At 36.7% G+C, this 105,418-nt stretch overlaps 1 protein-coding gene across 1 annotated transcript; it reads right to left on the reverse strand.

Annotated features, from left to right (window-relative positions):
- Positions 1-10,557: 10,557 nt before the first annotated feature.
- Positions 10,558-104,488, reverse strand: LOC124106465 (contactin-associated protein-like 3; the record flags this gene model as incomplete). The annotated part of the gene is given in 17 exon segments (XM_046464071.1): positions 10,558-10,645; positions 11,367-11,500; positions 12,777-13,007; positions 13,570-13,809; positions 23,860-24,078; positions 25,592-25,762; positions 29,392-29,519; positions 35,630-35,786; positions 39,501-39,698; positions 61,114-61,233; positions 65,459-65,565; positions 74,498-74,568; positions 74,570-74,670; positions 81,037-81,041; positions 88,875-89,019; positions 93,083-93,341; positions 104,345-104,488. Coding segments are annotated over 17 exon segments (2,518 nt in total), but the record flags the coding sequence as incomplete, so codon positions are not given.
- Between the last annotated feature and the right edge of the window lie 930 nt (positions 104,489-105,418).

Here is a 105,418-nt window from a genome sequence, read left to right on the forward strand (position 1 = left end):
AAAATTTCTTCTCATTAAAACATAAAGAAAGGAAAAGAAAAAGTTAGGAAGGAACTTTGGAGAATACCTAGTGTGTTATTTAGTCATTGACACAGCCTGGTGAAACATGCACTCAGTTGCTATCTTGAGAACATGGGTAGAACCATAGGAAATTGGGAGACAGATGCAGTTTCAGACTAGGTAAGAAGGGAACCAGGAATATGGTTCAAGTGGGCCATGAAAAAAGCAAAGTTTAGGAAAGGGTGGACTAAAGGGCTGAGCATAAAGTTCACTTCCACTTCAATTCTGAGAAGAATCTCTCAATCACTTTGAATACAGACTCATTTAATCTTCCTTTCTCTTAAAAATTTTCTCTGGTAGGAAGTGTTGAGAGTCCAGGCAAACTTCCAAGAATTCAGGACACAAATATTCTCCACTGTCTCAGGTGTTGAGTAGTTTTGTCTTCAAAATCTATCATGTAAGTTATATATTGCAATATGTAAGATGATTTCTGCTCTTGAAAAGGAAGAGACAAATAATTAAAAATGTGTACAAAAGGCTCTTTGCTACCCACAATGAATAATGAGTGCTTCTGAAAGGTTTGCTGTAGACAAGAGGTTTAACTGTAAAGTCAGTACAGGATATTAGCAGCCAATGACTAGAAGCAATGCAAGTGTGCATCATCATGAGAATGGATAAATAAATTGTGGTATATTCTTATAATAAAAGTCCACATAGCAATGAAAATGAATAAATTATTTCCACATGGGAGAGCATGGATGAATGTTAAAAAGTTTTAATGAATGGAAGCAATGAGACAATGTAAATGTTGATCTGCAATTTATTCTAGATATATACACATATAAAACAGAGTGAACTTTTTTTATTATAAATGAATACCATAATTAAAAAATGACTACCAGACTGACTTTTTTTAGTCTTTTGGAGAGCTCTGGTATTCAGTCAGAAAGAAGTGAATCATCTCCCTTCCTGTTACCACCATATCAAACTATCCCTGACACTCTCACCTATGCGTGGGAAGAGATCAGGTAGTTTGTGGCCCTGTAGTAAGCAATTCCATCACAAATTTTCTGCAAGAATCTTCTGTAAGTAAATAACAGCTCTTGTAATAATATGCAGATAATCTTTGTCAGCCTTCTTTATGTCAAAGCAGCATGATTATTCTTTTTTGTGTTTGCTGTCCTTAACTCATGACCGCTACTCAAAATTGCAACATTGGCTTATCCAGCCTCCCCAGCTGCATGCCAGTGGCCATAAACTTCTGAGTGCTTCCAGTTCTCTTTTTTCTTTCTCTTACATCCCATCCTGTTCCTAAACGAACTCATTCAAATTGGACGAATGTCCAGTTATGGCTCATTGTTCTAATTCTCTAGGGTGCATGCATAGGATAAAAGGCTTTGGCAAATACATCTCTAATCAATTTTTTTCTTATTATTGAAATAGAATTGGTTATTAAATTCACCCTTACTATTGCCAGAATCATTTGTTCACCCCCAAAGAATCCAGTGCATATTTTCTGTAATCCTCATCCTGTCTCTCCCTAGACCCTGGCAAACCCAAACTACTTTCTGATTCTGTGAATTTGCCTATTCTAGATATTTCTTACAAAATAAATCATGATATGTGGCCTTTGTGTTTGGTGTCTCTGCTTTGTTTTCATCCATGCTGTAACAAATACTAATCTTTGTTTAATTTTATGGGTAAACAATATTCCATTATAAGGATAAACCATTTTTGTTTATCCATTCCTTGGTTGATGAAAGTTGTTCCCACTTTTTGGCTATTATAAGTAATATAATAGCATGAAGATTTGTGTATATGGTTTTTGTATGGCCATAAATTGTCAATTATCTATTTACTATACACAGGAGTAGAATGACTGGGTCATATGTAAGTCTGTATTTAACTTTTTAAGGATCTGTCAAACTATTTCCATAGAGTCTGTGTTGTTCCCATCAGGGATGTATATGATTTTCACACATCACTTGGTAACACTTGTTGTCTATCTTTTTATGTTATAGCTGACCTATTCAGTGTGAAATGGTATCTCATTGTAGTTTCAATTGTATTTCCTTTATGACTAATGATATTGAGCAGATTTTCATGTGAGCCTTTTGTATACCACATATATTATTTAGTTGAAAGAGTTCTTTATTGTATGTTGTATGTTGTCATGGCTTTATATAATGTTAGAAAAAACCCTTATAGAATACATGAATTGCAAACAACTCCCACCCCACTTCATGGGTTCTCTTTTACTTTCTTGATAGTGTCTTCTGAATTATGGAAATTTTTCATTTTGATCAAGTACAATTTAATCTTTCCTTGTTTCTGCTTTTGAGAAACCATCATCTAATCTAAGGCTTTTGAAAAACTTTATCTAATTCACAAATATGTACAACTAGGTTTTGCTCAGAGAGTTTTATAGTATTAGTTCCTATAATTTGATCTATCACCCATGTTGAGTTAATCTGTATGTGGTATAAGGTAGCATCTTTTTTTTCCCCAAAATGTGTATGTATCACTGGTCCAGCAACGTTGTGAAAGAGAATATTCTTTCTCCCATTGAATGGTCCTGGCACCAGCATCAACAGTCAGCTCATCATGAATGTATGGGTTAATTCTTGGCTCTTAGTTCAATTCCATTTATCCATATGCCTATCCTTGTAACTACAACAGTCTTGATTACTGTGTCTTTCTACTAAGTTTTGAAATCAAGAAGAATGAGACTTCCAACTCTGACCTTCTTAATAAGATCTTTTGGCTATTAGCAGAGTCTTGCATTTCCATTTGAATTAGTTTCCTTTTCTTTTTTATGGGCAGTACTGAAAATTGTACCCAGGGCCTCATACATGTTAGGCAAGTGCTGTAACACTGAGTTATATCCTGAGTCCTCCATATGAATTTTTGTTATAAAATGAAAGCCTCCAGAAAAGACACATATCACATATAAGTGAATTTCAATATGGCTAACAGCATAACTTGCAAATTTATACTTAAAAAGTCATTTAAGTTTTAATATGGATTGTGTTGAAACTATACCTACATTTGTAGAATAGTATCTTCTTAGCAAGATTGTTTTCCAATTCCTGAACACAGGATGTCTTTACATTTAAGAAGATCTTTTATAATGCCTTTAAACATTATTTCATAATTTTCAGTAGATATGGATTGAACTTCTTTTGTTAAAATAATTCCTAACAAAATAATGCTACATTTTGTGGCTATTTTAAATGGATTTTATATTTGGTTCTCCATTCCAATTTCATGTTGTTCATTGCTAGTATACAGAAATACACTGAACTTTTGTGTATTGATCTTGAATACTGAAATCTTGCTGAAACTTTTAGTAGCTCTAATAGTTATTTTTGTAGATTCCTTATAAGATTATGTTCTCTAAATATAGTTTTACTTTTTTTCTTTTTAATCTGGATGCTTAAGTTATTTTTCTTGCCTAATAGCCCTATTTTAAACCTGTACTATAATCTTGACTAAAAGCCATGACAACATACATCCTTGTTTTGTTTCTGATCTGAGGAGGGTGATTTCATCTTTCAACGTCCAGTGTCACATTAGCTATGTGTTTCTTGTAAATGGATTAAACCATGTGAGAAAGTTCCCCCCCCCTTTTCAATTTGTTTGTTTTGTTTGGGGTAAAGGGGAGTCAATGTGCATGCTTGATCAAGTGCTACACTTCCAGTGTTTTTTATTTTATTTTGAGACAGTGTCTTGCTACATTGCCCAAGCTGGCCTCACATTTGTGATCCTTGGGGCTGGGGTTGTGGCTCAGTGGTAGAGCACTTGCCTAGCATGTGTGAGAACTGGGTTAGATTCTCAGCCCCACATATAAATAAATAGAACAAAGGTCTATTGACAACTAAAAAAAATTTAAAAAGTGTTTTCTAAGAATGTTTAATGTCAAAATACTCAAGATAAGATGTTGACTGATAGTAGGATTAGCATTTAAAAAAAAAAAAACCTGTGATCCTTTTGCCTCAGCCTGCCAAGTAGCTGGGATTACAGGTTTGTGACACCATGCCTGGTAAGGAAGTTTCCCTTCTATTCTTAGTTTGTTCAGTATTTGTATGACAAAAATATATTGAATTTTTCCGATGACTTTTGTGTGTCCAACTGAGGTGGTAATGTGGTTTTGGTCCTTTATTCTAATACCAAGGTACATTATATTGGGTGATTTTTATCTGTTGAGCCAATTTTAAATCCCTGGGGTAAATACTACTAAAGCATGTTGTATAATATTTTTTATAAGAGCACATTAATTAGAAATGCATTTTTATTTTCAGTGCTAGGGATGGAATCCAGAACCTTGTGCATGCTAGGCAAGTGCTCTCCTATTGGGCTAGATCCCCCATCGTGGAAGTTGAATCTCTACCTTTTTTTCCAAGATATATCAGGGTAAATAATAAGTTAAATTGGACATGAATGCTATTTTTTTTAGTACCATGGATTATTGAACCCAGAGGTACTTAACCACTGAGCCACATTCTTAGCACTTTTTATTTTTTATTTTAAGACAGGGTTTCATTAAGTTGCTTAAGACCTCATTAAGTTGCTAAAGCTGGCTTTGAACTTGCAATCCTCCTGCCTCAGCCTCCTGAGCTGTTGGGATTACAGGTGTGTGGCACCATGCCCAGCTGGACATGGATGCTATTTATATCTATATTCTCTATTATATGCAAACCCTGTGGAGGCAGGTACAGTGTGTGTCTTTGTGCTAGGCATTCAAATGCCTAATGAAATATAAGGGTATATTAGGGATCAAGAAGCAAAAATCTGTAAACATGAAGACAGGTTATTTGAAAATAGAAAAAAATGAAAAGGGATGAAGAAAGCTTTTAGAATTTATGAAATAGCACAAATATCCAAGTTATAGGAGCTCAAAATGGAGAAGAAAGAGACAAAGGGCCAGAAAATTTATTTAAGGAAATAATGGTTTCCAAATCTGGAGAAAGATAAAAATATCCAGGTACAGGAAGGTAAAAGGTCTCCAAGCAGACTCAAATCCAAACAAGCCTGTACAAAGACATGCTATGATTAAACTGCCAAAAACCAGAGAGAAAGGGAATCTTGAAAATCTCAAGAGAAGAAAAGCATATCACATATAAGCAAGTTCCATTAAGGTTAGCAGCAGATTTTTCAGCAGAAACGGCACAGAGAATGGATGAGTTATTCAAAACGCTCAAAGAAAAAACTGCCAAACAAGAATACTTTACCCTAAAAGCCATCACTCAGAAATGAAAGAGAAAGATTTACCCAGACAACAATTGAGGCAGTTCAATACCACCAGACCTGATTTACAAGAGATGCCAAAGGGACTTTTTTTCAAGATGAAAGCAAAAACTGATAATCAATAACATGAAAGCATATGAAAGTATAAAACTCAATGGTAAAAGTAAGTACACAAATTAGAAATACTGTAGTGGTGATATATAAATCACCTGTATCATTGGTATGAAGCTTAAAACATAAAACAGTTAAAATAATGACAGTGACAATAATTTGTTAAGGGATATACAACAAAAAATATGTAATTGTGACATAAAAACAAACTATGGGGGGAGATAAAGTAAAAATATTGTTTTCCTTACATTATCAAGATGCTATCAGCCTAAAATAAATTCCTTATCACTATGTTTTATGTAAGCCTTACAGAAATCACAAAGCAAAAGGAACCAAAGCATATCACAGTCATATGTGATAAAGGTACAAGTTAAATTACACTCAACAGTGGAAAGTTAAAAGCTGTCCTCTAAAATAGGAAACAAGAGAACTGCTCACTCTTTCCATTTCTATTCAACAAAGTAGTGGAAATCTAACCAGAGAATTAGGTAAGAGAAGGAAATCAAAAGCATCAAATTGAGGTGGGCACCTGTAATCCCAGCTACTTGGGGGGTTGAGGTAAGAGGACTGCAAGTTCAAGAACTGACTTATAAGAAATGCCAATGGGAACTTTTCAAGGTAAAATCAAAAGATTTTGAGACTATGTCTCAAAATAAAAAATAAAAAGGTCTTGGGATGCAGTTTAGTCATAAAGCACCTCTAGGTTTAAACCCCAGTATAAGAAAAACAAAACAAATGTCACAACAATAACAACAACATCAAAAATACTCCCAGAAAAAAAATGAACAAAAAGAAACAAGACAACAAAACAAAACAACAAATAAGAAACCTCAAAATAAAGCAAAAAGCAACCAAATTGGAAAGCAAATAAACTGTTCCTGTTTGCAGATGACATGATTTTATATTTTCACCATCCTACAGACTCACCAAAAATCTGCTAGAATGGGTAAACAAACTCAACAAAGTTATAGGATACAATATCAACATGCAAACATCAGTAGATTTTCTGCACAAAATAAATTATTCAAAGAAGAATTTTTAAAATTCCATTTACAACATTTAAAAATAATTAAATTATTATAAATAAATTTAACTAAGGAGGCAAATGATTTATACACTGAAAATCATAAAACATTGCTGAAAGAAAATGAAGAAGATATTCCTGGATTGATATTTCTGCATTCAAAGAATTAATATTGCCAAAATGTCTAATTTTGTATAAAGATTAATAATCTGTATAAAAATTCCAATGATATTTTTTATAGAAATAGAAAAGAATCCTAAAATTTATACAGAATCATTAAAGATCCTGAATTAACAAAGGAATCTTAAGCAAGTAGAATAAACCTGGGAGCATCACACTACCTGATTTTAAAATATACCACAAAAGTATAGTAATCAATAGCATGGTGCTGGGATAAAAACAGACATACAGACCAATCGAACAGAACAGAGAACCCAGAACTACGTACTTTTAGCTAACTTATTTTTGACAAAGATTCCCAGAATACACAATGGGAAAAAGTCTGTACAACAAATGGTGTTAGGAAAACTAGATATCCATAGGCAGAAGAATGACACTAGACTCTTATGTCACATCATTTAAAAAATCAACTCAAAATGGATTGCATAGTTCAACATTCAGTCTAGAACTATAAAACTAATATATGAAGAAATATGGAAAATGCTTCTTGATGACATTCTGGGCACTGATTCTGGATATGACCTAAAAAGGATAGGTATCAAAAGTAAAAATATATAGTTACAGCAACCAAAAAGCTTCTACACAGTAAAGGAAGCAGCACAGTAAAGAGTCAATCTACAGAATTGGAGAAAATACTTACAACCTGTGCATCTGATAGCGGGGCTGACACCTCAGACACATTAGGAACTCAACTCAAGAGGAAGGAAAAAAAATAACACATGGACTTCCAGGAAATTCTGTTCTTTGCAACTACATGGATGAATCAGGAAGGCCATTGAATTAAGTGAAATACACCAGGCACAGAATTAAAAGTACTTGGTGACCTCATTATCTATATGTGAAATGTAAAAGTTGAACTCAGAACAGAGAACAGAATGGTATGGTGGTTACTGGGGTTGGTGGGAACAGGAGTTGGGGAGATGTTGGTAAAGGATATAAAATAACATCTCAGAGTCTATTTTAAGTGTTTTCCATACAAAAAGTGATAAGTATATGAGTTGATGCATATGTTGATAAGTACAATTTAGCCGTTCCACAATGTATACGAATTTTAAAACACCATTTTTTTACCTGATTCACATATATAATTTTTGTCAATTTAAAAATTTTAACAATAAGTAATGAATAACTTGTCATAATTTAGGACAACTTCTTGTAAAATGAATGGATCTCTGTTGAGTCTACCTATTGTTCTATTTCATTTTAAGCTAATGAAATGAAACCCAAATTGCTGTCTCCAAATATGAGAACAAAATTGTGTTCATCCTTAGCTTGTTAACTGAAAAGCAGCAACTTGGAACAGAAGCCATCTTGAAATACAGTTATCTAAAACATGAAAATTTGTACTAGCCTTTAATTCAAGATGCATGCCTCTAGGTAGAGATGAAATGAAATACTTATTATTTTATTAGACCAATTGCTTCAGTCTATAAGCTTCATTGTCAAATTTCAACTTTAATTTTTACAATCTGAAATGACATTGTTTTGACTACATCACTCTTAAATAAACATTTTTGGTTTAATGCCACTGTCCTCTACATATTAATTAGTAGGAAAATAAAAATTTATGCAATACAATTTATTATTCTACTTTTTAACTAATATGAACACCATTCATAAAATATGCTTCACTTTAATCAATTTCCATAATTTATTGCATCTTTCTTTTTTAAATATTTTTTTAGTTGTTGATTTTATTTTATTTATGTATTTATGTATGGTGCTAAGAAACAAACCCAGCGCCTCACACATGCCAGGCAACTGTGTGCTACCAGTCCCAGCCCTACTGCATCTTTCTTTACCCACATTAAATCTAAGACTAAATTCTATTTAAAACTACTCCTTTGCCAATTTCATTTATGGAAGACAACTTCCTATGGACATTTCTGAACATAACTCATTTTTCCTTCCAGGCACTGAAGACACTAAGGGCAGGAAGTTAATTGTTTGTGTGTTTATGTTTGTTTTGCTTATCGACTGACTCTGTCTTGGTGGCTTGAAAAAAGTAAAGACATCTGATCTGGGAATAAAGAGGAATTGGTTCACTGAGGGCAGAGAGGAACCACCTCTGCACTCATAGACTGCATCTACTCTACCAAAGTACAGCTTGGGATCGGTGTACCACGTGTGGGAACAATTTCTCATTTCTCTCAAACTTAGTCACCACCAGCCAGGACAGAGGGTAGAGCTCAATAGCAAATTTTTAAAGAGAAAGCAAAGTCTTTTCTACTTGTATGTTTTTAAAAATATGCACATTGATAAATTATAGCTATATGTGTTTTTAAGATACAAAATGATGATGCTGTGATTTTTTTTTGTTACAATGTGAAATAACCAAATTAAGCCAACCAACCTATCCATCACCTCAAACATTTTACTGTATTGAGAACATTCAAGATCCAGCCTCCCAGTGACATTGAAATGTATAGTATTCAGCTCTTAGAAAAGACCTTACAAAAATCTGAGGCTTTGTACTCCTTGATTATTATCTCAGCATTCATCAGAATGTTAAAAATAATTATAGTTCAGCTGATGGCTGAGAACTGGGTAGCAACCACTGGTTCCTAAAACTCAACACTGCCTTTGAACTTTTTGGAATCTCACAGCCTTCTCTAACTGTATTCTGTTATTCCATGGCTGACAGTTGGAGCAGTTTCTTTCATCTGTTTTTCCAATTCCTTCTGGTTTCCTATACTATAGAATAAAAAACTACTAATATCATGAAAACACAGATATCCAGAAATGCCTAGGAAATACAGCCAGTTTGCTAGAGACTAGGAAAATAACTAGCAGCACTTCTATACCAGACTGCAACAGTAATGAGCATCTCCTAACACAGAATGTGAAGCAACCATCATTATTTTTGTTTCTGTTTTAACTGGTTCAATCAGATTTCCATGTATGAGAACCAGGGCTAGAGTAACAAATCATGTGAAAGGACCAATAGTACAAGCTGTTTCTCCTCCAGGACTAGCTAGATTCTTTATTGAAATTTTGATGACAATGCAGAATCACCCCTTTAAGCTGAAATTTCCCTATCAATTCCATTTAGAAACTTACTATACACTTTCAGCAAAGAATTCAAATACCCTCCTCAAGAAACCCAATGTGCCCTCTGTGTGTGTGTGTGTGTGTGTGTGTGTGTGTGTGTGTGTGTGTGGTGAAGGGGATGAAACCCAGGGCATTGCCCATCATGCTAGGCAACTGCTCTACCACTGAGCCACACCCGGAACTCTTAATCTTATCTTTAATGCCATGTGACCAGCATAGAGCTGTCAGTTAGGCTGCACCATCTAAACTTCACACATTTGTTTTTAACATGTATGGGAACACCCTGGAGAGCACTGGGATTCATAATGCTTTCTTTAAAATAATTTAAAATTTGACTTTTATTTCTATTTAATTCATGTTGAAAAAGGAAAAATAAAGACACAAAGAATTTGATGCCTAATTAGTAAAGTACACTTTTATTTTGATGATTTTATGGAAAATAACTAGGGGCAGAAAAATGTCTGTGAGATATTTAGGCTGTGATTTTACAAGAGTGGCTGAGAGTAAGTGACACATCTCATTGCAACTCACAATTGTCTTCTTCTCTTAATCTTGTCTAGTTTTATCATTAAATAATTTCTTATTTGGCTTGTGAATTCTTCGCTGAAAGTGTGTATTAAGTTTCTAAATGTAACTTGTGAACTTAATATCTGCTTTGATTTTGGCTTTTTTGAGTTAGAAAATTACCAAGTTTTTAAGGGTTATGCCAATTGCCAAGTGAGGGGAGGTTAGTGGGAGAGCTTTTCAAGGAAGGCTGCAGCTCCTGGCAGGCAGCACTTAGGATTACAGGTGCACTCAGATAAGAATATGGTTTCTACCTTGATTAGCACTCACTGAAAATTACCAACATGACAAGAAGCCTCTTTCAGCTTGACAAAAGCTTCCTGCATTTGCAATTCCGTGGTTATGAGCCATTTCTTGTGGGGAGACACTCTTTCACTTACCTAAAATCATCCCCAACACAAGAGATATGACAGCATTGAATTCCATCCCTGATGACAGAGTGGCTCTTCTCCTTGCATTCTGGTTAACCTATTAAACAGTCCACAAGAAGTAGACATGGAAATGTGAGCAATTTGGATGATAAGAGGATGGGAATCAAGGGCAGGCCAAGAAAAATGACAAAGATAAGTGATACATTAGTGCTATCAGAAAGATGAAAGAAACCAACTTCAAACAATAGATTATCTAGAATGGAGAAACCCTTTCTTGAACAATTTCAGTAATACATTAAATTCCACTTGTCCTCACTGTCTCACCCTTTTCCCTTTATTTTTATTCATGGTATAAGTATCCATAAATGGTATAATCCGTAGGAAATGCAATAAGCTATTTTAAATCTCAAAGTTTAATTTACTCTGGTGCTTTTTCAAAAATAGATTCTTATTTTAAGCAAGATCTTGACCTTTTCCTTGTGTTTAAATTGCTGTAGCATTTATTCTTTTGTATAAAGTGGGAATGGGTTTGTCAACTTTCACTATCATATATTAGATATTTCTCTATCAAGTCAAGTAAAACATCTGAGGACAGCTTTGCTTTTAAAACTGTTAGTACTTACTAACAACAGCTTTGATAATCTCATTGCTAAACAAAACACTTTGATTACATGTCTGTCCTAACAAGACTTAGAGAATAATAGTGCTAAATGGGTATTTCTGTTATTAAGATGTATTATCAAATTTTTGCTTTAACTCATACATTCTGAGAGCCACTATTTTAATTATTGATGCCATTGTTAGATTTATTATCTTACCTCTACAAAGACCACTGCAGCTTCTCTGTTAATCTTCACATTGTGAAGTTGCCCATCAGCCAGGTTTTTAAAATCAAAGTTAAAAACATCTGGCTCTCTGTGTCTGTCTAGCTTATACCTGATCTGCAAACTTCCTGAAGACAAAAAAAAAAGACAGTTTTAACTAAAACAAAACTTTACAAAAATTGCCCACGCAGGTTCTAAATCACATTAAATTTTCTAAATATAATTTGAATCTATGGAGCATATTTTTGGGTGGAACAATATATACTTCTCCTGGAAAATTGATCGTTTATGAGCTATTTTAGGGCCACATTCTAAATTTAGTTACTATTTTAAAAGTTAATATCAAATGGATTATAATGAACAGTCTCCTTTCCAACATCCTCAATTTTCCTTAACTAAATGAAAAAGTGTAAGTTGAGCATATGAAAACTCTGAACCAGGCTCTAAGTCAATTATTAATGTGATAGTCATATTATTAAATGGTAAAACCTCAAGCAATACTGCATTAATGTTCAGGTTCTTTAACTTCTTTTAATCTGAATTCACTGCAATTTAATGTATTGTTGACATTTGCATAATTAATTTTTTTCCTTACACGATCAGGATTTTTCCCCCTAAAGTTTGTGCCATAACAAAGAAATAGAGAAAAATAGAAATATATTGTTTTTTGCAGTATCCAAATCTCTCATTCCACATACTGTACTTCTTCACAGATGGAGCTCAATAATTCTCTTAATACTTATAATTCTCATATGGTTTTTGCATATCCATAGAAACCAGTTTAAGATTGTTTGTTCTCCAACTGTGTACTCCTGAAAAAGCCTTAGCAGGCTTCAGTTGGGTGGGTCACTCAACTTTTTCATATACGCATGACACTAGTGATTTCTCAACTACTAATAGATAAAGAACCATCATATTTATTGGATGCTTATGGATATTGTCTTTTCTATGGTTTAAATATTTCTTTATTTTTTTTTCTTAGAGGGAACTAGAAATATTTTCCATGTATTAAACAAGATATTTCAAAGAGAACTACAAAATTCAATTATATATTTCATACATAGAAGCATAGGCCCCCCCCAGGGAATCACAGGAAGCACAGTTTCACACCAAACCCATAAAATAATCAAACGTTTATGGGAGAAAGGCATCTTAATTGAATCGTTGAAATGTTAACTTTTGCTGTAAATATTTGGGGTTATAATGAAAAATAAAGCAACTGTAGTAAAGCCTGGTTTGTGACTGGATCACCGAAAGGTCCTGTGGCTTTATGGTCACATTTTTCTTACTCAGTTTCTTATTTATTTATTTATTTATTTATTATTGGTTGTTCAAAACATTACAAAGCTCTTGACATATCATATTTCATACATTTGATTCAAGTGGGTTGGTTCTCATACTCACCATTGGAGGCAAGGATAACTGAAAGGTACTCCTCATAGACAGAGCCTACAAACAGCAGCAGGCTGGGAGTCCCCGTGGTTCGGAAGCTCAAGGTGACTATTTCCCTGGTTAGTGTTAGCTCCTCATGAAATAAAGCTGCTAAGGAGCTGGAGTTCCCATTGAAGGTGTAATTGTGATGCTCTTGAAAACTGTAGATTATGGAGGAACCAGCTCCAAAATAGGCAGAAATCTCTGGACAAAATTTTTGTTTTGTTAGTAATACTTAAGTGCAATAATACTTGCTTTATGCACATTTTTTAAAAAAACCTAATCCCTCACTATCCCAAGAGAGAAAATAATAATGGCATTTTTACTGTTTCATTTTACTTTTACAATTTTAAGGTTAAAAATGTATATATACTATTATTTATCTAATAAAATATTACACATACTCATTCTCCATTATTTTTATAACTTGATTTTGTAATGATAAATATTTCACTGTTGCCTTCAAAATATTTCATCTTAGATTTACATAAAATTAAATCTCTAGTCTAAACATATAATTCAGAGGTTTTTCCTCTTCATGGGGCATTTCACTACGGCAATCCAGAAATGACTGCTACCAGAGCTAACAGAAGTAGCCAGTAATGGCTTCTCAAAACAGATTCCTATCTCTTCCTGAATTACACAGAGGATTTGGGACAGAAATTCTATTTCAAATCATCATAGAGTTGCTTTGTCCTTTCTTTGTAGCATCATATGCCAGAACATTCTTCATGTTGTACTTGAAGCCTCCTTCTTGGCCACTTACCATGTGAGCAGAATGGGCCCTCATAGGCAGAGGATGTACAGTCGCAAGCCACTCCTCTGTGCTGTTCTTGACATATGCCCCCATTGTGACACAAGTGTGCATAGCTGCTGCAGTGTCCTGCACACCCTGCCTCCACTCCTGGAGTCACCTTGGCTCTTCCCTCCAGGTCCAGAGCCATCCCGTTCAACTGCAGAAACCGAATGCACCCCAGAAAGCCCCTCTGCCTGCTGGCCGTTCCACCTGCAAGGGAAACACTGCAAATGGCAGCACAGTTCCTCCTGTACTATTGGCAAGTCAACACTCCACCTGAGGCCTTGTGGACAAGATCAAAAACCAGGACCCTTAAAAATGTTCTCTATGGAGACCCAAGATTGTGGGCTAGAGGAAGGCTGCATTCTGTGTTGCTCTGTGACCTGGATTCAAGTAGTGGGGAATACTGTTTTTCTGTGAGTTATTAGAGGACCCCCAACAGCTGTGCCAGAACATTAATGCACAGGTCCCTTGCTGCAAACCCACACAGGATCCTGGTTGTGGCTGCCTATGCGCAGGACCTCTGGTCACCATTCCTCTGTGCAATCCCATGAGGCTCCCCTGTCGCCTCCATCTTGGGACACTGTAACCACTGCCATAGTCCCTTACTTGCAATAGCCTGCACCTGGGGACACCAAACAGGGTCTGAAGACAGCCACCAGCCACAACACTGTACACCACCGAGCTGCATCTCTGAACACGACACCCAATGCCACTGTCCAGCCCTTGGGACACCTTTGTCACCATCTTTAGTTGGGGCAACTCCCAGCTGGCAAACCGGCTGGGTCCTAGAAGCAATGTCAAAGTACCTATAGTCCCCAACTCCTTCCTCCCCTGCAGCCACTAACAGGGCACAGTGCTTGCGGCTATGTGGCAAGCTCGCAAGCCTGGCCCTGAACTGCCCAATACAAAACAGCTCTCTAGGACAGGTACGCAGCCCCCATAGCACAGTCCATAAGATCTCTGGAGAGAGAGGTTCCTGATTGGGAAGTAGAAAGGGAGGGGGTGAGTGAGATACAGTTTAGAGACTACATTAGATACCAGGAATTGTGAGGGCTATGGTCTATAGGTGATATAAGGAGATAAGACCAGGCACCTACATCACATGAGTAGGCCCCAAAGGAGATACTTAAGATGCTGTCTCCCACTGGGGACATGCAACTACTATATGCCACTTCCAGGAGCTCCATCCCCAAGACCAACCCTCCTACCCTAATAATCTTCATTAGCCTAAGGGTGGAGATACCAGCAAACAACAGACAATCCCAACTACTGGATGAGTAGGGAAGCAGGAAAGATACTGAACTCCAACAAAAACAATCCTTGTATTTTCCTTTGAGATTTTTTCTTTTCTCTTTTTTCCCCTTTCTCTCTCTCTCTCTCTCTCTCTCTCTCTCTCTCTCTCTCTCTCTCTCTCTCTTCTCCCACCCCCACATCCCCAACATTTGTGAAACCAAGTATTTTTCATGGATTAGGCTATTGAGGACTGGAATGTCTGTGTAGTATATGACAGTTGTGTTGCATATTATTTTATCTCCTATTTCTACATTTTTATTTTTCTTAATTTTTATGGTTATTTGTTTTTTTATTCCATTGTCTTCTCACTTACTAGTCTCATCAAAATTACTTTCTCTCTTTTCTCCTGCTACTAGCCAACTAGATTCCTTTTTCAAGCTTCCTAAGATCTAATAAGTCTTTATATCCTTACCTCCTACCTCCTTAACATCTCATCCTATACCACACCCCTGTTCTCTTTGTTCACCATCCGAAACTGTAGACCCTTTTGCAAACCTACTGTTTATATTGTAGATAATAATTAAACTCAACATTTCTGCATATTGTGACAACCCCACAAATGTCTTAATAGTGGTTATTTGGTTCAAGGTTGTATATTGTTTGTATTGGGATCTGTTAATATTGTTCTCCCCCTTAAAAGAGAGGTATTGGAACCCTGCAGGGACACTATATGCCTATAGGGTAAAAACTGTAACACCTTGGATCTGCAGTGCTACAAGGGAAGACATACAAACAACATGAGAAAACAAGGGAATGAAGTGCCCTAAACAAACCAAGATACTATATTACTAGAATCCATGGCCAGCACAGCAGAAGAAATGACAGAGAAGGAGTTCAGGATATACATAATTAAAATGTTCTGTGCATTAAAGGATGATATAAGAGAGCAAATACAGGCAGCAAAATATAATTACAATAAAGAGTTACATAAGCCAATATAGGAAACAAAAGATTCCTTCAAAAAGGAGATGGAGGTTCTGAGGGGGCAAAAAAAAAAAAACAACAGAAGTCCTTGAAATGAAGGAAAGAATAAACCAAATTAAAAACACAATGGAAAGCATCACCAACAGGTTAGATCATTTGGAAGACAAAACCTCAGACAATAAAGAGAAAACATATAATCTTGAAATAATGTTGACCACAAAATGAAACCATAAGCAGAACATTCAAGAATTATGAGATAACATAAAAAGACCAAATTTAAGAATTATTGGGATAGAGGAAGGCATAGAGTTACAAACCAAAGAAATGAACAATCTATTCAATAAAACCAGAAAATTTTCCAAATATGAAGGATGAATTGGAAAATCAAATACAAGAGACTTATAGGACACCAAATGTACAAAATCATAACAGATCCACACCAAGGCACATTATAATGAAAACACCTAGCATACAGAATGGGAGAATTTTAAAAGCTATAAGAGAAAGGAATCAGATTACATATAGGGGGAAACCAATTAGGCTATCTGCAGATTTTCCAACCCAGATCCTGAAAACTAGAAGATCCTAGAAAAACATATGCCAAGCTCTGAAAGAAACCAAGAATATTATATCAGCAAAATTAAGCTTTAGATGTGATGACGAAACAAAAACCTTCTATGATAAACAAAATTTTAAAAAATTTACAACTAGAAAGCCTGCACTACAGAACATCCTCAGCAAGATATTTCATGAGAAGGAAACAAAATCAACAATGAAAATAAGCAATGGTAGGTTTTACACTAAAAGAAAAACCAATCAAAGGAAAAACCAAGTCAAGTTATATAGTAAAAATAAACAAAAGTGACTAGAAATATAAATCATGTCTCAATAATAAACCTGAATGTTAATGGCCTAAGCTCATCAATCAAAAGACAGGCAGGCAGATTTGATTTAAAATAGACCCAACAATATGCTGCCTTCAAAAGACTCCTCTCTTAGGAAAAGACATCCACAGATGGAAGGTGAAAGATTGGGAAAAAGATATCCCTCACATGGACTGCAGTAAGAAACAGGGGTTTCCATCCTCATATCAAATAAAGTAAACTTCAAGCCAAAGTTAATCAAAAGGAATAAAGAAGGATATTATATACTGCTTAAGGGAACCATACATTAACAAGACATAACAATTATAAATCTATATGCTGCAAACAATGGAACATCTATGTTCATCAAACAAACTCTTCTCAATTTCAAGAGTCAAATAGACCACAACACAATAATACTGGGTGAGTTTAACACACCTCTTTCACCATTGGACAGACCTTCCAAACAAAAGTTAAACCAAGAAACTACAGAACTCAATAATACAATCAATTAGACTTACCAGACATATATAGATATTTCATCCATCAATGAGTGAAATACACTTTCTTCTCAGCAACACATGGATCCTTCTCTAAAATAGACCATATATTATGCCACAAAGTAACTCTTAGCAAATCCAAAAAACAGAGATACTACTCTATATTCTATGAGATCACAATGGAATAAAATTAGAAATCAATGATAAAATAAAAACTAGGAGCTACTCTAACACCTGGAGACTAAATATGCTATTGAATGAACAATGGATTGCAGAAGGCATTAAAGAAGAGATTAAAAAGTTCTTAGAGGTAAATGAGAATACTGATACAACATACTGAAATATCTAGGACACTATGAAGGCAGTACTAAGAGGAAAGTTATTGCATGGAGTTCATTCCTTAAAAGAAAAAAAAGTCAACAAACAAATGATTTAACATTACATCTCAAAACCCTAGAAAAAGAAGAACAAACCAAAAAAGTAGAAGCAGGAAATAATTAAAATCAGAGCTGAAATCAATGAAACTGAAACAAAAGAAACAATTAAAATATTTGACAAAACAAAAAGTTAGTTCTTTGAAAAAAATAAATAAAATTGATAAACCCTTAGCTGTGCTAACGAAGAGAATGAGAGAGAAAACTCAAATAACTAACATCCATGATGAAAAAGGAAATATCATGATGGACACTACAGAAATACAGAAGATAATTAGTAATTCTTTTGAAAATTTGTACTTCAATAAAATAGAAAATATTGACGGCATCGACAAATTTCTAGAGTCATGTGATTTGCCCAAACTGAATCAGGATGATATATACAAGTTAAACAGATCAATTTCAAGCAATGAAATAGAAGATGCCATCATAAGCCTACCAACCAAGAGAAACCCAGGGCCAGATGGATACATAGCTAAGCTCTATAAGACCTTCAAAGAAGAACTAATACCAATACTCCTAAAATTATTCCATTAAAGAGAAAAAAAGGAAAAAAATTCCAAACTCATTCTATGAGGCCAATATTACTCTGATTCCAAAACCAGGCAAAGACACATCAAAGAAAGAAAACTTCAGACCATTATCTCTAATGAACATAGATGCAAAAATTCTCAATAAAAATTCTGGCAAATCTAATACAAAAACATATTAAAATGATAGTGTACCACAATCCAGTGGGGTTCACCCCAGGTTGGTTCAACATATAGAAATCAGTAAATGTAATTGGTCACATCAATAGACTTAAAGATAAGTACCATATGATCATCTCAATAGATGCAGAAAAAGCATTCTACAAATACAGCACCCCTTCATGTTCAAAACTAGAAAAACTAGGGATAATAGGAACCATATCTCAACATTATAAAAGCTATCTATGCTAAGCCCAAGGCTAACATCTTTCTAAATGGAGAAAAATTGAAAACATTCCGTCGAAAAACTGGAACAAGACAGGGATGCCCTCCATCACCACTTCTTTTTTTCCTAATTTCTTTGTTTTAATTAGTTATAAATGACAGTAGAATGCATTTATATACTTTGATATATCATACATAGATGGGATATAATTTCTCACTTTTCTGAGTGTACATGTTGCAGAATCAATATTGGTCATGTAGTCACATATATACATACAGCAATAATGTCTGTTTCATTCTACTATTTTTCCTATCCCCACATCCTCTTCCCTCCCCTCCCATCACTTCCCTCTACCTAATCTAAGGAAACGCTCTTCTTCCCTAGTGCCCCGCACCATATTGTGAATTAGCATTTGCCTATTAGAGAAAACATTCGGCCTTTGGTTTTGTTGGATTGGCTTATTTCACTTAGAATATTCTCCACCTCCAACCATTTACTGGCAGATGCCATAATTTTGCTGGTGGGACTGCAAATTGGTGCAACTACTATGGAAAGCAGTATGGAGATTCCTCAGAAAACTGGGAATAGAACTACCATTTGACCCAGCTATCCTACTCATTGTTTTATACCCAAAAGACTTAAAATCAGCATACTATAGTGACGCACACACATCAATTTTTACAGCAGCTCAATTCACAATAGCTAGACTATGGAACAAACCTAGGTGTCCCTCAATAGATAAATGGATAATGAAAATGTGGGATATATAATCTTTTACCACTTCTATTTAGTTCTTGAAACTCTAGCCATAGGCAATGAGACAGATGAAAGAAATTAAAGAGATATGCATAGGAAAGAATTCAAACTATCACTATTTGCTGATGACATGATTCCATACCTAGAGGATCCAAAAAATTCCACCAGAAAACATCCAGAACCAATAAATGAATTCAATGAAGTAGCAGGATATAAAATCAACACCCATAAATCAAAGGCATTTCTATACATCAGTGACAAATCCTCTGAAAGAGAAACTAAGAGAACTACCCCATTTACAATAACTTCAAAAAATAAAATAAAAAACTTGGGAATCAACTGAACGGAAGAGGTGAAAGACCTCTACAATGAAAACTATAGAATACTCAAGAAAGAAATTAAAGACGACCTAAGAAGATGGAAAGATCCTCCTTGTTCTTGAATAGGCAGAATTAATATTGTCAAAATAACCATACTACCAAAAGCACTATACAGATTTAATGCAATTCCAATCAAAATCCCAATGACATTCCTCATAGAAATAGAAAAAGCAGTCATAAAACTCATCTGGAAAAATAAGAGACCTAGAATAGCCAAAGCAATCCTTAGCAAGAAGAATGAATCAGATTGCATCATGCCACACCTTAAACTATACTACAAAGCTGTAGTAACAAAAACAACATGTTATTGGCACCAAAATAGACTTGTAGACTAATGGTACAGAATAGAGGACACAGAGACAACCACCTAAATACAGTTACCTCATACTAGACAAAGGTGCCAAAAACACATATTGGAAAAAAGATAGCCTCTTCAACAAATGGTGCTGGGAAAACTGGAAATCCATATGCATCATAATGAATTAAGCCCCTATCTCTCACCACGCACATAACTCAAAGCTGATCAAGGACCTAGGAATTAGACCAGAGACCCTGTACCTAATGAAGAAAAAGTAGGCCCAAATCTTCATCATGTCAGATTAGGCCTAAACTATCTTAACAAGACTCCTTTAGTGCAAGAAATAAAATCAAGAATTAATAAATGGGAGGGATTCAAACTGAAAAGTTTCTTTACAGCAAAAGACACAGTGAGGTGAAGAGACAGCTTACAGAATGGGAGCAAATTTTTACCACATGCACATCAGATAGAGCACTAATTTCTAGGGTACATATAAAGAACTCAAAAAAACTTAACATCAATAATAATAATAATAATAATAATAATAATAATAATAATAACAACAACAACAACCCAATCAATAAATGGGCTAAGGAACTGAACAGACACTTCTCAGAAGATGATTAACGAATTTATGGAAAAATGTTCAATATCTCTAGCAATTGAAGAATGCAAATGAAAACTACTCTAAGATTTTATCTCACTCCAGTCAGAATGGCCGCTAGAGGATGTGGGGGGAAAGGAACAATCATACATTGGTGGTAGGACTGCAAATCAGTGCAACCAATCTGCAAAGCAATATGGAGATTCCTTGGCAAACTTGAGATAGAACCACCATTTGACCCAGCTATCCCACTCCTTGGTTTATAGCCAAAGACTTAAAAACAGCATACTTCAGTGATGCAATCACATCAATATATATAGCAGCACAATTCAAAATAGCTAAATCGTGGAATGAACCTAGATGCCCTTCGGTAGATGAATGGATAAAGAAACTGAGGTATGTATACACAGTGAAATATTACTCAGCATTAAAACAGAATAAAATCATGGTATTTGCAGGTATATGGATAGAGTTAGAGAACATTATGCTAAGTGAAGTAAGCCAATCCCAAAAAACCAAAGGCCAAATGTTTTCTCTGATATGTGGATGCCGATACATAAGTGGGGTGAGGGGGAGCATGGGAAGCATGGAGGAACTTTGGAGAGGGAAAAGGGGAAGGAGAAGGGAGGGGGCATGGGGGTAGGAAAGATGGTGGAATGAGATGGACATCATTACCCTAAGTACACGTATGAAGACACAAATAGTATGACTCTACTTTGTGTACAACCAGAGAAATGAAAAACTGTGCAATATATGTGCACTATGGATTGATATGCATCCTGCTGTAATGTATAACAAATTAGAATATATAAATTTTAAAAAATAAAATAAAAACAAAAAAGAAAAAATGTTCTCTAAACAAATGCAATTTTGAAAACATAATTGTGACCAATTGTTGAGAATTATTAAGCAGTACTGAATAAACCACTAATATAAATATATTTTTAAAAGTTGAAGTTAGTAAATATTCTAAAAACACTTCTTCAGGTTACATTTATTTTTTTTAGTTATAGATGGACAAATACCTTTATTTTGTTTGTTTATTTTTTTATGTGGTGCTGAGGATGAAACCCAGGGCCCCCGCATGTGCTGCGCCAGCGCTCTACTGCTGAGCCACAACCTCAGCTCTTCAGGTTACATTTAAAAAGATGTTTACATTTTTCCTTTATAAAGCATGAAATAAAGATCCATGATCATATCTATTTATTTATTGTTGTTTGTTTGTTTGTAGATGGACACAATAACTTTATTTTATTTGTTTATTTTTATGTGGTTCCGGGAATCAAACCCAGTGCCTCATGCATGCTAGGCAAGCACTCTACCACTGAGCCACAACCCGGGCCTCCATGATCATTTTTAAATAATTTAAATAATAATTTAAATAATTTAAATGATATGTCTTGAAAGGTTATGTAGCTGAAAATCTCTAATTATATATGTGAACTTCTTTTTTTGAAGAGCTCTCAGTACTAAAGCTGTGAAGAGAAACTGAGGAGGGAGCAATAAAGAGGACACAAGGGTGAAGCCATGAATGAGGACCTCAGGCTTACTGGCTGGACCCCGTTAATCCAGGGTCATGGTGGTGTAACACAGCCTGAACACTATGCTCCTCTGTAATTTTCTTAACTCTCATGTGAGTTTAAGGTGATAGTTTGCAAACATGGAAGCACAGGTGTAACTGCAGAGCTTGTTAAAAAACACAAATCTCATACTTAGGATATCCCATATCTGAATTTTCAACTAGCTTCTCAAGGCATTAGAAATCTTACTCTGTAGGGATGCTAATTCTAGGTGAATTTCATGCAAACTTGGCTTCAAGAAATTCCATTAATTTACCCTAAGGATTATAAATCAGAAAATAAAATTGTGTAAGTTGAGCTGTAGTTTGATGATTTGAAATGAAGCTTTATATCAATAAGAACTAATTGTGCTTGAAGCCAATTTTAAGGAGCCCTGGGTTGTACACCGCCCCCCCCCTCCACCTCCCACCCCCACCACACACAATTGCTTAAATTCACTGAATAACATTAGATCCTCTTTGGTGTAGGTATATTCCAGCTTACTAACTTGTGATTTATATTTGTTTTAATTGGATTTTGTTTTCATTTACTTTAAAAGATATGAGAAATGACCAAGTGAGAGCTACTTGGTTAATCTGCTTACTTTCCAAATTAGAATAGAGTTGCTTGAAACATAATGTAATAAGACATTTTTTTCCTTGAGAAAAACAATAATAAAATAACAAATAAATAAAGGAAAGATTTCCATTGTCCAGAGCTATCTCTTTCCCAACCTTCCATAGGGGGAATAAAACCCAGGGACCCTTTACCACTGAGATTCATTCCCAACTCTTTTTTTTTTTTTTTATAATTTTGAGACAGGGTCTAAGTTGCAGAGGCTGGCTGGCCTCAACTTGTGATCTTCCTACTTTGGCCTCACAAATCACTGGAATTATAGAAATGTGCTACTGTGCACAGTTTGAGCTGTAATCTTTAAAGAATGGGGAACAAAGAAGTCAGACATGGTTATGAACATGGCCAATGTGAACACAGAGAAGCAGAAGTGGAATAGGACAAGGGAGGCCAGGAACGACATGGGGGTATTTCTTGCCAGGGACAGACACACTAGATAACTTCTGTGACATGGTCTCCTGTGGTCTGTTTTGAGGGTACACTGGAGGATTCTGTCCTAATTGCAAGGCAGGTTCTCTAATTCTACAGAGATTTAAAATAGGAGAAATAGATAAAAATGGCTAAATGTTCGATAAAATAGTATTGATGAGAAGTAGCTGAAGAAAATGCAAATTGGCTATTACATTGAGTATAAATTTGGAAATTCTAATTGGGTCAGTTTGGGTTTCTGTGGTTCAAGTCAGTCAATCTCTTTGAGGCTGCATTATCTTCTCAGTAAATTGGGCAAAACAGCATCTGTAAAAGGAGATATTAAATATTAAATACGAAGGTCTTACAAATGGTGCTACAGTCTCTATTGTCATCATTGCTGTTATCGCTATTTTTTTTTTGATACCAGGGATTGAACTCAGGGGTACTCAACCACTGAGCCACATCTCCAGTCCTTTTTTGTATTTTATTTAGAGACAGGGTCTTAGCACCTCACTAAGTTGCTGAGGCTGGCTTTGAACTCATGATCCTCTTGCCTCAGCTTCCTGAGCTGCTGGGATTGCAGGCATGTGTCACCATGCCTGGTTTATCACTGCTATTTTAAATTACAGTTTCTTTTGGTTCAGCTGCACTTAGAGCACAGCTCAGTTATAAACCATCAGTACTCACCAATGAAGAGCTGGCTGTTGAGCTGCAAGAGGAGGTGCCCACCAGTGGGGGCAGGTTGAAACTTTTGAGGGAGCTGATCCACTTGGAGAGATGCTTCTTTAACATTTCTTTCTGCCTTCACGTGATGCCATCGGTTGTCATTAAAGGGAGTGGGTGACTGTACTGTGACTTCACAAGGACCATTCCCCACATCAAAGGAAAAGGTCACTTCTGTGGGAGCTGGAAATTGTGGATATTAAAGTTTCTCAAGTTAATTCAAAAGGGAGAAAATGTAATCCTGAGTGGACATGAAAACAGTATTGTGGTATGCTCATAATGAATAGGGCAGTGATGCAGGAAAGAATTACTTAGAGTTGGTTAGGAGGGAAAAATAAATTTGAATCCTGGAGAAAGAAAAACAAAACTGATTTTAATACATTCTTTCTCAGAGTTTGTTATGGTTGAGATATGAGATGTCCCCCAAAAGCTCATATGTGAATCAATACAAAAGGGTTTAGAGGTGCACTGATTGAGTTATGAGAGCCTTAACCTAATCAATGTGTTAATCCATTAATAGGAATTAACTTGTTGGCAACAGTAGGCAGATAAGGTGTGGCTGAAGGAGGAAGGTCCCTGAGGACATGCTTTTGGGGTTTATATTTTGTTCTTGGTAATTACAGCTCACTCTCTCTGCTTCCTGGTGCCAGGTCCTGAGCTGCTTTCCTCCTCCACACTCTTAGGCCATTATGTTCTGTCTCAACTCAGGCCTCAAGGAATGGAGTTGGCCATCTATAGACAGAGACCTCTGAAACCATGAGCCTCCAAATAAACTTTTCCTCCTCTAATTGTTCTTATCAGGTCTTTTGGTTACAGCAGTGAAAAAGCTGACTAAAACAGAGTTTAATTGCTCATCTTGCTAAGCTCTAACTAGCAGACATTTACCTATTGAAAGAAATCTAGCATGTGATCTGGCTTCATATAAATGATTTTGATTAAAGGTGATTTAAAACTTCATATAATTTAAAAAATCGTAAGTGAAATCTTTGACCATAAGAAATAAAGATTTGCACATGTGATTAAATAATGTGAGCAGTCAATTCAGTCAAATAATTTTTAATTTAGTAGAAATTAGTTATTTGACCAGTCTGGTTTAATCTCCTGACTGCACACAGAAGTAAAGTAGCACCAAACCATTATAATCTGTTGTATATCTCAGGAGATGTTGTTTCACTCTTTACCTGCTATAGTTTGGATGAGTAATTCCCAAAGGCTCAGGTGTTATTAAAGTCTTGGTCCTCAGGGTGGTGCTATTGGGAAGTGGAACCTTTGGAAGGCAGGACCTTCCAGGAAGGTCTTTAGGTAATTGAGAGGGCATGGCCTTGAAGAGGATTGTGGGGCCTTAGCCCTTTCCTCTTTCTCTTTTTTTCCTGGCTCAGGGGTAAGCACATGCTCCCATGATGACATACTGCCCTCACTAGAGGTCCAACACTATGCAGCCACTCTATTTTGGGCTGAAACCTCTAGAACCATGAGCCAAAATAAACCTTTCTAAGTTAACTGCCTTAGATATTTTGTTATAAGGATAGAATGCCGACTTCTTTAAGATAAAAGAATTTTTTTAAAATAATAGAATTTTGGTATTTATAAAAATATACTTGATAAGGAAGCATGGCAGCAGATTAGGAATGAGAATACTAAAGGGTTTATTGCTCATTACTGAGCATTCTGTGGCTTTGTCTCAGTGGCAACTCACCGTGCAGTTCTAGTCTGATAAAGTCTGTGATACCCAGGTTCTCTACAAACACCCCAGAAGAAGCTGTTGTCTTAAAAAAGAAAGACACATCAGCACTGAGCTCTCCATGGAATGTAGGGAAATGAAGATACGAAGTCTCAGTATTGAATGAAGCTGAATTCCAAAATGAATCTGTTTATTAAAAAAAAGAGTGAAAGTAATAGTGAAACAAAACAATAATTGCATTTTATGTGTCTAGCATTTATTTTTACTATTAAATGCATTACTCATCTAAGGGAGTCTTCATTTTGAGGTTCTTCTAGACATGAAGCCATGATATGAATATCCAAATGGTGATTACTTGGATCATTAAGATTCTGGACATGGATAACTGAGTAGAATCACTATGGAAATGGTCTGTGTTTTTAAACACAATTTTACTTTTAATTTAAGAAGTTAAAAATGACTATTGATTTTGATTTTAATCTGCATTGATTTGTGTAACTTTTACCAAAATTGAGAGATCTCCCTCTTGATATCCCCCTAAACTCACATCCTTTCTTCCTCATCCCTTTATAGTTTGCCTTTTCTAAAGGTCGTATAAAGAGTGATCCACTTTTTAACATTTCAAGATTGGCTCCTTTCACTCAGTATAATGGCTTTGAGATCCACTCACATTGTTGTACATATAAATATCTGCTTTTTCCTCCTACTGACTTCTCTAATGTAGATATGCTATAGTTTGACCAAACTGAAGAACATTGAACATCATTTCCAGATTTGGGAAGAGAGCTGCTATAATATTTGTGTACAGTTTTTCGGGTGAACATAAGTTTTCATTTCTCTAGGTTAGTAAATACCCAGCATGGAATTTCTGGATCATATGGTAGGTATGTATTTAACTCTAAAGCAAACTGCCAAACAGTTTTCTAGAGTGGCTGTACATTTGTCATTTCCATCAACAATGTATGAGTATTTTTACATCCTCACACAGCACTTGGCATTAGAAGTTTTTGTTTGTTTTTTGGCAATTCACATTGGTGTGTTGTGGTATCAATTTGCCTTTCCTAATGGCTGATGTTGTAGAACGTCTTCTCATGTACATCTGTGCTATCCTTACATCGTTTTTGATGAAGTGTGTCCTCAGTTTGGGGAGAATCAACATCTTTCCTATATTGAGTTTTCCAATCATGGACACAGTGTATGTGTCTCCTCTTATTTATATTTTCTTGATTTTTGCCTTCAGTCTTTTATAGATTTCAAGTAAACATGTTTTGTTGCATGTCAGTAGGGTATGTGTGTGTGTGTGTGTGTGTGTGTGTTTAAATTCCTTGAGATTTTCTGTGAAAACAGTCATATAATACACACACACACACGCACACACACACACATATATATATGTATGTATTTATGAGTAGAATTTTATTTATTTCAATCTGTGTATGTTTATTTATTTTATTACATAATTGCAGGCTTTGTCTTGTTCTCAATCTCAGGAGAAAAGAATTCAGTTTTTTTACTATTGATTACAATGCTAGCTTTGTTTTGTGTAGATATTCTTTCTTGAGCTAAAAAAGTTCTATTGCTATTTTGCTAAGCATTTTATTATAAATTATTATGCTGCATTAGTTATCATGATAATTCAAATTATCATTTAATCAATTCATTCAGAATAAAACCTTGACATGTGATTTTTATTATCTAAACTATTAGTCATAACATTCAGAAACACTAGGACTTTCTCCCAGAGCAATTCCTTGTATAGGCCCCATGGAGAACCTTGGGTCCCATAGGCTCCACAGGATTTCTCTGTCTTAGAGGTTAGCATGGCTACTGGGTCCTTGGTGGACCTCTGATTCAGGCAACATTGGAGAGTTCTGGGCAGAGGACTTACATGACAAGACTTCATTCACACTGGTGGCTGTGCTGAGAATAAGCCTGAGTGAGCAAAGACAGAGGCAGGCAGAACATTTCAAGAATGGAACAATAATCCAGGCCAGGTAGCAAAGGAAGTGGTGAGGTGTGGTCAGATTCTCAATCCATTCTTGAAGTTAGCAACAACAGGATTTGCTGATGCATCAGATGTGAGTAGTGATGAGAGTGTGAGAGGAAGTGAGAAGTTAAAAGTGACCAATGGTCTCAGTTTAAGGGGTGATGAGAAGAATGGAATTGCCACACACTGAATTGGGGAAAGTTGTAGAAATTATTTTCTTTCCCACCCCCTGATTTGTCAGGGTGAATCTGAAGCATCTATTAAGGCACAAGCAGAGGTTCATCATCCAGCCAGGTGGGCAAGCCTGAAGCTCAGTTATTGGGCTTGAGGTATAAAGTGGGGTTACTGAGTATTTAAAGCGAAGAGACTGATGGGAAGCGATCATTCTCATGCAGAGAAGGACAAGGTCAATGAGGGGAACAATGAACATCCCAACATGAGCCTATTGGTGAAATAAATACTGGAGGGAGGAGGGAAGGAGTAAAATGCAGACTTTGTGGCATGTTGGTGGCCTGGTAAGGAAAGTGAATTAAAAAGTGAATCATGATGGAGTCCAAAGTGGCTGGCCAGTCCATTAAGAGGAAAACTGAAAAATAATAATTGGGTTTAACAATATCAAGGTCACACTGGTGATCTGGAAGAGAGCAGTGTGTGGGGAGGGAAGGAGGACAAACCTTGATGGAGTTTATTTAGAAGAGACCATAAGGATGGAAATGAAGTTAGAACACATGTTTTTTGTTTTTCAGAAAGTTAAGATCATCAAAGTTCCTGGGTAACATTCAGAATTAATTAATACCTAATGGGATTAATTAATACTGTAGAATTCTGCCTATAATGGGCTCTGCCCTTTCATTTTCTCATTATCTTCTGGATTTTAGGCATATCAGCACTCATCAAAGTACTTGTACTTAGAACTTAGTAGGCATGTATAGGCTGAGCATACATAACCAAATAATCCAGGCTGAGCATACATAATCACATAATCCAAAGTATGAAATGAATGAAAATCAGAAACTTTGAGTATTGACAGTACAAGTAGAAAATTTCTCCCTGACCTCATGTGGTAAGTTGCAGTCGAAATGCAGGTGAACTAAAAGTATTGTGTTAAATCAGTGCCATGTGCATAAGGTCATAAAAAGCATGAATGAATTTAGTGTTTAGACTTGGGTTTCATTTACAAGATTTCTCATTATGCACATGCAAATATCCTCAAATCCCCCCCCCCAAAAAAAATCAAAAACAAAAACAAAACCTGAAATCTAAAATTATTTTAGATTTTAGGTCCCAAGAATTTTAGATAAGGGATCTAAAAGGAATAAAAGTTTGCTGCCTTAAAATTAGTAGGTGGGATAAGGTATAGAAAGTGCTGTCAAGCACAGTGGCACATGTCTGTAATTGCAGAAGAATTGCAAATTTGAGGCCAGACTCAGCAATTCAGCGAGAATCTCAGCAACTTGAGACCCTGTCTCAAAATAAAAAGTAAAAAGGGCTGGGGACATGGCTCAGTGGTAAAGCACCCGTGGGTTCAGCCCCCAGTACTGGGAAAAAAAGAAAAGATAAAGTTTGTTAACCAAGTGACAAATTATTTCAGATGATTCCCTTAGTCTTTACATCCGTAGTGTTATTTAAATACAGCATAAAAGAGTCAGAACCCAAAAGTAATATAATTTCTCTTTTTTCTCCATTATAATTATTTTTCTTTTTTATAAGTTAATATATTCCTATGAAATACAGATTACTAAAACAGATAGTCTTTTCATAAACCCATGCAGTTAATTTCTCATAAAACATTACCATGCATTATTAGATCCCTCTGACTGCTACTTACTGTCCCCTCGGCAGAGCAGAGGCCCCAGGGTATAAGCTGCTTCAGAGTGTGGCCGGCCTGCATCTGTCATCATAACCTGAGTGACTGGCAGGTGCTCCTTATGGGAAAGGACTCCTGTGTCACTGGTCCTAGGAAATAAACACAACCATCTCAACTTTATTCTGAATAACATAAGAAATTATAGTTTTTTATTGCAGTTCAAGAAGTATTAAGCAAATTTGTAAATACATATAGCAGGGAAATCAAAATGCTTATCTTAACACTTAGAAGCATAAGCATATATCTGAGGACAGGAGGTCACTGTTCATGCACCTGACCACTAAGAAGGAAGTGCACAGACTCATATGTGGTCATGGGTGCAGGTGTGAGGTTGCATTCTTAAAGCAACTAAGTGGCTCAGGATTCTGTCCAATTCAACCACTGTATAGAATTTAAATACAGAACTTCTGCAAAGAAGAGCAATCCGCCTTCACAAACACAAACAATACAAAAGATACCTGAATGACAAGATTTAGAATTTAAATCCTCATCATTTTATTACAATAGTCTCCATTTATCTGTAGTTTCACTTTCTGCAAATTCAGTTACTCACGGTCTGCCTTGTCGAAATATATTATTTGTTTTGACTCTTTCAAGGGAGAGAACCACATTTATTTAATTTTTATTACAGCATATTGTTATAATTATTATTATTAATATCTTACTGTGTCTAATTTATAAATTAAACTTTATCAAATATATATATATTTTATATACATGAAAAAACCACATGTATGTATGTAAATAGTATACATACATCTAGCTGTACCTATACTGTGTTCATTACTATCTGTGGTTTCAGGGATCTATTGGGGTCTTCAAGATATGGTGGGGACTCTATAGTAAAGCTCTAAAAAATTCCTATTGTGGTTATTAGGTATTTTCCTACTTGTTGACTCCATAAATTTAAAAACAAAAAATCATACTGACTCAAAACCAAGATGAAGGTAGGATATAACACTCCTAAAATTAACAGGAGGGATAGAAAGTGCTTTGTCAACCTTTATCACCATCCACTCATACAACAAACACTTATTCAACATTTTCTATCTACCAGGCTTTGTGTGTTGGGTATATGGACATAAAAAACATTATCAGTGCCCCTAGGTATTCTAGTGAATATCATAAATGTAATGGCAACTATATTATTATTATGTAATGTAATAAGTGAGGAAACATTAATATCTATGTTTCCAATACAGAAAGGACTAGAAAAGGAGCCAGAGACCCTGGATTGTAAGCTGGCAATCAACAGCTTCCCCTCTGGGTAAAATAAGATTTTTCTATACTTTTTAAGCTGTTCATACTTTTTATTGCAGACTTTTCAATTATATTTGCATTTATAATTTATGGACAAAAAAGATTTTTGTCTAGTTTATCTTTCTGATGTCTCATATCTATGTAGAACTAGTAAGTCTTAATTCCTAACAGTTACAAAACTGTCACTTACTCTAGGATACATAATTTTTTTTTTTTTGACATTTAACTTTTTATTTGGAGTAGTGTAGTGGTACTCATCACTTTTGAGTGAAATTTGAATAACACCAAATTATTATTTTAAGAAAAAAGAAATGTCCTTTCCATAATGATTGAAATGTTTCATTTCTTTTTTTTTATTTATTTTTTTATTGGTTGTTCAAAACTTTACAAAGCTCTTGACATATCATATTTCATACATAGGATACACAAATTGAAGCACAGAAAAATACCACTTTGGCATGTAAAAAAAAATCCAGGAATTTAACATGGTTCAACCTAATAGCTTTACAGGAATGAATCTGAATAATTTATTAATCATTCCAATTATATTTAGCTACCAAATATTCTTTTAAGATAGAAAAGTTAGAATTATTAAAACTTTTATTCTTTCTTAAAATTATTAATAAAGTAACTGGAAGTGCATATGGTGTTATGAAAAACAGAAGATGAATATCCTGAAATTAAAAAAAAACAAAAACGGTTTTATTGAATCAATTCATTTCAAAGTATCAGACTAAATAAGTAAGTCCCTGTGGTTCCTGCTAAACAGAAGCACACAAGCAGATTATAACAAGCACATCAATGTCTGGTTTGTCATAAATCAGGCTGTCAGAAAGCTAGAAGGTACCACCACATTATTGGGGGAGTCAGTCTGGGAACTTATTACAACTCTAGGGATAACCTGGTAAATTAAATCCTGTGATTGCCATTTGAGAGGAAAAATGTGTATATTAGTTATTCATTGAGGATCCTTGAATACCGAGGAACCATTCAAAACTATGCTTTCCAATGTAAGAAAAACTACAACTTAATTCTGTCTTCAACATTAACAATGTACATACAGAATTCTGAAAATCCATAAGCAAGTAATAATGCTTGTAGTATATATTAGAACAGATTTTATAACAGTTTTATTGTTTGTAAAGTACTTTGGTAACTGCGGGAGTTTTTAACAATTATATTTAAAATTGTTCTCATTAGTACAGGGCATTCTCAACTGCTCATGTCTTATGCATGATACTAATTGTCATGGTCACGAGACTCCTTAAAACATTCAGTAAGATAATTTCCAAACCCTTTTGTTTTTAATTTCTAATTCTCTATAAATAATTCTTACCATTCACTGATTCAAAGGACTTATTTTTGGTGGTAAAATAGAACTTTGAGTATTTTGTGCTACTGAGAAAGCTACAGGGGGAAAATGGTAGGTCAAGTTTCATAATTCACAATTATTCCAGTGAAAGAGGGGTGGGAACCACATAATTATCATCCAGAATTACAATAATCTGGCAGCGTGGCCTCTCCGTTGACTTTCACTATTCCATCTGCGCATCACTGAAATAAAGCTTCATGTTTGGTGTGTCAGGTCTTCCCACCTGGTTTCCATCTTCACCATAGTCCTAGCTTCTTGTTCCCCACTGTTTATATAAAGTTTAGAGTCATGTTGAAAAAAATCATGAACAAATATTTGGCATTGGTTTGAAATTAAACCAAAAAAGCACTTGAGGGAGAGGTACCCAGTTTTATCATGCATGGCAATAGAATCTTATTTCCATTTATTTAGGTCTTCTTAAATTCTCATGATCAAGTTTATGCTATCTTTTCCATAAAAAAACTTACATACTTTTTAAAAAATCTTTATTCCAAGTTGTCATTCCTTTTGTTGATTTTGCAAATAGTTTTTATAACATTTCTTATGGTATCATGTTCTTTATAGGAATCCAGTTATTCTAAGATTCAGCAGCTTTATTATACTCCCATTAGTTTTAATAATTTTCTTTGATTTTTGCAATCATATTGTTTATTGCTTGTAAAGAATCTTTTTTTTTTTTTTTTTTTTTGCGGTGCTGGGGATTGAACCCAGGGCCTTGTGCATGCAAGGCAAGCTTTCTACCAACTGAGCTATATCCCCAGCCCCCTGTAAATAATCTTTATTGAGTTGTTTCTAATCATTTGTTCTTTTGAATATGTATTTTTAATTTTTACTATTCACTTCTAGCCAAGTTGCATAGAGAAACTGTCCATATGGTACTAACTCTTGTAAAAATGTTTGATGTTTGTAATCAGTTTGCAAAACTATGCCATAAGTGTTAGATAAAATGATGCATCCTTTAATTTTATATGTATAACAAATCAAGTTATTAATTTGGTTTCAAAATAGTCTGTCTTCTAATTATTTTCCACCTGTTTTACCAATTACTAACAGATGTGCATTTCAACTTTTTCCTATTGGGTAATTTGTGAATTTCTTCTTGTAATTCTTAGAATTCTGAGTTATTTCTCTTACAAGTGTACTAGTTTAGAACACTTGGTTCTTTCTGGTAAGATTGAAAAGTATGAACATCCTTGTTCAAAATTAGGGTTTTTTAAAAAAATCTTTATTTTGTTGATTTATTTTTATGTGGTGCTAAGGATTGAACCCAGTGCCTCACATGTGCGAGGCAAGTACTCTGCCTCTGAGCCACAACCCCAGCCCCCAAAATTAGAGTTATTAAATTTGCTTACTTTTGTGTATATTTTCCTAGTAATTTTTTTTAATATTCAGTTTCATTATTTCTGCATGTACAGATAAGATATGCTTGCTTTTTATTCAATTTGACATATCTAGATTTAAATGGACACTTTCGTCACACTCCTTGTGCATGACTATGATCTCACTCTGAATTTATTGTGTTGCTTTTTCTTTTTAAATCTCATTTGCTATCTTCTTTTTGATTAACTGAATTGCAAAATTGGGTTTTTTTTCTCCTTTCCTCCTTCTTTTTAGCATACCTGCCAACATCCCACCACTGAGCTACAACCCCAACCTCCCCAGTTTTTCCTTTCTTTCCTCTGCTGATTTGAATTTATTTGTTCTATATTTATTCTTTTAGAGATTACACCTAAAACTAATGCACACTGGGAGTAATTTAATGCTAATACCCCAAGTTCAAATTTCAATGATATTTTTACTTCTCAACATTCTTTTGGCTATTTTGTCAATTATGATCATCTTTGTTAATAGATTAGATGACTGCTTTCTCATGTTTTAATTTCATGTAGCTAGATGTGAAATGTAGCTATACATAAAATAGTTACATGTTCCTGGTGTCTGGTATTTATTTTGGGGCCTCTGAGTTTACAAATTTCTTTTCTCAATATTTCTTTTTGCATCCGAGACTTTCCCTTTAAAAGGTCATTTTCTTTCTTTTTGAAAGCTGTTCTTCAGAACTTCCTCCTGTGGGGTGTGCTGGCGGTAAACTTCTCAGTATCTTATTGCCTGAGAGGATCTTCATTTTTATCACTCATTTTTGAAAATAGCAGCTGAGCAAAAATTTCGAGATGGATAGTAATTTTATTTCCAATTATGAAGAGCTTGTTGTGCTCTACAATTCTTTCCTTTCAGAAGTCTTTCTTCCATATCTGCTTCATTCAACATTTTCTTTTTCTTTTTTCTTTTGACATTTTCTTTAAAGTTCTTCTATTTCACCATAGTATGTCTAGATATGGATTTGCTTTTATTTATCCTGCTTGGTATTTCAGTATTTTCTCTAGTCTGGAAATTTCTTACCTATTTGGAATATTGCCTCTTCCTAATTATGTCCCATCTTCTTTAGAAACTTCAGCCAGACATGCATTCTCTCTTCTCTGCAACCCTTTCAGGGTTCCCAATTTGTTTCTCTCTGTGCTACAAGCCACGTAATTTGGTTACATATATTAATCATTTCACTAGTCTTCAAATCACTTGTGTCCAATATTTGATCCAACAAGTCTTAAAATTTTCGATAAAAACAATAATTTCATTTCCAAACATTTGTTTGGTTCTTTTGTAAATAGCAATTATCTCTATTAATAGTATTTGATTGTTTTCTCAACTCCATTGCTTATTTTTCAATCTGCTCATACATTTATTTTACATTTCTAATTATACCCATTATCTGGGACATTTACATTTCCAATTCTCCCCTTTGCGGTTTCTCTACCCTCCCACTTTCTTTTGTGTTTTGTAAAACTGGAGTGTGAGCTTATACTTCAAGGCATTTTATCTGTCAGAACCCTGTGATTCCTGAAGGAAGGAGGAGGGCAGACCTGTAGTAAGAATATCTTGTAATTCTATGACAAGCTATTGGAGCTACCAACCTGTGGCCATGGTAACTTAATTTTGAAACCATCTTATATATTGCAATTAAAATTATGTATTGAATTAAAAATCTGTGTGAGGGTGTCTAGACATGAGTTTTCTATCTCATGTGCTAACTGGAAGATTTGTCCTTATTCACCTTTTCATTGGGTTTGAAGCCTTTTGAGACCTCTAACTGTAGGGAAAATTTAGAATTCCATATGTTCTTTTCATGGAGCCAGGGCCTTTTCTGATTTCCCCCATGTGGCCATTTAAGGATTTAGGGGATCAAAAAACAACTCAAGATCAGCCATGGAAAATCAATTTAACTTTAAGAAGGCTGATATTGTACTTCCATTTAATGTGAAACAATTTGGTATTTCCATTTTGTTTTATTAGAAAAATAAAACGGACATAATTATTCACAGATAAATGAAAAAAATCATTTTCATGTTTTAGGCCTTAGATGAATGACATCATACACATCAAAACTTATTCTTTAACTTCTTGGGAAATTCTTTATTCTCCCTATTGTAGTATCTTGTCTAATATCTGCCTAAGGTACACAGTTTAAGCAATTAAAAAATTACAGTTTGCACAGGGAAAGCATGTGGAAATCACCATTCATCCTGGTCAGCATCACAGTTGCAGTGATATTGAGAATCAATGCAGTTCCCCTCTAATCCACAAGTACACTTTTGAGCATCAGGCAGAGAACCTCCACAGTAAGTGTGTGTTTCATTGGTTCTTCCAACCCACCAGCTCACTGGGGTTCCATCTGAAAGACAAGTATGAGAAAGGTGACACCTACTTTGCCCCCCACTACCTGCCTCCCCATATCATTCCTTTATTCCCCCCTATGTTAAAAATAGACTATTTTAGAAGTGATCACATTTTTAACTCTACAAGAGGATAATTTTTAAAGGACTCCTGAATGTTTTAAAAATTAATATTGAGAATTATTACTATTTATACATTATTATTTTATACATTGAACCTAAAATCTGTTTGAGATACTAAACTGCCATGAAAGAATTTGTTATACAAAATATGGTTTCTTTTACTATTTTAATTAAAGTAACACTGATATTTCCTATTGTGTGTTAAAAATTCCTTAGGGACATACTAAATGGCTTGGCTCTTAATTTGGAAACTGTGGAGATTCACCTTCATGCTTGAGGTGAATTTGGGGTTCAGAACAACTCTGAGACAATTATATCTGAGTCCTCCAGCACCACTTGCTCAGAGCCACCATAACTCAGCCACGGAGTCGGAGGCCACCTCAACTCTAAGGGGGCTCATCTTGATGCTGAGTCCAGGTGAGGGTGAGAGTGAGGTGACTAGAAAGTGGGTGGTATGCAAGTGGGGAGGGGCACTTCCCCCTCCATAGAGAAGCAGGACCAGAGGGAAAATGGAAGTAACAGTAAATCAGTTGCAAAGACGCTTGTCATTTTCAACATGCTCTTTCAAACCCATCAGCTGTCACCACTGGTTCACTACTGAGAATCTGAAATGGGACCTCTGTTCTCCCTAACTCACAAGCAGCATGATGGCTCCCTGTTAGAGGAGCCCTCTGCTTCTGCTGACAACATCTTAGCTTGCAAACATACTAACTGCATTCATCATCACTCAGCCCTGAACCAGTGGTTGAGGCATGTGCAAAGAATCAGTATCAACCAGCCTTCTTCCTTTTTAGAAACTGTTGCAAACTTATCTCTAGGGAGCAGAACTTTTAACAGATATTTGATAGATGTGTTCAAAATTCCACTTTAAAAAACAATTATTCAACATTCATTCTTTCACAGATTAACAGCAAAAAACCCATATATATATATATATATATATATATATATATATATATATATATATATATAAACAATTTTGTGTTTGTATTGGAGTTTATAATTTTATTCATAAATTAGGAACAAATGAATGTTTTTAAAAGTACAGAATGTCTTTGGCTCCATTCAAGATTTATTTGAGTGACCAAGAGAATTTGTATAGGGAATGATTTAAAAAGACATCAAAAGGAATCAGAGGCTGAAATGAAGAGGAATAAGTAAGGAATCAACGGACAAAGTATACTGTTCTACTTCCTCAAGTATTTTGGCCACAGGTACAATTGTCAGTTACCTTAGTATTCATTCACAATGTGGTAACTGAATACTTTCCCACAGCATCAACACTGTCACACTTCCTTTTTAGCCACCCATGATTGTATCCTTTGAAACTTTCTAATACAAAGACCTGGAAGATGCTAGAAGACAAAAAGTGTCTTTATAACACTGACATTCCCTATTTTGGCAGGGGAGGAGGAGGGATAGCGGGGATTAAACTCAGGGGCACCCAACCACTGAGCCACATCCCCAGCCCTATTTGGTATTGTATCTAGAGACAGGGTCTCGCTGAGTTGCTTAGTGCCTTGCTTTTGCTGAGGCTGGCTTTGAATTCCTGATCCTCCTTCCTTAGCCTCCTGAGCCATTTCCCACTGGCATGTGATACTGCACCAGGCTGACATTCCCTATTGTGTGTTAAAAATTGCTTAGAGATACATGTTTATTCTTTTTTTATTTCTTCTTTTCCCCCTATGACATGGCTTGGCTCTTTATTTGGAACTGAGAAGACTCACCTTCTTGGTGCCTAACCTTTCCTTCAAGGTAAGTTGCAAAATCAAACAACAAAAATACTACTAAACTATGGCCCATCTTGCTGTTCCCGAGTCTCTACTTGTGATTAATCGAGGTATTGGTTCCTAATACTTTCTGAGAATTTGTTTAATAAAAATTTCTGGAAATGAAATGGATCTGTATCTTGAATGCTATTTGCCCCTCTAACCTGATGCTATTTGCTCCCCCTATTGAAGTTTTTCTTGATCTTCTCACTCTGCAACATTCTAAGGAAGGCTTTAGTTGAAGGCTTTGGTTGGCATTACACCTTCTACACAAGGGCAACATCCATGTTCTGCATACCTATTTGCATTGATTGATGACACAAAGCCAATTAGTGTAATGATTTGAATGAACTGGGCTACACTAGCTGCCTATCTTATCTCTCTCTGGTTTAAAGCTTCTGAACATACATGGGTCTGTAACTGAATTTGTCTGAATTAAGTGTCTACTGAAAATTCTCCAGAGACAGCATGTAAGAAATTCACAAATTTTGAGTATCTATAATGTATTCCTTTTATTTTCTTTAGAAAGGGTTTAATAAGTTTAAAATTCTTTTCTCTGTCTTTCTTTTGTCCTAAGCCCAATAAAACACTTATTTGTGTCACTCTTGTTGTTTGAAATACTTATATGGAAAGGCAACAATCAAATAAATATGTGCATATCACTAGAAACACACCACCCCTTCAGGTAGAAATTCTTTACTATCTAGGCAATTCTCCACTTCTGGAATAGGCCATATGATGGGAATACATGAGTTTTATTCCCAGACTCACTGGGTGATTTTTTTTTCTGATTGTTATTGGTTAACTAACAGTCAAAAAAAAAAAAAAAAAAAAAAAACACTACTTCATTTGCCTCATTTTCTCTGGTTAAATGGCCCAACTTTGATTGTTTTATGTCACTGATTTAATCTCTAGGAGCCGACTTTCTCATCCTTTTGGTAATATACAATCTTAGTTCAGTGATCTATATGGTAGCAACGGACTAACAATAAGTACTAGGCCTCCTAGCTCTAACTATAAATGCAATACACTACAAGAGCTGTGAATAAATAGTATTTATTTAACATGCTTTATAGATGCTGCACTACTAAGTCTTAGAGAGATGAGTGTCTTAGCTCTATAGATTCAGAACTATTAAAGAATAGTTCAAACCCACAGATGCTGAGTGACAGACTTGAAACATGACCTCAGAGAATTCTGCCTACCACTCCCCAGCATGCCTGATCAGAGAAGGCAGACCAGCCTCCAGAAAACCAAAGAAGTATCATGATGGCAGCAGGGTTGGACATATTCACAAATTGAATGGCTTCAAAGGGAGAAGATATAAAACCCATAACAGAATTTTCCAGTGTGGATTAAAAATAAATAATCAGCTATCAGCAGAATTACCTTGAGTCCTAAAAGAACTGTAAGACACCAACTCTTTTCTCTAATTAGCAATTATCCAAGATACTAGTTGCATTCAGTCTGAGAGATAATCTCATGGAATAATCACCTTCAAATAACTAAGCCATGCTGTTAGCAATCTTTTCTGAGATAAAACACAGTGAGGAAATGCTGCCCCTCATAATGTATGAACAAGGGCCTCATCAGAACATCTTTACTGCTCAGTTGCCCAAGTGAGCCTGGGAAGAGACTTCAGACCACTCAAGCTTTCAGCAAAGAAGAGCAACTACTGCCTTGGCTCTTTGTCCCCAGGGAAAAGCATCTTTGTACTTTCCAGGCTGTGACCTTGGTGCTGTGGATACAGGAGTCTCATGAATCTACACCTGCTTGCTGCAAGCTCCTGGGAACTAAAGTCTGCAATGGCTGATGACTTACCAAGGTGAGCTGAAAGCCTTGACTTCCTGCAGTGGAAAGCTAGCTCCTGTTGGCAGTGGTCCGCCTGGTCAATTAGGGCCTGGAGTTGGTCCATGCTGGCCATGTACTTGAAAATCACAGGCTGTGGGCTTTCTCCATGAGAGCTTTTGACTCTGGCCAGGTGGGAGCCATTGTGCTGCACTGAAGTCCATGCAGAGTCTTGTGGGCAGAAAGGGGTTGGGAGGGAGAAAGCAGAACTTGACTAGGCTGAAATACCTGAAATGAGTATGAACATCAGAGGCATCTCTTATCTGAATTAAGTTTTTTTTAATCATCAGATCTCTTTGAGATTAAGAACAGCATAATTGGAATTCTTAAGATATCAGTATTAAAATTTGAAGTTTTATTGAAATTTACATTACTGTGTATTTGCAGGAATTATCTTTGGTGAAATCTGTTTGACAATTTAGTCAACATTGCTAAAAGGTCCACTTGTGAATTTCTGTGATATAATACCACAAGTTATAAATATTTATCTTTTTAATTCTAATTTGTTATATATTATATAACAGAAGAATGCATTATAATTCATATTATACATATAGAGCACAGTTTTTTATATCTCTGGTTGTACATAAAATAGTCACATCATTCATGTCTTCATACATGTACTTAGGGTAGGTAATGATGTTCATCTCATTCTACTGACTTTCCTACTCCTATGCCCCCTCCATTCCCCTCCCTCCCTTTGCTCTATTTAGAGTTTGTCTAATCCTCCCATGCTCCCCAACAACCCCATTATGAATCAGCGTCCTTATATCAAGTAAAACATTTGGTTTTTTGGGACTAACTTCACTTAGCATTATATTCTCCAACTCCATCCATTTACCTGCAAATGCCAAGATATTATCATTTTAAGAAGCATAATCTTTTCCATATCAAGTACCCAAGTACCTTTTTCTTAGAAAATCAAATGTTTGTATAACAGACACATTTGTGGAAGAAAAAGTCTATATAATAATGAAAAATAATATAAAATCAATCTTTTGAGGTGTTGGGGATTAAACTCAGGGTTTTGTGTATGCTAGAAAAGTGCTTTACCACTGAGCTACAGTCCCAACCCTAAAATAAATATTTTTGATTAAAATTGACTAATATGGCATCAGCAACTCATTCTGTGGTCAATACTAAAATACACAAGACATTTGAACATCTAATATACCTATTCCTGGTAATAACCACAGTGACACCAATGTCAGCTGACAAATTCTGACATATTTCTGTTACATTACCTATTTTTTAATGAAGGAAATTAGAAGAAATGAAAATACATTCCAAAATATTTATGGAAGAAAAAACTTTTGACTTCTCTCACTTTCTCCCCCAATTCACCTTACATCATAAAGGTATAAAAGCTTACTTCAATGGTATAAAGCCGACTTGAAGATGCCTTAAGTCTTCTCTATAACATCAAATCACATGACCACCTCTGTATAATGTGAACTTGATAAAATGATGAGTTTCTCTTTCTATAGAAAAATTCCAAGTTACTGAAGACACAAAACAGTTGTGTACAGAGTTTATTTTTATTCTCTTTAATGGCTGCTACATGAACAAGATTTAAAAATCAAAACAAAAGGAACCCCCTCAGAAGTCCCCATAGGACCCTGCCCCTGCTGTGGAGACCTAGTACCTGGCTTATCTTCCATACCATGTAGCAAGGGACAAATCTGACAGCCACATTGCTGTTTATAGGTCTAAAATGCAGCAGATAAAAACAGAAATCCAAGAACTCCAGAGTCAGGGAAAAGAACTTTGGCTCAAAGCCTGTGAAAAGCAAGGTCACAAAATATCCGAAAACAAGCAAGAACCAGAACAAACTGTGAACTGGCAGGACTAAAGTCCATTTTATATTCAATGGCATTAGAATAAAAGATTTAAAAGGTCATCACCCTCTCTGTTGGCTAAAGGAGGCTATGAGCATTCTTATAGCCACTTGAATTCCATAGTATGCTTTTTCCCCTTTAATTGTATTTTCACAGGGCAATTTGTATTTCAACATATTCATGAAAAATTACATAAATGAGGTGGCATTTAGTTTCTGTAATTATCTAGTCTACCACAAGAAGGATTTAACAGTGTAAAAGAAAATAGGTAGAGATCCAACATGGCGGCCGGCAGGGAAGCAGCACTTTCAGTATCTCCACATTAACTGGATCAGAAACACCCATTAAAACAGCTACATTCTACCTACTGAGGAACTTCTAGCAAAATTCCGCTGAAAGGAGACCTGCCAGGAAGTAGTAAGTTATATTAGAGGTGACAGTTGGCCCCAGACAAGTGAATCTTGGCCGGCCACAGGGGCTCAGAGGTCCAATCCCGCAGCCACCGCCCAACCGGCTCTGCAAGTGGCCCCCGGTAGCCCGGGGCAGCGAGAAGGGTTCCCGCCTGGCCCAGCAGACGGCCCCGCCATCCTGGCTCTCCTGGCGGCCCCGCTCACTCTGTGATCGGCCACCCCGCCCACCCGGCTCTTAGCCACGGGCCGCTACCTACCGGGTTGTACAAGCGGCCCCCAGCGGCCAGCGTGGTGAGAAGGGTCCCCGCCTGGCCTGACAAACGGCCTGCGCCCTCCTGGCTCTGCTAACGGCCCCGCTCTGTTGGCGGCCCCGCCCCCGGCCAGCGCAGGCTCGGCTCTGCAGGCGGCCCCCGGCGGCCTGCGCAGCGAGAAGGGTCCCCGCCTGGCCCTGCAGACGGCCCTGCCATCCTGGCTCTCCTGGCGGCCCCGCTCGCTCTGTGATCGGCCACCCCGCCCTCCCGGCTCTTAGCCACGAGGCCACTGCCTACCGGGTTTTACAAGCGGCCCCCGGCGGCCGGTGCGGCGAGAAGGGTCCCCGCCTGGCCTGGCAAATGGCCTGCGCCCTCCTGGCTCTGCTAACGCCCCGCCCGCATGGCTAACGGCCCCTTGCCCGCCTGGCTCTGCAAACGGCCCAGCCCACCCAGCAAACAGGCCCCCCCCCCGCCCTCTGGGCTCTGCTGGCGCCCCGCCTGCGGCCAGCGCCCCAGGCTCTGCAGGCGGCCCCCAGCGGCCCTGCGCAGCGAGAAGGGTCCCCACCTGGCAGACGGACTGTGCCCTCCCAGCTCTGCTAACGGCCCCGCCCCCACTGCGAATGGCCCCACCCACCCGGCAAAAGGCTCCCTCCCCTGAGACAACGTGAAGGAAATCTAACCAAGCCTTTATGAAATAGCAAACTGGGAACTAAAACCAGAGATTGGGTCAGACCAGAGACAAGCCAGTTCCACCCCTCCCTTCAGACACTCCAGCAAGGAGGCAGGGGCCCGCCATTGCAGAGAGGGGAAGTCACCAAAGTTCGGCCAAAGAGATTCCTTCCCAGCGGAATCTACTTTAGCAGGTGTGGGACTCCCACCTGCATCAGATACAAACAACCGGGAAACTTCAAAATCTCTCCGTGGGTGTGACTGTAAGGGCCAAAGGACTCTCGACCCCCAACTCCCAATACTGCCAGTGATGTGGGCGTGACTGTAGGGGCGGAGGGAAGCAGAGAAGACTCCCCACCCCCAACTCCCCCAACCGCCAACTGAGAGGGCGTGACAGTAGGGGCGGAGGGAAACAGAGGACACTCCAGACCCCCAACTCCTCCTACTGCCAGCAGAGTGGTCGTGATTGTAGGGGCTGAGGGAAGCAGATGGGATCCTCGACCCCCAACTCCCATTACCACCAGTGGCGACACCAATGGTCTTAGCCGCCAGACTCCGAAGGTGTGCCCACCAAAGGGGTCCAGAAAAATTAAACTATTGACTCCCAGAACACAGCTCCACAGCACTGGGGCTTAGATGAATGACAGAGAGAGTGCTCAGTCATTAGGGAAATAGAGCACCCAGAGGGGCTGAAAGTGTAACCAAATCCTTGGAGAACCTCCTCCGGTGCACAGGACCTGGCTGGCTGGCAGGAGGAAGGGGAGGAGGAGCTGTAGAAGTGAAATGGCTCTGGACCAACAGGATTGAGAGACTCCCAGGAGCCGCCTTACAGGGATTGCTGTTGACACATTGAGGGCAAATCTCAGCCCGGAGGGCACAGCTTTGCTTATGGGAAGAGAAGAAAATGGATCTCTAAGACCTAATTTTATTTCTTATTTTATTTTATTTTTTCTCTCCCTTTTTCCCTCTTTCTCTCCCCTTCCAAGTTTTATTGTTCTTTCCATTCTCCTCTATGCTATCTAACTCCCCATCCTTCTTTCTTTTCAAGAGCACCTTCCTTCCCCTTCCCCCCAACTTTCATCCCAAGCATTACATCCTCCATTTCGTGTAACTGTCTAAATGCAAACAGGTAAATGTTTCAAGGCCGTCTATAGTGCTCCTAAATACCTAGCTACTACCAACACCCTGATCCAATTGACGGTTAGCATCCCCCTTCAGTAGAGCAATCTTCTAAAGTAGCCAAGACATACTAACCCTTATACCTTCATAGCACCTAACATAAAGTCCTAAGAACAAAAAACAAATCACTATATGCATACAAAATCCGGAAGCCCTTTATAAATTGAATGAATCAGCTCTAAAGTACAATAAAGCCCAACATCTATAGGTATAATCTCCCACCACAAAGGAGAAACAACAGATATAAACAAAGCCAAAACAAATGTATAGGAGAAAGCAGTTACAAAGCAGTCAAACAGAGCTGGAAAGTAACGTGAACAACATGAAAAAAACAGGGAAAAAAGGAGTACAGATAATGCAGGACAACTTAAATCTACAGGAGGACCTAGAAGCATCAGAAACATGGACAGGGAAAGAAATCAAGGCATACCTAACTCAGATGGAATGGAATTTTAGAGAAGACATGAGACAGCAAATCCAAGAATTGAAAGTATATTTTGAAAACCAACTAAACAAACAAATTCAAACTGCAAAGAACGAGCTTTACCAGGAGATAGAGATCTTAAAAAAAAACCAAACAGTGATTTTAGAAACGCAAGAAACCATAAACCAGATTAAAAATGCTAACGAGAATATTACAAATAGACTAGATCAAGTAGAAGTCAGAACATCAGATAATGAAGACAAAGTTTATAAACTTGAAAAGAATATAGTCAATACTGAAAAGATGCTTAAATCTCACGAGCAATCTATCCAAGAGATATGGGATCTCATCAAAAAACCAAATTTGAGAGTCATTGGGATAGAAGAAGGCACAGAGATTCAAGCCAAAGGAATGGACAACCTATTGAATGAAATAATCCTAGAAAACTTCCCTGAGATGAAAGATGGAATGGATTGCCAAATCCTGGAAGCCTACAGGACCCCAAACATCCAAAACTGTAATAGGCCAACTCCAAGACATATAATTATGAAGATAGCCAACATACAGAACAAGGAGAGAATATTAAAAGCTACGAGGGAAAGGAGGCAGATTACATTCAGGGGTAAACCAATTAGGTTAACGGCTGATTTTTCATCACAGACTTTGAAAGCGAGAAGATCCTGGAACAATGTATTTCAAACGCTGAAAAATAATGGATTCCAACCAAGAATACTGTATCCAGCAAACTTAAGCTTCAGATTTGACAATGAAATTAAAATCTTTCATGATAAACAAAAGCTAAAAGATTTTGCAGCCAGAAAACCAGCACTGCAAAGCATTTTGGGCAAAATTCTACAAGAAGAGGAATGGAAAAACAGTGCCCAAAACGAACAGCAGGAGGTATCTCAGTAAAGGGAGAGGAAAACAACCAAAAAGTAAAAACTAGCCAAACTAAAATAAATAAATAAATAAACATGACTGGAAGTACAAATCATATTTCAATTGTAACCTTAAATGTTAATGGACTAAACTCACCAATCAAGAGACACAGGCTGGTAACCTGGATCAAAAAAACAAATCCAACAATATGCTGCCTTCAGGAGACTCATATGATAGGAAAAGACATACACAGGCTGAAGGTGAAAGGTTGGGAAAAATCATACCACTCACATGGCCCTCGGAAGCAAGCAGGAATGGCCATACTCATATCGAATAAAATCAACTTCAAACCTAAGTTAATCAAAAGGGATAAAGAAGGACACTATATCCTGTTAAAAGGAACTATTCACCAACAAGACATAACAATTATCAATTTATATGCACCAAATAATGGTGCAGCAACGTTCATAAAACAAACTCTCCTCAAGTTCAAGAGTCAAATTGACCACAACACAATAATTATGGGTGACTTCAACACACCGCTCTCGCCATTAGATCCTCCAGACAAAAGCTGAATAAAGAAACTATAGAACTCAATGACACAATCAATAACCTAGACTTAACCGACATATATAGAATATATCAACCATCATCAAGTGGATACACGTTCTTCTCAGCAGCACATGGATCGTACTCAAAGATAGATCATATATTCTGCCATAGGGCAACTCTTAGTAAATATAAAGGAGTGGAGATAATACCATGCACCATATCTGATCATAATGGAATGAAACTGGAAATCAATGAAAAAAGAAGGAAGGAAAAATCCTGCATCACATGGAAAATAAACAATATGTTACTGAATGATCAATGGGTTACAGAAGACATAAAGGAGGAAATCAAAAAATTCTTAGAGATAAACGACAATTCAGACACAACATACCGGAATCTATGGGACACAATGAAAGCAGTTTTAAGAGGGAAATTCATTTCCTGGAGTTCATTCCTCTAAAAAAGAAAAAACCAACAAATATACGAACTCACACTACATCTCAAAACCCTAGAAAAGGAAGAGCAAAATAACAGCAAATATAGCAGAAGACAAGAAATAATTAAAATCAGAGCGGAAATCAACGAAATTGAAACAAAAAAAACCATTGAAAAAATTGATAAAACTAAAAGTTGGTTCTTTGAAAAAATAAATAAGATCGACAGACCCTTAGCCATGCTAACGAAGAGAAGAAGAGAGAAAACTCAAATCACTAACATACGGGATGAAAAAGGCAATATCACAACAGACACTACAGAAATACAGAAGATAATTAGAAAGTATTTTGAAACCCTATATTCTAATAAAATAGAAGACAGTGAAGACATCGATAAATTTCTTAAGTCATATGAGCTGCCCAGATTGAGTCAGGAAGACACACACAATTTAAACAGACCAATAACAAAGGAAGAAATAGAAGAAGCCATCAAAAGACTACCAACCAAAAAAAGCCCTGGACCAGATGGGTATACAGCGGAGTTTTACAAAACCTTCAAAGAAGAATTAATACCAATACTTTTCAAGCTATTTCAAGAAATAGAAAAAGAAGGAGCTCTTCCAAATTCATTCTATGAAGCCAACATCACCCTGATCCCGAAACCAGACAAAGACACCTCAAAGAAAGAAAACTACAGACCAATATCTCTAATGAACATAGATGCAAAAATTCTCAATAAAATCCTGGCAAATCGAATACAAAAGCATATCAAAAAAATTGTGCACCATGATCAAGTAGGATTCATCCCTGGGATGCAAGGTTGGTTCAATATACGGAAATCAATAAATATTATTCACCACATCAATAGACTTAAAGATAAGAACCATATGATCGTCTCGATAGATGCAGAAAAAGCATTCGACAAAGGACAGCATCCTTTTATGTTCAAAACACTAGAAAAACTGGGGATAACAGGAACTTACCTCAACATTGTAAAAGCTATATATGCTAAGCCTCAGGCTAGCATCATTCTAAATGGAGAAAAACTGAAGGCATTCCTGCTAAAATCTGGAACAAGACAGGGATGCCCTCTCTCACCACTTCTATTTAATTTAGTCCTTGAAATACTAGCCAGAGCAATTAGACAGACAAAAGAAATTAAAGGCATAAAAATAGGAAAAGAAGAACTTAAAATATCACTATTTGCGGACGATATGATCCTATACTTAGAAGACCCAAAAGGGTCTACAAAGAAACTACTAGAACTAATAAATGAATTCAGCAAAGTGGCAGGATATAAAATCAACACGCATAAATCAAAGGCATTCCTGTATATCAGTAACAAAACTTCTGAAATGGAAATGAGGAAAAGCACCCCATTCACAATATCCTCAAAAAAAATAAAATACTTAGGAATCAACCTAACAAAAGAGGTGAAAGATTTATACAATGAAAACTACAGAACCCTAAAGAGAGAGATACAAGAAGATCTTAGAAGATGGAAAAATGTACCCTGTTCATGGATAGGCAGAACCAATATCATCAAAATGGCGATATTACCCAAAGTTCTCTACAGGTTCAATGCAATGCCAATCAAAATCCCAATGGCATTTCTGGTAGAAATAGATAAAGCTATCATGAAATTCATATGGAAAAACAAAAGACCCAGAATAGCAAAAGCAATTCTAAGCAGGAAGTGTGAATCGGGAGGTATAGCGATACCAGATTTCAAACTGTACTACAGAGCAATAGTAACAAAAACAGCATGGTACTGGTACCAAAACAGGCGGGTGGATCAATGGTACAGAATAGAGGACACAGAGACCAATCCACAAAATTACAACTTTCTTATATTTGATAAAGGCGCTAAAAGCATGCAATGGAGAAAGGATAGCATCTTCAACAAATGGTGCTGGGAAAACTGGAAATCCATATGCAACAAAATGAAGCTGAACCCCTTTCTCTCGCCATGCACAAAAGTAAATTCAAAATGGATCAAGGACCTAGATATCAAATCAGAGACTCTGCACCTGATAGAAGAAAAAGTTGGCTCCGATCTACACATTGTGGGGTCGGGCTCCAAATTCCTTAATAGGACGCCCATAGCACAAAAGTTAATAACTAGAATCAACAAATGGGACTTACTCAAACTAAAAAGTTTTTTCTCAGCAAGAGAAACAATAAGAGAGGTAAATAGGGAACGTACATCCTGGGAACAAATCTTTACTCCTCACACTTCAGATAGAGCCCTAATATCCAGAATATACAAAGAACTCAAAAAATTAAACAACAAGATAACAAACAACCCTATCAACAAATGGGCGAAGGACCTGAACAGACACTTCTTAGAGGAGGACATACAATCTATCAATAAGTACATGAAAAATGCTCACCATCTCTAGCAGTCAGAGAAATGCAAATCAAAACCACCCTAAGATACCATCTCACTCCAGTAAGATTGGCAGCCATTATGAAGTCAAGCAACAATAAGTGCTGGCGAGGATGTGGGGAAAAGGGTACACTTGTACATTGCTGGTGGAACTGCAAACTGGTGTGGCCAATATGGAAAGCAGTATGGAGATTCCTAGGAAAGCTGGGAATGGAACCACCATGTGACCCAGCTATCGCCCTTCTCGGTCTATTCCCTGAGGACCTTAAAAGAGCATACTATAGGGATACTGCCACATCAATGATCATGGCAGCACAATTCACAATAGCTAGACTTTGGAATCAACCCAGATGCCCTTCAATAGATGAATGGATTAAAAAACTGTGGCATTTATACACAATGGAGTATTACGCAGCACTAAAAAATGACAAAATCACGGATTTTGCAGGGAAATGGATGGCATTAGAGCAGATTATGCTAAGTGAAGCTAGCCAATTCTTAAAAAACAAATGCCAAATGTCTTCTTTGATATAAAGAGAGCAACTAAGATCAGAACAGGGAAGAAGAGCATGAGGAAAAGATTAACATTAAACAGAGACGAGTGGGGGGAGAGAAAGGGAGAGAGAAGGGAAACTATGGAAATGGAAGGAGACCCTCATTGTTACACAAAATTACATATAAGAGTTTGTGAGGGGAAAGGGGAAAAAAAAACAAGGGAGAGAATTAAACAACAGCAGATGGGGTAGAGAGGGAAGATGAGAGGGAAGGGGAGGGGGAATAGTAGGGGATAGGAAAGGTAGCAGAATACAACAGTCACTAATATGGTATTATGTAAAAATGTGGATGTGTAACCGATGTGATTCTGCAACTTGTATTTGGGGTAAAAAATGGGAGTTCATAACCCACTTGAATCAAATGTATGGAAGATGATATGTCATGAGCTTCGTAATGTTTTGAACAACCAATTAAAAAAAATAATAAAATAAAAAAAAAAGAAAATAGGTAGAAGACTGTGTAAGGCTTGGGAGCTCATCAATTACAATGCCATACTATCATTTATTTTCATGGTTTATGAAATAAAGATAAACGATGTGCCTTAACAGTTCATATAGGCTAGTGGTCAGTGTGATAGATTTATGGTCTTGCATCATTAAAACATAACAAAAGAAATCTCGTCCTTCAAGTACAAAAGAGGAGATGATTGAAAATAATCTCTCAAACTATTCTTCTAAAAAAACAATCATAATTTAAATGATTGCTCTTTATAGTGAGATTATTTAAAAGGTCCCAAGTAAAAACACCAGGTTTCTCTAACATTTCACAACAAATAACTTTCACGAATCTCAAAAACTGTTACCTATAAGAGAACTTTGAGATCACGTAATATGATTTAGTTTTCAAGGATGAGGAAACAGACAATAGAATTTAAGAGAACACCACTTTGAAACAATAAATAGCTGCTCTGTAGTCTGAATAGCCAGATAGAACTGAGAAAATAATTTTAACTGTGGGCAAATTTTAAAAGAATTTTTGAACTATCACAAGAAAACATGTTCCTCCAACTTGCTGGAACCCCTTTCATCTGCACTCATAAAGGGTGATCACTGGCAGCACCTAGTCCACCCTCTGAAGTTCAGGCAAATAAACATGCAGCTAAATTAACTTGATGGTTTGGTTTGATTAAGCCTGATACAAACAACAACACTGACATTATATTATACAATATCCCTTGGCTTCTGTTTATTTTGCTAAAGTATGTCTGCTTTCCAATTTTTGAAACTGTCCACAGAGTAATACACCTTTGAGCTATGTAAGGAACATTTATAGGAAAAAAATTGTCTTGATGACTAAGAAATATGTTTATTTTACACATTCAAGTATGCAAATATCCTAAGCACATCTGCTATGTTCATGTCCACCTCTCCAAAAAGAAGAAAGAGCTCACTAAGAAAAAATCAGATGCATTTAAAATTAATAGATCTGTCACTCATGGAAATTGATTCTGCCACTTTGGAAACTGAGTCAAGAGAAGATGCCTAAAAGAGAAGTCCAATACATGTCTGCACACCACCTCTTTGGAGAAGAAGCCAGCTGCCTACATTTCGCCTAATGAGGAACGGGTGTACAAATTCAGAGAAGACTAGGACAGCAATGTGTCTACATGAAGTAACTTGTAACATTATATCTTCAGTTAAAGAACTGTTCAAAAAAATTACACTCAGTATCATGAATAAGGACACACTTTAAAATCACTAGCGGCCACCTTGCATATACAAGGAAAGTTGGTCAATGTATTGTGCCTCTGAGAAGTGAAGCCCCATGACGGCTTTCTCCAAAGTTCTTCCACTATCTTCCTATTCAGAGAGAAACACAGGTTAGAGATGGCTGTTATCTTTTATTAAGTCCAACTCTCTTACTTTACAGATGAGTAAATGGAGGCCTAGAAAAATTTACTTGCCCAACTTAATGAAATGATTCAACTTCACCACACATTTCTGGGCAACTTAGTGCTAGTCACCAAACTTTCTGAATTAGTAAAGATGTTCAAAGATGGTGGAGGTCTGAGGGCTTCCTAGGTACCTTCTAAACTAAACCCTATCCTGTATTTCATATGATAAAACTCCAGTAGAAAATAGAACAACAGAACTACATCATGGACATTCATGTTCACATATAAGACATTGGTCAACCCATTCCTGTCTCTGCCCTAAATCTCAGAGTTACTGGGCCCCACCACACTGTCCATTTGTCAAAGCCAAGGATGATTTGGTATCTGTGCCTTACTGAGTTGAAGGGCTATCAGCTCTAAGTGATAGTTTTCAGGCTCCTAGTGATGGCCTTCAGAGCCGAGCTCAGACCCCAGAGTCCTGGGAAAGCCCAGGGTGTCATGGCTCCACAAATGTGGGTCCTTTTGATCAGTTTTTATATTAGGGGACTGTCCTTCCTGTTGTGGAGTCTTGGGATTTTCCATGATTTACCTGAATATTTTCAACACAGGAAGATTCAGTGAGATGTACCTAGATCCCTACCACTCCACAGCATCAACAGCTCTCTCCTGAAAGTTCACTTAAAAAGATTTCTGGGGCTGGGGATGTGGCTCAAGCGGTAGTGCGCTTGGCTGGCATGCACGGGTCACTGGGTTCAATCCTCAGCACCACATAAAAATAAAATAAAGATGTTGTGTCCACCAAAAACTAAAAAATAAATATTAAAAAAAATTTCTTTCTAAAAAAAAAAGGGGGATTTCTGTTCTTCACAGCCTCATTCCCATGATATTGAAAGGGGTGTCATTTCAGTTTCTAAGTCACATCGAACAAAATTATGGGAGTCTGTCTGCTCATCCATATACGTGGTTGCCACTGTCACACTAAAAGGACTTTTGCTCTCTTGAGGCAACTCATATATGAGCTTGTTCTCTTTCCAGGCCTGGCATATTCCAAATGCTCATTTAACATGAGATGGTATTATTAGTGTCTCCCTTTGGATTTCAACCTACTACATGGCACTATAGCAAAATCATTTGTTCACAGATAACATTGTATATACACTTATAAAATTAGATATAGACAGAACAGTATGCCATCATCAATAGAAAGTATGAATTATTATCTATCATCTTGGAAAAGTAAAAAAATGAATTTCTCTGAGCCTCAATTTCTATGTTTAGTAAATGAAGAGAATGGGTCAAGAGGTGTCTAAGACTTAAAGTTATTATTCTAGACATGTTAGACTATTAAGGCAACTCTCAGGTGGGCTGTTGACCTAGCCAGGTTCTCAGCATTTGTATTTTTATTGTTCATCAAATCTCATTTCATGGCAAGGCTGTTGCATTTTGTTTTTTGGAAGAAAGAACAGCAAAATAAACTTCCCTGCAGCATTTGCATTTCTCCCCTCTGGGTACAGTTTAAGGGACCTGCTGTGGCATTTCCCTTCTGAAGACATACTGGCATGCCTGTTTAGCAACTACTGTTAGAAGCTACAGAAATCCAGCCAGTGTAAGCTGCCCCAAATAGGAGAGGGGAGGGCTCTTTCCAGGCAAATGCCAGTATAAAAGAGATGTGGGGGTCATAGTACAGGACAATCATTATTCTTTCTTTACTATTTCTTTTAATTCCTCACATTTCAACATTACAGAATCTGTAAAACAAGTAACATTTGCAAACAAAACACAATGAATGTTCAATGATGCTATGCATATTGCCAATCTCAATTTTTGTGATGAAAAAAGACAGAACGGAAACAACCAGGACACTGTCCAAGCAATGAAAATATCTGTTGCAACAAAGGTGCCTTCACCAGCAGTTTAATTGTGACTGCACCCACACTCAGGGCCTCTGTTAACAAATTTCCTATAGCAAAGCTTGTATGAACATAGCAAATACAAAATGTATAGTATTCTTGAAATGTTTGAGTTAAATGAATTAATAGGTGTTCACCTCACTTGACTGAAGGTCTAGGAGAGCAGTTTATTTTTATTTTCTTCCTCAAACAGCACAGTATCTGGGAATTGGTGGTATAAATTAAACTTGTGGAATGATTAAATGAATGTATGAATCAAATGGAGGATTAAAAATGGAGCTGTTTGATTAAGTAGAGAAGGGAATACTAGCAAGAAGATAGAAGTGAAAGAAACAAAAAAAATCTGTAAAAATAAACAAATGTAAAAAGTTCAGCAGAAAATCTAACACCACTCATCCTATAGGTTTAAAAAAAAAACTATAATGTAAATTGTATGTGAGCCAGTTGAGCTGGCTCCTCTTTGCTACACAATTACCCAAATCATAACCCTTATCTGCAGTTTCACTTTTTAGGATTTCAGTTACCTGTGGTCTGAAAATACTGAATGGAAAATTCCAGAAATAAATAATTTATGCTTTAAGTTGTGCTTCATTCTTAGTAATATGATGAAATCCCATGCCATCCTATTCCATCCTGCTTGAGACATGATTCTTCCCTCTGTCCAGAGTGTCTACACTAGTCATTTAGTAGCCATCTTGAATATCAGATCAACTGTCATGGTGTCACCGTGCTTGTATTCAAATAATTCTTTCTTTACTTAATAATGACTCTTAAGTGAATGAAGAGTGAAGTTTACAATTCAGATATGCCAAAGAGAAGTCATGAAGTGACTATAGTGACAGCAGGATGGCACCATATCTAACATGACTCCTTCCTGATCCCAGATATTAAAGGGAGTCTTAACCATGAGTATCCCCCAGTCTTTACTATCAGCTCTAACAAAAATTTTTTTTTTGAAAATTTCTTTTTCATGTGTGATCTGTTTTTCTCATCTCTTCCCTGTCCTTTCCTTCCTTGTACCATATGTGAATTCTTCAAATGGAACCTATTTCAGAAATCTGTTAAATAACCTGTTATTTACACATCCTTCCACACAGAATGCCCACTCTGGGGGGCAGCTTGATTTCTCCAGTGCATAAAGGACATTCGTGCCTAGTACAATAGGGAACTGGACTAAGCTGGAAACATCACTCCGTAGACCCTTGTTTGAGGGGTGTTTGTTTCTCAGATTATCTCCCTGATGTTAGAGAGCTTGTCTCATGATCTCCTGGACTATGTTGTGCCACGAATGATGTGCACAGCTGGAAAGGTACATAGTTCAGGATTTCAGTCATCTCTATGAATCGTTCCCAGGATACTTCTTAACAACAATGGTACCTCAACGTTGACATTACTATAGATATTTCTTTATAACACTACCATGATATATGTATACAATTTTAATCATATCACTAAATGATGCACATCAAGTATATATGATTGTGGTTTAAAATTGGAGATAGCAGAATGACCAGACTATGGTTTCTCCTGGCACTACATGTATGAAGTTAGTTTTCCTTAGGATTGCATGAAATTGTGTCCCTTTCTTTGAATAATACTATCAGGAAAGTGTCTAAATTTTTCCTAATACTGATATAGAAATTTACTATCAGAAAAACAATTTTCCAACAGTTTCAAGGCAATGGACAACCAATCCATGAGTTCTTGACTATTACTGCAAATTCCTGTTGGTATGACTGAAGATTCCTCAGCCAACCTAGATGCCCTTCAATGGATGAATGGATAAAAAAAAATGTGGCATTTATACACAATGGAATATTACTCAGCACTAAAAAAATAGAAAAATCATGGCATTTGCACGGAAATGGATGTCATTAGAGCAGATTATGCTAAGTGAAGCTAGCCTATCCCTTAAAAACTAATGCCGAATGTCTTCTTTGATATAAGGAGGGCAACTCAAAACAGATCAGGGAGGAAGAGCATGAGAAAAAGATTTCCATTAAGCAGGGACGAGAGATGGGAGGGAAAGGGAGAGAGAAGGGGAATTGCATGGAAATGGAAGGAGACCTGCATTGGTATACAAAATTACATATAAGAGGAGGTGATGGGAAAGGGGGAAAAAAGACAAGAGAGAGAGAAGAAGGGAGGGGAGGGGAGGGGAAGGGAGGGGAGGGTGGATAGTAAGGGATAGGAAAGGCAGCAAAATACAACAGACACTAGTATGGCAGTATGTATAAACATAGATGTGTAACCCATGTGATTCTACAATCTGTACACGTGGTAAAAATGGGAGTTCATAACCCACTTGAATCAAATGGATGAAATATGATATATCAAGAGCATTGTAATGTTTTGAACAATAATAAAAAATAATAAAATAAAATACAAAAAAAATAGATTGTCAAAGGGCACCTCATGTGACTCATCCACAATACTGAATATTAAGGACAATTTAGCTGTATCTTTTCTCCTTCTTTGCATTTTCCATGGGAAAATTCTGCATTTTAAAAACTTTAAATTAAGTACTTTGTTGCACAGTTTCTGGAGATATTTATTGGTCTTTGGGTTGGCCTCTGTGCTCATTTATCAATAGCACGCTGCTTTCCTTTTGGCTTTAAGTTTAATAAAAGTCTTGATATTTAGTATTATTTGGAAATCTTTGCTGAAACATTTCTAACTCTTGTTCATGGTCCTGTTTTTTTTTTGTTTTGTTTTGTTTTTGTTTTTCTTTGTGTTCCATGATCCACCTGATGTTTCACCTCAAATCCAATTAATGGCTTAGAAACTTTTTTCTCATCACATGCAAAAACATACTAATTTATGAATTTTTAAAAATATAAGAATTAGGTAATGAGAAATTTCCATAAAAACATTATGCAGAAGGCATTGTAAAATAATAATCTATACTTAATGTTTGTCCATTTGTAATACAATGTGAAAACACCATAGTTTTCTTTGAAAATAAAAATTTATGCAACAATATTTGGTCACTAAATTATTGTTCATATTACTTGGTCTCTACATACATATACACATGCCTTGAAATTCTTAAGATTTTCAGAGATGAAATTTAGAAAATTCAGAATATCTATAATTCACAGAATTAATGTCTCATATTTTATATTAATATGTGTGAACAATGCTTGTTGCATTTGTGAATGAAACAGAGAGCCTCAGCAAGGATTAGTGGTTGATCATTAAATCTTATCAGCAACAAACTACATAAATAACAACAACAGAACAGTTGTTTAGGTAGCAAAATGAGTAGTTGCAACAAGATTTTGCATCTGCATAGGCTTTATTTTCTCATTCTGTGCTGCCTTTGTATTTTAATTTTTGGTGATGACAGGGTAGGCTAAGCACACTTATATCAAAGAACCTCAATTCCAGCACAGTAATTTTTAAATCTGCATGAATGTGAGAATGTCTAAGGAAGCTAATAAAAATAGAGCCTGTCCTAGGATGTTGCACAGAAGCCACTGGTAGAAAGCAAAGGTGCCTCTTGGGGTATTAAGTTGTGTAGAGCCAGAGAAGCAGTACTCAGCTATGATGTGATATGCCCCACACTGAGGTCACAAGCAGTGGGAGCCAGCTGGTCATTATAAATTAACTTATAAAGTCACATCCAAATATATATATATATATATAAATCTCCACTGCCAAGGATGTCATGACTACTCTCTGGGTTTTAAGGATACCTATTACACATGTTCTTATAATCAACAGATCCTCAGTTTATATATTCAAAACTGGAATTCTGGGCTCCCTATTCAAATATGTTCCCTCCCAAGTGGTCTCCATCTCCTTTGATATGTCTATACCTACCTGGGCTCAGATAAGACAATGGAGTTATTTGTTTTTTGTTCCTTCCTTTCTCTGGACTGATATCTGGTCCATAACTTCTGATGCCAACAGTTCTTACCTTCTCTCGTGCTCCAAATTAGCCTACAAATGCCCAGCTTGGCTCAATAACTAAAGCAACGTCTTAGCCAGTCTTGCTTCCAGAAAAGTCATGACATGGTGGCTCAAAGCATGAACCACGCTACTGTTGTGCATCCCCAACATGCCCCTTTATAGCCAAATGACTTGAGGGAAGGGACACCGTAGGAATAACATGGATGCTGCCATCTTGAATCACTACCACCATGACTGTGTCAGGTTAACCCAGTTGGGTTTTCCTGTATAGTTAACCGAGGATGCTACAAATAGAAACATTTTAATTGCATTTAGAACTTTCTAACTAAGCCCTGGCACCAGGAGTGTGCCTGATTCCTAGCTTAAGATAAGCCAGGTACAATTTGGCTTTGATGAAGTCACTTTTATCTTAATTGGTCTTGCTGCCACCCAGGATCACGCTTCTGTAAGTTCTCCAATTTATTGCACCCTCCAATCCTGGATCTGTTGGCCTCACCTCTTTCTCTGGTCTCAGGACACCTTGGAGCCAGTTCTCATACACTAGGACTGAATTGTCCTAGAATATGCACCTTCTGCCCCCATTCTATCATAGCCTTCCAAACACTGCAGGTACCCTCCGTTTCCAGGGCCTTTGTACTTGTTAATTCCCTCTTACTAAAGACTTTTTCTCTGTTTTTCTCAGAGCTGGATTTTTTTCAATGAACTTGAGGAACTTTCTAAATGAGTGCTTTCTTAATCCCTCTATCCAAATTTATAATTCACCTGTCAACAGTCAAAATCCCCTTTTCTCGCTTTATTTTACTTCAGGGGACCTGCTGCCCTATGTTGCACTGCACATATGACTCACTGACTATGCTAATGTCTGGTTCCCCACCCAAAAATGTGCACTCCACAGTGCTGGGATGTTATTATGCTTCACTCCCAGCTGTATTTATAGCAGTACCTGGTTGTCAAATGTTATTAGACACTTTATTGCAACTCCTCAGTATTGTATCTTTTCAAAGATGTTTCTTCTGGTCACCCTGGGGAAGGAAATGATATTCTCAACACATAATTTTCAAGTCCTTGACCCTGGGTATGAATTGACCAGAGTATTAGCAAGCTGATTTTGCATTTTCTCTCCCATAGGCAGAGGTCCTTTATTAAATTTATGGCAAGAACACTAAGCTTATATTAGTTATATCACTATGTCACATATTAGCCCAAGTTAACCGATATCAAAAACTGAGCATCTACTTTTTTTTTTTTTTCATGTCTTACCATTTAGACTATAAGTACCTCTGCTTTCTGGAAGATGTTGTTAAGTTTCAGTCTTAGAAGGGTAACAGCAATTACAAAGAATAAAATCAAGTTAGTATCATTCCATATGATTAAGCATTAAAACAAAATGCCTTTGAACCAGTGGTATATCCAAAGGGACTTTATATATTTGTACAACTATCTTGTCATGGCCTGAACCACATGTTCACCTATGATGATTAAAACACTTTCTGTTCACTACAATCAAACTGTGGACAGTCAAAAAATCAATTTCCAAGTCTTCCCTGTGACAGCAAATGTCTTTCTTTATAAAGGTGACCTACCTTAGCCTTACCAAGTCTGCTGTGTTAGTCATCTTTCTGTCACCACAACAAAACACCTGAGATAATTAACGTATAAAGAGTAAGGCCCACTTGGGCTCACAGTTTAGGGGTTTCCAGTTTAACATCAGGAGAACCCCATGCTTTGGGTCCCTGGTGGGTGTGCCAGATGGCAATGCTGTGGAGTGCCTGGAAGAGCACATTGCTGTCATCAAGCTAGGAATCAAAAGAGGAAGAAGAAGAGACAAAAGTCCCACAAGCTTCTTCAAGAGTACGTCTCCAGAGACATGAAGATCTTCTCTAAGGACCACTTCCGTAATGTTCTTCCAACTCCCAATTGTGCCAGTATGGAAACCAAGCCTTCCATACATAGTCCCTTGGGGACATTCAAGACCCAAACTGTAGCGCCTGTTAACAGTTTGTTAGCAAAGCAGATACAGACACCAAAACCTTACTGATCATGGAATGTCCTTGGGATTTTCTATACTTTTCTATGGATCTTGGGTTTTTTTCAATAGATGGATCTTGGGATTTTTCAATAGATATGGATCCTGTGAACAGGGTTAACACAAAATTATGAAAATCTTTAGCATGCCCTAGACATCAGTGATAATTAAACTCCTAACTAATAAAAGAGAAATGTATAATTGGGATGCCACTATCTTTTAAAAACTTATTTGTTCCTGCCTGATCCGCAGTAATGAAAGCAAAACAATTAAGACCCTGAATAACTTGAAAGCCTGGTATCATCTCTGGCACTGACAATATCTAGGAAGATCTCCTTGGCTGTTTTCCCACATATTTTATTGATCACTCATCTTTTGGCAAAATTAAGCCAGTGCATTTCTCTCTGCAATCACACTGCAATGTTTCTGTCAGTATTGATGATAAAATGCTTGCCCCAAATTCTAAAACAGCTAAAGGCACATTCATAGCAATGCCTTGAGAGCTCTCACACTTGACTGGTACACACTCAAAAAGGAATATATATATATATATATATTTCATCTTAATGCTAATTGCATTGTATGATTAGTCACTGCCAAAATGTTCAGACTTTGTTTTACCCATGAAGAGGTAGTAGGTATAAAAACTACATCAGGATTTTTTAAGCTATTTGAAACCTTCATAAATTAACCCATGGATAATTCCTTCCTTGTGGAAGTTACAACTTTATCAAGAAAGTATATAGTAGTAATAACAGGGATACCAAATTATAGCTAAGTCATAATTACCTTAGTATCATCTAGAGTTGATTTTTTTCTGAACATTATTTCAGATGTGTAGGGTCAAGTTATGCAGAGATTGAAGTACCTGTTTCTATACCATTAGGGTAATACAGAAACAGTTCTCCAAAGGAGGGCTGCCCCTTTTGGTTGGTGAAATGATGTTGAGGAGGAAAGCTTATGCACAGACACAGTTACAAAGGAATGGACAGTGCTGTATGTTCAGAGAGGCCATGGCTCACACCAATTAAGTTAGGGTAGTTATCATCCACTAGACTTGATTTTTTGAGCTCCTATACTTGCAGGAGCATATGTCACATAGAAAGAGTCAAGGATTTATGTACAATATGTATTTATTGTTATCTACCACAATTATTTTAAAACTGATTTTCTAGGTAAAGAAGGTATTCCTTACACATTGTTGCATATGAATACATGGTTACATGAAGTATGTATGTTTAGAAACATCATTTTTTTCCAGAAAAATTCATGTGATTATGTGGATCTAAAAAAAGCACTCTTTTTTTATATTTATTTTTCAGTTTTTGGTGGACACAACATCTTTATCTTATTTTATGTGGTGCTGAGGATCAAACCCAGCGCCCCGTGCATGCCAATCGCATTACCGCTTGAGCCACATCCCCAGCCCCTAAACAAGGCACCTTAAAAGTACAGAGTAGAATGGTGGTTTCTGGGGATGGGCAAGAGGGAAATAGAGATATGTTCGTCAAAGAGTGCAAAGTTTCAGATATGAAGGATGAATAAGCCTGGATAATGTAATGTACAGTGTGATTATAACCACACTGTACTCATTATTTACTAAGACAGTAGATCTCAAATGTCTCACCAAAGAAGAGAAAAAAAAGAAAGAACTATAAATGGCATAGGTGATGACTATGCTAACTGGCTTAATGAAGGCAAGCATTTCAACATGTATACATATTTCAAAACATCTGGTTGTATACTTTAAATATATATATATATATATATATATATATATATATATATATATATATATATATATATTTGTCAATTATACCTCAATAAATCCAGGATAAAAATATATATTTTAGAAAGATTCAAAGACAGCAAAGAGCACTTTTTCATAAATTTAGAAAGAGAATAGTGGACTGGGAATGAAGCTCAGCTGTAAAGCATTTGCCTAGCAGGTGTGAGGCCACAAGCTCCATCTACATCACCATGAAAAAAGAGAGTGAACATTCTCTGAAGTTTTTGACATTTATGGATGTAAAAAAAAAATCATCCTTTTGCTTTAGACTAAAAAGCAAAAGACTTAGTGGTAATTATTTCACAAGGAAAGAACATTTCCAGAAAATAATGACACAACTCTTAATCACCACCTTTTAACTGCTTTATAACATTTTTTAACACTTTTTGGCCATCACATTACAATCACAATGCACATCTAAATAAGCATGTCAACTTAAATAAGCAAGTTAAATGCTTGACTTTCTTCATTTTGGTTTTGTACACAGCAAACACACATAGGAATTTAACTATTACAGAAAAGCTTAACATACCTGTCATGTTCCAGTACACAAGAGCTGGTCCCAGAGGGCCACTTCCATCTGAGTCTATGAAGTAGAAGCCTGAAGAGTTTCCTCTGTGCTTGTAAGCTTCACATGATCACTCATACAGAGCTGCAAAGAAGATACAGTATCACAGAGGGGCTGTGAGGGAATGGGCTCCTCTCTGCTGCTCATGGCATGGGACTTTTCTCCCATGACATTCATCCTGCCATTGCCTTTGGTCACATCTTCTCTAGGAGGGTGTTCTTCCATCTCAATCAGGCAGCAGAAAGATTCAGAAGCACAGAGTGAAAGATTTGGAGATACTACTGTGAATCAGAATCCTACACATTCTTATTTTCAAAATCAAGCAAACCAGACTTCTCGTCTAGTACAAGTTCTACCTCATAATATTTTTAAGCATCTCAAGTACACCTGCCTAAATGTTGTTATTATCTAATAATCATTGATTTTTTTTTTTAAAAAAAACTTTACTCAGTAATTACATCTTTTGTTCACTTAAAACAATTCATATTTAAAACACATTTTTCCAATGAGTTGAATTTTACATATCAGCAACTTTTAATGCCATTTTAAATTCATTCCAAAAAGACACTTCCTTAAATGCTTTGCAAATTGAAATTTAAAAAATCAAAATATTGACATGACTTTTTAAAAATTTTGCTTTATTCTAATTCATGACTGACTTCTTAATTTGTACACAAATGCTTTGCTATGTACAAGGCAAGAGATTAAAATCTGCAGATGGTGAACCTAATTGATATTTAGCAATTTTTAATGAGTAGTCAACCTAGTGTGGGTCACACATTGCCTTGTCAGGAAACCCTTTGGAAAACCTCAAATGCAGGTTACAACTGCTAGGAAAGAAATGCAAAAGCATCAGACGAAGTGTCCACAAAGACAGACTTGGGCAGTGGTTCAGCAAGGGACACAAGACAAGACATACTAATAGGATATAAACTTAGGCCTTTCCACAGCGATGGCCCTTTCTCTCTCTCTCTCTACACACACACACACACACACACACACACACATGTGTTTATATATATTATGTGTGTATATTTTATATATGTACTGATATATAACCTATATACATTATGTAACACACATGCACACACATATATATATATATATATATATATATATATATATATATATATATATATATATATATATATATTCCCCCCATTTCAAATAGTTAAGAATGACCCAGGGAGGAGAATAAAAGTTATTTTTCTCTCATCTCACAGAATAAAAAGTACAGAGTAGGGACGAAGAGCATGAGAAGACGATTAACATTAAACAGGGATGAGAGGTAGGAGGGAAAGGGAGAGAGAAGGGAAATTGCATGGAAATGGAAGGAGACCCTCAGGGTTATACAAAATTACATACAAGAGGAAGTGAGGGGAAAGGGAAAAATAATACAAGGGGGAGAAATGAATGACAGTAGAGGGGTAGAGAGAGAAGAGGGGAGGGGAGGGGAGGGGAGGGGGGATAGTAGAGGATAGGAAAGGCAGCAGAATACAACAGACACTAGTATGGCAACATGTAAATCAATGGATATGTAAATGATGTGATTCTGCAATCTGTATACGGGGTAAAAATGGGAGTTCATAACCCACTTGAATCAAAGTGTGAAATATGATATATCAAGAACTATGTAATGTTTTGAACAACCAACAATAAAAAATAAAATAAAAATAAAATAAAAAGCAAAAGAAATGTCTGCTTAGTTCAAGGATACTATAAAAGAAAATGTTCTTTGTTAAATATGGTCAAGGGTCTAAATCAGAGGCCACCAAATCAAGAGTCCAACTATTACCATCTCCAACTGATGGAAATATAAACAATATAAATTGTTTTCTCAACATTCTTGGCTTTGGGCCACTAATATTCACGTTTCCATAAATAAACAAACATGCCAATAACCACCTAGGAACACAGCTCACAGTGATACATACACATATCAAATTGCCTAGAAGAACAAAAAAGAGGAAGAATAATTAGGAAACAAAATAATATAAACGGGAATGTAAATATGCAATAATTTTAAACTTAGAACCCCCATCCCTGTCCTCTATCCCACATAAAAATAGTGGCTTTATGATCACTTGGTTTTGATTTGGCAATATCCAACTTTCTTTTGATATATCCTTAGAGAATCACAATAAAATCAATTCATTAACAAACTAAATCATGTGCCACAGGGAGAAGACCCTTTACATTTATCAATAAAGTTTCTCTTCTCAGTGTTACTTAGAATTATGTTTAGATCTCAGCTACTGATAACAAACACATTTAGTTGGTATCTGCTTTGTCTAAGACACTTTTCTAATGTGATGAGGGAGCTGTAAGTAAAAGAGACCATCTCAGTGTTAACTCTGTGACTGTGACCAAATCCCTAGCCCAAGGTTAGATGTCTAACTCCTTTCAAAGGAGACATTCCTTAGCAAATTCTTACCTACCAATGTAAAACTCAGTGAAGATGCGAGTGGAACTGATCACTGGATATAGAGGGGGGAGGAGTCATCTTCTTTTGCTTCTCTGTGGAAATCCCACATCTGGAGACCCAGGGGTCTCATTCCAAATCCACACTAGTTCCCTGAGATTCAGTTCCTGCAAAGTTAGATTTATGACAATCCATTCTCTGCATTATGCACCTCATAGTTTGTACCGGAATAAAATTAATTCACAAGGAATAGTTGTTTTTTTTCTTATCCCCACTCAGTCCTGGGTATTAAATCCAGGGCCTTGCACATTCTAGGAAAGTGTTCTACCACTATGCTATATCCCCAGTCCTTTGTAGTCTTTATTTTGAGACAGGATCTCAGTAGGTTGCTGAGAGTCTTGTTAAGTTGCCAAGGCTGGCCTTGGACTGGCAATGTTCCTGCATCAGCTTTACACATGTGTACACTACTGCACCAGGACCATGGAAGGGTTTTTTTTTAATGATACAATGCTAGTATCCCCCTATCAGGAGGGACTGAAGGAAGCAGACATGAAATGTCATACTCCTCCTCTAAAGACCAAGGGAGAGGGGAAGTACTATGGAGACAGGACCCCAAGTATCAGGAGTGACACACAAATTAAAACACCAACCAACCAACCAGCAAACAAACAAATCTAAAACAAATAGAAGCAAAAGCTAATAATTAGAAAAACATGAGTATTTCATGGGCTCTGTCATATGCTTCTAGAAACTAATGATTAGTGGTCAATAAGATTTTATTAGCTTGAAAACTAAGTAAGCTGTAAGTAAAAGGGACCATCTCAGTGTTAACTCTGTGACTGTGACCAAATAATCTGTGTTTATATCTGTGTGACAGAGAATAATTCTTGAGGAAGGAGATGAGTGGTATTTGACAGTCCTGGCTCCAGTCTTAGAGCTATAAGTCTGCTGTCAATCTCCTCAGCCTCCTTCCTCCCCCAAGTGCTAAGTGTAGGTGATAATAACTCTTATCTCCTATGGTTGTTTTGAGTATTCAAGGAATAAAAACATGCAGAGGACTAAAACTGTGCATGCATTTGATAAATTCTGCAGATATTAATTCTTTCCATCTCCTTCACTATCAAACAACAGCAAGACTGGGTGGGACCTGAAAGTTTACTATTTTCTCTTCATTTTCTAGAACTACTGCCACATTTACTCCTCGTCTGGTACTTCTGAGGTGTTCCTCATTCAATTTTATATTGACATCCTGGCCACACATTTTCTTTAGAAGACAAGAAAGAACTGAGAACTGAGAAGTATATGTGTACCCAGATCAAGGAACAGAACAAGATATCACATTGTTTGTTTTTCATTTTTCTTTTTCTTTTTCTTTGTTCCAGAGATTTAATGCAGGGGCACTCAACCACTGAGCCACATACCCAGCTTTATTTTGTTTTTTATTTAGAGACAGGGTCTCACTAAGTTGCTTAGCACCTTGCTGTTGATGAGGATGGCTTTGAACTCACAATCCTCCTATTTCTGCTCCTGAGCCACTGGGATTATAGGCATGTCCCACCACACCCAGCTCACATTGTGTGTTCTGGGTGCAGTTTATTTATTTTTAACCTCCTGCTATATTTTATTTTACTACACTTATTTTCCCTTTGCTGATTCTTTTCCTTTTTGCTCTCTGTGTTCTTCTATTTGATACTATGAATTTTTAAAGCTACTTTGACATCAATGGGAAATAAAATTGATCAAAAATAAAGCAGCTAAAAACAAGTCTGTAAAAGACTATTGCTTCCTGTTTTCTGGTACATGGGTGCATGGACACAAACACATATGCACAAAAGGATGAATGGGATATAAGAACAGAAAGGAGAGCCAGTGGGTTGTGTGGCTTACAGGAATGGCAGGTGGCTCCCACATAGCCAGTGTGAGTGCAGTCGCAGGAGAAGGTGTCCCAGGACTGGGAACATTCACCCCCGTGTTCACAATAGCTGGGCAAACACCTAAAGAAGGACAGACAGACACACTGCTGTTTCCCACATTCAGTCATAATAAAATGTGCATGTACAGGGAAAGATGAAGGACAATAGTCAACGGAAACCTTTCAACAGGACCAAAGACTGGAGTTTGTCCTCAAGGTCACTTGACACAACCACAAGTTCGTAAGTGCAGTAGATTCTCATGCATTTGTGACAGATACATTTTCAACACTTTGTTTTTTTTATCAGAAAAACTGTTTGCTTCTTACAAAAACATAAGATTGATTTCATACATAATCAGGATATAAATTGCTTGCAACAACCATAGACAGACACACATTTTCCCACACCCTTGTGATGTGACACTGCAGATCTTTCCATCCATGGCATAGCCTGCATCTCTACCTTGAATGTAAGTTGGGCATGTGATCAAATTTAACCAAACAGACATTTTAACAACACAATATTTAGTAATTTAATGCAAAAAGAACAGGTTTCTTTTGTAAATCTCAAATATACTTCTGGTATGTATACAACAAAGTTTTTTGCCTAAAAGCACAACAATCTGATACATGTGTTATTTTCTAACTTGCCTGCATTTCCCCAAAGGTCCATTGGCTTTAATTCTTTATATCCATCATGATTTTTATGTATACAAATTTGCATAGATAAATACAGCCTTGTTCACAAATCTGAAGCAGTTTATAAGATCATGATTTATTCTTATTCCCTCTTCACTCCAGTTCATTGTTCAAATTGTTTCCACACAACTGCTAGTAAATAGACTGAAATTCATCACATCATGATATTTAGGAAAAACAGAAAACTAAAACATTGAACAACCATCTTTAGAAAGATACAAAGTCAAGAAATTTCCCCTCTTGACCCTACACACAAAAATATAAAGGGTGAGAGTCCCAAAGCAGGACTAAATTAAGCAAAAAACTGATAAGATCCTAAAACTGTTATTAGGAATGAGAGATTCACAGCAATAGTAAAATGTTTGCTTATGAAAAGACAATATAGGGCTGGACAGGGATGTAGTTAAGTGGTAGAGAACTTGCATAACATGCACAAGACCTGAATTCAATCCCCAATACATTAAAAATATAATAATAAGGGCTGGGGTTGTGGCTCAGTGGAAGAGCACTTGCCTACCATGTGTGAGGCACTGGGTTCGATTCTCAGCACCACATAAAAATAAATAAAGGCCTACCAACAACTAATAAAATATTTTAAAAATAATAATAATAACAACACAGTAAAGTATGAGCACTTGGAAGTGAACAGAAAAGCAGGTAGCTCCTATTCTGTCCCAATGTTCTCTGTTGCTCCAGGGACCAATTTGCAAATTAAAAAAATGCAAAAAAAAAAAAAAGTAAAATAAACACCATCAAGTGGAAAGTAGAAAACCCAAAAGATAAAAGGCATAGCTGTCTATTTTACTTTCTTTCCCCCTCTAACACTGCACAAATTATACTTCCAGATGCTGAAATTCTTATAGATGTCACCAAGCATTATCTTCTAATCTTTGGTTTTCCTTGAAAAAAAAGGGAAAATCTTCAATGTCAATAAAAATAGGAAACAGGCAAATTTGTTTTTACTTTAAGAAAGAAATATGTATTTGATTTTGAGAGTCTACTGGGATAATGCTTATTTGTAAATTCTGACAGTGTTCAAAACAGATTGTTAATCTTAAAGTGATCAATGTTGAGAATACACTGATAATCAGTTTATACCAGTGAAGGTCACATTTATATTATGAGATTCATACAAAAGCCTGTTCAGCTTACTTTACAGAGTGAATGCTGAAGATGGGATACCCATACCTTGAAAGTCAGCAGGTCAATTACATAGCAGTGGAAGGAAACAGAACAAAATATAGCAGAGATACCAAAAGCCAGACATTTCATACCAAACATTAAAAAACCTGAACTAGTTCTAGTCTGGTTTAGCTGTTCTCTATAGTTCTGACATTATTCCTTCTATATGGATTATACAAGTAGTATCAATGCCAAGCCCAGGATGTTAACTAGAGAGTTACAGCTTCGGGCAGGAGCTCTGGTCTCCATATCCCTCAGCTCTAGCTTTGCAACACTTATGTGCTTCCTGAGATGGCAGACCCACAGTAGAACCAGCAAGGTGCTGCTAGCCAGGATGGTGGAGTGGCCATTCTTCATAGCATAGATGTGGTAAGTGGTGGTGAACTTCCCAGACCTGGCATGACAATTCCTTTTCAGCCCCAGTGTTGGGAGCTTGTAAGGGGGAGGCTGAGGGCATCCTGTATCTGAGGCCTGGTCTTTATGGGTCTCCCCTGAGGAACAGAGTGCCTCACTCTAATACCACCATCCTGACCTTTTATGGCTGGTCAGAAATATCCCTGAGCAGGACTCTGAAAATGGTGGATGAGGAAGAAGGTTGAAGGAGTGAACTCCCTTGTCTATAATGTGAAGGACAAGACTGTGACTCTGAAGAATGGTTTCCAGGTCCAGGTGAGGCCCATAACTCATTTCCTCATGGAGTTTAAACTATGAGCACAGAACACAAAAGCCTCAACTGTTTGCAAAAGTTACAAAACTGCCAATTCTCCTCTTGGGCTTGATGTCTGCTTCTTCCAAGGAGTAGAAGGAGTAGAAACTTTGGGATACCTCTGTCAAAGTTAATCCTGCTTTGTCATTTGGGACACTGACACTAGAATGAAACCCAATTTCTTATAAGAGGACACATATGAACACTGACAAGAGGCCTTCCAGATTTCAAGGGAAAGAAGCCAGATTCAGTGTTAAGGGTTGGAAGGTACACTTCACAGGAGAAAACAGTGATGTCTCTTCATACCCAGGGCTGGGGGGGCAGACCAACCTGCTTACCTCTACCACCAACACCAGGCCCTCTGAAGCTCTTACTTCAGTGGCTGCAGTTAATGGCGTCCTCCAGGCCTGAGGGCTTCTCCCATAACCCCAGTCCCTACATTCCTGGCTAGATCATGAGTCCACAGAGAGGACCAGATACCAGATACAATGAGAAAAATCCAACATGTCAGTGTACCCCACCACATTGGGTGTGTGCCTATGTGAGAGCCTGAACATGCATATGCTGGAATGTTAGTGTGCCCAAGTTATATGTGCCTGTGTGCCGATTGTAAGAGTATACCAGTGTGTGTAAGTGTGCTTGAGTGTGTGCCTGTGTGTGCCCTTGTGTGAATGTACCTGCACATGAGTATGCATAAATACATCTGTGAGAGTGTGTAGGTACATCTATGAGTATCTTATCTAACTTGAATATAGTTCACTGCCAAAGATCTGGGGTTCATGGGGAGCCATGTGCTCAGCACCCTGCCACTGTTTACACAGCAGTGAGGAAATATCAGTCTGCTCCAAGAACAGTCAGAGTCCATGAGAAGGTACCTCATGGCTCCTCCAAACACTGCAAGGGCCTAAACATGTATAGATTCCAAGAAGATGTCAACCAGAGTTGATGTAGAAAAGGGGAACAAGGATTCAGATACCTCTTTATACTTTCATGTTTCAAAAATTGTTAGGAGACCAGGGTTTTTAGCCTGGTGGAGAGCTGATTCTGGCAGTCAGTTAAATTATCCAGCATATATTTACAGGACTTGAAGTGGGAGACGGTGTATAGATTTGCTCATAGCAGCTACTATGGTTGGAACATGTCCCCCAAAAGTTCATGGGTTGGAAACTTTATCCTCAAATTTACATGTTGGCTACAGTTAGAGTAGCTGGAGGTGAGGCTTTGGGAGGTAATTACAGTTAGACAATGTCCTTAGGGTGGGTCCACCATGATGGCATTAATGGCTTTATAAGAAGAGGAAGAGAGACCAGAGGTGAAACACTTGCTGTCTCACCATGTGCTGATGCAGCAAGAAGTCCCTCACTAGATGCAACTGTCCCATCTTGGACATCCAAGCCTCCAGAACAGTGAGCTAAATAAACCTCTATTCTTTTATTTTATTTATTTATTTTTAAATTTTGATACAGGGTCTTGCTAAATTGCTTGGGCTTTGCTAAGTTGTGGAGGCTGACCTTGAACTTGTGATCCTCCTGCCTCAGCCTCCTGAGTCACTGGAATTACAGGTATGTACCACCACACTCAGCTAAACCCCTATTTTTTTTGTAAAACACCCATGCTGTGGTATTCAGTTCTAACAACAGAAAATTCTAAGAAGAAAAGACACTCATAATTAAGAGGAAAAATTCAGTTCACCACCAATGAGCCATTTCGTGAATAGGCAGAGAGAGGTCTTGTTTGCAAATGACTGGGTAGAAGCAGGATCATCTTCTCTCAAATGATAAGCTAAAAAATACATCTATGCTTTTAGGTGAAAACTCCTGTAGGTGACACGTCTCAGTCTCTTCTCAACTTTAAGGTTGTTTGCTTCTGTAGTCCTCCCACTATATCAAGATTTAATAGCTGAACCTCTGGGTCCTGCCCCTCCAAATATCCTGCTTCTCCCACATCATCATTCTACTGAATGACACTAGCCTTTAACCAGCTCTCTACGTGGGATTAGCCTTGACTGTTCCCTTGCCATTACCCCAAAGGCTTGCAGCAAGTCAACCTGTGATTCTGCTCTCCAAAGAGTTTGTAAATCATTCATATTTTCTGGTTCCTTAGTTTATCTTATCCTTATTTTTCAGTTGAGAGAAATTGCAGAAGCTTCTTACCAGGTTTCCTGGCCTCCAATCATACACTGTCTCTCTGTTTTCTGCACCCAGGTCATGTGTCAAGACTCTGTGCTCAGAGTCTTGCTTATACACACACACACAAGTGACTTCTTAACTTCAAGTCCTTTAGCAATTTCCCAGGGCATCTCAGATGAATATTTAAGCCTTCAAGTTAGCACCCAGGCCTCTAGCCTGATGTATCCCATGACTGGAGAGGCAGCCCCATCTCCAACACCCACTGATCTCCTCAACGCAGAACTTCTACACCAGCCATCCACACGGGGGTCAGACTCCCCCTAGCACTGGGGACTTGGACAAGGCTGTTACTTCTACTGCCTGCCTCCAACTGAATTGACTTACCCACCTTCTGCCCCATTCAGGCATCTCTTCCTTTTCCTTGAACAGCATGTCTTGACCCAACAGAAATGAGACAGCTCTCCACATAGTGCCAGAGAACCTCCCACTCCCCACCAACTTTCATTTCATCCTATTTACTACAGAATGGATTGGCATAATTTTCTATAAAGGGAAAAATACTAAATATTGTAGGCCTGTAGGCCACATAGTCTCTGCCAAAACCACACAGCTCTGCAATTATTAGGAGAAAGTGAATATAGACATTATGCAAATGAACTGGTATGGCTGTGTCTCAATTGAACATTATTAACAAAAGCAAGCAGCAGTCCCTGGACCCTGGTATGTCAATTCCTAAGCTGTATCAAGGCACAGCTTCTTCAGGGTGCTGGTAGCTCAAACATTGCACTTCAGAACCCATGGGGGTGGCCTGACTAGGGCAGAGTCAGGCCCCTTTACCATCAATTTGAAAAAACAAAACAGTTCATTGTTTTCCTTTCTGGTATTTTCAAACTCTGTACATTCCACACTTTTTAATATTTTGAAAATTATTGTTAAAGGAATAAATAATATTATATTTTACCTTAAAGTGTTCTGGAACACAATTTTTTAAAAACTAATAAAGAACTCTAAGTTTGTAGTAATTTTCAATTTTTTGTTTAAAAATAAAATGTACAATATGTGCCATTGGAGTTGGCATGGAGAAGATGAATACTCAGCCTGAGACCATGCAGATGGGAAGAGGTGGCAATGATGGTCCCACCGACAGATAAGAAAAAACACTGTGACCAGAGTTAGAGGAAATTGAAATCCTAATATCCAAAACACAATTGGTATAATATATAATTTCCCATTTCCACTACTATCATCCTTGAAGCCTATTATGGTTCAAATATGGAATGTCCCCAAAATCTCATGTATAGGAAGCATGGTCCCTAATACAGCAAGGTTCAGAGGTGGGGCTTTTAGGCAATGATTAGGGCTCTGCTCTCATCACTGGATTAACCCACTGATATCTGAATGGACTGAATGGAGTGAGACCTAGCTGGAGGAAGTAGGTCACTGGGAACATGACCTTGCACAATATCTATCCTGGGACTCTTCCCTTCTCTCTCCCTCTGTCTCAGCATGTGCTCAGCAGCTTTCTTCTGCCCTGATCTTCCACCGTGATGCTCTGCCTTACCTCAGGGTCAGAGCAACAGAGCTGGCCAACCATGGACCAAGATCTCTAATATCATGAGCACAAATAAATTTTTCTTCCTCTTTGTGGGTAGGAAAGCTAACACAAAGTTAACACACTTGCATGCCAAAGCAAGTGGCCATTTTCCCCATAAAGCATCTCTTGGAACAACCAGAAGACAGATCACTCCATGTAGATGCATCCTGATTTGGCTCAGGAAGGGAAATTACATTCCTGTCAGATTACAAACATCTTTTCATAATCTTTTTGTCATTTGAGCCAGGAATAGTCTATATATCAGTAATTATTAATTCCTTTGCCAGATGGATATGTTATAAAATCCCCTGATTATTATGACTGTATTTGAGCAAATATGAATGTTCTTGGCAGGCAGAGAAGTGGTCTGGGTAGATGTTTTGGTGCAGTGCAGAGGGCTGGTGAAAGCCTGGGGTTGGGGATGTTTGTTTTGTCCTGTTTTGAAATGAATCTATTTTTATGGTGTATTGGACATGTAGTTAATAGGTATGGCCTAAAGAATAAGAGAAAAACCAATGTTTTTCTTATTAGAATGAGGGCATATTTTTAGACATTAAACCATCAGAACCATAAAAACTTACAATTAGTGACAATATTACCATACAAAGTACTCTTGGCTATTTTCATAACAACTTAGTAGCCATTAACTCACTTTTTACTTAAGGAAGATTCTCTAATATTCTAGAAATCTCTAAGGAAAGGTACATACATACTTATACACTTCTAAGGACTTTTAAGTGTGATATGGAAAAATATTCTCATTTTGGTGACATTTATACATATGCTCATGTATACTCATAAATAAATAAATATATATATATATATATATATAATATCAGGTATTAAACCCAGGAATGCTTAACCATTGAGCCACATCCCCAGCCCCAACTTTTAATTTTTTTTTTTGAGGCATAGTCTAAGTTGCTCAGAGCCTCACTAACTTTAAATTTTTGATCCTCCTGCCTCAGCCTCCTGAGCCACTGGGATTACAGGTGTGCATCACCGTGTCTGGCTCTGATTCTTTACATAAGACAAATATTGAGAATTCACCACACTTTGTAAGGTAATTCTGGCTATACTAAAACAACTTCCTGTGAGTTCCACAATTATACTGATAACTTAGGCAACTGCCAGTGAAATATGACTTCCAACCTTTGACCTCTAGCCCACTGGACAGTTGTCACCCTGGGTAGGAGCTCTATCCTGAAGATACCAATGTCAGTGTTATTTTATGTCTTCACAACAATAGCGGATGTCGTTGTTTCTGTTCATTTAATTCTCTTTTTAATTATTGTCCATCATTGCCAGAATATTTATATGTTGAACAAGGAAATGTACTTCATAAAATCCATGCTCCGTAGCAATCCTTGGACTAATAAAGTAAGTGACATGGATTCTTAAAGGAAATCAGCACCCCATGATTTGATGTCTGGATCCTCTCCTGACACTGAAACTTGGGCACCAGAGCTGGCTGCAGTTACTCCTTATGAATGATGGCAGTTTCTTTGCCATCTCCCCCAATCCCCAAAAAAACTATATTCTGAAAATCAGGATTGTAGGTTTCTGACTAAAATTATTTGTCTCTTTGATTTCACTACAAAAGAATAAACTGTGAACATGACAACATAAACATTTGCATTTAAAAAATATGAGACAATATTTCACATACTGGAGAAATATGGTCCTTATGAACACATTGCCAAATTGCAATTGTGACTTAAAGTTTATTGGCTATGACATGAAATTTCAATTAGTGATAAATTTAGAATAAACTTCTTGTACAAAGTATTTTACATAGCTATTTCAAGAGGTTCAGAGGCATGGATGTGGAAAGATTTAAGGAATTTGTTTATGTATTCAATATAAACCTTTTGCACACCCTGCTTCAGAAAAGGCATTAAACTGGGTATATCTGGTACAGGAAAAAAAAATAGTCTATATGGCTAAGCTTATCCTTTTAGCCAAAATGATTTAAAAGTTAGATAATATGGTAAAGAAGAAAACTTGAATAAAATTACAATGCTTAACAATTTTATTATACTATAGTGATAAACCTTTGCTTTTCTTATCATCTTCATTGAACTACTGCAGTGCTTAGCTCTGGGGCAACTGGGGAATCTCTTTCTTTATTTTGTTTACAACATTGCTAAAATTCCCTGAAGCATCAACCTTTCTTGAAACAAGATTTACTTCTCATTTTCCCTATAGAAAAGGGAGCTAACCACATATGACTTTGATTTACTGGCCCTCACTGATCCACTATCATTTTAGAATAGTCTAATCTGTATTCTGTAATGGGACAATTTTTAAGAGTATCTATTCTTGTCAGTATTTATTCACATCAGTGATTACAAGCATCAGTAATACTCTGTAAGACTTTAAGTGATTTACAGGTATATGAAAGGAAAATCCATGAGTGTGTCTTCCAAGACAACACTGTTTGAAAGGAACAACTGTTTAAAACCAAAGATGTTGTTCTCTTATTTTCAATGTGTTACAGTTTGGATCTTAAATATTCCCTAAAGGGCTAAGTGTTGAAGACTCAATCCCTAGCCAGTGGAAGGTTGTGGAATCTTTAAGAGGTAAGCCTGCTGTCATGAAAGACATGAAAAAAGTGTGTTTTTACAGTTGTGCCTGTGTTTTTAATTAAAAGAAAGAAAAAAACTGAAACAGGTGTGCTATAATGATCTAGGATGGCCCCTACCTGTCTGTGATGCCACAGGAGTCTATCTGAAGGTCGCTGAAGTTTCCCAGCGCCCCCTGCTGTATTGAGATGGGAATCCACCACTGTGCTGCCAATGGAGATAAGCTTCAGGCAGCCCTGAAACCCTCCCAGGGGATTTTCACATTGAGAGCCAGAGCTGTTGTCAGGATAGCCTGAAAACAGAGACAAAGACAGGAGAAAATCAACAACTGTAACAAAGCTATTTCACAGTATTTATTGTATAAAGACTGTTGCTTCCCTGTTTACAGACACCTGAGGATTAGACTTCCTAAACCACCTGGAAAGGTCACAGATAAGAGGATGTTAGTGGGGTAACAAGAAGAAAAGCTGTAAATAAAGAGAGAGCATGAAAATAATCATTAGAGTCAAGCTTACGGGAAGACAAGAGGAAGAAAAGATGTACAATCCTGCAAATAGTTATGGCACCTTTGATTTAAGTAAAGCAACATGAGAAAACAATACTTGTAGCATAATACTAGACCATATAAACTAAAAGACATGTGACAGTAGTACCAGAAGAAAATTATAGGCATATCAATACTGGCTAAGTTTAAAATGTTTGAAAAGTAATTTTAAATTGAATATTTACATAAATATGCTGAACTTGCCTAAATATTAAGTTAAATATCTACTCTAATGTACATTTGCACATGTATACATACACATATTTTAATATTTTATAATTTTGGTCATATAAATCTAACTTCTCCCATCTCTTTTGAATGTGGCACTTTAGTCAAACATCTTTCAACATTATTTTTCAACACTAATGAACAAAAATTAACAAGCGTTTTTACAATGATATGGCACTGCAAATAGGAGAAAAATTAGCATTTATAATAGTCCACTTATAAAGGGCAATATTAACAATTAAATTTTACAAGTCCTGCCATCCCCACCATTAATCAGTTTTCTGTAAGTTACAAACTGCATTTCCTATATAGTAGTTTTATCTCACACCTCGATTTCTCCAGATGACTGTTATGGTTTTGATATTAGGTGTCCCTCAGAAGCTCATGTGAGACAATGCAAGAAAGCTTAGAGGTATAATGATTGGGTTATAAAAGTCTTAATCTAATGTGTGTATTAATCCTCTAATACAGATTAACTTCATGGTGACTGTAAATTGGTAGGGTGTAGCTGGAGGACATGGTTCCAGGGGGCGTGCTTATTTTTTCCAGGGGGCATGCATATTTTGTCTGTGGTGAAGGCAGTTTCTCTCTGCTTCCAGGTGGCATGTCCCCAGCTGCTTCCCTCCAGCCCAGACCTAGTGAGCTAGTCATCAATGGTCTGAAACCAAAATAAAATTTTCCTCCTCTGAAATAGTTCTTGTCAGGTCTTTTGGTAACAACAGTGAAAAAGCTGATTAAAACAATGACAAAGATCTTATAACAATGATGAGCAAGGGCATCTCTTTGAAATCCAAATCAAAGCAAGAAGAGTCCACAGCATATCCTTCAGCCCATACGCAGACAGCAAGCACTTGAGTATTTTCTCACCCTCTATTCAGTTTCCCTCAAACAGTCTCAGGTTTTTAGATTTGCATACTGCAAGATAAGCAATGAAAAAGAGGGAAGTAAAAGAAAAGGAAAGAGGATGCAGTACCTGTAAAGAGCTTTTGTAATAGGTGACTCTTTGAGAAAGTGGACACTGCACAATACAGCCCAGTCCTCCACCCATAGTGCCTTTTCAGGACTGAGGTGGGCCCTCCCCAGGGTCTTAAGGGATCCTACAAGCTTCCAGTGACAGCCCTCTTAGGGGCTACCCAGCATCCAATGATGCAGTGGAGAGATACGGTGCCTGAACTCCTTGGCTCATCTGGGACAGCCCCAAGGAGCATTGCTGCTGAGTCTCCCTGAAGTCTTCTGAGTGTTCTGTTGTAACAGCATTACTGCAGCTCAGCTTTGTCCCTCATCCACCTCCAGTGGCTCTCTCAACTTTCCAAAGGTTGTTCCAAATTAATTCTCCCCACTAAGCCACCTGTGTAAGAATCTCCCACAGAGTCAACTTTCTGGGGAGCCCAATCTAGAACAAAGAAAAATAAAATTTCAAAGCATTTATTGAATCCAATACTTAATTTTCATATGCAAATGTGAAAATTACACAGCATTTAAAAAAGACTGCTGTAAACCCTAAAAATTATAAATTTTATGAGAAGTATAATTGAAAACAGTAATAAAATAGTGGAGAACATTTATTTATTCTTTGCTTTAAAAAATTATTTTTCATTTTTATTATTTCCAGAACTGTTTTTAAACTTTGTAGATATGTTAATATTAATTAATTATCATCTTTTTTTGCTACATGTTTTCCAATGATTTAAATATTAAAGAGTTCTAATGCTGATATTTATAACCTGATTTTTAAGACTAGTTTACTTTTTCAATTGAAAAATTTGTTATTTGACAGGTAACTTGTGAATTAATGTAAGGAAATGACAGGGCTGGGTGTTGCAGAGTACTTGCCTAGCACATGTGAGGCACTGGGTTAGATCCTCAGCACCACATAAAAGTAAATAAGTACAATAAAGATAATGTATCCATCTACAACTAAAAATATATTTTAAAAAGAAATGACAATAACCTGCATATACAATAATTCAAAATATTTTCACTAAGCACCAAATAGAACAGTTTCCAATCTTTTTACCAAAATCTCCTTTATCATTCAAAGACTGCCCCAAACTTAGATTTTTAATCAAGAAATTTAAAGCTGCCAATCAGAGCTTCCAATTAGCATAAGATGACCAGGTTAAATCCTTATAATGTGAGTAAAAATAACTTGAAAGCTTTAACCTTTACTTTTTTGGGGGGTGGGGGTACCTGGAATTGAACCCAGGAGCACTTAACCACTATGCCACATCCCCAGCCCTTTTTCTATACTTTTTATTTAGAGATAGGGTCTCACTGAGTTGCTTAAGGCTTTGCTAAATTGCTGAGGCTGGCTTTAAAATTGTGATCCTCCTGCCTCAGCCTCTGGAGCCACTGGGATTACAGGCATGCACCACCGCACCCCACTGTAACCTACATTCACCCCACTTTAACCTATAAGTTCTAACTGAGGGAATCAACTGGTCTTAGGAAGGAAATTATAGGTTATAGGTCCACATGCCAAATGTCATCCACAAAGCACTAGAACAAAATGAGTAAAAAGTATCATACTTGAAGTGAGAACAAAGTATCATATAAAATATATGGTCTTATATCTTCAAGGGAATAATTCCCAATTTCTAGGGGCATACAATGTAGCAAGGGGTACAGAATTAGATAGGAAACACTAACACATAAAGAAGAAAAAAGGAAGGACAATGGGAGGAATAAAAAGTCCTGTGCCCTGGGATGAAATGGGAAGGGTATTTGGAGCCTTCATGAATCAGATGGCATCCAGGCCAGACCAGGAACATGAGTGGATGTCTGTGCATGTTGGGGAAGAATCTTCAAGGCTGGAGAGAACAAAATGAACCAAGCCACTGACCCACAGACCTACTATTCAAAAGAAAGCAGAGTCTTTGTACTGGGTAAAGGGATGCAGTCTAATAAGAGATGTATAAAACAGAGAAAGGAACACTTCCTTCAATGAAAGGGCAAAGTACCTTCCCCAGTGGAGACACTCCGTGCACTCTGTGGAGGTCACATAGCTGAGGATCACTATGCAGGTCACCAGGAATCCCAAGGCTCTAGATACCTGGCATCAAATCCATGGGCAAGAATATTCCTTCCATGTAAACTGTCTCTTCTCCAAAAATTAAAACAACAACACAAGCAAACAAAACAAAACTCAAAAGTATAGGAATCAGAGTGAGCTTTGACCCCTGGTGCTTCACTGGTGTCCCAGCTGTCACACTAGGGAGACAGGGTCTGCTTTGTTATTCACACTGGTTCATTACTAAAAGGCATCCAGCATATCATGTCCTAATACAGCTCCCCTCAAAAGCAGTAAACACCACACAAAACATAAATTTACTAAAATAAAAAGAAGCATCAAATTAAGGATCTACTATAACATGACGACACTAACTTAGCATATTTTAACCCTTTTGTGACCCATTTACAGAATATGTGCACCATATAATGTGCACTCTATAATGCTCTGGAATCCTTACAAATATTACATTAGATTGCTGTTTTAGTCAGCTTTTCAACTGCTGTGACTAAATGATCCAGCCAGAACAAGTGTAGAGGAGAAAAAGTTTATTTGAGGGCTCACAGTTTCAGAGGCTTTAGTCCATAGAAGGCTGGCTCCATTCCTTGGGGCTTAAGTTAAGACATCATGGTGGAAAAGTGTGACAGAGGGAAGTGGCTCACATGATGATTACAAAGTAAAAAAAGAATGACTCCACTGGCCAGATACAAATATATACTCCCAACCATGCCCCAATTCTCACCTCCTCCAGTCACACCCTAACATTTCAGTTACCATTCAATTAATCCCTAACAGGGGATTAATTTACTGATTGGGTTAAGACCCTTACAACCCAATCATTTCTCCTCTGAACTTTCTTGCATTGTCTTACACATGAGCTTTTGGGGGAACAACACATCTAAACCATAATAACTGTTATTCTTGATACAAAGTCTTGAAACAGCAAATTTACATATTATTCTATCAAAAAAGGCCTACAATCAAACTCCTCCCCTGATTCTCAGACTACTTTGATATTTTTCCCCTCTGAACATAACCAACTAAAAGCTGGAGACAAAAAGATTAAGACACATAATAATGGAAACTTTTTATGAAACAAGCAAGAAGCCTTAAGAAACTATGTCGGGCTGGGGATGTGGCTCAAGCGGTAGCACACTCGCCTGGCATGCGTGCTGCCCGGGTTCGATCCTCAGCACCACATACAAAGATGTTATGTCCGCCGAAAAACTAAAAAATACTATGTCATCACACTAATATGCTGGCAGCTGGAAGTTTGCTGGGGCCCCACAGCAAACTTCCAGTTGCCAGCACTAATACTCTAAACTTTGCTACAAACCCTCATTTGGTGTTATGGAGTGAACTGACCAATATAATCAATAAGTCATAGATATAGGTTACAGGTATAAGGCAAGATAGAATAGATAATCAATAAGTAACAGACATAAAGACTACAGGAATAAGGTAAGATAACATAGATAAGCAATAGTAAGACATAAATTCATCAGGAATAAGCCTAAGTAATAGTAGAAAAATCATGTAACTATAAAACATAGGATTTATGTCAGAGGATAAGTCAGTATAGTTATAAATAAACATAAGCAAGTAGGTTAATATAGATAAGGTTAGATTAACATAGCAACTTGATCTTATAGCCTTGCATAGGATAAAAGACATAGGGTTTATAGATATTAGTAAAATGACAGGTGAAAATGTGTGTGTGGGCCATAAGATAACTATAGTTTTAAGTAGGCATCAAATAAGTTAGTAGTACTGTGTAAAACAATTGCTCTAGTAGAGACTCATTAGTCACTTGCAATAATTCCCGCCTTACTGGGATTCTGGGAATAGGGTCACTGTAGTCATTTGAGTAAAAAAAAAAAAAAAAAAAAAGTGACTATAGAAATTCCATCTTAGTTTCTTTGTTACTGTTCCTATGAAGAGAGAACTGCATGAACCCATTTTTAGGAAATAGAAACTAAAGCTGTTTTCTTATTTAAAAATTTATTTTTCTGTACCTTGTACCCCACAAATTGTACCCTACTCAGGATGCAGTGGTGGTCATGGTGAGCTACATCCTTGGTTTGAATGCCCTTGTGGGTCTACATGACTTTGAGATTGTCACCCCACCAACCCCTGCCCAAATTCAGGATGTGACTGTCTAGCACCTGCTTGAACCCAGGACTGTGGGCAACTGAACTGCAAAGCTAATGCTTTTTGTTAAGATTCTTTTTACCGTTTGCTTGCTGACTGGAAAATTCCAGTACTGCTTGGAGCCCAAAGGCCCACTTATTAATATTTTAATTTCTGCATTTGGCTAGCTTACATGATGATAAGCAAGCCACTGAGTTATGGTTTTTGTGTTTATATTCTCCTTGGATAGATCAGGAAGCTGCTTTCCTCTCACAGAGCTTGAGTCTCTACTGTGCATGACAGTCCCTGGTCAGGTAAATAAGGCTCTCTTTTGATTTGAAATTCAAACTTAGAGTGCTTTCTGGAGTGGCTCCCCATAATATTTGTTCACAAAGTTATAGGCGTTTTATAAAGTACTCAAGTAATTAACAGTTCATAAAAATAGGGGGAAATTTTTAGGTGGAAACAAAACTGACACCAACTCATTCTTTGGCAGTCTTCTAAAATGCCATGTCCACACAGAGGAACATTTGCTCACACAGAGAGACATCCGCACAGGGTGCCTTGGGTACCTGGAGCACAGACATACTGCCAGACACCTGCTCTAGGTAGACCAAGGAGCCAAGAGGGGGCTTTTTGTGTCACACATAGATGTCCTCCAGCACCTGCTATAGTCCGTGCCTTAGCTCTGTGAAGGGCTTCTGCACTGTGTCTTTCAGCTGCATTTCATTCTTTAGTTTTGAGACATCCTCTGTGATTACTTGCTCTAGTTTCTAGAAAATACAAAACTGCAATCTTTTATGTGGGGAAAAAACATCCTGTCTGTCTCAGGATATCCAGAAATTTATGGATACACTAGACAACACCAGTTCAAGTTGCTTCCTGATGGTGCCACTGACAGAATCCTGACTCACAAGAGAAATAAAGCAAGCCTTGAATGATGACTCCAACTCATCCACCAAGAATTGTTAGAGTTTTTCAGAGTGCCAGGCGCTGCCTGAAGAAGCCAGGTCTGGCCTAGGAGTCCCCATGGGAGTGACCCGGTCCCCAGTGGGTACCCTGAGAACACATTGCCCAGCAGAGCCACCCTGTCTGCAATCACTATTTGATCTTTAAAATCAAATTGGGCAAATAATTTTATGAAGTAAAGATTTTAACCACTATACACAGGTATTTTTTCTTTCGTTTCTATTTGTTCTTTTGTCTTCAGATCACTGATGCATTTTCAAAGAACAGGATATTAAAATTCAGCCTCTTCTTATTCCAGCACAATATGTGCTGGCTTTCTACCTAAGGATTTTCATAAAATGCACATAGTTGATTTTCACTTTTCTCACAGTGGCTGAGACTTTCAAAAATGCTGTGCATCTTGACAAATATAATTGAAAACAAGCCAAGACCTGAATCTGGTTTAAAACAATTGACAGGCAACATGTAATCTTAAATTAACCTCAAAAAAACTTTGATATTTCAAATTTAATGTTACATCAAAAATATTCATTAAACTCCAGAGCCTTACTTTATGCTTATTTTATGTGTCAATGCATTTATTTTATTTTTATTTTTTTCAATGCATTTATTTTAATTTGTAAAAGAATTTCTGAAGGGTTGGATGCATTTGGAAGAAACTTGATATATCAGTATAGAGGTGTCTTCTACTTAGAGTAACTTATTAGGAGCATTAGGAGAAGTAATAGAAACATTTCTTTATTGCTTATTTTTAGTTATACAGATAGTAGAATTAATTTTGATATAAATATACAAGCATGGAATATATCTTATTCTAATTAGTTCCCCATTCTTATGGATGTACATGATGCTGGGATTGACTATGGTTATTAATGTAAAGACAAAGGAAAAATATTTTGGATTCTTTCCACTGTCTGTCCTTTTCTTATCCCTATCCCCTTTCCTTCATTCTCCTTTGAATTTCTATTTTTCCCCTCTCCCCTTATTTGAGTTAGCTTCCACATATCAGAGAAAACATCTGACATTTAGCTTCTTGGAACAGGCTTATTTCACATAGCATGATAGTTTCCAGATCTATTCACTTCCTTGCTAATGTCATAAAGTCATTCTTCTTTATGGATGAGTAATACTCCATTGTATATATACCAGTGGAGTATATATATGCCTAGGTTGGTTCCACAGCTTAACTATTGTGAATTGAGCTGCTATAAACATTGATGTATCTGTGTCACTGTAGTATGATGATTTAACTGGGGTCAAATGGTGGTTCCATTCCAAGTTTTTTGAGTAATCTCCATACTACTTTCCAGAGTGGTTGCACCAATTTGCAGTGCCACCAGCAAGCAATTTATGAGTATACTGTTTCCCCCATCCTTGCCAACTTTTATTGTTATTTGTAATCTTGATGACTGACATTTTGACTCGAGTGAGATTATGTCAGTAATTTTAATATGTATTTATCTAATTGCTAGAGATATTGGACAGTTTTTCATATATTTGTTAGCCATTTGGACCTCTTTTGAGAAGTGTCAGTTCAGTTCATTTGCCCATTTATTTATTAGGTTATTCGTGTGGTTACTTGTTTGTTTTTGGAGCTAAGTTTTTTGAATTATTTATATATCCTGGAGATTAACTCTAAGATGCAAGTAGCAAAGATTTTCTCCCATTCTGTAGGTTCTCTCCTCACATTCTTGATTGTTTCTTTTGCTGTGAAGAAGCTTTTTAATATAATTCCATCCCATTTGTTGATTCTTGATTTTACTTCTTGTACTTTTAGGAATCTTGTTGAGGAAGTCACTTCCTAAGATGACATGATGGAGAATTTTTCTTTTTCTACTTTTTCTTCTAAAAGGCACAAGGTCTATGGTATAATGCCTAGGTCCTTGATCCACTTTGAGTTTTGTGTATGGTGAGAGATAGGGACCTAATTTCATTTTGTTACATATGGATTTCCAGTTTTCCCAACACCATTTGTTGAAGAGGCTATCTTTTCTCCAGTTTATGTTTATGGAGTCCTTGTGTAGTATGAGATAACTGTATTTATGTGGGTTTGTCTCTGTATCTTCTATTCTGTACCATTGATGTTTATATCTCTTTTGGTGCCAATACCATGTCATTTTTGTTACTGTAGCTCTGAAGTATAATTTAAGGTCTGATATTGTGGTGCCTCCTGCCTTACTTTTCTTACTGAGGATTGTTTTGGCTATTCTGGGACTCTTATTTTTTTCAGATGAATTTCATGACTGCTTTTTCTATTTCTATGAAGAACATCTTTGGAATTTTGATGGGAACTTCATAGGCAATGGCAATATTAAGTCAAATATTTTTGCATAATCACTAACATTATTCAGCATTAAAAGAGAATAAAATCATGGCTTTTGCAGGTAAATGGATGAAGCTGGAGAATATGATGCTAAGTGAAATTAGCCAATCTCCCAAAACCAAATGCTGAATGATTCCTCTGATTTAAGGATGCTGATCCATAATATGCTCTGGGGGTGGGGGAGGAGATGGATGGGAGGATTAAATAAACTCTAAATAGGGAAAAGGGGAAAAGGGAAGGGAGGGAGCATGGGGGTAAGAAAGGCGGTGGAATGTGATGGTGATCGTTACCCTAAGTACATGTAAGAAGACAAGAAGAATGTGACTCTACTTTGTGTACAACAAGAGATATGAAAAATTGTGCTTTATATGTGTAATATGAATTGTAATGTATTATGTTGACATATATAACAAATCAAAATAATAAAAAAGAATCACTAGTATTTCTTTTCTGCTTATTTCCCTTTTATCTAGATCATAGACTTCAAACTATTCCAAAATATAATGTGGTATATTTTTCTTTTAGGAATAAAATTAAGCCACGTCCAATAATTACAGTAAACATTTCTTAATGTAGAATTTTAAAGAAGAAGAAGGTCAAGCCACTAGGTACATGGCTCACTAGTCACAACAGAGAGAGAAATAGAAAAGGAAGGGAAATTGAGATTCAAAGCCAGCAAAAGCCAGGAATGTTCCATTTCTTCATGCAGAAGGTTTCTCCCAAGCCCATACAAAAGGTAAAATGGTGGAGGTTTCTTCATTAGGGACCTCATTTGAGATTAAAGGTGTAAATAGGGAAGTGGATGCTTACTGTACAAATAATAAAATGTATCTTTCACTATTGAGGAGCGTCATCATGATTAAGTTCCTGTGAGGAACACAAGAGGACCTGATACTTTATGCCACTGTACCAGAAAGAGGTCAGCAGAGTGAGACTTTGTTACAGAGTGGTCCCCTCATGTTTCACATATGGTGGGTTTGGCACCTTTGAACATAATTTACTATTCCCAACTCTGTGGTAAAAAATCTGTTAGTTAATAGTACAAAGATCCTGTAGCAGGGAATTTTTAACTTTTAGTCACCCTCAATAGCCGGCACCAAAAGTACAATATGCTATGGAGAAACAGCTATTTGAAGAACACTTCACACACACACACACACACACACACACACACACACACACACATCCTTAGGCTGAGAAAAAGATAATTAAATCAGAGTTCTAATGTGAGAAATAAAAAATACTGCTATTTGTTATGGTTTTGATATGAGGTGGCCCCAAACACTCATGTGTGAGACAATATAAGAATGTTCATAAGTGAAATGATAGAGAGTTACAATCTAATTAATGGATTCATCCACGAATATGGACCAACTAGGTGGTAACCGTAGGCAGGTAGGATGTTGGTTAGAGGAAGTAGGTCACCGGGGGCATGACTTTGGGGTTTATATTTTGTCCCTAGTAAGTACAGCTCTCTGTTTCCTGACTACTGTGAGCTGCTTTCCTCTGTCATGGATTTCTACTATGAGGTTCTGCCTCAACTTGGGTCCAGAGGTATGGAGTCAGTTGACCATGACTGAACCTCTGAAACCACGAGCCAGAATAAAACTTTTTCCTCCTTTAAGTTATTCTGGCAAGATCTTTTAGTCACAGCAACACAAAGTTGACTAAAACACTGTTGAGTAGGTGAATCTCTCTCACAAGAAGAAAGATGCATACTGAGACATCCAGACCAAAATATAGCAGATAACATAGCAAATAATTCCATGCCACCAGAAGGTCTTGGTTTATGTTGCTGTCCTTTCATAATTACTCATATCATCCCTCTCATTCTCTAAAGTGTCCTGGTTTGGACAATAAATTTATTGTCACCCTAACTATAATAGCAAGGCACACATATACGCTTTTAGGGTGAAGTACTATCATAAAATTTGGTTGACTATAGCTATAACATAATTTGGAATAAGGGGTTAAGCTTACATTAGGAAATAAAGGGGAAGAGAACTGGTTGTAGAGTGTCTCAGATCACAGGATATTGATTTCTTTGAAGAATCAATGTCATTAACTGACTTCCACTTAGTGGACCCAGGAACACTTTATTAGCCCAGTTGTTGTGACAGTGTGTGAACTGGGTGAAGTAAATTTCCTTGTTCAGTGTCAAACATATTCTGGCACCAATGGACACTAATTAAAAAGAGAATTAAATGAACAGAAACACTGACACCAACTACTCTTGTGATTGCCTAAAATAACCCTAATTCTGGGGTTGTCAGGGTGGAGTTCCTCTCAAGATGAAGCTGAGTGGCCCCAGAACAAACCTGGAACACCCATGCATTAAAGTTCTGAGTATAATATATCTACTAAAAGCCAGAACTCCATGTCTATTCATCCTATATTTTCTCTACTGGGTTTCCTGGTTGTACAAATAATAGATACCTTTTTAATCTAAAAAAAATGAGCAAACTGATATGTTTGAGTATTTATTTGCATGTGTGTTTTTACCTGATGAAAGCAGTACTTCAGTTTGTTAAATATTATATATTCTTTCTTCAGAAAAAAAAGATACATTTACATTGGCATAATATCTATAGAGGACTAAGTCTGAATTAGTGTCTAAAATTGTACTGTGGGGATTAGCTGGTTATTTATAGCCATGCATATAGAGGTCACTCTATATTTATACATTTCTTAGGAATAAAGTGCTGGGATCGCAAATTCTGAAAATATTTTTGCAACTAAGTGCCAATTTGCAATTATAACAGAAAAACTGTTAAGTCATAATGAAGAAAAGTTATCAAGCTCCCCTCCCTGTTAGGATGTTTATAATCTGTAATTTCGCTCATCTTGGGGAAATAGTTTCTCATTGGAAACTATATTAGCAAGAAACTTTTTGTGTCTAACAATAAAATTTTATGAAAATGCACAAAAAGGACTGTTTTAACTCCAGATCTCTAGGGTCCTGTCGAATATATTGGAGGAACCAAAAGCTAGGTCTGTGTGCATGACTTATGTGAGTTCTAATGAATGCAACTTAACAACCAGTACATGTCACTTAAACTGCAGTATGTCACTTCTGCTTCACTGAACTAACTCTACATTTGAGCACCATAATATGGTACATAAAGAAAATTTTAAAAATCACTGGTAAGATGATTCTTAGCAACTGTACAAGAATTATTAATAATTTTTTTTAAAAAATAGTAAATATGGGCACAATCAAAACATGTATCAATAGTAAAAAGAGACAGTGGAATAGATAACTAAACTATGATAAAATATTCATTGAAAACCATGCAGCAGTAAAAATTCATTAAGTTTGCCAATTCACATATACATGGCTGGATCTCAGAAAGTAATGAAGAAGAATAAAAGGAAGTCATGGAAGAATGCACAGTCTTACCCTATGTATTAAATTAAAAGTGGGCCAGCACAAAATAAAATACTACTTAAAATTACTTACATAGATGATAAACCTACGAAGTGCAAGATAATAACTCCCTGGGAGATGAGTTTGAAGGAAGTAAGAGAAGCTTCAAAAATACTATAATGTTGCATTCTATAGGCTTTTAAGAAATATTAGTAATGCTGTATAAATGTGTGAATGTGGTCTATTTCCCAGTAACAATTCATATCACATCAGTGTGTAAATATTTATGGAAAGTACTTATGCTCATGGCTCTGTGCATTGCATATTCTGAATATGTGTTAAAATATGAAAGATGATTCTGTGATCTGAAAGCATTTTTCTCCAGTGTACTTTATTTTGTATCATTAAACAATACAGCCAGGATTTTGTTTCCTATCCCTTTTAGTGCTTCAGAATCTTTTACCCTTTGAATTATAGTTCTTGTATAAATTCTCATTTTGGTATTGAAGGAATTTGTTTCTCTGCAGAGCTATAAAATCTTTCATAAATAGCAAACATCTTGTAAAACCCTCTCAGGATCAGAAATGTACCATATTTAGCAAACAAGAAAAGTACACAGTCCAATGTTTAAGGGTGTTGACACTATTTTACCTCTTGCAGTCATGGTTGCTCTAGGAAACTTGAAAGATTAAACAACTGGATTCATGGTTTGTATTTCCATTGTCAATTCTTAGAGAGGGTTTTATATTTTCTTTTTGGGCTGGAAAGCTATCTCCATCATGATTCCAATCTTATTTTAGAAAGGAACAACTATAAAATGCAAAACAGGAATAATATCAAGAAAGGCATTAAGCCAAGGTTAGAAATAACTCTTACTATTGACAGGTCCAAGCATCTAGTGGCAAAAATTTTTCACTTGACTACCCCAGGGATAGAGATTCATTACCCTCAGAGGCACTCTCTTGCTGGCTGAAGGGATCCTGGATGAACTAAATCGAAGACCCATTCAGCAAGCAAATGCTCCATTTACTGGAGCCCAGAGGATATGTCCTGGTGTTGTCTTGGTAAAATGCATTGCTAAACAAGAGTAGAAAAATTAATAGACAATATCTTGCTCTATTGTACGTAATAGTGCCCTTCCATATAGATGGCTTCTTAAACTCTAAAGTACTGAAGACCACCTGGGATCTTGGTCACATGCAGATCATGATGCAGAAGGTGAGGGGCAATGAGTCAGCATTTCCAGCAAGCTTTCAGGTGTTGCTGAAGAAACATTCCAGGGAGAGGAGGAGCCAGCAGTCAGAATAAAGCAACTATGCAGTAATAATGTTGACAAATGAAATCAAAACGAAAGGTTGTAACAGCCTTTGGGGATTAGGGAAATTCCTTGTGATAAGGGTTAGAAATAGACAACAAGGATGCTCCACATTGTCTTCACATTAAAATCACCTGAAGGGCATTTAAAAAACTCAGGACACAAGATTAGTTAACTCAGCACCATCATGTTTTTTTTAGTTGTTGATGGACCTATTATTTTATTTATTTATATGTGGTGCTGAGAATGGAACCCAGTGTCTCACACATGCTAGGCAAGTGCTCTACCACTGTGGCATGACCCCAGCCCTGCACCAGCATTTTTGAAGCTTTCCAGTAGATTGCCACGTGCAGCTGTAGTTGAGAACAACTCCCAAGAGGAAGTCCTATTTAAAATCAATCACATTAGTGCACATTTAAATAAGATCAATGAGTAGACTTGCATTTTAGGCTACAATTTATTGTCTTTGTCCATCAAAATTCCCAGCTGACTATCACTGAAAGAGAAAAATCATTCTAAAATATCAGTTTTCATTTAGCAATACCAGTCACCTTGGAATGTGGAAGACACAAATAAGGTTTGATTAATATAGCCTGTGCCTTTTACTTACCCCCAATAATAGTTATTAGCAGAATGAATCTGCCCACGCAGGGAATGGGCAGCAGAGGATACATCATTGTCCACCTTCAGGCTCAAATGATTCCCATTAGCAGACAAGGACACAGAATGCCACTGACCATCATTTAATCCATCACCTGGAGGTAAACAAAGTGGGTTATAAGGGACCCCAGTACAGGACCAGTGCCTGAAAACAGTAGATGCAGACAATGGCAAGTCTGCTTGTCAAAGACCACCACATTCCACCTCAAGTGCCCCGGGTTGTTTTTCTGTGTGAGATCTCAAATGGAGACAGGGAAAGGCTGAGGAATGATTTGAGCTTTGGTAGGAGATCCTGAGAAGGTGATTAGGTAAGCCTGTAGCCTGCTCAAGAGGAAGGGATTGTCCATGTCAGCTTGGACAGTGGCTTGTTGAGTTGGGTTAGGGATTCGAGGGAGACTTTGTCTCTGGTTGGCCGGTTACGGACTGGTTTGTTTGGTTCTTATTATGTTCTAACAAAAATTATTCTGTTCATTTGGGAATATTATGGTTTATATACCCATTGCCAGCCCTGTTTTTCACTTTCTCATCACTCTTTAAGTCAGATAAGTATGGGGGAAGGGGAAGAAAAAGAAATCAGAATAAAAGGGATAAAGACACAGAGCAGGCAGTCCTGCATTCTACACCAGGAGACAGGAGTACTTTCTTCTATCTAGGGCTTTTGTGGAATACATTTTCCACAACTGACCTTGAACTATCCTGTGATGAGAAAACATTTCCAATGACAGAACACAGGGCATAGTTAAGTCTCATCTAGTTAAATAATATCTTTAGCTATTGAGAAGTACAGATATTATCCAAGATTTCAAATTAAAAATGTTTCTTACATGCATGTATTGTTAATTTTTATAATCTTAGTAGACAATTTAAACAAAATGATATGCTCAGGTATAATAAACAAATCAAACATTCACAAAAATACTAATTTAGGCACTAATTAGGCACAGATATTCATAAAAATAAAATGTAAAGCTAAAAAAGCATTACATTAAAATGTATGTGGTATATGTGGATGTGTTTAAGTTTTATATAAACATGCAAAAAAAGTTGGCAGATATATTCTTTTTTGTTGTTACCAGAGATTGAACCTGGGGGCACTGAACCACAGAGCAACATCCCCAGCCCTTTTTTAAAAATATTTTATTTTGAGACAGATTCTTGTTAAGGTGCTTACAGCCTTGATAAGTTACCGAGGATGGCTTTGAAATTGCAATCCTCCTTCCTCAGCCTCCCAAGCTTCTGGGATTACAGGCCTGGGCTACCACATCTGGCAGCTGGCAGAAGTATTCTTAAAAATTACATATTTGGGTGAGAAAACTATGTTTTCATTTTATGTCACTTTTACATTTTCTCTTTTCCAAATTTGCTACAGTATATTCACCTATAACTATAGTTTTATTTTTTAAATACAAATATTAGTTCTTGCTCAAGCAGTCAGTCTCTTGCATCCTAAAATGAACTATCTAATCTTCTTTAAGATGATGGAACAGAGGGTGGTGGAGTCATGGACTGGCAACCAACTGAGCATGATGGAATTATCTCCTGCTGGCTCCATTACAAGGCTTTATGATGAAAATTCATACTGGCATGCGGGAGATCAATCAGTGAACAGCAAGCATCCCAGGACATTGCCCAGTGCAATTTTTATTAGCTTCCACTAGAGTATTTTGTGGCAGCAAACAACCCATGTGTCAGTGACTAACAAACTAAGGTTCATCTGTCTGTGGTTCCAAGCAGCAGATCTGCATCCATTCTGTGGCACGTGATCTTTTCACCTAAGACCAAGTATGAATGCATGGCCTGCAGTTCTTCATGGCTTAGAGAAGAAAATACTTGGCAGAGTTTTGCTATGGCTCTTAAAGCTCCTACTGCAATGTGTCAATGTCACTTCCACTTAGAATCCATTTACCAAAATGTGTCACTTGACCAAGTCTGACATTAATGGACAAGAGGTTACTTCAGGGGGCAGATGCACATTTCCCTGAAGGGAAGAGTGATTAATTGAGATCTTTAGGAATTGTCTTGTAGAAATAAGAAGATCCCAGAGACAAAGTTTAATTCACTTAAAAACAACAAATTAGTGAATGCTTGATTTCTAGGATGCTATGAAACCTGCTTGAGTCTAATCTTATCACCTGAGGGAGGTCCCATAGTTAACTAATGTATCTAATAAATTATAAAGGTACAGACTAGTCACAGCTTTTTAAGGATAAAAATCAACCTGCAGGAATCAGAAGTCATTTTGTAGCCCAGTGGACATGTAATCTCCAAATAAAATGTGGTCTTTCTTCCTGCTGAAGTTCAGTCTTACATATAATTATTATATTTTAGTATTCCTTGCCCAAATGAGCACATAAATCCAACTCCTGAAAATGCTCTAGAAACCAGCTTTTTCCTTCTGCTTGATCTCCCACTAGTGACTTGGTTTTGGGGACTCATAATTCTCTTATGTAGGTCATGTTTCTAACATGACCCCAAAAGTCATAGATCCTGCTCTAGAAAGTGAGAACATCTGTAAACAAGAAGATAGAGGATTTTGCTAAGATGCTAAAACATATTTGATGAAATTAACTCTGAAACAGAATTCTGAAAGAAATTCCATAATCCTAGAACTAGGAGAACAAACCAAAATGGGGGGGGGGACTCTTGTGGTCTTTCCATGTAACGATTCTAACTTAAAAATTGTGGTATGGCAATGTGCAAGGCCCTGGGTTCACAGTCTCTGACACCCCACCCACACACACACAAAAAAAAAAAAAAAGAAAAGAAAAGAAAAGAAAAGAAAAAGGGTTCTGGCTAACAAAAAAAGTTCAATTAATATGTGTGTGTGTGTGTGTGTGTGTGTGTGTGCATACATATATACATATGGGGGTAACCTATATCTCCATGTAAAAAATATAAACAGTTCCAGCTACTATTGCATACAGATTGTAATGTTAAACAAACCAGGATTCGGGTCACTAACTGAATTAATGCTCTCAGTTCAGCTCACAAGGAAATTCAGTATGCTGGTGGTCAATAATTTTTGGTTTATAAAAAGAAAGAAAAATTTTATTTTCACTCCCAGCTTTTCAGACCCTAAGCAAAATATCCCTTCCATATTCAACATTCATGGAGTGACATATTCTCAGCTCCAGCTGAGTTTAAACCATCATTAATTCTCATATGCAAAATGGTCCCTAATGTTCAAAGATGATATTCTCTACAAGTTATAGGAGGTTTACTCCACAACATGTAGCCTCTACCCAAGGTAGCTGCTCTGACAGAAGGGGAAAAAATATAACTTAAATTATAGACACTCCTCAAATTACTATGGAATTACCTCCCAATAAACCCATCTTAAGTTGAAAATATCACAGCCAAAAATTCTTTTAACAAACCTAATTAACCTACAAAACATCATAACTTACACTGGCCTATGTTAAGCATGCTAAGAACATACTTTAGCTTATACTTGAAAAAAATAAGATAAAACCCATTTTTATAATAAAGTGTTGAATATCTCATTTAATTTATCAAATGCCTGTATCCAAAAAACCCACTGGCCTCACAGAACACTGCACATTGTTGGTTGTTGGCCTCTGTGATAACAAGACTCCCTAGGTAACATGGCTGGCTGCTGCTGCCAGCACTGAGAGAGCATCTGCCATATACCTGACTGGCAAGGGAGGTCAAAATTATAAGTTCAAAGCATGATTTCTACGAAATGAATATGGGTTTTGCACCATTGTAAAGTTGAAAAATATTATGTCAAACTATTCTAAGTCCCAGACTGTCTGTATTTTGATGATCAGAGAGTGTGTGGGTGTGAAAGACAGTTAAAAGAGATCCAACCATTTTCTCAAGACTATCTAGGATCAGGCTAATGCTTTCTAGTGTTTCAAGTTTACCTCTGATTGCCAACCCTCAAATTAAGATAATAAAAGTCACATTTTAAACTCTGTAACAATTATACTTTCATGTAAACAGACTTATGTCACATTGACTCACCCATGAGCAACGTAGAGTTTCCCATTTAAAAAGGAAAATAGAATCTGTAGTTAGTTCTACTGAGATTATGAATATCTCATTGTTTCAATTTTTTATTCATTCAAAAATGACTGCTCTCAGGCTTATGGGTAAGGATGTTGATGGCTATACAAAGGCACTGTGATGTCTCACCTGCTATGACGGCTCTCACTGGCTGGCCAGGTGGGCAGAGGCTCAGCTTGAGTTTTCCATCACTAAGAACAAGGACAAGAGCCCCTGACCAGTGTAGAATCTGACTTTTCAGCAATAGCCCTGCTCGGTTCCATGTTCGAAATTGGAAAGTGACAGCTATTGAGTTCCCTCCAGTGGGGTGTGGCAGAGCCAAATAACTCCTTGAGCTCAGAAAAGTCACAGGGACAGTTTGAGGATGTGAACAGAAGGACACATTTCCCTGTGAATACAGTAAAGGAGGATATTAGGAAGGTGTGGTGGTGGCACTTGCAATACATTAACAATTTACTTTCAAAGATTTAAAGCTTCTGATACATCTTCTAACACATTCAGACTTTAAAAATTAGGCTATCCCATCAAAAATCCATGATATTTCCGAGATAGGTCCTTCAAATCAAGGCACTGTTATAACTGAACCTATTTCTCAGTCTGAATCTTAGGAAAATTCCATCCTCCCTGTTTCTTCCGCATCTATAAGAGAGTCTCAAGCCACATTCACTCCATCCCTATGCTGAACTGGGATAATAGATGAGTCAACTTTCCTTCCCCGAGTTGTCCAGATAACCTTACCCAATGGGAAGATGGCATTGAGGATCACCTACTCCAAGAACTGTTCCTTTCTTGTACTGATTCTATAAATATGCTAATAATGGGGTCGCTCCGACCACAGGTTCTACATCTCACGTAGGACATGTGCTTCTATTTATCTTGAGAAAAAGTTGATAGGTCAGATGTCCCAAGAGGCATGTTGGCCTCCTCTCAGAAGCATTCACAGACCCTTAGGCCACATTGCCACTTAGTTGCTCCAGCTGAGGTATGATCTGTCTTATAAGATGCTTTTGTTTCATGTATTTATGTTTTAGAGGGGGTTTTTAATCTCTGGATTATCTCTCTTGTTCTAAGGACCAAATTTATTTTTATTCAGAGTGTTTCAGAATAAAAAATTTAATTCAAATAAAATAAAAACAAGAAGAGTTTTTCCCCCGGAATTACATATATTTTCACAAATTTCACATGGAAGAATACATGTCTCAAAATTGCCCTTCCTATCCAAAATGTATCATTCAAAGAAAAACAGTTAGATAAAACTTACCAGATACCAAAACATACTACCAAATCACCAAATTTAGTCAATGTGGCACTGGTATAGACAATTAGACAAACTAATGTACAGAATAATTAAGCCACAAAAAGAGAACATATGCACAGTTAGTATGTTCTGAAGATTAGGATTCAACTCATTGTGGAGAAAGTTGTATTAGCAAGCAGCACAGGAACAAATGGGTATCCAGAGGTATAATATAAAAATGTGTCTATATCTTATATCACATAAAGAATACATTTCAGTTAACCAAAGACTTTAAATAAAGATATCTAATTTAAAATTTTGCAATAAAATCCATGAGACTATATAGATTCTGTCATTTTAGAAGCATACCAAAGACAGAACACTCCAATGCTATGAAGAAATACACAGGTATATTGACCATAAATAAATAAATACACACACACATACTATATATATATATATATATATATATATATATATATATATATATATATATATACTCAGTGTATCCTAAAATATTAAATGGAAAATTGATAAATCTGAAAAGTAAGGTTATCTATCAAATATAATCCTCTGAGAAGAAAATGTAAAAAAACTTAAAAAATAAAAATGAACAATGATCAGAAAAGCTAATCCAAATGGACAATAAATATGCCCAAAGATTAATTTGCCAATAGTCAGATAAGCATGAACTAGGAAAGAGACATTCCTTCACTCCACTGAGCTGGCAAAGTCTAAATGGTGCTTAACACACATGGCTGGCTGGGACATGATTGGTAAGCATTGTCACATTCTGTGGGTAAATTATATTCTTACAATATGAGGAAAGCAATGTGACATTTATTCAAACTTAAAACTATGAGAAATCTTTTGGCTATGAAATTCTACTCTAGAAACTTTATCCCATCAAAATAAAAGCCTCAATATCTGAAAACATGTGCAAATATCTGTAGTGGGAAAAAGTAGAAATAAGATAACTTACCCTCAATAGGAAAAAGAAGAAAATAATGAAACAGTTTCATAATGGAATATTACATAACCATTATAAAATGGAACTATATATTGTAACTCAAGAAAATTTCCCAAAATGTGTTACTGAGTCAAAAGATGCAGAGAAACATATTTGTAAATACTGCCAAATTCAGATTGGTAAGTATTAATAAACATGTGTGTAAATATGAGCCTGTGACATATCTACCTGGGATTTGATCGTGCTGGATGCAATAAGGCAGGTAAACTAGCCCAGTAACATGACAGTGTTGGGAGGAAATGCAGCTCTTCAGGGAGAAGGCAGAAGGAAAGCAAAAAAAGCTAAGCAGAAAGAAAAACTGGGAGGTGACCTCAGAGAAATGGTATGGGAAGTTCTGGCCTTTCCTTCTCGCCTCCCCAAGACACAAAGATGCAAAGACACAGAGATAGACTCCCTTTGTGAAAAATCAAAAACCAGATTTCTCATGAGAGAAGCATGAAACTAACTACATTGAAGCTGGTAGCAAAATCCATAAAACCCTCACAACATAATCCCTTTCCCAACACAGTGCCAAAAGAGCGCTAGGAACCTGCAGCACTTAGCTTCTTCCCAGGGAGGAAGGAAGGGTCTGATCTGTACATCCAAGTCCAATTTTCTGACTTTCTTGAGGGTTTCCCAAGGGACTGGTTTACTTCTTACCTGAATCTGAACCCTGAAAAGAAGGGACCCTGGATGAGAACAAAAAGAGCAGTACGGAAGATATCTATCAAGCAGGTACTCCTTATGGTACCTCCCCAGGGCTCAGCACAGAGTGCACTGCTGAAACCCCCAAATCCCAGGTTCTTCATGGGGAGGGAAAGAGATGGATTTTGTGTACAACACTCCAAATTTTCCAGGGATAGGCTTCTGCCCAACAGACTGGTTCCTTCTCACCTATCTTGAAGCAAGTTAGAAGCTGGCATGCTGTGGAAATCTAGGAGACATTGAGAACAAAGGTGGCAGCTTGGACGAGCAAGCAAGCACCTGCTATAGACTCTCAACTTCAGTAGAGCAGAAAAAGAAGAAGGTTAAAAACTACCAAATTCCAGTTCCTGAAGAGAAAAAGGATTGGACTGTATGTGTAAGTTTCCAACTTTTTCAGGGGCTGCCAGAGAGACTGGCTTATATCTTGTTTTTCCTGGAGCACTGATTGGACCTGGCACATTTTTTAGATACCTGTTAGCCATTGGGGGAAAAGGTGGCAGATTAGACTATCATGTAAGTAATTATCACAACCTGTCTTCATTGTATGATAAAGTGGGTAAAGAAATCACAAAATCTCAGCTTCTCTTTGGAAGGAAAGAGCTGGATCAAGTATGCAATGTTCCAAAATTTTCAGAGGCTGTATAAGGGACTGACTTTATCTCACCTGTCTAAGAGCACTGATGGGACCCAGCATATTCTAGATGCATGCGGGCCACTGAGAATAAAGGCAAAGGTTGGACTACTATGCAGTCATCTGCCAGAGCCCTTCTCCTGGTCAGCACAAAATAATCATTGAGAATCCCAGAGTCTGGCTTATCTCTGGGAAGAAGAGAGGAGAAAGAAACATATGCCAAATATCAGAACTGGCTTCAGTCTTACCATTTTCAGAGCATTCATGAGACCTGGTATAATCTAGATGTCTGTGTGCCTCTGAGAACTCAAAGGAGTCCTGGTGTGCTGCTGCATCAGAAAACTAGTGATACCACAGACAGAAAATAGAAGCATCAAAAGATTGTGAATTAAAGAAAGAAAGATAAAAAGAAAAGATAAAAGAAACAGGCAAATCTCCTAACTGGCAGTTTACGCAAATAAATCCAGCAAAGACACATATACAGAGAGTTTGAAAGGTCCCTGGCAGGGCTTCCTACTGAGGGTCTTGTTGTATACAAATCTTGTTCATGAAGACTGGAAAAGATGGTTGTTTGTTCTAATGTGCAGGTACTGACACTAAGAGACAAGGAAAATGAACAATTAGGAAAACATGCCTGTCCAAAAGGAACAAGATAAAACTCCAAGACCCCAGTTTTACTGACACGTAACATATGAATTTCCTGGCAGTGTTCAAAATGAACTTGGGAGACAAATGCATGAACAAAATGAAATTTTAGCAAAGATTCATATGAGCCAAACGAACTCTTGACCTGAAAGAAAACAGTAACTGAAATGAAAAAATTCAATAGAAAAATTCAATCTACATCAAAACATCATACTAGATCAAGCAGAAGAATCACTGGATTTGAAAACAGGTCATTTGATATAAGCCAGTCAATGGCATAATAGGAAAAAAAAAGTGAAAAAGAATAAAGAAAAATCTTAGTGGCTTATAGGACACCATTGAATAAACCAATATATACAATTATGAATGTCCAAGAAAGAAAAGACAAAGACAAAAACTTACTCAAAAAAATAATGGAAAAAAAAACTTCTGAAATTTGGAAAAAAAAAGGAATATCTACATTTAGGAAATCCAAATAAGAGGAACAAAACAATTCCACAGTGAGAGACATTACAATCAAATTGTGAAAATTCAGACACAAAGAGAATTGTGAGAACAGCCAATGAAAAGGGACATGTCACATAGAAGAGAACTTCCCCAAGACAGTCACTGGGTTTTTCAGCAGAAACTTTGAAAGGCAGTGGAATATTTCAAAATGCAGAAAGGTAAAAACTGCCAACCAAGAATACAATACTTGGTAAAACTGTCCTTTAAAATTGAAGAGACATAACGATATACCCAAACAAACCTGAAAAAGTCTATTATTACAAGATCAGTCTTACAAGAAATGTTAAAAAAGAGAATTCTTCAAGTTGGAAAAAAAAACAAAGCTAAGAAGCACCATCAATGCATATGGAAGTATAAAACTTGCTGCTAAAGGTAAATACATAAATAAGTACAGAATAATGTAACATTGTAACAGTACTGTGGAAATTGCTTTTTCAATTCTAGTATAAAAGTTAAAGACAAAAATTTTTAAAACAATTATATAAAATATCTTCATGATTACACAATGCAAAATGATGTAAATTTTGATATTAATAATATAAAGTCTATGGAGAAAATTAATAATGTAGTTTTTATATGCAATTGAGGTTGATTAGCTGAAGTAGACTGTTATAACTATACAATATTTTAGTTAATTCTAATTGTAATCACAATGAAGGTATGGAAAATAAAGAAAGAAATCAAAGCATCTCACCATAAAAAAATTTAAAAAAAGGAAGACAGTATAAAAGGAAAACAAGGACAAAAGACATATAAGATAGGTAGCAAACCTTTAACAAAATGCTAGTAACCTCTTTCTGTGATACAATAAAAATTAAACATTTGGTATGGTTCCTGATACATAGCTCCTATAATCCTTGAGCTCTAAGTGCCTTCTGTACACTCAAGAGAAGTCTGGTAACTGAGTGAGTGCTACTCCTATGTACCTGCAAGATCGGAGCTAGTTGCCAGGAAGACCAAGGAATCATTAGAGGCATGGAAATTTCCACTGCATAACTTGAGGTCCAGGAAGGCAAGAAAAGATGAAGGTTGAAATTAATCCAAGAGCTATTGGCTTACTCTATCTATCAATGTCAAAAAACATCCAAAAAGGAGCTGGGGTTGTGGCTCAGCGGTAGAGTGCTCGCCTAGCATATGTGAGGCCCTGGGTTCGATCCTCAGCACCACATAAAAATAAATAAATTAAATAAAGGTATTGTGTCTAACTTCAATTAAAAAATAAATATTTTTTTAAAAATCCATAAAAATCACTAAACAAAGGGTTTGGAGAGCATGCAAGTATCCATGTGTCAGGAATGTCAGGAATGTAGTGTGTCCTAAACCATGATGTCAAAAGCTCTTATGTTTAGAACTCTTCCATAATTTATCCTAAGTACCTCATCTGGCTGCTTATTAGTGAGTAACTTTTAAAATAAAGTAGTGATAGCAAGTAAAGTGTTTTCCAGAGTTTTGTGAGCTATTCTTGCAGATTAGTGAACCTGAACTGGGGGAACTGTGATGACTTTGTAGGCAACTTTGACAAAAGTATGGGTAACCCAGAGACAGGGTACTTGCAAATGTCATTTTAAGAAAGGACAGTCTTGTAAGACTGATTCCTTAAGAGTATGGAGTATGACACTAATTTGGAGTACCAAGTACCAGAATTGCTCTGAATTGTAGGACACACAGCTGGTGTCCAAGAATTGGAGAACTGGTGTTAGAAAAGGTAACATAAATTTGGCATCAGAAGGAAAGATACCACACACATTTAGTGTTAGAAATGCTATAAGCAAAAATATTCACCTTCCTCATTAATGATTGCTTTACTATGAATAAATTAAATTCCTCAACCAAAAGACACAAGAGTGATTGAACAGATGAAAAATCAAGATCCAAATATGTGTTTCTACAAGAGACTCAGGTTTACATATAAGAACAGATACAGTCTGAGTTAAGTAATGCAACAAAATATTCCATGCAAGTTATAACCAAAATACAGCATGGGTGGCTAAATATATATCAACCAAAATAAATTTTGAGTCAAAAAGTATTACCAGAGACAAAACTTTAATAACATCAAAGAATAATAAAAGTGTCAATTCACCAGTAAGATACGATAATTATAAAAATAAATGTACTAACATCAGAGAACCTAAATATATAAAGCAAACATTGACACAACTGAAGCAATTCAATATAGTAGGATACTTCAATGTCCAACTTCCAAAACTGGATAGAACCATCACCACAGAAAATAAAAAAAGAAACAGTATATTTGAACAACAATGTACACCAAATTGTATACACAGTGAATTCTACTCAATAGCAGAATACACATTCTTCTCAAACACATATGAAACTTTCTCTAGGATAGATCACATACTAGGTCACAAAACAAGTCATAACAAATTTAAGACTAAACTCATTAAAAAGTTATTTTCTGATCACTATGGAATAAACTGGAATTCAACAGGTGAAGGAAAACTGGAAAATTCACAAATGTGTAAAAATTAAACACTATGCCTTTTTCTATTTGTTTGTTTGTTTTTGGTACTGGGGTCTGAAACCAGGGCACCATATATGTAAGGCATGCAGGCATGCACTTTACCACTAAGCTACGTGCCCACTGTTTCTTTTTTTTTCCCCCAATTTTATTTTTATTTTGGGAAATTTTGCTAAATTTCCCAAGCAGACCTTGATCTTCTGATCCTCCTGCCTCAGTCTCCTCAGGAATTAGAATTAAAAACATGTGCTGCCACTCCTGGTAATAAAAGGTCTCTGGAATAATCCAGTGCATCAAAGCATACATTGAAAAAGGAATTAGGGCTGGGGCTGTAGCTCAGTGACAGAGCACTTGCCTGGCATGTGTGAGGCACTGGGTTCAATCCTCAGCACCACATAAAGACAAACAAATAATTTTTTTAAAAAAAAGAAAGAAAGAAAAAGGAATTAGAAAATACCACGAGACAAATGAACATGAGAACACTCCATGTCACAATTTATGGAATAGAACATGATAATTCATGCCCACTCTGAAAATGAAGGAAGATATAAAACAAAAACCAAACTTTATAACTCAAAGAACTAGGCAAAGAAACAAAGCCCACCCACCTCATCAAAGAAACGAAATTATAAAGGTTAGAAGATAAACCAATGAAGGAAAGAATAGAAAAATTAATAAAATTGAGTTGGTTTTTTGAAAAAAAAATTGAGAAAATTCACACAGTTTTAGTTACACAAGATAAAAGGGAAAACTGAAATAAATAAGACCAGATATGAAAGAAAAGGCATTATAACTGATAACACACAAATTAAAAGGATACTAAGAGACTGTAAGATCAATTAAATGCCAACAAATTTGATGACATAGAAGAAATGCATAAATTTCCACAAAGGTATAACCTATTAATAACAAGTGATGAGGGTGTGGGGTTGTGGCTCAGCGGTAGAGCACTCGCCTAGCACACGTGAGGCCCTGGGTTCGATCCTCAGCACTACATAAAAACAAATAAAAATAAAGGCATTGTGTACAACTAAAAAATTAAATATTTTTTAAAAAATAACAAGTGATGAAGAAAGAGGCAATCTCAATAGATCTGGAACTAGAATAGTAAGAATCCCGAAATGATGATTAAAATATCCCACCAAAGAAATATTTAAAGAATTGAAGCCAATTCTTCTCAAACTCTTTTAAAAACATAGAAGAGAACATTTCCAAACTCATGCAGAGACCAGCAATGCCCCTACAACTAAAATTATAGATGATTTACAAAGCAAAACCAGAAAATAATACTTCTGATGAACACAGAAAAAATATACAACAAAATATAAGAGGACTGAATTCAACAACATGATTAAAGGAATAACACATTATGACTAAGTGGGATTTACTCTTGGGATGTAAGGGTGGGTCAATATATGAAAATCAATTAATGTAATAGACTAAATAAATAGAACAAAGGATTTAAAGAATCACTTGATTATTTCAATTGATGCACAGAAGTCATTTGAGAAAATTCAACACCATTTCATGCTAAAAACTCCAACAATTAAGAATAGAAGGATATAACCTCAACATAATAAAAGTCATATGTAGAAAACCTACAGCTAATATGCTCAATGGTGAAAAAAAATAAAAGTTTTTCCTTGAAGAATAAAGTAAGAATGCCCTACCATTTATAGTCAACATCTTAATAAAAACCAGAGTCAGCAATTAGGCAAGATAAAGAAACAAAAAGCACCTGAATTGGAAAGGAAGAGGTAAAGTTATCACTTTTTGCAGGTGACACCTTAGAAAAGATACTAAATATTTAAAAAATTGTAATTAGGGCTGAGGTTGTGGCTCAGTGGTAGAGCACTTGCCTAGCATGTGTGAGGCATTGGATTCTCAGCACAAAAGGAAGAAAGGAAGAAAGGAAGGAAGGAAGGAAGGAAGGAAGAAAGGCTCATCAATAATAAAAATATTTTTAAAAACTATAATTAATGAGAAAAAGTAATGAAGTTGTAGGATAAAAAATATCAACACAAAAATAATCTGTTGTGTTTCTGTGTTAGCTTTCTGACTAAGTGTGAGAGAATACCAATCAACTCATAAGAAGGGAAGATTTATTTTGGCTCACAGTTTCAGAGATTTCAGTCTATGGGTTGCTTGACTCTGCTGCTTTGGGCCTATTGTGAGAAAGTATATCATGGTGAAAGCATATGACCAAGGAGGCCTATTCACCTCATGGCAGCTAGGAAGCAAAGAGAGCAAAAAGAAGAAGCTGGAGTCCTAATGCTCCCTCAAGGCTCATGTGTTACAAGCCTGGTTCTCTCTATGGTCCAGTGACCATAGAATGAAACCTATGAAACTCTGAGCCAAAATAAACCTTTCTTCCTTATAAATTGATAATCACAAGTATATTGTCACAGTGACAGAAAGCTGACAAACAGAGAAATTAAGAAAGCACTCTCATTTACAGTACCATCAAGAAGAATAAAACACTGAGGATAAACTTAACTAAGAAGGTAAGAAAACATGAAAACTTGGAGTATATAGAAAACTCCAAAACAAAGATAAAATAAATAAGACAGAGAAACATGTCATGTTCATGAATGGTACAATAGTACTGTTAAAATGGCAATACTATACAAAGTAATATACAGAGTCAATCCATTCATTACCAAAATCCCTATGGCATTTTTTATTGAAATAGAAAATAGCCCTAAATTTCATATAGAACCATAGAAGATCCTATATAGCCAAAGCAATCTTGAGAAAAAAAAAGAAGAGAGCTGGAGACATCATATATTTTGTTTTCAATATATATTTTAAAGTTACAGTAATTGAAAGATAATGGTATGAGCATGAAGATAAACATATCAACAAAAGAAACAGAATAAAAACCAAAAATAAATCCACACATATACAAGGCACCCGATGTTCCACAAGAGTGCCCAGAATATATCACAGGGAAAGGATGGTCTCTGCAATAATTGGTGTGGGGAAAACTGTATATTGGACTCTGTTGGGCACCATAAGCAAAACTCTACTCAAAATAGATTAAAGGCACAGTAAATGTAAGACCAAGAACTGCAAAACCATAAGACAAAACAGGGGAAAGCTTTATGACATGGCCTTGGCAATTATTTCTTGGTTATGACACTAGAAATACAATAATATAAGCAAAAATAGACAAGTGGGAGTACCTCAAACTAAAAACAGTACTGTAGAACAAAGGAAACAACCAGGAGTGAAAAGGTAACCTGTGGAGGAAGAGGTTTACCCACTGTATATCTGACAAATGATTAACTTCCAAAACATACAAGGAACTCCAGAAACTCAACAGCAAAACAAGTATGTTGGTGGGAATATAAAATGATGCAGTCACTAGGGAAAGTCAAGCGGAGGTTCCTCAAAAGGTGAAGACTACAACTACCAAATGATCCAGCAATCCCATTTCTGGGTATTTATTTGAAAGATTTGAAATGAAGATCTCAAAAATATTTTTCACTCCCATGTTTACTACCATTATTCACAATAGCCCAAATGTAGAAACAATATAAACATCTATCAGAGGATGAGTGGATATAGAAAACACACACAAACTGGAATATTATTCAACTTTTAAAAGGAAATCCTGCCATATGCAGCAATATATATATATATATATATATATATATATATATATATATATATATGAACCAGGAGAACATTATGCTAAGAGAAATAAGCCATTTGCAGAAGGACATATACTGCATGATTCCACTTAAATGGGTTATATAAAACAGTCAAACTCAGAGAAGCAGAGAATAGAATGGTAGTTACCAGGGAATAAGAGCAGAGGAAAATGGGGATTTGCCACATAACTCATGTAAGTTTCAGTTAAGGAAGACAAATAAATTCTAGAGATCTGCCTATAGTTAATACGTTATTGCACACTTAAGAATTTCTTAAGAAAGTGGATCTCATGTTAAGTATTCTTATTACCACAAAAAGTGTATTAAAAACTGTTACATAATCTCATTTCATTTTTTGTAACATTATGTATCCATTTCATATATATAGAAAAATTATATCAAACATAAACAAAAAATATGTATGATTTGTACCTTTAGAAGAAATATATTTTAAAACGGAATCAACAAAACAAATTGCACCTCTTTTCTCTACTAAAGCACACATTTGGACTTTCTTACCATGATGAGTATCTCTGGTTTGTGTTTCTTAGACAAATCAATGATATCCACTCCATTATAAAAGAGATTTTCAAAACACCCATTGAAGCTTTTATGTGGGAACACCACTGATTTTCCAAGTCCAGGAATCCCTCCAAAGCTGATCTTAGAAAGAATAAAATGATATAAATAATATTATTTAATTATTTTCTGATTATCTGCTCAAAACATTAATGATCTTCAAATTTGCTTTGCATATTATATTGTCATATTAATTACAAATAAAATTTTAAAATGCAGATTTATCATTGTCTTTATTATAGAGAGACTCAATTCTCTAGTCATATGATTCTTGTCATCATTTTTAGATGAGAATATTGTATATTTATTTCCATGATGATCTGTGTAACAACTTATCCCAGTGTATCATCCCTAAAGAAAAGGGGAAGAGTAAAACTGCATGTTACTGAATGCCCCCTTTCTGTTCCCAAAATCCTTGCCAAGTTAAGGAAACCCTGAGAGCAAGCCTGGGCTGGAAAGTCCTGTTATATATTATCTTAAAGGAACTGGGCTTTCTCTTACACAAAATGGGAAGTAGGGCTACTAAGTGCTACTGTAGACAGCTATTTTCTTACATGTACACCCAGACAGTACTCCTTAGGATGCTGGTTAGACATGCTAACTAATCAGCTAATGCTGATGAATGCACTGCTTCTGCAGTCTAAGATATAAAACCCCTCTCTGAGTAGGGATCAGCATAGATTGAGCATACTGTGGAAAGAAGAATATGTGTTAATAGTCCAGCCACCACCACCGGACAAAGTGCCATGAGGAACAGAGGCACCAGTTGTCAAAGCACCATGAAAGGCAAAAGTGCTATCTGCAATCCCGTCAACACTGAACTCTTTTTGGAGGTAGCACTGATCTGTTGTGAGGGTTTCCCAATAAATCACATGTCTTTCATGCTATCTCTGGACACTTTCTTTGGCTTTCCCACAACCTACCCCACTGTGCCCTGGTACAATTGGGGCTGTGGACATGACACCTACTATGAAGGCATTTGACTTTGCCAACCTTTATAGTAGCCAAGATTTT

This window comes from Marmota monax, unplaced genomic scaffold (assembly GCF_021218885.2).
Source record: "Marmota monax isolate L192 unplaced genomic scaffold, Marmota_monax_Labrador192_F-V1.1 WCK01_AAM20220418_F8-fsc01040, whole genome shotgun sequence".
In the NCBI taxonomy this organism is placed as follows: Eukaryota; Metazoa; Chordata; class Mammalia; order Rodentia; family Sciuridae; genus Marmota; species Marmota monax.